The sequence below is a fragment of the Medicago sativa genome, chromosome 6 (genome assembly GCF_051527215.1).
Source record: "Medicago sativa cultivar Bolivia chromosome 6, Bolivia_mono, whole genome shotgun sequence".
NCBI classification, from domain to species: Eukaryota; Viridiplantae; Streptophyta; class Magnoliopsida; order Fabales; family Fabaceae; genus Medicago; species Medicago sativa.
Genome location: NC_140754.1, coordinates 95,809,550 through 95,948,285, shown reverse-complemented (window position 1 = coordinate 95,948,285; position 138,736 = coordinate 95,809,550). Strand labels below are relative to the sequence as shown.

The following is a 138,736-nucleotide window of genomic DNA, read 5'->3' as shown; positions in this document are numbered from 1 at the left end:
GTCTGAACACAAATGCCAAAGATGAGGTATGGTTTCTTGATTCTGGTTGTTCAAATCATATGATAGGAACCAAGGATTGGCTATTTGATTTTGATAGTGAGTTCAGAGAGTCAGTGAAATTAGGTGATGATTCTAGAATGCCAGTCATGGGAAGAGGAAATTTGAAGTTACTCATTGGTGGTATGATTCAAGTGATAACTAATGTGTATTATCTTCCTGGGCTTAAGAATAATTTGCTTAGTATTGGTCAGCTTCAGCAGAAGAATTTGACAATAGTCTTCAAGAAAGACACTTGTAAAGTGTATCATGAAGAAAGAGGCATGATAATGTCAACACAGATGAGCAGCAATAGAATGTTTATCATCTGTGCACCAGTTATTGTTCCTGAATGCTTAAAGATTGAAAAATGTGAAGATGCTAAGATATGGCATTATAGATATGGACATCTCAGTTGGAAGGGTTTGAAAATTTTGATAAAGAAGGGTATGGTGAGAGATTTGCCAGAACTGCAAGAGATTGAGGCAAATTGCAAGGATTGTTTGCTGGGAAAGCAACACAGAGAATCCATTCCAAAGAAAGCACAGTGGAGAGCTTCAGAAAAGCTTGAATTGATTCACTCTGATCTATGTGGACCTATCAAACCAAGTTCCAATTCTGGTAGCAGATACTTCATGACATTTACTGATGATTTCAGCAGAAAAACATGGGTATACATTTTGAAAGACAAATCACAGGCATTTGAGACATTCAAAGTGTTCAAAGGTTTAGTTGAAAAGGAATCTGGATGCCAGGTAAAATGCTTGAGATCAGATAGGGGTGGAGAATATACCTCTGCAGAGTTCAATGAGTTTTGCATCTCAAATGGAATCAGGAGACAACTCACTACAGCTTACACACCACAACAAAATGGAGTCTCAAAAAGAAAGAATAGAACCTTGATGAATATGGTCAGAAGTATGCTTGCAGCTAGACATGTTCCAAAGGCTTTCTGGCCAGAAGCAACTATTTGGGCTGCTCATGTGTTGAACAGAAGTCCTACACTGTCAGTAAAGGAAATGACCCCTGAGGAAGCATGGAGTGGTGTGAAACCTTCAGTAAAACATTTCAGAGTATTTGGATGCATTGCTTATGTTCATGTGCCAGACACTCAGAGGAAGAAACTGGATGATAAAAGTACAAGATGCATTCTGCTTGGCTTGAGTGAAGAATCAAAGGCTTACAAGCTTTACAATCCAAAGTGTAAGAAAGTGGTGATTAGCAGGGATGTTATATTTGAAGAATCTCAAGGATGGAACTGGAATGGCAGTGAAATCACTCAATCTAGTTCAAACTTGATTGATGATGATGTGATAGAATTCACAGCTGATGAACCTACAGATCCACATGATACTGAGATGCCCCACCTTGATGAAGCAAGTGAACACAATGCCTCAGATCATGAAGATAGTGTTTCTGATCATGGTGAAGGAGTAGAGGTTGAATCACCTGATGAAAATGAGCTTCCCCCTAGAACAAGAAATCCACCAAAGTACTTGGAAGACTATGTAACTGAAAGAGAAGTTGAAGCTGATGATATGAGTGGTTTTGCCTTGTTCAGTACCTCATCTGATCCCAGTACATTTGATGAGGCATCAAAGATGAAGGTATGGAGAGAAGCTATGAAGCAGGAAATAGAATCAATTGAAAGCAATGATACTTGGGAACTAACTGATTTACCAGATGGCTGCAAGAAGATTGGAGTGAAATGGGTATACAAAACTAAACTGAATGAAAAGGGAGAAATTGAGAAGTACAAGGCCAGATTGGTGGCTAAGGGGTATGCTCAGAAGCTTGGAGTTGACTACAATGAGGTGTTTGCACCAGTAGCAAGATGGGATACAATTAGAACAATACTGGCAGTTGCAGCATGTAAAGGGTGGAAAGTTCATCAGCTTGATGTCAAGAGTGCTTTTCTACATGGTGAATTAATTGAAGATGTGTATGTAGAGCAACCCTTGGGATATCAAAAGGAAACTGCAAGTAAAGTGTATAAACTGAAGAAGGCATTATATGGTTTGAGACAGGCACCTAGAGCCTGGTATAGCAAGATAGAATCCTACTTTGCTCAAGAAGGTTTTGAGAAGTGTTCTCATGAGCACACTCTGTTTGTAAAGAAAAGCTCTGAAGGAAAGATCCTTATAGTCAGTTTATATGTGGATGATCTTATCTACACTGGAAATGACATCAAAATGTTTGAGTCATTTAAGCAGTCAATGCAAAATAACTTTGCTATGACTGATTTGGGAAAAATGAGGTATTTTCTTGGAGTGGAAGTAAAGCAGTGTGATGATGGAATCTTTATTGGTCAACATAAATACATTACTGAAATCTTAGAAAGGTTTAGTATGGAAAAATGCAATATGGTATGCAACCCCATAGTGACTGGAACAAAGCTGGTAAGAGATGAAAATGCCAGGGCAGCAGATGCCAGCAAGTACAAGCAGATGGTTGGATGCTTGATGTATTTGCTGGCCACTAGACCTGATCTTGCATATTCAGTATGTCTGGTTGCTAGATACATGGAAAGACCTACTGAAATACACTTCTCAGCTATCAAAAGAATTCTGAGGTACTTGAGAGGAACTGTTGGCTATGGTATTTTGTATAAAAGAGGAAAAGAAATAAGACTGAGTGGCTGGTCAGATTCTGACTATGCAGGTGATATTGATGATAGGAAAAGCACTTTTGGCTATGTATTCATGATTGGTGATAATGCAATAGCCTGGTCATCTAAAAAACAGCCTATAGTCACACTCTCTACCACTGAAGCTGAATATGTTGCAGCAGCTTCATGTTCATGTCAAGGAATCTGGTTAAGAAGAATTTTGCATCACTTGAATGAAGAATAGAAGGAAGCAACTGTGATTCATTGTGACAACAGCTCTTCAATAAAGCTGTCTAAGAATCCAGTCATGCATGGAAGATGCAAACACATAGATGTGAGGTTCCATTTCTTAAGGGACTTAGCCAAAGATGGAGTTATAGAATTGAGGCACTGCAATTCACAAGATCAGCTAGCAGACATCCTGACAAAGCCACTGAAGCTGGAAACTTTCAGCAACTTGAGAACCAAGCTTGGCATTATTGACAAATAGCTCCTTGTGTAAACTGTTTCAGAGATTGTTCAGTTTAGGGGAGGGATTGTTGGGTGTTTAGTAGCTTTAATAATGATTAGAGTAATAATAGTTAGCTTTGCTAAATAAGTTGTAACGCAAGCTAAACTTCTCCATTGGATATTCTTACTATAAATAGGTATCCATCACTTGTAATTTTACATTGAATAATAACAGAAACTTTTTCCCTTACATTCCTTCAATTGCTCCAATTGGAAGTATGCTTTCCTTGTAAATTATCATCCGAGAGCAACGTAACTTTGTTGGGTATTTATAACCAATCTCCTTAACCATTTGGGTGCTCAAATCAAACCAAGCTAGGTCATCATCTTTTCTTATGAAGAATATTTCTCCCTTCGTCCCCACTCCGATGGGATAGCAAATGCAAGACAACGGTCCGAGAATGAAGAGTTTGCTCCACGATTCTGTCACCCCAGGTTCTCCTAAAAGTGATACGTGAAAAGTAGTCATCTTTTCATGATATGAGATCAAAGCAATAGACTCATTTAACACCACCAAGTTTATCCATGATGCTCTAACATCAAAACAATCATCAAAGTCTGAAGTTGTTTAATTATAACAAATTGGTCTTTAAATTGTTTAATTGCAACAACTTAGTTCTTTTTTAAAAAAAATGTACCGCTTAGGTCCTTTAAGTTATTTAATTGTAACTTTTAAACATCAAATAACTTACATTTCTAATATCAGGACTTTTTCAAATTGTTATAGTTAAATAACTTAAAAGGACTTAAGTGGTACGAAAAAAAACTTTAAGGACCAACTTGTTGCAGCTAAATAAGTTAAAGAACATAAGTGGTAAAAAAACATGAATTATCAACTTGTTACAATTAAACAAGGGTCATGCTAAGAAAAATGTAAATAGTATAAGTTTAATGTACAAAAACTTAAATGACATTTGATGTAATTTAGCCTAAAGATTAAGTAACTACCTACTAACTACACCCTGGGTTTACAATTAATCCTAGAAATGTGATAAATATTAACGAAACACTTTTTTTAAGAAGTACCCGGGATTATTCAAATTCTCTATTTTCGGAAACGTTATTTCTGGGATTAATCATCTAGGAAGAGTATATATAGGTCAGTAGCATTTAAAGTTGTGTGTATATATATATATAGACACACGTATATGGAGAATAAATTGATTAAGAAAAAATATTCAAATTTTTATCGTGTAATTTATACATGTTTTGTGTGTGTAAAAAGCACTTGATACTACTTACATGATAATTTATGAATGATTATGATAACTCGGCTTTATAGTTTAATATAGGATTGTTTACAATTTTTCGTATTTTTCCCAACGAATCAAGCTCCGTACTTGGATTTTACAACATTCATTCATAAGGATGGAAATAGATCGATTGAATTTAGTTAGATTTTGCAATGTCTAATTTTAACCCAGTCAAAAAATTGAATGTGCTGCTGCGACCGGTTACCTACTATGGACTTATTTTTAGGTTTGAGCATGAAATTTTTGAAAGTTGCTATCACCAATAAATCTATTTAAAAATCTATTCTACGTTATCGTTTTTAAATAAGTAATCCAACATATTTAAACATAACAACAATATAAATGCATTTGAAAAAAAAGTGTTGTTTACATATTAGTATTGGAATATAGTGAGAATAAACTAGAGTTAGATGATAGGTTACTTAGCGGTGACTAGAGTAGAAAGTTAGTTGGGGAGTTAGTTACTCTAAATCACTATAAATAAGTTACACCATTGTACTATTTTCACATCTTTCATTCATTTCTATTTTTATGATGACTCCTAGAGAAAATTACACAATCCACCTTTCCATTGCATTAGACTTAGAACCATAGAATTCTCTTATTCATAAGAATTAGTTCCATTGCTCATGCTTTTTCTCCTTTCTAATAAAAATGTAAGATGATGAGATGATTTCCAAAATAAAGAAGACTTTAGAGCTAAAAAAAATAGTTACAAATTTATTTACATTTAGCTCTCTCTATTAGTTTAACAATAATATTATTTAGAGACACATTTTTATGTACCTCAGCTTCGAAGATGTTCATAAATCTTTGGAGGGATTTTTCTCCTTCCAGAATTAGAGACTACATCAAACACACCAAAAACTCAAATTGACCACTTACAATGAGTCTCCAAAAAGAATACTCTCTTCGGTCTTATTTACAAAAGATATTTTGGTCAACAAAAATAGATGTATTTGATCCAAATTTTTAACCAGACACATCATCTTTTGTTAACCTAAATGTTTCTTGTAATCTTGTAAATAGGATCGGAGAGAGTATTATTCTTTTGTCCCTTGACATGTGTAACAATTTCAAAGGATCAAACCTGAAGTTAAGAACACAAGGAGTCTTGTAATTCTCTCCCAGTTTCACATAAGTGTGACAAATCAATAAAATATATCCATAGCTTTTTTCATTAGTCTACTAGATGCATGCAATATCTTCTTCATCTTTACGATTTCTGAATAGCTAGAAGAAAAGAAAACTAGGATGACATTGTTGGAACAAAATGTGTTTAACAATGAACCTTAAAGAGTTTTGATGATAACAAGGTATTAAAAATTGTAAATTGGACTAACTAATATTTGTTCAAGTGTACAGGACCATAATTAAAAAGTTACATCATCATTGGTTCTGAATGAGCAAATAAAGAGCAAAGGAAACAACAAAATTTGAAGCTTGGACGCTCCTGAAGGCAACTTGCTACTGAAGAGAAAAAGCGCTCCTGAAGTTAAGTCGCTTCTGAAGTAAGAATAGTGCTCCTGAAGAATAGTGCTCCTGAAGACAAGAGGTCAAGAAGTCATATCATCAGAAGCTGCAGAAGCTGCCTCATCAGAAGCCATTTCACCAGAAGCTGAATATCAACTGGATTTGCAAAGATTCAAGAATTGAAGAATTATCACTGCAAAAGCTGTCTATTGGATTCGAAAACACAACAAAGGATTAGTGGAATTTTGCAACGGTCATTTCAAAGGTGTTTGAAGGCATGTGTTTGCAATTTGGACGAAAGCGTTGACATTTGTACGAATTGTACAACCACGTTCTTCACTACTCTGTTTTGTGTCCACGTTACAAGACAAGAAAACATCTCCAGAATACGGCTTCGCCTGCATAAATGTTCCTTTGGATAAGGAATGGATTTCAAATTAGTTCTTCATAGGACAACAACCAAATCAGGCAAAAGATCAAAGGTGAAAGATCAAGCTTCAACAACGACTCTTTGGTGTGCTGACAATTTCACAACGTCTCTTTCACACCTCTATATAAAGGAGTGAAGACCTAGAGATTTGGTAATGCTGAACGACAGACTCTCAATATTTTTACAAGTGTCAAACCTCTGCTGAAATTGTTCTGCATTCACTTAGAATTTCTGTGTCTCAAAGTCATATCTTAGAAATTCTTAAGTCCATTGAGTCTGTATCTGATTTGTATTGTGAGCACCTCTGATTGTATATCAAGTGTTCAACCTTAAACAATTTTCTGTGTAATTTTGTTTAGTTAGGAAGTCTCTTGCAGTTGTGCTTGAGCAGGAAGTCTCTTAATTGTGTTCTTGAGCAAAGGAAGTCTCTAGCTTGTGTGCTTGAGCAAAGGAAGTCTCTTGCTTGTGTGCTTGAGCAATTGTAATCAGATATTACTCTTAGTGAAATCTCCTTGGAAGTGCAAGGGGGACTGGACTACTTCCGGATTGTGGAAGGAACCAGTATAATTGCTTTGTGTCGTTCTTCTTCTCTCTCTCTGTTTTATTCCGCTGCATTTAGATTCTGATTATCACTTCAGAAGCTGTCTCACTTAGCTTCTGATCAGTGTGTTCAGTTTTTAGGAGAAACGAAGAATTTTTCAAAACACAATTCAAGCCCCCCTTCTTGTGTTTTTCTCACCTTCAGACATGATTTTGGTAAATAGCTTATACAGTTAGCAATTGTCGTAAGTGTGAATGTAAAAATGTTTCTACCATAAAACATAAAGTAGCATATTTGCATTTTATAAAATTTTCCAGCACACAATTTCAGTCTCTCTATTAAACTCAAATTTATTCAATTGTTTACAAACTTTTTAATACATGAATCAATGGGTGGTGGGTAGACCTTCTTGGATGTTTCAACTTTCATGTGTGGTGACATGGAGATATAACGGGTGTAGCGGCCAAGGGAGTGACAGTGCGACTTAACGATGAGGAGAGAGGGGGGATAGGGAATAGGCAATGTCCAGAGGCAGAGAGGATGCAAATGCAACTAAAGAAAGGCGTTAGGAACCTGACGTAGCGATGTTGACTTACTTTGACCATAAAATTTATTTTTTTCTTTCAATTTTAAATAAGCAATTCGCGTAACAAAAACTCTTTTTTCTCCATGTTACCATTATCTTTGATTTGGTTTTGATTTTACTATTCTCTATCTTTTCTCCATCATTGTCTTTGATGTGCTCTCTTTTTTGAGAAATGATATTTGAACAACCATTTTTGACAACTTTTGTGATAAATTTCTCTCTCATACTCACATTACTTATTTACTTTTTCTCTCTATTGCTTTGGTTTTTGTGTCAGTACCTCATTTCCTTTGTAAAATTTTGCTTGTCACAAAGGTTGTCACAATATATGAATGTTCAAATAACACAACTCATTTTTTTTTATATTTTGTAGGCTTAACCAGGGACGGACCTTGGGGAGTGCAAGAAGCGCTACCGCACCGAGCCTCTAAAAATTATGGGCCTAAAAAAAAAATTATAATACTCATCCCCATTGAAAGAATCACAACAATTATTTCTTTTTCGCATAACCCATTCGTTTTCCCCGTTCCTACGACGTAGGAGTGACGTTCCAAACGACACCGTTAGGTAAATTTCACCTCTCTTTCACTTAATTTTATTTTGTTTTGTTTCGTGTTTAAAAGTTCTTCTGATTCTGATTTTTTAATGAAACTTAGCTATACAAAAAGAATTGCGATTTGATTTTACTGGAGCCTATTTTAAAAATAGAACCGAGCCTCCTATTTCATACGAACGGCCCTGTACTTAACATATATATATTTTATAGTTCTTTAAAAAAAAATTATAGCTAATTTTTTCTTTCTGGCCTTCGTTGCATGAAAAGTAATTCATGTTAAGTTAATTTTTTGGAAACTATTGCATGAGAATTCACAACTTACCGGATAATCAATTAGGATTGATTTCATTAAGCAAACATACATAAAGATAACAAAGCATAAAGCAAACAATAGTTGGATCGGGTAGCATTTGGGTGACATTGTGGTTGGTGATATTGGCCAACCAAAATGTCACAAGTGTCTTTCTTCTTCTTTTTCACAATATTTTTTTGTTCCTTTGTACACGCGTGACATTGTGGTTGGCCAATGTCACAAACCACAATGTCACACAAGTATTATCCAATGCGAACCTACAAATCGCAACTTTGAAAAACTACTGTCTATCAAACCAGGGCCGTTCCTTGCCAAGCGCAAGGAGTTCTACGGAGTCGAGCCTCCAATTTATGGGAGCCTCAATTATTTGTAGAGGTACAAGTATAATTGTTGGGATGTAGTATAATGTTTTCTTTTGTTACGTAGGTTCAAATCAAATATTGATAGCACTAAAAAACCATAACTTTTCATAACAAACAAATATAAAAATAGCAACAACAAAAACTAAACTATGATACTTAAGTTTGGGTTGCTGAACAACAATAATGTAAAATTAACCATAATAGATATGGCATGAGGATCACGACTAAGGCATAATTTAGAAAGTTGACTCAATTGGTAAGAAATTGACTCATTAATTTAACTTTCGTTGTTAATGTGGTGACCGATAAATAATTTGTAAGTACTTCCTCCGTCCAAAAATGTAAGTAAAAATTGGTCAAACACCATTTTATCCTAAAAAAATAGGATGTGAAAAGTGAACAAAGCGCAACCTCTATATGTAAGTTGTTAACATAATAAAATATTGGATTATTGTTTTTTTTAGAGAAAAATATTGGATTATTGTTGTTAGTGGGTATCAAACAATGTATCATTTTTGCACATGTTTTTCATTGAAGCTCCTAATAATGCCACATAAACATTTTTTTCTTGAGGTTGAATGTGAGACCTTTAATTAGACCTTAATATTGTTAATAGTTCTTATTTATAGATTATAGATTTCCTTCATGACATAAAAAAAAAAGATTATAAATTTCCTTGAGTCATGAATAGCGAAATACAACACCAATCATAATTATTTTGTTTTTTTCCTGAGGTTGAATGTGAGACCTTTAATTAGACCTTAATATTGTTAATAGTTCTTATTTATAGATTATAGATTTCCTTCATGACATAAAAAAAAAGATTATAAATTTCCTTGAGTCATGAATAGCGAAATACAACACCAATCATAATTATTTTGTTTAAATTTGGTAAAATAATAAATTTTAAATATAGAAACAATGGACCAATTTCAAATTCTCTATTCAAATATAGAAACTAGAAATTAATAGGAATATATAAATTCTAAATCATAGAAAAAAATAAAAAAAAATCTGGTATAATAGGAATACAACTCAATTCAATTCAAAAAAGCCCATAACCCAAACTCAACCCACTAATCAATTCCAACGGAACAATCCGAAAATTTCGTCTTCCCGCTTCCCCCCACTATCTCAAAATTTAAGCGCCTTTCCTTAATTACTTTTCCCACTTTCTTTATATTTCCCAAAACCCCCTCTCTCTTTCAATCAACTCGTTTCAGTCTCTCTCACCTCTTCACATCCTCTTCTCAGCCATTTTCATCATGGCTGGGAAGCGTGAATCTAGGTCAAAAACTACCATATCCGGCAACGCCGTTACCGCTGATTCTGTTTCCGGCGATGCCGTTTCTGTTACCGCCGATTCAACTTCCGGCAGCACTGTTCGTAAATCTAGGAGATTGACAAAGTCATCTTCCTCCTCCGGTGACACTGTTAATGTTGCTGCCGCTGCCGATTCAGCTACTGGTGAGACTCGTAGTAGATCTAGGAAAGTGGCGAAATCATCTTCATCCACTTCTTCCGCTTCCGGTGATGCTGTGAATGTCTCTGCTGATTCAACATCTGGTAATACTCGCAAGAAGCCTAAGAAGAAGACGGATCTGAATGCTGGTGTAAAGGAGGCAAAGAGTGAAACTGTTCCGATGAATGTAGACGGCGGTGATGATGAAGTTTCCAATTCCAATTTTGTCGGAGATCCAATTCCAATAGAGGAGGCTAAGCTGCGTTGGCCGAAACGGTATCAGGAGAAGGTATATTTATCTTTCTTTTGTTTTTTTGTTTACATGTTTTAAAGAATTGAGTAGTTGAAATTTGGACATGATGTGTGAAAATGCTGTGATTTACAGTTTGTATATGTTGTAGAATACGATGAATTGAATAAGTGTTGATGTTAATTTATATGTTGAAATTGAATCTATCTTAGAGATATAGGAAAAATAAAATAGATTTTGTATGGTTTGATTTTGACAGAAAAATTTTGTACATTTAAAAGTCCATTTGATATGAAACCGAATGAAGGAATAAAGAATTGTTAATTATCTATCTATGAAAACAAACATACATTATGCATGACACTCACATTCACATGTTGATGCAATAATTTGTAAAAATGAGAAAGATAAATGTAATTACATGTGCGTGTTTTTTCTATTGTTGTTAAACACTTTGATTAGAAGTGTCAGGTGCTACAAAATGAGAAATATAAATGTAATCACATGTGCGTATTTATTAGAATACGTATTTATTAGAATACGATGATTTAAATTTGTGTTTATGTTGATGTATATATTGAGATTGAATCTATCTTAGAGATATAATAAAAATAAAATATATTTTGTATAGTTTTTCTTTTGACAGAAAGATATTGTATAGTTAAAAGTCAATTTGATATGCAACCTAAATGCAAGAATAAAGAATTGTTAATTTTCTATGTGGGAAGACAAACATGGACATCGTACATGACACTTACATTCACATGTTGATGCCGGTAACAATTTGTAAAATGTAACACATGTCGGTATTTGTTGTATCGTGTTAAACAGTCATTGACATGTGCTTGACACCGGATGAGCTCACACATTTGATTAGATTTGTCGGTGCTACAAAGTTCATTGTTTTTGTTAATTTAATTATATTTTTAAGATTTTATTATTATTAATAACAAGAATAGTTTAATTCTGGTGATGAGTGATGACTGTCCAACTTTCAAGTGAAGTTTTAGAATATTGTGTTACTGTAATGGCTTTTGGTGTTGGAATTAACTTATTTAGGTGTATAAACTAATATTTTTGTATGCACATGCCTTGAATCATTAATTTGTTGATGATTGAACAAGAGTAGACACTAACATTCATAATGATTATTTTAATTACGGTTAATTTCCTTGATTATTGAAGTGGGTTAAATATTTATTTAAAAATTCAGAATGCAATAGCTTAGTCACACTATCATAGAGCATATTATGTAAAACCCAGAATGCAATAGCTTAGTCACACTATCATAGAGCATATTATGTAAAATCTGATGAACTTTGATCATTATCAGTTTTTAATTTTTAATTTTATTTTGTGATTTAGGAAAAGAAGAAATCTCGTTCAAGATCAATCAGGTAAGTTGTTAATTGTGAGAGTTATTCTTCAACAATATTGAGATATCAGCATATCCACATTGGATTGATGAATTTTTTTAATATTTTATTGGTGTTAAATGCTGTTTTTATGCACAACAGTGATGAAGAGGAAGTTCTTCTAGCTAGATGTCACTATACAGAGGCACAGGTTGATGGGGGCGTGATGTACAAACTTTATGATGATGCGTATGTGCAGGTGAGTTGGATTAATTGAGTATCATGTTTGAGTTTTCATTTATTAGTCTCATTTCTTGTATTTGTATACATGATCTTATAATTTTTTTTGATTTTCAAGAGAAAATTTTTTTCACTCTTTGCTACAACTTCTCCTCATATTTCCATATATCGCAGTAATAAGAATGCCTCATTGTTAAATTTTTCACTTTTAATATTTTTGCACACATGGCTGCAAGGGAATCATCTTTGTGTATGATATATTTTCTTTTAATATTTAGGGTGAGACAGATGATTACCATTTCATTTGTAAAATCGTTGAGATGTTTGAAGCAGTTGATGGAGGACTGTATTTCACAGCACAATGGTACTATAGAGCCAATGACACAGTAAGTCAACCACAATTATGTCTTACACACTTCATTGATTTTTTTGCTTTCTTTTTGAAATGAATTGTTCTTCATTTAGTTATAATACATTCCAATTTTACATTTCAGGTCATCAAACAACTAGGAAATCTCATTGAGCCAAAACGTGTATTTTTCTCAGAAATCCAGGATGACAATCCATTGGATTGTCTTGTTAAGAAGTTAACCATTCTCAGATTAGAGCTCAAGGTATGTTGGCAAGTTATCTTTTTATTAATTCACAAGATTAATTATTTTTCTAGTAATATTAAACAGGTAGGTAAACTAAAAAATTTGTATGTGAAATTTAGTTTGTCCAAAATTTGTAATTAGCTTTTTACTTTAAAATGTTGTTAATTAAATAACATCCCTTGATGTTTGAATAATGTTTAAATATGTAATTATAAACTGGTACAAAAACCTAATTACAAAAACTGGTACACTATTACAAGTACAAAACACTTTTTAAGTTTAGTAAGTAATCGATGTATGTGGTCTCTTAAAAAGCGTTTTTGTTTTATAATAGTGATAGAATGAAATAGTATTTAAAATTGTAGGGATGTGCTTTTTCAAAAACAAAAAAGAAGCTTTGGGGATGAAAAAATTGTTCAATTGCAAGAATTTTTGTACACATTATTTATGTACAAATTATTGTTCAATTTCTTAAATTAATTACAATTATTTAGTTTAGAGATATATTTTAAATTTCAATGTTAAACAAAATCTAAAGTAATAAACCTTATTTTTAATTATTGTAGTTCTCTATTCTAACTTATAATTATGTTCAATTGCAGAAGGATTTTGATGCAACGAAGGATGTTATTCCACCTTGCGATTATTACTGCGATACACTTTATCTTTTACCCTACTCCACATTTGTTAAACTACCATCGGGTTGAATTTTATCTTTGGACTTTTTGTAGCTTTGATTTTTATTTTTAATTAATTAATTTACAACTATTTATTTAAGTAAATTTTTTCTACTCAGAAACTAAAGAAAATGGTAGCGAAATATCCTCAACAATTTCAAATGATACTGAAGTGAATGCAAAATCTGAGGTTGACTCTAAAAGTGCAAACACTGATATTAGTGTTGAAAAGAAAAAACCACAGATGAAGTTGCTAGATTTGTACTCTGGTTGTGGAGGAATGTCAACAGGATTATGTCAAGGGGGGATTTTGTCTGGTTCAGATATTATCACCGTGAGTTCTACTTTTCTCTGTATACTTTGAAAAAGTCAACTGAATTCTTATTATATTGGACTTTGTTTTGATTTATTGTTTTCCTTTGTTTTTTTAACAGAAATGGGCTGTGGACCTTAACAAAGATGCTTGTCAGAGCCTTAAACTCAACCATCCAGAAACTGAGGTAATTGGATACTGTCCTCAGTCATGTTTGCATGTATGCATGTTATCTGTCCTGTATGCATGTATGTCCTGTTTGTTTCATTCATTTTGACAAGGTTTAATAGACATTTGAATCCCCATGTTGATTTTAACTAAATTCTGCTGATATGACATTTTTAACACAGAACCTTGGTGGTGGTAGTGATAATCTTGCTCAAATACACTATATTTTGAAATAGAGAGTATTAGTTCATGAACCATTTTGAAATAAAGAGTTGTCAATATTTTGAAAATAAGCATTTTGTATGGAAAGATGCATTTGATTTTACTTTATTTTTAATGTTGATAACTAAGAGCATTTCCATTGGTTTTCATATAGTCATTATTTTTAATGATGATACTATTTGATTTAAGAAATTCATTACATTTTAATAGAAAATAGTTTGTCATAACCTTTATACTTTTAAGTCACAACCTTTACACTTTTAAAGGCAAAAGATACTCTGTAAGTGTTATGAAGATCTTTCAAAATTTCTTATATAACCAACTCTAAATTTATGGAGTTTAAAGTAAGACGCAGTACACTAAAATTAAATTCCATGGTATTATAATTAAAAACTTGATCAGAGACACTCATGTGTTAGATTCTCTGATGATAATCTGCACTGAATGTAATATACATGATATGATATGATAATCAAGCGGTTTCAAGGCTGATTCTTACACTTGCACATCATAAATCAGGTTAGAAATGTCAGTGCAGAACTTTTCCTCTCGTTGTTGAAGGAGTGGGAGAAGCTTTGCAGTTACTTCTCCTTAATTGAAAATTTTGTGCCACATGAGGAATACACAAATCTTTTTAATGAGGAAGATGAAGAGGAGGAAGAGGATGATGGCGCTGCTGAAGAGAATATTGACGAAGAAATATTTGAAGTTTCTGAAGTGCATGATGTACGTTATGATGATAAGGAAACTGGACCTGGATTATACTTTAAGGTATTCAATGATTACTTTGTCTATTTCTTTTATCTGATTCTAAAATTACTGTGCTTTTTGCTCCTTTTCCTAGACACTCATTTTGAACATTTTATACTTTTTTGTGACAAACTAGGTTTCTTGGAAGGGCTACAATTCTGATAAAGACACTTGGGAGCCCATTACTGGTTTGAGGTCAGCTATTATATTCCCAAAAAAGTCACATTAGACAACTTGTATATGTTTTTGAGTTTAATTTTTGAAGAGATGATACTGTTTTTGGAAGTGTGTAAAACTGTTTTTGAAATGTTGGACTGTTATTAAATAGAATTGATTTTGCTTCAGTTTTATTTTAACTTGAAGACACAATTTAAAGTTGACTCTGGAATTATTATTCTCTTAATTTTATTATTCAACTTATTTTTACTTGAAAGTATCTAAACCTAAAAACTTTACATTTAACCCACGTTTAAAAATTATATATATCTGACATATTTCATTCAAAATTAATTATTACCACCACTTTTGCAAACTATTAGCGTTGTCATTGGATAGTGGCATTATAGCGCTAAAGCATAGCAAAAGGTGAATAAATTGTTATTGTTTTGTCATATGTTATTTAGTATAAAATGTTGCCAAATAGCTGCTATTGCAGTGCTATTTTCTGATATCATAGGTGAATTTGAACAAAACGCTATTTTGTGATCAGCAAATAAACACTGACTATCATAGGTGAATTTGAACAAAAAACACTATTTTGTGATCAGGAAATAAACACTGACTTTTAGAAGCAATATTTCATTTTGAAATTGTGTGAATATTTGCAGTATGATGTAATGTAAATGATATCAATCATATTGCAGTGATTTTGCATTATTTAATATCCAAATGTTGAATGCTTTATTTTAGTTTTCATTGTTATGTCATTAATATTTTCTTAGCTGAATGTGTTTTTGCCGTGTATAGTTTTAATTAACTTAGATTTTAATATTGATGTATTTGTTTATTACTTGTATCCTGTTGAGATTCCCATTTGTCTATTACTTGTATCTTGTTGAGATTCCCATATCTCATGAACCTTGTGTCTTGATGTATTTGTTTGTTACTTTGGTTCAAGCCTTGATCATTTTATTTATACCTATGCATCAGTAACTGCAAGGAAAGGATTAAGGACTTCGTCACTCGCGGCTTCAAGTCAAGCATCTTACCATTGCCGGTAATTTTCGAATTATTTTTGTAAAATGTCTTAAAAACTAACACGTTTAACTTCATAAATTTGTCCTTTGACTTAGGGAAGTGAAGATTTTTAGCTAATCATTATATTCTCTAGGTGCTACTAACTATTGTTATCATGTAGGGACATGTGGATGTAGTATGTGGCGGACCTCCTTGTCAGGGAGTAAGCGGCTTCAACCGTTTCAGAAACTATGCTAATCCTTTGGACGATGAAAAGAACAAGCAATTAATGGTCTTTATGGATATTGTTCAATACCTTCGGCCTAGATTCACATTAATGGAAAATGTAGTTGATCTTCTTAGATTTTCAGAAGGCTTTCTAGGAAGGTATGCATTGGGCCGTCTTGTTAAAATGAATTATCAAAGTCGGTTGGGAATTCTAGCTGCTGGGGCCTACGGGCTTCCTCAATTTCGCCTTCGTGTCTTTTTATGGGGGGCCGCACCTTCAGAGGTATATCTACTAGTGTTTACTGCACAGCCATAACTTCATTTTATTTTTAAATTCTCCCATTATGATATTGTTTTTAGACCATGTACTCGCATTAAACTAATTTAGTTAACATCTTCAATGTCTTTCTAATTATTTAATGGTCACTATTGTGTCTTTTTTTTTTTTTTTTGTAACAACCAAGAACAAATGCTTGTTTAGATTAGCATGAGAGGTATACGTTAGTTGAGAATGTGCATTTTGTTTTATATTTTGTTATGTTGAATTTTGGAATTCTGCATACTTTGCAGAATCTGCCTCAATTTCCACTACCAACTCATGATGTTATAGAAAGAGGTTCTGTACCTGTGGAGTTTGAGGTATGTGTAAAGTGCCTTTAACCCTTTTTTATTGAAGTTATCCTCCGTGTATATAAGGAACAGAAGATTTGATATGAAGGATGTTAATAATGCTTGTAGGGTTGTTTAGTGGCCTATAGCGAAGGACATACTGCCCAGCTGCAAAAAAAACTCGTGTTAAACGACGCTATTTCAGATCTGCCTTCAGTATGTTTTATTCTTTTTGATTTTTTTACTTCGTAGTTTTTTTTGTCCTCATTTTTTCATTAATATAGACATTAATGATTGTTTTTGTGACATGTATTCAGATTGAGAATAATGAAAGTCGTGATGACATGGAATATGGCGGACCTCCTTTGACAGAGTTTCAAAAGTTTATTAGATTAAGCGAAAGTGGTATGTTCTTATTCATTAATGTTTTTTTGACATAGAATCTTTTGTGCCTTTTTCTTCACAACTTATATTTTAGAAGTGGTAGTAAACATGAAATTAGAGCTCTTTAGATGGAATAATCGTGAATTTGATATGTATTATCCATCCACATTCTCTTGGTAATATTATGGTTTGCTCAAGAATGCTGCAAGAGGTTTGAATGGGGATTTTTTTGAATAGTGAAAATATGATATTTCATACACAGCTTTTTCATGTGAATTTACTCTCCAAAGTAGCAATTTTTTATTTACTTATGCAACATGCAGAGATGTTGGGTCGTTCAATTAAGAAGAAATCTTCTAAGTCCCTGCTTCATGATCATCGGTCTTATGAAATGAATTCTGATGATTATCAACGTGCATGTCGAATCCCCAAAAGGAAGGTATATGTTTATCCTTTATGTTTTATTTGACCCAGTTTTATTGCTATAGAATGTTTGAGGTAGTTCTGTTAATACAACTTTCAACATGTTCCATTATATTTGTTGAAATTCAAGTGAGACATTATTGGGTTTTTTGTGAATCTTAGTGTGCCGGGATGTTAGAGTGTGTTAACATTTTTGTATTATTTGCTAACAATGACTGCTTATGTGTTAGGGAGCATGCTTCAGAGATTTACCGTGTGTTCGTATGCGGAACAAAAAAGTTGAATTGAATCCTGATGTGGAGCGTGAATTATTGCCTTCAGGAAAACCACTGGTAACAAACGTTTTACTGTATTCCTTTTGATCCCATTTTTGCCTGTATATTTAGAGTGAAGAGAATCTGTGATGATTTTGATTTTACAACACTAGTAATTTGACTTGTCATAAACAAGAACCGCATTTAAATATTTATGCTCATTATCAAACATCATCCTGTACATTCAGATTTATGAAGTTTTTAGCAAAAAATGATTTCAAAAGAAAATTATCAGCTTTTGCATTATAAATTAATAAAAGCAATATAACAAATATATTCTTGTAATTTGATTCTTTAATTGTTATTTTAGGTTCCCAACTATGCTATTTCTTTTGTGCGTGGAACTTCACCACTGTAAGTTTAAACAAAAAATAAGTTTGGTTTGGTATTCTAAAGGTGTAGTAGAATGCCTATGTTATTATTTAATTTATAATTAATTTTCAAAATGCTTTGTGTTGGTTTAATTTTAGGCCTTTTGCTCGGATATGGTGGGACGAGACTGTTCCTACTGTTGTCACTAGACCAGAACCCCACAATCAGGTATATCTTAACTTTGGTTTTGGCATCTCTGAATTTTTCTATTAGATTTGCTCCTATATTTTTGAGTGATATGAATATCATGTTTGCACCTTAAAATATGACATCCCTTATTTATTTTTTACTAGAAAATTCTGCATCCAGAGCAAGATAGAGTGCTATCCGTTCGCGAAAATGCTAGATTACAAGGTTTTCCAGATTTTTATAAGCTATGCGGATCTGTCAAAGAAAGGTAACTTTTGCAATCTTATTATCTTTCTATAGTCATATGGTTTATATTTGTATAATGGAGCAAAATTGAAACCAGATTTTGATTGTCTATATGAATTTGAACACTAAGATCGCAAACTGATTATTCCAATAGTTCAATATATTCACTGCATTAATGCGTGCAATCTCAAACAACAATGAATGATGAATCTAATGTATTGTACAAATGTTATTGTAAAGAAATTCCCATGTGACGATGATTGTTAGTTTTTTAAAGCAATTATTAAATCCATAGATTCTTTGTTAAATAATTCTCCTGAAAGTTTTATAAATTGTTATGCCAGGTACATTCAAATTGGGAATGCAGTTGCTGTTCCAGTTGGTCGTGCTCTAGGATATTGTCTTGGCCTTGCATCTCAGGGTGCTTCTGTTGATGGGCCTTTGTACACGCTACCTGATCATTTTCCCAGGAAAAAAGAACAAGCTTCTACTGCGGCATCTGAAGAAGTCGTGCATACTGCACCTTGAGTTTGTGGTTGGATGATTGTATTTGATCACTCTCAATAGACAAATTTGAGGGAATGTGATCATCATTGTTTTTCAACACTACTATTCACAATTTTTTTTTGTAACACTATTTTGTTTAGTGTTAATTTTGAAGAATTTAAACCATATGATATTTATCTGGAAGTTATCTTAATGAATTTTGTTATCTGAAATAGATGGAATATTTGTTTAGTTTGATGAATATCGTTTTGCATGTAGTTTCTTTTGTTCCACTATGTGTTAAGTGTCATGTTTTGATAGATAAGTGGACCATGAATTTAATTGCATATTGGATGCATCACGATTCACTATATAATTTTTTTTATCAATAATTATGAAGTCTATATCTTTTGTTTCTTTATAAAAATAATTATGGAGAACTAATTTTATTCCTTGTTTGTGTTATTCCTTGTTAAGTTATTATGTTTTTATAAATACGTTAAAAGATTTTTTTGATAGAAACATGTTAATGCATTTCATTTAAAAAAATAGTTTGGATATGAAAATATCTTTAAACATTATGTGATTTATTTTTGAAAAAATTATAATAGTTTACTTATTTCAATAATAAATTTTGAAATATTGTTAGAATTTTTAGTTCTTACTGATCATTGTCTGTAGTATATTCTGAATTATAACAATTTTTTTGTGGGAAATATACCATAACAATTTACGAACGGTATAATTTGTGGGAAATATACCATAACAATTTACGAATGGTATAATTTTGCTTACAGGATCCTTATTTATGAAGTATATTTTGTATCTCACTACTTAATTTTGACTTTATAACTCTAAGAATATGGTTTGAATCTCACCGTACATTGGCCATTAATACGACTATTACTAATAAAAAAAATAAAAGATTTCTTTAACCATATTGTCAAATTGTATCCTCTCCCTCCCTCTATTTTATTCATTTATTTATCTTTTCTCACTATTGATCTTTTCTCTGAAATCTAGAGAGAAGTAGATACAATTTAGTGAAAGAGGGAGAAGGAGAGAACGAGGGAAGGAGATGATCCAAATCCTCTTATTGTTGGATTTGAGGATTGAGCATGACCTTTTTAAAAGCGTGTTATGACTATTTTGCATTATCGTATTTAAATAAACTGTAAAAAAAATGCAACCCAATACCTCTAGAACACTAGTTAAAAACTTTTTTTTTTTTTTTTGACAAAACTAGTTAAAGACTTAAACCCTATACCTTAAAGTCTTAAACTCATCAACTTATTTAATCCCTTAACTTAACCCCAAAGACAAATTTCCACATAAGCAAAATTTACCACCCTTCATTCATAAATTCTAACACAACATAACATATCTCCAACGCAAATCCCTTTTCTTCATCATCTCCACTCTTTATAACCATACCAGATTCATCAACGCCCAGATTCGTTCATCATCACCATCACTGCGTTTTGTTTTCCCTAACTGAAACAACAACAGGTGAGCAGCAACGATGGTGATTTGATTAAAAGCTATGTTCTTTGAAAATGTTACATTTTTTAAAAATTGCTTATGTGGACGTTTAATTCTCGGTCGGTGGATCAATCAAACTTCACTGCTCTCAAAACTAGGGTTCATAGGTGTATTATCCAGACTTATTTTGAAACGAAATTGATCAATTACTTGATTTATATTATTGTTCATGAAACATTTACTGTAAAATTAGATTTGAATTCGGAAAGAAACATGACATAATGAATGTAAGTAATCATGTTTGCTGTCATAAGTACCTTTTTTGGACCGGGCACATCAATTTTAAATGTTCACGAAAAATTACAATAGTTCATGACTTACATGACCGATTCGTTACGAATAGAAAAATTAAAAGACTAATTTGTTACAATCATCTTACTCCGCAAGAGTTATTTGACCATTATTATATTATTTAAAGAAAAATGTTCTATGTTTTTTTCTTCCAATTTTGTAATTGCTTATTTTCTTGTTATGTTATATTGAAGAATTTAATTCCATTTATCTTGTTCCTTTTTAAAGGTTAATGATTCGAGATAAAATGAAGAGAAGAAGTCACTCTGAAAAAGAAGAAAGTGAAGATAGACTAAGTGACTTACCCGACTGTGTTCTTATTTACATTTTGTCATTTTTGAAAACCGAAAACACTGTTCAAACTTGCATTTTGTCCACCAGATGGAAACATCTCTGGAAACGTATTCCTAAGCTTTTGTTGCGTTCCTCAACTTTATTCCGTTTGGAGGACGAGAAATTTTTGACATTCGTGTCTAAGATTTTGACTCTTCGTGATAACTCAGCTGCACTGCATATTCTTGATTTTGAGTGTGATACTGATCATGAGTCTGAACTGGTCCCAAAAATTTTAAATTACGTTCGTTCCCTTAATACCCAAATCCAACAATTAGGAATCTCTATTACTCGTGATAGTGATCTCCTTATGCCATGTGTGTCTTCATGTCTGGTTCTTACATCTCTGATGCTTTCGGTTTACCACATTCGTCATGTTGTTTATCCTGAGACAATAATATTTCCGAAATCTCTGAATTTGCCAGCGTTAACTAGCTTGGGTCTAGTTGGTTTTACCTTCTGCGGTGATGAAAATGGTTGTGCTGAGCCCTTTTCGGCCTTTACCAAGTTGAATAACTTGCTCATTAAGGATTTTATTATTAAGGATGCACAAATCCTCAGGATATCAAGTGCGACACTAGACAGTTTATCTATGACTCATAATTTATTCAACATCGACAAAATCAAGCTAGCTGCTCCGAATCTTTGCACCTTTACTTTTAATGGTACTCTTGATCAGAAAATATATGAGAGTGGATTTTCTTCTGTTAAAGAAGTAAACAATGGTACTCCTGATCAGAAAATATATGGGAGTGGATTTTCTTCTGTTAAAGAAGTAAACATTGATGCAAAAATGTTTTCAGAATTCGACAAGTCTCCTATGATTCTATTATGCTGGCTGCTAGACCTTGCTAACTTAGAATCATTAACAGTCACTTCAAAAACTCTTCAGCTACCTTGGCATGATTTGCGGCTTTATTTTACATTCATCTCAAGTTTCTTTATTTTATTTCTAACTTTTTTTGTTTTGAAATCTACTGACTTGCATATCTGATCCTAATTCACCCTCATTCCTTAATGCTTAGATTCTCTCCTTAGTTCCCGATTTATTGGAGGTTAAGCTTCCTTCTTTGTGTAACTTGAAGTCGATGGAAATAAAATTGGAGCCACTTGAAGATCACGAATATTTATTGGATTTTGTGAAAGAAGCCATGTTAAAGAAAGCTGCTGCTAAGTCACGCAAAGAAGCTTCCAAGTTACGAAAAGCATTTAAAGCGGGTTTGCGACCACCTTCCGTACCTGATGGAATAGTGGACTTCTTGCTTCAAAACTCACAGTCAGCCAAAGTTAACATCACATCAGATTATTAGTGCTCGTTGGAGAGTTTATCTAACGTAATGTATGTTATTCTTTATAGTTGATCTTGGATTATCTTAATTATTTGCTATATAGTTTATTTGTGATTTGTTTAGTCAAATGACCATACATTGATGAGCAGAACTGTTGATTAATAATAGGAAGCCAAGTAAACTTCAAACCGTAAAGAAGGCCGTGATTTAGTGGCTTTTGTTCTGTTTGTTTGCGAGTCATTATGATCCAATTTTAAAACAAAGCGCAATAAAGGCACTATTGTTTTAGTTAATTTTGAGTTTCCTTTGTTGTAGTTGAGTGATATGCTTTTGATGCATGCTGCCTAGAGTCTATTTGGAAAACATATTATTAGATTGAGGTTGTCAATCACTCATTCAAAAATGCATTTTTTGGAAATATCATCAATAGACGAACTTGTGTGCAAATATCCGGATGTTTTGGATTGTGAAAGATATGAAAATTTCAGAATCCAGTGACATGTTTTTCCTGTTTTTGAATTTTAACGTTGAATGTAATGAATTAGTTTAGGTCGTCTTTATGTGTAGTGGTTGCTTTCATCTCTGGAAAGCTTTGCGTATATGTTCCGTAAGTAGTATATCATATTAGTGTTCATTCTTTTCAGGGTCATTTTTTTTGCTGCATGAAATGGGTGAATTGATGGCTAGACAGCTGCTGGTTATGGTTGAATTGTTTGATAGCTGTGAGGAAGACGACATTATAACTTTTGGCTCTCAGCCATTGACAGAGATAAGAAATGTTTGTCTAAGTTTGTTTAGTCAGGTTCAAGCATCCATCAAGTAGCAACTTGTTTGGTAAATTTTAATATTTTTAGAGCTGATACTATACCATCCATTCAGTAAACTTAGCACAACTACTGATACTGTAACTAATTACATGATGATCACATTTTTTTTTTTTGGAACAATTTAAAGCACAAATCAAAATGGACCGAAAATATTTACAAGGGACAACAGTTATGAGAAGTTTTCACCTATTGAATGAGGTTAAATATTTTCTCAGTCTTGCTTTTTTTTTTTTTTTTTAACAAGCATGTCTTTGGTTTCTTTATAAGAAATAAATATGGAGAACTAATTTTATTCCTTGTTTGTGTTAGCTTCAAGTCGATATTAAAGAACAAATGATTAACGCAAGGAAAACAATTTTTGGAAAACAATGACATTCAACAGCTTTTATTTTTTTCTCTAAATTTTTGGTCCCTATAAATATACAAACTTTTCGTTTTAGTCCCTATAAAATTTTCCTTCAATTTTTTGTCCCTATAAAATTTTCAATCACTACTTTTGGTCCCTATTTTTAAGTTAATTTTTGTATTTTTTTAATGAAATTGTGCAGAAATGTGTAAAATATTGTAAAAAAAATTCCCCCAAAAAATTAGATTTTTTTAACAAAACATAAATTAATTATGAATTTTTAACCGTCAAACATATAAAAATTCATATTAAATTCATGTTATGTTAAAAAATTCTAATTTTTTTTTTGGGAGAGATTCTTATAATATAATGAATTTTTTTGCAAAGTTTTATTCAAAAATATGCATTCTACATATGAGTTTACTTTAAAAGAGGGACTAATATGCATTCTACGTATGAGTTTACTTTAAAAGAGGGACTAAAAGTGAAGATGAAAATTTTTTGAGGGACCAAAAGTTTTTTTGAGGGAAGAGGGACTAAAAGTTGATGAAAAATTTTAGACGGACTAAAAGGAAAAGTTGGTATATTTATAGGGATCAAAAACATATTTAACCCTTTATAAATTAATAAGTAAAATCAATGAACACACATTTTTTTTCTTCCTTTTGAATAACAATTGTTAGTAATAATTTTGTTAGATATATTTTACCCATTCATTCAGGTTTAAACCCAATATCTCTATAATCTCTCTTCGCTTAACTCAAACCAGTTGAACTATCTAACCCCAAATAAATTAATAAACTAAAATTGAAATGAGTCGGACCGACCCATTACCTCACACGGGTTGAGTCAGATACAGGAATGTGTATACTATATTTTTTTGAAGGAATTAATGTGTATACTACTACTCCGACTGTCTCAAATTGTATGACGTTTTGAACATTTAATACGTATTAAGAAATATAATTAATTTTGTGTGGGAAAAAATATTATGAGTTGTTTTACAGAATTGTCCTTAACAAATGGTATGAGAAAGATAAATTAAAAAATTGAAAAAAGATTGAGTAATAAATAGTTAAGAATATAATAGAAAAAGTAATATTAATGTTTCATTGCTATAAAACGACATATAATTTGAGACAATTTTTTTCTTTTCAAAACGACGTACAACCTGGGACGAAGGGAGTATTGCGTAGTCTAATTTTAAATCAATCAGATAAATTCAACCATTTAATATAGTCAATGTCATCGTGAGTTTAGCTCAATTGGTAAGAACAATGCATATTTATGCAGGGTCCTGGATTCGAACCATGGACACCCCACTTCTCCACGTTTAATTGTGTGAGCTCTAATTCCCTCGATCTTTGGGGCACTAAAGAGATTAACTACTAATAATTTTTTTTCTTCATATAAATATAATCTTTGGGGCACTAAAGAGATTAACTCTTTCTTTTTTGTTTTTTTGAAGGAAGATTAACTCTTTCTTAATTCTACTAATAATGTTTTTTTCTTCATATAAATATAAAATAAACCACGATATTGCAACCACACAAAAGGAGCTAACCACCGCAGACGTCACATACTCACAGCTCAACAACGAGGTATTTCTCATTCCTCCATTCAATTTCATGTTTATACCTTTTCTCTAAATTAACAAATTAATCATTTTTTAAGTTTTATTTTTTATGTTTTATTATTACCCTCTTAGAACTAGGGTTCACATGTGCATATTAAAGCTTATTTTGAAACGAAATTGATCAATTACTTGATTTATAGTGTTTATATGATTGTAACTAAGTAATCATGTTTGCTGTCATAAACATTTTTTTTGGACCGGTAACATCAATTTTAAATGGTAACGGTAACGATAAGGTAAAGCATGTTTTAGCGAAGTTGAATGAAAAATGGTAACAATGTAAATAGTCTATGACTTACACGACCAATTCGTTACAAAAAGAAAAAGTTAGAAGACTAATTTGTTACAAACATCTTACTTAAAGGACCCCATGAGTTATTAAAAGAAAACTGTTTTAGGTTTTCTTTCCCCAATTTTGTAATTGTTTATTTTCTTGTTATGTTATATCCAATGTAATTCCATATATCTTGTTCCTATTTTTAGCTTAATGATTTGAGAAAAGATGAAGAGAAGAAGTGACTCCGAAAACGAAAAAAGTGAAGACAGACTAAGTGACTTACCCGACTGCCTTCTTGTTTACATTTTGTCATTTTTGAGAATCGAATACGCTGTTCGAACTTGCATTTTGTCCACCAGATGGAAACATCTTTGGAAACGTATTCCAGAACTTTTTTTGCATTCCTCAACTTTATTCCGTGGAAAAGAAAAGCAATTTTTCACATTCGTGTCTAAGATTTTGACTCTTCGTGATAACTCAGCTCCATTGCACATTCTTGATTTTGAGTGCGATAGCGATTACGAGTCTGAACTGGTCCAAAAAATTTTAAATTACGCACGTTCCCATAATACACAAATCCAACAATTAGGAATCTCTATTTCTCATGATAGTGATCTCCTTATGCCATGTGTGTCTTCATGTCGGGCTCTTAAATCTCTGACGCTTTCGATTTACAACATCCATGGTTGCATTTTTCCTGATACAGTAATATTTCCGAAATATCTGAATTTGCCAGCGTTAACCAGCTTGGATCTAACCGGTTTCACCTTCTGCGGTGATGAAAACCGTTGTGCTGAGCCCTTTTCAGCCTTTACCAAGTTGAATAGCTTGATCATTAGTCGTTGTATGGTTAAGGATGCACAAATCCTCAGGATATCAAGTGAGACACTAGACAATTTATATTTGTATGAGAATTTATTCAACTTTGACAAAATCGAGCTAGCTGCTCCGAGTCTCTGTACCTTTACTTTTTATGGTACTCCTAAACAGAAAATATGTGGGAGTGGATTTTCTTCCGTTAAAGAAGTAAACATTGATGCACAAATGTTTTCAAAATTAGACAAGTCTCCTATGATTCTATTCAGCTGGTTGCTAGACCTTGCTAACGTTAAATCATTGACAGTTTCTTCAACTACTCTTCAGGTACCTCGGCATGATTTGAGGCTTTGTTTTACATTCATCTTAAGATTCTTTATTATTATCATAATCATAACTGATCCTAATTCACCCTCATTCCTTAATGCTTAGATTCTCTCATTAGTTCCCGATTTATTGGAGGTTAAGCTTCCTTCTTTGTGTAACTTGAAGTCAATGGAAATAAAATTGGAGCCACTTGAAGATCACGAATATTTATTGGATTTTGTGAAAGAAGCCATGTTAAAGAAAGCTGCTGCTAAGTCACGCAAAGAAGCTTCCAAGTTACGAAAAGCATTTAAAGCGGGTTTACAACCACCTTCCATACCTGATGGAATAGTGGACTTCTTGCTTCAAAACTCACCGTCAGCCAAAGTTAACATCACATCAGATTATTAGTGCTCGTTGGAGAGTTTATCAAACGTAATGTATGTTATTCTTTATAGTTGATTGTGGATTATCTTAATTATTTGCTATATAGTTTATTTGTGATTTGTTTAGTCAAATGACCATACATTGATGAGCAGAACTGTTGATTAATAATAGGAAGCCAAGTAAACTTCAAACCGTAAAGAAGGCCGTGATTTAGTGGCTTTTGTTCTGTTTGTTTGCGAGTCATTATGATCCAATTTTAAAACAAAGCGCAATAAAGGCACTATTGTTTTAGTTAATTTTGAGTTTCCTTTGTTGTAGTTGAGTGATATGCTTTTGATGCATGCTGCCTAGAGTCTATTTGGAAAACATATTATTAGATTGAGGTTGTTAATCACTCAATCAAACATGCATTTTTTGGAAATATCATCAATAGACGAACTTGTGTGCCAAATATCCAGATGTTTTGGATTGTGAAAGATATGAAAATTTCAGAATCCAGTGATATGTTTTACCTGTTAATGCACATGAAGATGACCTATAAAGACTTACTAGTTCAAACCTCCGTTTTTGAATTTCAATATTGAACGTAATGAATTAGTTTAGGTCGTCTTTATGTGTAGTGGTTGCATTCATCTCCGGAAAGCTTTGCGTTTATGTTCCGTAAGTAGTATATCATATAAGTGTTCATTCTTTTCAGGGTCATTTTTCATTGCTGCATGAAATGGGTGAATTGATGGCTAGACAGCTGCTTGTTATGGTTGAAATGGCATGTGGATCAACTCCCGACTATTTGATAACTGTGAGGAAGACGACATTATAACATTTTTGCCTCTCAGCCATTGACAGAGATAAGAAATGTTTGTCTAAGTTTGTTTAGTCAGGTTCAAGTATCCGTCAAGTAATAAGTAGCTATTTGTTTGGTAAATTTTAATATTTTTAGAGTTGATACCATTCATTCAGTAAACATAGGTACAACTACTAATATTTGTCATGCAGAATAATGAAGTTTTGTGATTTTGTTAAAAGCAAATGACTATTTGTGATGCAGACACTGTGTCATGAAGTCTATGTCTGTATTAGCATATTTGGAAGTGAAAATGTAGCAAAAGTATTATTTGGTGGTATATGTATATCATTTTTACATTACACAAGTTGAAGTTGATTGGCTTAGAAATTAGGATAGTGGTGTATATATATTTTTTTCTGAAGAAAAATTTATTGAATAAAGTTCAAACTAGTTAATGCACAAGAGTTTAGGCGTGGGTTGTTTGTAGCCTGCACAAGAGTTTAGGTGCAGGCTACAAACAACCCACACCTAATCAATTAACTTACTCATACAAGTTTTTCTTCTTTGAACTACAACCAGTGGCGGATCTCTTCAGAGACCTGCGGGGACCACAGCATCCCCCAAATTCGCCTTATATACCATATTAGATGAACTTTATCACTAAGATTGTGACTGCTGCAGTGGAAAGGGGGTGCCATAATATGCTATTGGTTGCTGGTTCGACACCCTCAGCGCTTCTTTTTTATCTTTTTTACATATTTAACTTATACTTTTACATTTTACCTCAGCGCTTCTTTTTTATCTTTTTTACATATTTAACTTATACTTTTACATTTTACAAATTGTATTAAAAAAAAATCGTTTATGATGGGATGGAATCGAACCACATTTTGTTACATTAAAACAACTCATACCACTAAATCAGTTATTAATTACTACTATTTCTTTAAACCATTTAATATATATTACATAGAATTTTGGCACCCCCAACAAATTAAGTCAAAGATCCGCCACTGACTACAACTTTCATTGGCAAAAAAAAAATAATCTGGTAAATATATTAAACTCCACCATCTTCAAGATTTTTGTATCCATTAATGATTATTGATTTCAAATGCCACTTTTAACTCTCAATTGTTCCAATCTGTTATGAGACACACAACAAAAGGTAAAGTACATTTGGTACCAAGTCATTTTTTTGATGGTGATTTTATTACAAGACATTTTTGTGTTTGTTGTCATGTATGTATCCTAAGTAAGTATGTATTGATTAAAAAATACTCCTTAAATCTTGAACAATTGTTTGTGAAAAGTAAACATATTATGTTTTTTTTTTCTTGGTTACTAAACATATTATGGTTTAATGTGTTGTTTGCTGTTGCATGTTGTCTTCAGTTTGATGTTTCAAAATTATTACCAATTTGCTTAACACAAACATTTTCAACAATATGTTTTTCGATTAAAAAAAACATGAAAATGTTTAACACAAAGTCCAAAGTCTAATTTAATAAGAATGTTTATAAAAATTTATTTATATTTACTTAAATAGATCCGTAGGTCTAAAAGACTTCTTTGTAGCTTGACTTTTTTACTCAAACCTTGTGCATCAACCACTTGCGTTAGACCTGGTGGTCACACCTTTTTTATATAAATAATACATTTTATAAATTTTTTTTTGGATACATGTATAAAATTTATTTTGTTTTTTAATATTATCCTAAACTCTTAATTAGCAATGTCAATATACAATTTGTATGAAATTATTCAAATGGAATATAAAAGAAGCATGTTACAATAACTTGGAACATACACACGTGAAATGTGACAAACACATTGCATGGTACCATTGTAATGTTTTTGGAGTCTAAAAAACTATAAATAACAACCAATCCCTCTCTTCTCTATTTTAAGCTTGTGTTTTAAAACATTCTCTCTCTCTCTCTCTCTCTCTCTCTCTCTCTCTCTCTCTCATTATCAAATATTAGATATAGAAAATAAAGAATAGAGAGAGAAACAGAAAATGACATAGAAATAGGCTCAAATTCAATGAATGAAGAATTTCTCCTTGTGTTTTTGTGATGTAAGAATCAAAGAAGAATTGTTTCAAAGAATAACAGAAAAAAGTGTCATTCACAATATCAATGCCTTCCTTAGACTCTCTTGATTCCTTCCTCTTTTCTCTCAGCTCAAAATTCTCTTCTCCTTTTGGATTTTTCATTCAAATTCAGGTAGGTTTTCCATTTCTGCATTGCTCTCTCTCTTTTTCATATTCAACTTTCTTTGTTTTTTTGTCACATGTTTTAATTTCATATTTCAACCCTTTTTTTGCAATTCCATATGTAAAACTGAAACCTTTATATATGCATACAATGTATATATGTCATGTAAACATACATACATACATACATACATACATACACACACACACACACACATATATATGGGTTATGATAGAAGACACATTTTATGAAGGTGTCTTTTATCAAGTTACTCTATGAGCATTTGCGAAAAGACACCAACTTACTTTTAGGAAGGTGTCTTTTATCAAAGTTATAACTAAAAAGTGAAAATCACACCTTAAGGTGTGACTTGATAAAAGACACCACCAAAGGGTGGCTTGTAACATAACCCTATATATATATATATATATATATATATATATATATATATATATATATATATATATATATATATATATGTATGTATGTATGTATGTATGTATGTATGTATGTATGTATGTATGTATGTATGTATGTATGTATGTATGTATGTATGTATGTATGTATGTATGTATGTATGTATGTATGTATGTGTGTATGTATGTATGTATGTGTGTATGTATGTACGTGTGGATGTATGTATGAAATTTAAAACCTAGACGTGTTTCAGTGGTAAGAGTTTGATTTAATAATCTCAAGGAACAAAGTTTAAATCCTCTAAGGAACGATCGTAAAATAACTATTAGTGTCACTTTAATAAATGTAGCTTCCCCAATTTTCAATTAAAGTACATATAAAACAAGGTCATTTTTGTTGGTATATCAAGTACGAATAAGAGTTTCACATTGGATGGAAAAGTGGAAGTTGAACAATATACAAGTGAAAGGATCCATATATTTAATGTCTTAAAATATTAGGTTAAGATGCGATGTCTAATTCCATTTGTGTAGTTGCTCAAAACTTAATGTGTTTGTCCCCATAATCTGAATTTTATGTTCAATGTGCAGGGATGTATCATTTGCTTAGTCTTAGCTTTTGGGTGGGCTTCAGCTGCTTGTGTCAGGTACTCATTGATTATGAAGCACTGACACAGACACAAACACATACATCATACACGACACTGAGACTCCGTAATAGTTTAAGAAAACAAAAGTGATTGGATGTAACCACATGTCTCGACGTTAAACACCAACACATGTCGGACATGCCCTAAATCCGAGGTGTTGGTGCTAAATAGTGCATTGATGTCAAACAAAGTTAAGAAACTTCTAATTGTTGTGTCCATAAGAATTTTGAGGCACTTTTTTGTCTTATAGGAAAAGAGAGATAAGAAGAATAAGGAGAAGTATGCAGAATGGAAATAGCTTTGCTTTCATTTGTCATGATATCAATGAACTTGAGCATTCCAATCAGGTCAATTTGCCAAAAGTAACAGTAATTATGCCTCTAAAGGGGTTTGGTGAACACAATCTCCATAATTGGAGGACTCAGGTATAGAGCACACACCACTATAACATTAAATATTGCATGAATTCTTCAGCAAAAATATCAGAAAAAAAGATAACAATGTTTGATTTTTTATGCAGTTAACATCTCTATATGGTGGTCCTCTAGAATTTATTTTAGTTGTAGAAAGTACAGAAGATCCTGCTTACCATGCTGTATCAAGATTACTATCAGAATTTGAGGTGCAAGTGAAATTCATCTTGAAGCTTGATTTCCCTTTAATCACTCTATTTCAGTTTTGGAATTCTCATAAATTAATAATCTTTTATATATGCAGGGTTCTGTAGAGGCTAGGGTAATTGTAGCTGGTTTGTCAACAACTTGTAGTCAAAAAATTCACAATCAATTGGTACACCTTTTTATTGCATATATTTTTTCTATTATTTTCAAACAATTTACGGTCATACTATATATGAAACCTGGTTTTTTTCTTGCTTATATGTAATTGAAGTTAATATCATATTGATGTTCTACATGTTGTTATCATAGCTGTATCATTTATGGTTATCAGTATCTTACAATACATTCGAGTCGTATCTCGATTTGAATCTAGATTTCTTGCGATTCATAATAAATTTTCAATTCAAGATTAGGAAAATAGGTTTTCCGATTCGCGATTTGAATCTAGGTTCAATATGGTAAGTGTGTCATATGTAGAACACTTGTTAAGCAAAGATATCTATGTTGTATCTACTGTTACTTGATGTCCAAGTATTTTCATTCCTGTTGATTAATTGCTTTGTCATTTCTTGATGCATTTGACCAACTATCTTAGTCTTACAATAGTATTGGCAATTGAGCAGGTTGGAGTGGAGACCATGGATAAAGACAGCAAATATGTATTGTTTTTGGATGATGATGTGAGCCTACATCCTGGATCAATTGGTGCACTCGCTCGTGAGATGGAAAGAAATCCTGAGGTATGCCTTAAAAATTCGAAATCCGGATTGGCCGCAGTCAATAATTCCACACAGTCAGCACATCGATGGCAATTAGATCGAAATCAGACAGTCCAACTCGCTTATCAAAGAAAAAAAACAGTCCAACTCCACTGAATGCGTGAATGCATGATATTTCCGACTGCAGACAATCCGAATTTAAAAACATGTGTAGACGTTATTTGAAATATTTATGGTTCTACTAGCCTATAATTATTTGATTACACTCATATACTTTTATGATGCTCAACAGATATTTATACAAACTGGATATCCTCTTGATTTACCATCTGGAAGTTTAGGGAGTTATTGCATCTATGAATACCATATGGTACACACCTACCTCTAGATTTATGTCTCTCTAATGATCATGGTTATCAGCGTTTATGATACATCCGATCCATATCTCGATTCCATACTCAATTCATACATGTATTTGGACATGAATCTTATCTTGAATATCAATTTATTATGGTGAATTCCATTATTGACAGTGTCTTATGATTCATAATAAGATTCAGAAAAAAGTAATCCAATTCACGATTTCAATCTCGATTTGATAACCATGATCTTGATGGCTACTATAAATTATACTTATTCAACTCATTTGTTCATATCTGATGATTTTTTTTTTGTTCCACAGCCTTGTTCAATAGGATTTGCCACTGGTGGAAAAACCTTCTTTTTGTGGGGAGGTTGCATGATGGCAAGTAGCTTCTACCTTTTTTCTTTTTCTTTGGTTTATAAAAATACTTGCATTCTAACTATTCATTTTTTCTACAGATGCATGCTGAAGACTTTATGCAAGATAATTGTGGTGTAGTCTCAGAACTTCGAAATGGTGGATATTCTGATGACATGACTCTTGCAGCCATAGCTGGTGAGTAATTGATACTGTTAAAACTTTTATATTAACTACTTTGTGAGCATCATATAACAACTATATCAGCATTTCTCATTGAAAATAACGAGTGTTCAAATATAAAGATACCGCGATCACTTTACAGTCGGAGACTTTGGCAAAATTGGCCAAACTCCGTGATCAAATATGTGTGTACTTTGTTTGCATTTTTTCGTATTTATCATATAGGTCTAGATTCATTTCTGTTTATTATCCTTTACAGGAGCTCATAAAAAGCTAATTTCTTCTCCTCCGGTCGCTGTCTTTCCTCATCCGCTTGCAACTGATCTTAATTTTGGAAGGTTTGTTGTAACCATCATTCATCTGTAAACTAAAGTTTCATTCTGCATCATCTGTTAATTAGTTCTACATGTACAGGTACTGGAATTATTTGAGGAAACAAACATTTGTTTTGGAGTCGTACACAACGAAAGTTAACCGTGTGATGAACCGCGCACTATTCACCGTTCACTGTTATTTGTCATGGGGGTTTGTATTGCCATACATTATGGCGATGGTTCATGTTGCAGCAGCACTACAGTTTCACTATAAGGGTTACTCAGTCGAGGAAATGGCCTACACTTCTGGTGGTGAGAATACTACTTTTTCTTTTTAGGTAGGTTGTTAGTGTTTGAACTAGACCGTAGTATTTAAACACATATTGTAATACGTAACTCTAAACTTGAACAACAGAAAATCATAGTAGTCATTCTGTAAATGGAGACGTAGACACAATTGGCCGAACTCAGTGATCAAAACTTGCGTATTCTTTATTTGTGTTTTTCGTATTTGCTTTCTTTTGAACCGGGATGTTGTGCTATCAGATACCTAAGATTCAGGAATAACATGCACTTATCTTGTTACCTACTCTATCCTAGGTTTTACAGTTTTCCTTCTCTCAGGGTTATCACTGGTGTACTTTCTAGCCATATGCACTCTTCTTGAACTTCTTTCAATGTGGAACTTGACAAGGATAGAAGTTCAGCTTTGCAACATGTTGTCCCCAGAGGAACCTCCTCTTTCTATTGTTAACTATAACTGGTGTCTTGTAAGTATTTCTTCAAGTTCTTAATCCAAAATAATAAGTCTTTTATCCAAGCTTGTGTAATAATTTGAAGTTAATGATATGTCTTTGCATGTTAAAAAGCTGATTAGAAAAACCAAAATTTTGAATTGGAAGAAGTTAGAATTTTAAAATAAGAGAAGAAACTGAAGCATGATACATGGACACAACAAGGATTGACATCAACACGTTGATCTAAAAGATCAAGTTGCCATGCCTTGTTTGGATAAACTACTTATTTGCAGCTTATAGCATAAGCGGTTATCATGATAAACACTTGCGAACACACAATTTCTATAGCAAAAGATAAAATAAGATAAAATTGTTTTGATATAAGATATCTTAGAGAATATATGAAAATAAGCTAAAAACAACTTATAAACATGTGATAAGTTGTTTTCATAAGTTCTCTTAAACAGACTCAAACTTATGACAGACTCAAACTTATGACATTAGATAAGTTCAAATAAGCTAATCCAAATAGACCCTCAATATGAAATAGAGAAAGTGATGCATGAATTTGAGTGAATATATGTTGGACAAATATTATAATATGTTAATATATGAATTTGTGTGAGTATATGCCAATATATGAGAAATACACATTTACTAGGTGGTAAGCTAAGTGATTCTTTTCTTCTTTAATTTTTTCTTGAGCAGGTATTCATTGCTATGTTGGTGGATAACTTTCTATACCCTATATCTGCAATTCGTTCTCATTTCTCTCAATCTATTAATTGGTCTGGTATTATATACCATTTGAAAAATGGAAAAATCTGCAAGGTAAGTTGGTCAAGGTTTAGTAAAAATTATGAGAATGTTTGAATATACACTTCAATTAAACGCTTACCAATAAGTACTTATCAGATAAGAGCTTACTTATAAGTTTTTTCTACAATCAAAGAGAGAATGTAGGTAAACTCTGCATACGTTGAAAACAACTTATAACAATAAACTATTTGGCAGAACTTATAACAAGTTCAAAAAAGCTCATGTTATGAAGACATCATAAGTTATTCATGTACTTTTGCAATCCTTTTTCTCATCTAGAGTTTTTTGTTTTGTATTTTCTTCAGATAGATAGGACTCAACCAAACAAGGATATGGCTCCAGTTTTCACAGACTTGGCTGGAAAACTTTTACATGGAAGAAAAGGGTTTCCTTCAAAAGGACCACTCCTCAGTTCATTGTCCAAGAAATACACGGAATGGCGTCAACCAAAGAGATCTGAATAACTAAAAAAAATGCTTAATTTAACAAAATCGTTTTTGGAATACAAAGGCTTAAGTGAGTTGGGTTTCGAAGGCTCGTCAGGGCCAGGACCAAGGCAGACCTCAAGGAGCATACAATATCTGTCTAGTGTCACTCCTATCTCCCACATGGTTGATCGATTCTTTAGTTAGGTAGAATCCTAGTTACATATTTTTGTTATTAAATTCCAATATATATGGTAATTCATCTTGTAGAAAATTTTGTAATTGTAACAATTCAACTCTGTAATTCATGTATAACAATCAAGAACCACTAAATGTACATACAGATACAGTCAATGATTCACATTCAATTGTATGATTCCATTTTTCTGTTCACATAAGCTTCTTGTATGGCTTTTACCTAAACAGTACATTTGTTAAGTTTAAACAATTATAAGACAACATGCTATTGCATGGATAATCATATGTTCAAAACGAAGTACTTGGGAATGACAAGATTAACCTCCACTTTCAAACGGTAACATCTTAACTACTGTCTACTGAAGATAAATGATCAGAGAAGGAGCGCAAAAATGAGGGGCAACAAGAAATAGAATATTGGAATTGTCGAATCACAAATTTCTTGAACATTACAAACCAGCCAATGCTGCTTAGAAACTGCGAACGTACAAATGAATCCAAAATATTTATAGAGTTCCTTTGAGGCAAACGTACTTTTGGACTGAAAGTTAGGTTTGCAATGGAAATCCAAGTATAGTATTAGCTATTGCTCCAAGTCTCCAATGTAGAAGTCGTCAATCATGTCAAAGACTCGAGTTGCATGTTGTGGCCTGCAATGTAAGAGGCAGAGGAGTTATTATAAAGGTATTATGGACTTAACGGTCAAAAAAAAATACATACAGAAGACTAAATACAAATGAAGCGATCCAACATGAGATTAAGCTTTGTTAAAAAGAAGTTTCACATTATTGCAATATGATTAAAGTGTTTTATTATAAGTTATGTGCTAACTGCTACCTCTGTTCCTTGTTCTGCAATATTAGTTAAAGGATTATTGACAAAACAGTAGTTAATGTTGGCATTGAACTTTGAAAACGACACAAATGGGAAGAATTTTTTCAACAAAAGTGACAGTGAAAACGGTTCAAATTGTTTGTCAGAAAATAGAACTGATGAGTTTATGACCATAAAAATTCATAAGATTGGCTGCATGTGAAAGATAAACATGACGAGGAAGAACACATTATTTTGAAGACTGATACCTCACCTGAAGGAGGCACAATGACGCTTATTTGTAGACTTGAGGTCATATAGCATGATAATATATTATCAACCAAAAACCAATTTTTATGTCTGACTAGATAGCTTCATTAGATTATTAGAAGATCATTATAACATTTTCAAATAACAAGAAAATGTGATGAGGTTAGAAGATGATACTATAGTTATATTTAATTTTATATACAAATTATTAAACACAATTATTTGTTCATTCTGACCTAATGGTTTAGGTTTGAGATGATTGATCTGACATACAAAATATGATCCTAACTTTTCAGGTAGTTTTCAAAAGAATCTTTCACAACTTTGGAAACTTATACTTCTTTCCGGGTTGCGTGTAACATCAGTATTTCATAAGAACAACGAAGGCATGCTTAATCCCGTTAATAAATACCCAAGAAGGAAGCATGAAATACTTTGTTGGGAAAAATGAGAAAACATATTCAGTAAGAAAAATATAACAGGTAAATTCAGAAATAATTCTTCATCACAGAAAAGGTACATAAGGAATATACCCGAAAAATCCTTCAGTTGAATCATCTCCAGCATGTGCTAGAATGGCATCACCACCTGGATGTTCCTCCACATATGAGGTGACATCATATACCTACAGTGAGTTGAAACCCAAAAGAATAAAGCTCTGGATCAATTACAAAGGAAAAAGTGAAAAATCATAGCATTGGGATTTGCCTTATTTGAGCTTATCTACTAGCATACGTACTTGTATGATATGTCCATAAACTATTTACATCTCATTTCCATGATAGCTTATTAAAACAACTTATACGAAAACAATTTGACTTTATTTAACCTTTGCTGTAGAAAATAGCTTACACATAAGCACTTAAATGATAAGCGTTTATGCTATAAGCACTTAGTTAAACTGTTTATCCAAACAGGGCCTTAACGCTGAACAGAAGATTTGATATGGAAATACTATTTGGTTTTAAGCCAAAGGAATAGTACATTAAAAAGGCGCATAAAATATCATACCTTGTTCTTGATGATTATCCAGCAATCTGTTCTTGTGTTATGCAACGTGACTTCAGTTTTACTATAAGACTTTGATGTCTGCAAGCAAAATACAGTATAAAAACATGATACAAATTGGATAAAAAAAATTATAGCACGACTAAAAAGCTCAAAAATCAAGGTTGAGACACATTTCCTTGTGTAAAATTTCTTTTAGGCAAAAGGTAACACAATATATTATGTTCACAAATATTTAAGCCCAGCTCACACATATTTACTTCCGGTCCAATAAACCATTTCACAATTGCTAGTTCTGTGAAACGAAGCTATGGCAAGTGAATTTTCATGTTACCAAACTAACTTAAGGCTTGTATAATCATTGTTTAAAAAACCGAATCAGACATCGAACTGGTGAGACATCTCGGTCATGGTTCAACTATCTTAAATTGCTCGAGCCGAGACGGAAACTGCAATCGAACTACCAAAGTAACAGGACCGTAGTAAAGGCCAGTTTAAGGCTCAACTGTCAGTTCGGTTTTAAAACACCGCGTACAATACTAGAAAAGTGTGAGTGACAGTTTTCCTTCTAAATACCAAGGAGGTCCTATCTAACATCAGGCAAGTGTAAAGCTAAAAAAGATGGTCGTTCCACTCAATAAGCGAGGATCTGCAGAATAGCAGCCCCAAAGTTACTTCTCACTAGCACCCCTAAATTTCAAAATGGTAAACTCTAATCCTTACTCGTTCAATCTCATCATTATGATAGATCTGATTTAAAGGCCTCCTATAAGTTACGCCTTTGCTTTTAAGAGTGTGCTCAACGCAAACAAGAAACAAGTATGAAAAATATCATACCATGTCAAAAAGGAGAATCTACCAAGATAATCATTAACACTCCTTTTTTAACACGCTCTCTATTGTTGGGTTGAAATCTCATCTTAGCCTCTAGAAAGCACATGTACAACGTGGTACAGAAGAATTGGCACAGAAGAATTGTACGATATATACAACAATTTTTTTAGAATTTTTAGAATCCAACACAATTATAATACAATAAATAAAGTGTCAATCACTAATTTAGTCCCTAAAATTGTGGTTATAAGTGAATTTGGTTCCTGAAATTAATATAATTTCAAAATAATTTCTTTAACAAACTTCGGTCACATTAGTCCTTCGGTATTAATTTTATAGTCAAAATTGATCGACTCAAACAGACTAATATGATCAAAGATTTTCAATTTAACAGACCATTTTAGAGTTTCATTAATTTGTGGGGCCGAACGCCACGGCACCTACGATTTTGGGAATATATTGGTGATCCACTAATTTAGAAAAAACTAATACAAAACCACAAATGAGTTAGTTTCACCTAGATCCAAAATGTAGTTCTATAAATTATACCATTCGTTGGTAAAACAAAAGTAGTAACACAAATAGAAAATCACACTATTCAACTTAATGGTTCTATGATCAATGAAATTGTAGACCTACCAGCAAAATAAAACATTAAAAATAAAGACAGAAAAAGATCTCAGCTATCAATTGAATAAGACTTTGTTTGGATAAACAATTTATTTTGCATCTTAAAGCATAAGTGCTTATCATATAAGCGCTAAATAAGCTATTTATATAACACAAATAAAAATAAAGTCAAATTGTTTTTGTATAATCTATAAGCTGTTTTTATAAGTTATCCTAAAAAATGTTAATTACAGTTGGTGTAGGATCCACTTTATATAGCGATCCTAACTAAACTAACACATTTTAACTATAATTTGTAACTAATACTAACCAACATTTAACTACTTTTAACAAACTCTAACAATATCTATCAATTCACTAATTATATCAAACAAGCGTCGCAAGTGCTTATACCAGTAGTAAAACTTAAATGAGCTTAATTAATATGCTCTGTCAGTGGATGCATGTGTAAAGTAATTGTACACTGACAGAGTATATTAATTAAATTCAACTTAAATTAGTCAATCCAAACAGACCCTAATACCTTATCAGTGTTTGAGCTGGAACCAGTTTTCCCCTTTTGTCCTGAGAAAGATGCAAACAAAGCATATAAACATAAACATGCATACATGAATCAAAATTTCATTATTATAATATAATAATCAGAAGAATGTGACAAAAAAAGGGTACTAACCAGATTTGTGAAGTTTTGGGTTGAAAAGAAGAAAAGCAATGAAAACACCAAGAAGCAATGCAAGTGCAATTAGCAATACCATTTTGATAAAGTTTGAAACTTTAATGCTTATATCAATCTGAAACACAGAAAAAAATTAAAGGGAATACAAAATTCAATCATATTCATAATAACAAGTAGCAATTATAGAGAGAGAAGATTTTTTTTTTTTTTTTCACTTACCAGTGATCAATGAAGTTAGGAACATATAGAAGAACAAACACAACAACGTTTGAAAATGTCAGGATTTATTCATTAATGGTGAATGAGATGTCGTGAGTCAAAACAAGTACTAAGATTGTGATTTGTGAGAGTGTTGGGCTGGGCTGTAAAATACAGATATGACATAGAATTGCTCTTCTCACATACTCCATATATTTGCTAATTTCCGTTCTGCATGAGTTAACTCACGCTGAAAAATACACATACGTCAGTTAACTCACGTTGAAAATGCATTGCATGAGTTAACTCATGCTCGGATATTTGACGGGAGTGAGAAAAAACAGATGGGGGAAGAGCAATTACCATATGACATGGGTTTGCGCCGCTCATGTTGGGCTTGTAAGAATTTCTAACTAAGGCCCAACAATATCTTGTCTTTTTCTTGAAAATAAGTTAGATTTTGATCGTGTATAAGTTTGAGACACTAAAGCGTGTGCTCATCTTTAAGTCAGAAGTTCAAATTCTTGGCACAAGTTATTATGCATAAGGATATATATATGCACCATGCATAAGCCAATCTGAACCATTAGATCAAGGACAGGTGTTATAATCTGATGCTTCAGCCCAAATATATCATAACCGTCGGATTTTGTACACGTGTTTTAATCTTATGCTTTCTGCTTGCTACAACGTTTCTTCCCTTTCCAGATCGAGAATTTCACCGTTTCCATATTCCGTCGCCGGCGCAATCAAGATTCTCACCGGTTTCTTGCCATTCCGACGTGATTCTCAGCGTCGCTTGCTTCTTCGACGTGATTCTTCCCTTATTCATCCTTCTATTCGACGTTATTCACCCTTACTCGCTTTCTCTATCTTGATTCTTCCGATTCAGAAATCCATCGCCGGCACCGCTATTCTCACTGTTTCTCGAATCTGCAACTTGATTCTTAGCCGTGATTATTCACTCCGACGTGATTCTCATCTTTCTCTGCGACGTATTACTCACCTTCTCCGACGTTATTCACTCCGACGTAATTATCCGGCGAGTTATTCTCTTAATTCGATTTATTCTATTAATTCGATGCAATCTGTGAAAATTACTGTTGAATATACAAAATTACTGTTGAATCATTGAATCGAAAACTGATTCTATAAAATTGAAGTAAAGGATCATTGAATTGAAAATTGATGCTATAAAACTTAAGCTATAAAACTCAAGTAAACTGAATTGTACTAGATTGAATCATTGCCAATTGTTTTGGAGTAATCATCAGTTTTAACTCATTCAATCTGTGATGTTTTTATCTGTGATATTTAACTCATTCAATCTGAGATAAAATCACAGATTTGAATCATTCAACCTGTGATGTTGTTATTTCAATGTGAATATTCAATATGTGATGTTTTTATCTCAATGTGAATATTCAATCTGTGATTTATTAGCTCAATGCTATAAAACTGATGATTACTCACCAAAACCATATCCACAGGCCAATGGTTTTGGAGTATAACTTACCAAAACCATATCCACAGGCCAATGGTTTTACATACAAAGCTTATGGTTGAATCATTGAAAATTACTGTTAAAACTTCAGAAGTAAACTGATGCTATAAAACACAAAACTGATGCTATAAAACTGAAGTAAAGGATCATTGAATTGAAAACTAATTCTATAAAACTTATGCTATAAAACTGAAGTAAACTGAATTTTACTTGATTGAAAACTGATGGAGTATGAATTTAGCTTATTACTCACCAAAACCATTTTCACAGGCCAATGGTTTTGGAGTACAACTGATCAAAACCATTTGCTCAGCACAATGGTTTTAGCATATTTTCCAGAGTTTACCAAAACCATTTGGTCAGCACAAGTGCTTACAAAGTACAACAACAACACTATAATTGAATCAACTTACATCATGAACAAGATCTACATGAACAATTTTCCAATAGTAACAAGATCTACATGATCAATTTACAGACAATTGTTTTGGAGTACAACTGACCAAAACCATTTGCTCAGCACAATGGTTTTACCATATTTCCTCAGCACAAGTGTTTACAAAGTACAACAACAATACTATAATTGAACCTACTTACATCATGAACAAGATCTACATGATCAATTTTCCAATAGTAACAAGATCTACATGATCAATTTACATCATGAACAAACAAACAACAACAACACTATAATTGAACCAACTTAACACTTTGAAACCATTTCCACAGGAAAATGGTTTCATAGTGAAAATCTCAGAAACCATTTACACAGGCAAATGGTTTTGGCATAATTTTTAAACAAAACATACTATAATCACCACATTTAATCACTCTGAAACCATTAATTTGACTTCATTTTCCCCAATTCGAAATTAGAATGTCAATCTAGGTTTTCTAACTAATAATAACAAAACAGAAATGGTTTCTAACTAACAAAATCACTTTCAAAACACTTTCTAATTATTTCAACTTCTCAAGATAAGTTCATACCTGTTTATATTTCATTTTTGAAGAGTGTTGTTGATTTTTGTTGAGTTTTGAAGTTCAATTTCTACAACCGTAATGATGAAGAAGATGGTTGCGTGAAGTTGAGAATGGTTGCGTGAAGGTGATTTTGATGATGATGAAGTGCGGTGGTGATGATTATGGTGACTGACGGTTACGGTGGCGGTTATGGTGAAAAAGATGGAAGAATCGAACGTTGATGATGAAGTCGCAGAAAAGGACGACGGTGATGAAGATTGTGAATGACGACGATGATGATGATGGTGGAAAACGACGACGGTGATGATGTTCGCCGGTGGCGGTGAAGTTTGGTACAGGCGACGGGAGGTTGTTACAGGTGATGATTATGGTGGAGAAAGCAATTTCGCGGGTGGAGAAAGTAATTTTCGTTTGGGCTTGGTTTACTGGGCCGGATCCGGTCTGGGCTTATGCATGGTGCATAAGTTTTACTTATGCACCATAACCACTCCCCAAATTCTTTCGATGCTAACAGTTCTTGAGTTAAGTCATTTTGTACAGAGTTTTACTCTCACTTCAATTGGGTCACTCGCTAGTGAACAAATGAATTGGTCTTATTTATGAATTAGTCGATCATTGAGCCGAATATCAAGTTTCCTTTTTCTTTTCTTTTTTTACATGTTTGATCCCTTATTTTGTTTTGTGGTGTATTATTTAAAAAAAATAGAGTTGTAAGATATAATAGTTCTATTTTTAAGAAAAAGATTCGATGGTTAAAATAAAAAATTAATGAGGTTTTTGTGGACCATTTATAATTTTAGTCCATTTTAGATGTTTTTGGTTAAAAATGAACATAAATGACTAATATGATCGAATGAAGAAGAGTAAAACGGAAAAATAAATAGTTATTGAATCAAAGTGAAATAATAAAATATACAATAAGATATCAAATATGTAATTTAACCAAAATAATACAATGAGCAACCTATGAATCCATATACGTAGTACATATGCGGTTGCAATACAATACGATCTAAAATAATTTAACAAAATTTTATTATAAAAATTATACATGGAGAATACTTGTAAAGAAAAATGCTTCTTCATTAATATAAGGCAGCCTTTTGTTTTAGAAGATTTTATACGGAATAAAGGCCTGTACATTTTCCAACCATTGAAGTAAAGTATTCTTCATAAATGTACAATAAGAAAGATACTAGATTTTTGACCCGTGCCTCGCTCGGGTTTATTGTAAAGGGATTGACATACAAATAATAAAATGCAATATATAATAGGTAACGGTGAAAAAATAACACGTGATAATCCATAGTAGACAAAATAAAACACTTCATAAAATGTATGACATCTGAAAATATTATAAAAGAAAATTCGGTAATCCTATCAATAATTCAGGTAGATATATAACCAAGTTTACATGGAAATTAGGGTAGCCGAAAAAAAAGTATAAAATAGAAGGCATCAAACGTGATCATTGATATGCTCATAGTTTCTAGAACAAATGTGCAGCATCAAATAAGTGTAGAAAATATTTTCTTCAAAAAAAAAAAAAAGGCAAAAGGATAGGAATGAAATTGGTGCGATGCATTTTTTTAGATGGAATTTGTTAGGTTAAATAATTGCAAACCTAATAAAGCAAATGAGGGGGAAAAAATTAGGTTAAATTGCTGCAGACGTAACAAAATTAATAAATAAGGATTATTCCAAAAAAGATGAAAACTTTACACACTATGCAACAATGAAGGTAGAAAGAATAGAAAAATTAATCAATACTGGAAAAATGCAAGTTCCTCATCCTTAAAGGAACATAAAGGTTAACAATTGGTTACATACAAAGGAAGGGTGGGATTTAGCTTGGGAAAGGCTACTTTTTTCCCACCATGGGAAAGTTGTTTTTAACCATTTGATTAAATGAAGAACACAATCTTATCATGCTCTTATAACACTGGATTTTTTCTCACTTTCTTCCCCAACCATTCTCTCTCCCACGTTTCAGTTCTGCACATTTTATCAACCCAACAATTTTCAAACGCCTCATTAATAATGATTGTCTTGTTAATAATGGCAAGGCTCAAGATGTATATCAACCTCTTTTCAGATCTAATTTTTTATCTTGATTTCAACAGAGTTACTACATCCATCAAATAAGAAAAAAGAAAACCCTTTTTCTAGTTTTGGGACAAAACAAAACCTACAAAAATTGAAACACTATCTTTCCTTTGTGTTTCTTGCAAGCCATTACATAACTCTTGTTAATGACTTGGGTGTTAAGTGCTAACATGTTTAGACCAAGAGTTGAAGATAACATCAATTTATATTTTGACAGCAAGATAATTAGTATGATGGAATGCACAAATTGGATAACAGAAGCAAACTATTTTGTATCATTTAATAAATGTAATTTGTACAATTTTATTGTCATAAATCATAATTGATATGGAAATATTGCAGAGACAAAACACGAAGAACTGGAAAGGGGAAGATGAAAATAGTGGGTAAAAGAGACATGTGGGAGAGAGAATGGTTTAGGAAGAAAGTGAGAAAAAATCCAGTGTTATAAGAGCATGATAAAATTGTGTTCTTCATTTAATCAAATGGTTAAAAACAACTTTCCCATTGTGGGAAAAAAGTAGCCTTTCCCAGGCTAAATCCCACCGGAAGGAAGGGTCCACTTCTTCTACATACATGCACATCAAACAAAAGCCAAACAAACAAGGACATCATTCATGCATGCCCTAAACCCTAAATTTCGGAGGCAAATAGTCTCTAATGAGTTGGAATGGATGTGTGATCAACATGTAATGTGACATGTTCAATAGTCTCTAGTGAGTTGAACTGGATGCGAGATTAGCATGCAACGTGACATGTTCAGTTAACATGTCATATCATAACTTCTAAGTTCTAAAGAGGACAACTTTTGATCAATGTTTTACGTTTTCAAATATGTCTTTTATAATTTTGAATGATATCTTACAATTTCAAAAAATATGTATAAAAATATGTATCTTAATTCGCAAAAATAAGAGACTATTTCGACAAATATTTACAATTTAGAGGATCGATTTTCCCCACTCTATTAATAGTGGTTCCGATAACAAAATGAAATATGATTAGACTTCTAGTTCTTTTACACTTCTAGTTCTTTTACATAGGCCTAAAGTTATTAAACTCATAAAAGAATGAGTAACATTAATGGAGAAAGAATAATACATCTTATAATAAAATATTTCTTGTTCACATAAGATGTGATGCTAATGAAGATTGTTGAACAAGCTCTCAAATTTCTATCACAAATTCCATTTCCAAATTCCACACAAAGTAACATTATACCTTGATACCATATTAATCACCAATCACTAGTAACAGAATAAAGCTAAGAATATATAAAAGCATAAACTTTTCAATCTACATATCTATCTCTATCTATCTCCATTCATATTCCAAACGGTCCATAAATCAAAACACATAAAAAACAAACATGGGTTGTACTGACTCCAAAACCCTACCACCAATGGAAAAAACCATTCCTATAGCTTCTCCAAATTTCTCAACAAAACCAAAAACTCTTAGACAAGAAATTCTTATACAAATTCCAGGATGTAAAGTGTATCTAATGGATGAAGGAGAAGCACATGAACTTACACAAGGACAATTCATGATCATAAAAATAGTTGATGAAAATGTTTCTTTAGCAACAATCATCAAAATAGGAAACAATGTTCAATTTCCTTTAACAAAAGATGAACCAGTTGTGAAAGTTGATAATCTTCATTACCTCTTTTCATTGCCTGTGAAAGATGGTCATGAGCCTCTAAGCTATGGTGTTACTTTTCCACATGAATTTTCTGGTAGCATGGCTTTGGTTGAATCTTTTCTTAAGGAACACTCTTGCTTTTCTGATTTGAAATTGAGTAAGAAGAAGAGTGATCTTGATTGGGAAGAGTTTGCTCCAAGTGTTGAAAATTATAATCATTTTCTTGCTAAGGCTATTGCTGGTGGAACTGGTCAGATTGTTAAGGGTATCTTTATGTGTAGTAATGCTTACACCAATCAGGTTTGGATATACAACTAAATTAAGGGTTAATTATGTTTCTAGTCCCTATAAAATAGCGACCTTGTAAGTTTAGTCCCTACTTAATTTTAATAGCATTTTTAGTCCCTAATTTTGTTTTTCTGCACTGAGTATTAGTCCCTACTCAATTCAAATTTGTTTAATTTATGCTTAAACTCTTAAATTTTTGAACAATTTTTTGCAGACATGTTTAGAACATTACTAAAAGTTCGTCCGCAAAAAATTATTGCAAAATTTGATTTCTACATCCAGATTTTATTACTTTTTATCTTTAACTTTTGTCGTTTTAAAAAATTCATATTTAATTCATTTCATGTCAGAAAATTCTAAATTTTAGTAAACGAACCTTTCATAGTGTTCTAATCTTGTCTCAAAAAAATCGTTCAAAAATTTAAGAGTTTAAGGATAATTAATCAAACTTTGTTTTAGCAGGGACTAAAATTATAAGTAAATTTTTTTTTATAGGGACTAAAAATGCTATTAAAATTAAGTAGGGACTAAACTTACAAGGTCACTATTTTATAGGGACTAGAAACATAATTAACCCATAAATTAATTGCTTATAGAATAGAATAAGCGCTTATGATATAAGTGTTTTTTTATAAAAAGATAATATAAAGTCAACATGTTTTCATATAAAGTTCTAAGTTGTTTTCATTAGATATTTTGGAGAGTTTAAAGAAATAAGTTGAAAATTGCCATAAGTTTTAAGGAAATACTAACCAATGCCCGCAGGGCACCGGTTAAAGAAGCAAATATAGTAGTATTGTGTTGGAAGTTGTGCAGTCAGATCTTCAAAAATCTAGAAATTGTTATTTCCAACTTAAAACTTTCTTGTTTTGCCTTCTTTAGCCAGTAAAACATCGGTTAGCATAACCCTAAATTTTATACCAAATAGCCAACTTTTAGATTGAGCTAAAAAATGGAAATGTATTTTTTGCGACCACGATCGCTTGATCAAAATGAATGATCGAAATTGTTTAAAACTGATTTAGTGAGTGTATAATCTAATCTGTTCGATTTCAAATCGATGATTGAAATTGTTTACCGCATGAAACTGCATGACTTTTTTTATCCTATTTTTGTTTGAAAAGTAATCATTAATCATTATGCTAAATTTAAAAGTTGTTTTGAAATCAGGTTCAAAAAGGAGGACAAAATATCCTAAATAGTCCTTCAGATAAGATAAATGGTGGCAATGGCATGGTCAAACAAAGTACTATGAACAACAAAACTGCTGCTGCCACAAAGAACAACAGAATGAATGAAAACCTCATACGGTATTCAAAAATACCTGACTATTTTACACTGTCTCAATCATAATCGTCAGATCATTAAAAATACCTGACTTTAATCATATCTATCTGAAAAGTCATACGAATGATGGTTTGTAAATGATTGCCGGTGTAAAAAGTTTTACTATGACAGCACATCAAAATTAATCTACAGTTAAAATGTTACACCGACTCTAACTAGTTTTTCATGTGTTTGCAATCTAGTGTGAGAAAGCTTACAAATATGACAGAACACTTATCCAAATCTTTACTCAATGGTGTTGGAATAGTGAGTGGATCATTGATGACTCCTGTGCTTAAATCTCAACCAGGGCAGGCATTCCTTAAGATGCTCCCAGGAGAGGTCTTGTTGGCTTCCCTTGATGCAGTCAGTAAGTAAAACTTTTCTCATATAACCAAAGTTGAAGATCTTAGAGTAACATTAGCATGATGTTAAAATTTACAAAATAGCAAATTAGTCTCTTAAATTTAGTGTTTACAGAACCTGACCGGACTGGTCGGTTCAATTAGGAATCGGATCAGTCTGCTTGTCAGTTCAACCACGATTTGTTTTAAGTCGGTGACAACGGAACAGCGATTCAACCTAGATGGTTCAACCTGTTCAGTCTTCTATTTGATTTTAAAACATTGCTTAAATTAAATTAAAGTACGTCAATCAAAGGACTAAATTGACCGACTTTTACAATTTCAACTACTAAAAGGTGGATTTACACCATTATAATGTTGTCAAAATTAAAACAATAACTTATGCACCAATATCAATCAATTAATTAGTAGCACCACTCTATCTTATATTTTTATCAAGTGGTAGCATCAACTTGATTAGTATATTATCTTTTAATGTCACAGACAAGGTTTTTGAAGCAGCAGAGGCAGCTGAAAAACAAACTCTATCTGCCACCTCCCAAGCTGCAACAAGAATGGTTTCTAACAGGTAAAATTCACTACATTATTCTTGTTCAAAAACAAAAAACCACTACATTATTAGCATAAATATATAGTTAGACCACAAAGGAAATTTTAATTGTTTAAATTGAATTTAACTCATTCCAAATAACAATTTTACCCTTAATGATTGCCTTACATATACATTTTTTCTTCTTCTATAGTTTCATTAAAAAAATAATGTTATTTAATTGTAGCAAACTAACAAACGTTATTTAACTCATCGCGTATAAGCTCGTATAATTAAAATAAATTTGTTTGGTAACCATATTCTCTCATGAACTTATAACATTTTTTCACTAGCTTATAGCGTAATGCTACTTCAAGCAACATTTGATCTTTTAACTTATAGAACATTGTTTTTCCCTCATTTTTTACCCTCATTATTTTAATTGAAAAAGGTCAAATGTTAATTAAAAAAAAAATCTTTTTATGTCATTTCATATTTTGCATCGAGTTGAACAACTAGTTTAACCAATCACTTAAAAAACTCAACATATTAATTTATCAACTATCAGCTAACTTATATGTTATCCACTATAGGCACGTCCGCTATCAGATATAGGCTATTTTTTTAGACAGATTTAACAATCTACCACGTTAATTATTTACCAACCAAATAAATAAAAAAGAGTGAAAATCACAAAATTGAATACTAGATGAGTAAAATAGTATCCTAATTAACAAGAGTGTGTGTCTTGGTTATATAGGTATGGGGAAGAAGCAGGGGAAGCAACTGAGCATGTATTTGCAACTGCAGGACATGCTGCTAATACTGCTTGGAATGTTTCTAAGATAAGAAAAGCCATCAATCCAGCTTCTACTGCAGCTACACTGAGAAATTCTGCCAAAAATGCAAGCAAATATTAGATATTATTACACAATCATGTTGCTTTGTATTTAACATAGATGAAGGCGTGGATTTTTTTCCTTCAGAATTATACAAGTATTTTGTGTTGTTGTGCCATAAGATGACTTAAGAAAAATCAGCTTATTGAGAAAGATGGATCAAAATCTTATGGAGTAATGTTTGCTTGAATTTTTTATTTTTATTTGAAAAGACAGTAACATCGACCCTATCATTTCCGGGGCAAAGAGAACTCAATTATTAAGCTTTTGGAAAATATAAAACTTATTTCCTTTTGGTGGTGTAAAGCAAATTGGGTAGCTTTCCCTTATCAATTTCACGATTGGTGCCAAAACCCTTGGTTGTGCCTGGGTGGTACTTAATTTTTTGTTTTTTGTGGTTTGATCTTTTGATGTAAACTTTGGTCTATTCTCTCTGGCACACCTTATGTTGGGGGATAGTTTGTTGGTGTTAATACTCCCTCCGTTTCAAAATACATGTCCAATTTTTGCAATGTGCACTATTCATTTGACTTACTTTGACCATACTTTTTAACTAATGTATGAATACAAATATTAGCATGTAAGATGTTGTTTGATTTGTCTCGACAAATATTTTCAAAATATTAAATTTTTATAATTTTTTACTTTAGATAATTAAAGATATTAACGGTCAAAATTGTGCATTGGCATATGTGAAGTGGTTGACTTGGACATGTATTTTGAAACGGAGGGAGTATAATCCATTTTGATTTCTTCAAAAAAAAAAAAAAACATCGACCCTATCATTGTCTATTGAGCACATTTTTTCTTATTGGATGAAATTTACGTAGATCCCACCATTTTGAAAATGAATTTTACATAGTGACGAATTTTGAGGAAGCGACAAAGACTAACTATAACTTTACTACCTCTAGACTAAATTATAAGTTAAATCACCTTATTTTTTGTGCTTAGTATCATTTATTGAGTAGTACTATCTAATCCAATTAAAATCAAATCTTAAACGCCTGTTAGAAAAAACTAAAAAAACACCATTTCCAAAAAAAAACTAACATAATTCTTTAATGGGAAATGTTAACTTGTGCCCTCAAGGCACAAGTTAATGATTCAAATATAGAAATAATATATTGGAATGTGTGCATTCCATTTAATTTTTAACTTTTTAATCCATTAAATGCACAAAATTTTAGAGAATATTTCTTTTTTTGGCTTTCTTAACATGTGCCCTAAGGGCACAAGTTAACACTACCCTTCTTTAATACTCGGGTTTATATTTATTATTTAATACTAATTTTTTACGCAATTATTTAATACTAGTTGTTGTTTAAGTAATACTCCCTCCGGTCCTATTTATAGGAGAAAATTAGGTCAACAAAACTCAATGTATTTGTACTGAATTGTTAACTAGATACATCAACTTTTGTTGACTCAAGTTTCTCTTATAAATAGGACCGGAGGGAGTACTACTATTTTTATAAGAAAAAATTATCTTGTTTGTTATTGTCTGTCCTAAAATGGAAAGCTGCTATTATAAATTAAAGAAGCAACGTGTGACATACTATAAAGATGAAACGACAATTGAATTTGCTCAGATGAGTGTGAACACTTTTGCTTGTATACCTACTCCACTCCCTTTAATTATGAAAGAAATAAGTCCAAGATAATGATGCTCTCTAATAACAATTACTATCAAATAAAGTAGAGATCAAACCATTTTTAAATATGTTTTTGAATTATGATAATGATGCGTTAATCCCTTGATTAATCAATCAAAACTAGAGGAGAGAAAATTAGTGGGTAGGATTCCATTAATTCTCAAGATTAGACTATAAGTCAATATCTTAACTCTGCATGCACCAAAAAATCATGTGATGCATGAGGAGTGAAGATGAGGACGGTGGAAATTTTCATATATCTATCTTTGTGATCTGATACACCAAAATTTATGAGTATCCTAGAAGTTTCATATTATAACACACTTTTTACTTATCAGTGTGAAACTAGGGCCACGATTTTTTTTTTTTTTTTTTTTATGAAAAATTTGAAATCGACCCACAATATTAGACGGATAAAATATGCACTCCATCATTTATCACGTGGAATTTAATTTAAATATGGAGACACTCGATCATGGGGCTTTGCAAGTAATTATAGCCAATTCTATCCAAAAAAAAAAAAAAAGTAATTATAGCCAATTTTTTTTTTTTTTCTTATAAAAAAAGTAATAACAACCAATAAACCTAGAATCCTAGTACTTTTTTTTTTTAGAAAAGAATCCTAGTACTTGGAATGTGGAAAAGGAACACATTGAATTATCTTAAACAATCTTATAAGTAGGTATTGCCGTATTGGTAGGTAGGATACTTCTAATATGAACATGGCCGGAACTAGGAAAAAAGGGTGGCAAAAAATGTAACAAATAATACGCAAAATCAATTTTTTTTTTTTTTTTTATGGATAGAAGTTTATGAGTTGGGTTTTAAACTGGAAATTGTAACAGACATGTCATCCATTTAACCTCACACATCAGCAATCAACATGTTAAATACGTGTTTAGCAAGTGCCCTAATGAAATTGTTAAGGAATCTAAGAGAGAAAATTTTGTATTTGAAAAAACATTTAAAGAATTAATTACATAAATTTCAATGCATTTTTTTTATTTGTTTTCTTTTCTTAGCTAGTGTCTTAGCATTTTTATGATGACCAATCTATGCAGCTAAGGGATAAAATAGAACAGTAAAACTGATAATTATAAATATTTTATATGGACATGGAGATTATCACAAGAAAACAACGTTACAAATCAAAGGATCCTACTTTGATTTTTGAGCTCCAAAAAAAGTTTAGTCAAGGAGTCTGAATGAGAGAAAGAGGTTTCTTTTTCTAGATGGTGTGATAATTGATATGTGATGTCTATAAGCGACCACACATTTGTGAATCATACTAGATGGCGATCCACCACCATAGAGGAAGGGATGCGAAATTTAAGAATCATATGCAATGTCATGTAGGCATTGCATTAAGGTTGTGCCTTACTTGGTCTTTGTGTGATAATTGATATGCGAACACGTTTTATCATTTATGCCAAGTTTATGCTATGTGTATTTGCACTATACATGTTGTATATACTCTCTTCCATCAAATTTATAAAGAACTACTTATTTTTTTAAGTTTATTGAATTATTAATGCATCTGATTATAATATAATCAAAATACATAAGTTATTTAATGAGTCTGAAAAAGGAATAGTTGCTTATAGATATCACCAGAGGAAATATGTTGGATTTACTTCATGACCCTTTATTGTGGTTGTGGTTTAAGGTTGAACGCCCCAAATTTTAAAGAAGCGAGTTAAGAGGTCAGGATGTCGATGGAGGAGTTACAGAGCAACGACTTGGATTGATGGTCAGATATCTTGGGTTTGAGGACGTAGATGGATCTTCAACACCCAAACGTACGGCGTCTACAGAAATTTTAATAACTCTTTATTTTCCCTGTTTGTTTTTGAGTTAATGTTTGTTTGAAAGAGAAAGGGTTCTACTTTGAAATGTTGTGATTAGTTTGTCTTAAGATAAGTGCTTTGGTTGTTTTAATTTTATACGCTAAAAAATTAGTTTTACAAAATGTGGTATGTCTATAATCGTCATTTTTGAAAGACTTTTTTTAAAAAAATTATGTTGATTTCATGAAAAAACAATTATGAGTAAATTTACCAATGTTTTGGATTTATTTTAAACTAAAAAAATACACACTTTCCGTTAAGAATTAGGATATTATATTAATGTCCGTCAAAAACACTCAAGTAGGGACGACAAAACAGGTACAACTTGTCGGGTCGGCTCGTTTAACCCACTATTTTTTTGGGTTGAGCCAAAGTTTTGAACTCATCCCTTTTCGTTTGCTTGCTCCGCTTAACTCGTTAAAAAAGCGGGCCGGAGCAGGGCCTAGGTGGGTCAGGCTACTGACTCGTCAACTTGTAATTTTTTTATTTTTTTTATTCAAAGTGTTAGACAAAATTTTAATTGGAGCGATCCAATAACCTATCATAACTCAAACTCAAATTCATCTCATAAACTTATTTTTACAGCAATTTTATTTGCTGCAATTTTATTTGTTTAAATACAACATATTTTTTTTTATGAAAACAAAATTGCCAAAAAAATACATTAAAAATTATTATTTTTTGTTTGATAGGTCGGTCCGTCAACTCGTAAGTTCGCCACTAAACTGGACGGGGTTGAATTTTAAATTCAGTCGCTTAAATTAATTTGATCCATCTCGTTCTGTTTTTTACGAGCTTAAGCAGGGCAGACGTAAATGGGACAGACCGACCAGTCCCCTTTACCATCCAACACCCAAGAATAATTTTTTTGCTGTTCCAAGGGTTACGTAGACAATGGTGATTATTCATTTTTTCAAGGAAAATGGAGATTATTCATGTAGTGACTCTAGCATATATGATTTTAATATTAATATAGTTTTTCATTTCAAAATAAGTGTCGTTTAATTTATTTACTTTTTACAGTCATGTTAAAAAAATCCAATAGAGTTGTCAAAAAACATGGTATGTTCCCTCTCAAAAACAAAAACATGGCATGTTTATTAGGAAAATGTTAACATGTGTTCAAGGGCACATGGTAAGTTACTAAAGATAGGATTTATGTAAATTATGTCAATTTATTTTTTAAAAGATCAAAGTTTAATTTTTTTTTTGGAGAAGTAAATTAGTTCACCTTGAAGAGGAGCATACCATAAAGTCTCAAATCAACATCACTAGATCAACCGAAATAGATTATTACTTAGTTCTACATTTTTTTTTTGAAGAAGGCAAAATGGAATTTATTAAAATCAGAATCCTAACCAGCACAAGGAATGCTAGACTAGGAGTCGTAAAGTAGCAACATACAGAGAAAAGCAAAAGTTGTATCAAAACCCTCACCCAACATACATAAAAAAAAAAAAAAACCCCTCAACCAATGTCACAAGCTGCCACAAAAACAACTTCCACCACCTACATTCCGCTGCTCACACACAACCCCCAAACAGCAACGTCAAGAACCAACACAACAAGCAACAACCTTTGAAAAACAACCGATAACTATAACGATTGAAACAACAACAACCACCTTCGCTGCAACAACAATCGATGTCATCTTAAAGAATCCATTTGCAACAACAACAACCAGCGCAACAATAAAATCCACCTTCACAGCAGCAACACCATCAATCCACATCGACAAACCACCAGATAACATGGTAGTCGAACCGAATGAGAAGGTTCTGATCGAACCCAACCGTTGAAGACCCACCGACACCTCCTCACACCACCAAAAACGTGGCCTACATTAGCATCTCACACCACCATCTCCTCCACATAGATATGGATCGGAAGGAAACAACCACCACACAAAAACACTAGACAACCTGTGTTTTTCCAACAGCCGCAAACTCAGCACCCGCAAGGAAAAAAAACACAAAACACCCAACACAACATAACCCACAAGCTCCTCATCATCATCATCGCCACACCTCGAACTCACCACCACACAAGAAAGAGACAGTGAACATTTTGCCTCCCAACTCAACATCAACAACCACCACTTGTGGTACCCATCACCAACAACCACTAAAATCACCATCAACTCAATAAACCATGACCTTAGATCAGGAATCACCACATGCAGACTGAATCACCACCATTTGGACATCACCCAAGACAGTAGCACCACTCCCTGCATCACCTTCATTCGAAACTTCACCAAAAACAGCAGCACACTAACAACACCATCACTCCAACACATCATCAACCGAAACGACTCCCTTGGTCGCCAATTCAAAAAACATCGCAGATCCATATCCGGATATGGTTACAGATTCGTATCCGGATTCGCATCCACCACCACCCCCACCACCTGCAACGCCCACTTTGGTATTTAATTATTTTTATTAAGTTAGAGTCTATTTATGTGATTTATTTTAAATATGTGAGGTGTTGGTATTTTATTAAGTGGCTTTATTCTATTATTTATTAGAATATGAGAATTATTAGAGTAAGTAGATTTGGGGGTTAGAATAGAAAGAAGAAAGAGTTATTGGGCCTAAACAGATTTAGGAAGAGTATTTAGTATTATAAATAAGGAAGCTTAGGTTAGAAAGAGTTTTTACGTTAAACCGCTTGTTGGAAAAGAGGAGAACAAAGATAGAAGAGAAGAGAAGACAAAGAGAAGAGAGAAGAGGCTGCATCGATTGTTAAGGTAAGGGTGAGACTAGCATTCAATACTATTATGTGTATGATTATAATGATTAGATTTAACGAGTTGTAGGAAGAGTTTGTGAGGATTGAGGAATTAGGGTTTTAAGTGAAAATTGAGGATTAACCGATGAAAAGTTGTTAGATTGTAGAAACTGTGTATAGACCTTAAATAATCCATAGGATGATTATTGGATGTAGTTTTGAGGTTAGAACCATGGAATTGGATGAGATGTCGGTGAGTTTAAGAATTAGGGTTTAAGAATTGTAATAGGTTGTTAATAGATTTGAGAACCCTTTGAATTTGCATACAGTAGGTTGATGAATAATTAGTATTCTAATGATAGGGTAATCATAGGGTAATGATTAGGGTCAAATTTGGAGAGTATTGGATCGAAAACGAAGTCGAAAAGATTTCCCCAAAGCGAAATCGCATCTGAACTGCGATTTTGCTGTCAGTGTGCAAAACGTGTTTTTATTGTCTCAGTTTGACAAGTTTAAGTTCCGAACTGGGTTTAGGTATAAACACGAAAGTTGTAGGTATGGATGTTATTTTTCTAATTCCGTTGGTCTAGTGTCAAAATGATTTATAGAACTTGAGTTATGGTCAAATTACTGCATGTAGGTCACAATGAATTTTTATGGACTTTCTGCACAACTTTTCCTAATTTAAAACGAAAACTGGTATTGATCGGTAAAGAATTGGCCTTTGGTGTAAACATGAAAGTTTTAGATAATTTTGTTAGTTTTCCAATGGTTTTGGTTTGACGTGAAAATGACTTTTAGTTTCTGAGTTATGATGAAAATACTCCAAGGAGGTCTTAACGAAATTGTACGGTGACAACATTCTCTGTTTCATGTTTTTGCGTCTGTTTCACATGTTTTGATTCAGAATTAGTCTTTGGTATAAACATGGAAGTTGTTGATAATTGTGATATCCTTCCAGTAGCTTTAGTTTGGCATGAAAATATGTTGTGGATAATTTATTATGTTTTTACAAAGATGCATGATGAATTGTTGATGTTTAAATATGATGTTATATATGAACTGTTTATATGCTGCTCATGTTGCTGTTGAACCTTGAATAAGATGACTAAGAATATTAGTGATGTGCGATTGTTATATAAGCACTATATGTGTTATTTATGATGCTTATGTTGATGTGATGCTTAAGATGCCATTGTTATCATTTGATACTGTTAAGTTATGATGCTGATGTGATGTGACTTTATAAGTGCTGCATATGTTGCCGTTGATCTTATTTAAGATGTAAATGTAGGTCTAAGTCAAAGAGTTGTAAGATGTTCATGAAGTTTCTAAGACGTAAGATATTGAGTCCATGCATACTCATTTAAAGATGAGGGCTTATGCCCTGGAGCTTTTGCTCAACGACGATGAGGGCTTATGCCCTAGGAGTATATTTATGCTCAACGACGATGAGGGCTTATGCCCTAGATTGGTACCACATGTATTTGCATTTTCATGATGATCAAAGATGGTTTAAGACGTTAAGAGTTGCATAGTCGAGTTTAGATGCATTGTCAAGTCAAGTCGTTAAGTTGTGATGTTTGATGAAGTATCTAATGATGAATTATGATTAAGATGATATGTGATGTTTATGATTATTATGATGATGATATATGATGATGCTTATGACTAATGTTTGATGATATATGAAGATGTTCATGATTATTATGTCGATGATATGTGATGATGTTTGTGATATTATTGATGACATGTGATGATGTTTATGACTAATGTAGGGAGAGTAATGATACTAGTTAATGAAGTTTAAGATGTTAGATATAATTGTTGAATTATATGCTTAATATTATTGTTTTGTGAATCTCACCCCTTCTGCTTGAAAATGTTGCTCTTTGTATGGGTAACTTGCAGGTAACCAAGACTAGTTGCGGTCGTGAGTGGACTCCTCACAAGTGTATGTCTTAGGTGCTCTGATACGTAACAGGATGGGAATTTTGTCATTGTTTTCTGTTCCTTGCGTATTACCTTATGAATTTTTCAAGAATTATTGTTGAACTAAGATTTTATGAGATTTTGTGTTGAGGCCCTTGTGCCAAAGATTATGTTTAAGTTGTTGAAGTTATTCCGCTGCGAAGTTTAAAATAATTACGTTGTTGGATTTTGAAGGATAAATATTTATTTATTCAGTTTATGATTTGATGAAAAGAAATGTGACATTCCGTTTAAGTTGTTAAACTCTGATTTTTATTAAGAAATTTTTATGTTGGGAAAACGGGGTGTTACACCACCTCCATGAAAACCACTACCACCACTCACAAAAACCTCCCCGAAAGCCACCACAAATAGCAAACCATCACCCCCAAAAACCAGCCACCAAGAACAAACTATGAAAACCCACCGCGATTTATGTTGCTAAAACCTCCCAAAGTCACCGACGACGTTGCCGCCACCCACCACAACAAGCCCGAACTGAGACGACGAACTACCGAATAGGATGATGAGGGACGCCAGAGGTGAGGTGATGTAGAGGCCGCGCCTCGTCGCACCACCACCATTTGGATCTACATCGTGATGAATAGTGGTTGGATTTGAGGGAAATGGGAAACGGCGGTGTGGACAAAGTTTTTGTTTAGAGGACGGCTGTGTGTTTAGAGGACGGCTACTTAGTTCTACGTTAAAAAGTCAAAATGAGATTTATTATGAAACAAAGTATATTTGCTAAAGTGACACTTAGGGTGTGTTTGGTAAAAAGAAGCTATAAGCTAGCTGATAGCTGATAAGCTAGCTGATAGCTGAAAAGCTAGCTGGTAGCTGATGGCTGATAGCTGATAGCTTATAGCTGAAAAGTTAGCTTATTAAAATAAAAAGTGTTTGGTAAAATTAGCTGTTCAAGTGGCTGATAAATATAAAATGACGTAAAAGGACAACCTTTTTTTATAAATCATATATACAATTTTTATTAATTAATGTATTTCTTTTTAAATGTTTAAATTTATTTCAAAATATTTTCATCTCCCAAATGATAAATGTATTTATGAATTCAATTGACATTTTTTATTTAACAAAAATTTCTTTCAATGAATTTTACTCAACTAAACTTTTATTGTAAATTTTATATAAAATTATTTATTATTGAATTAAGAGTATGTAAAAAAGAAAGTGAACAAGAAAATTTGAAAAAGATTGTGGGTAGTTTTTTTTTTTAAACGTGGGCAATTGAATAAGAATGTGGGTAGTTTTTTTAATTAAAATTAAATTAAACTATATTAATAAAAGGTTAAAATTGGAAGAAAATATAAAAAGCTACCAGCTATAAGCTCAAAAGCTACTTGAAATAGCTTCTCAAAAAACGCTATAAGCTCATGAGAAAAGCTTGTTACCAAACACACCACGTTTTCATCCAACAAGCTTATAAGCTAATTCAAGAAGCTATAAGCTAGCTTTTTTGTGTTACCAAACACAGCCTTATTGACTTATTGTATTCAAGTTATTGACTTTAAATGATTAGTAAACTCCATCGAGAATGAGTCATTCAGGAGAATCCAAATTCGACTCTTGTGAAATATTTTTATAACCAACTCATCTTTAATTTATCGGTATATAGGCAGCCAACTCTTTTTCCCTCATTATCATCTCTCACTGTTTTTTTTTTTTGAAGGATATCTCTCACTTAAAAATAACTTTATTCCAAAATATGTTTTAGATCAGCAAATACATTGAACGTTGGTCCTGAATAACAATATTGTTGTAAGGAAAAAAGTGATCTTTTGCTTAAACAAGAATAAGTATAAACAAAGTGGTATGATGATACTTTGATCACTGATATTATCGATTAGACGCAATTTGAATGAATAAAATAAAAAATTAAAGAGATTCTGAAAGTGATACTGTAGTAAAGCATTTGAAGACACGTTTAAAAAACATGGGAAAATATAAAATAAAAAAAATACTATATATAAAAGAAATATATCTTTTTTTTTAAATACATGATTGAAAATAAATGAATAAAGGAAATACATGATTTTGAATTGACTTGTTCACTTTCAATTATACCCTTAATCAAATGTGTATATAAGAGTGCTATATTTTTGGTGTCATTAAAAAAGATAAGAATATATGTTATATTTTTTTTGAAAGAAGTATATATGTTATAGAAAAATATAATATAATAGTATTATAAAAAAAATTGTTTAATGATATTTTTTTTGAGGAATTGTTTAAGGATATTATTATTATTATTATTATTATTATTATTATTATTATTATTATTATTATTATTATTATTATTATTATTATTATTATTATTATTATTAGTACTACTACAAAAACATTCAAGATATATGACAATATTTTTTTTAAGGAATATGTCAATGTTGAACATGTGACATTTTGTTAAAAAAGTATAATACCACTCTCATATTATATGTAAGAATTCAAAAGTTATTTTGAAGGCATGTAAGAATTCTAATTATAGAGAGAGATTCAGAGATTTAATGCTTAATGTGCGGTAATAGTGTTTTCTATGTCACAAAGCTAACGTGAATAAAAAATACTTTCAAGATTTTAGTGAGGGATTGATCCTATATCCTACCATCTTACAAGCACGTTTTTTCTCTCTTTATAATGTCACAAAGAAGAAACAATAAAGGCCCAAAGCATATGACTATAAAAATGTTGAAATCATTAGTATTATTGTTAATTTATCATTGTGGAATTTGATCTGTAAAATTAAGCAAGATGACCTGGCAGTTAGATAACAGGAAAAGTGGAATACGCTGCTTCAAGATATATTCCTCCCCGCTTCTGAGAAATAGTATACATCTTCTGTTGCACTGTCAATTATGAACACAATAATATATCTTTTGTTGATGTAGATATTTTTGGTACGTTAGGTAGGGGTCGAACTATGCCACACTCGACGATCGATAGACCCTTTAACCCTTAGCTACTATTGTCGGCTATTATTTCGGTACAAGTCCTATAATGTTTGAAAATCGAGGCTAATAATAGTTTATAAATATAGAAGATTATGAGAGTCATTGAACATACCTAAGAATCAAGATCATTTAATCTAAAAGTTGTTTTCAATTAGTAATCTCTTTTAAACCCACTCTTTTGAGAGTAAATTTGTATTTTTCAAAACTATTATAAAACTTGTAATCGGCCAACAATGACATAAATCCTCAAAAGGCTTGACCGTACTTAGTCAAGAGTTTTGAGAAGACTAAAGTAAATTAGGTTGACATGAGGATATTGTAGTGATTTTGATCCGTGAAATTGTTTAGTGAAAAATCATATAGTTTAAAAGGATTAGACTTTAGATATCAGATTGATAATGAATCAATATAAGTCTTTGATATTGATCTTTCCTTTTCGCTAAGCTCTTTTATTTTGGTTCACTTAATTCAAAGAAACACTTTTACATAAAATACTTTAAAAACCCAATTCACCCCTTCCTTTTTTTTTCTTGTCTTTTTTACTACATTTAGTTTCGATCATGGGCGGTTTCAAGGCCCGGTGAGCCCGGGTTCAGACCTAAATTTTTTGCAATTTCTTATGTAAATCCCTCTTAATTTCTTATATAGACCCCTATAAATTAAGCAATTTTTTTTAGATTTATTGATTATTTGCTTGCAATTTCTTATGCAAACCTCTATAAATGTGTTGCAATTTTTTTTCCCAGACTTTATAATAATTCTGGCTCCGCCACTGGTTTCGATAACTAATTTATTCATTCGCCATATTAGGTCATTTGCCAAAAGCTAAATTTTGAGATTTGTTTGCTTCTTTTCAAATAGATCAATATTATGAATTAGGACTCATTTCAACATGGTCTATATATGTTAGAGATACCCTAGCTAGCTAGACTTTGCATATTTTGATAAAGTAAATAATGAATCTACAAAAAAAATGACGCACAATTCGATCCCCACATGCCCTATAGTGTATATTAAATATTAATTCCCTTCACGGGCAGGGACAAATATTTATATAGTAAAAGGTGAAAACATAACCCGACAATGGCCAACAAAGTGACATCAAATTAGAGTATTAATTAATTAAATAAAATACAATTAACTAATAAAAAGAAATAAAGGGGAACGAGTACTATCATGGCAAGTTGGACCTCTCCATCACGATCTTCTCCAAAATTGGAAAAAAAAAATTAAAGAAAAGAAAATAAACAAACAAACAAATGAAAAGCCTATGATTATGATTCAATGTGTGTTTCGCAAGGAATATACCAAACTTTTTGAGTCTTAACAATACATATATAGTGTTCACACACTTTACACTTATATATAAGTAGTGTGCAACAACTAATATGTATTATATATAGTTAACCTATCCCTCTCTTCTTTGCAATATATAATTAGAAGATAGCTCTCACACTTAGAGTGAAGCTAGCTAGCCATAGCTAAGAAGCAAGATGGGTTCTAAGAAAGAGGGTGAGGTGATGAAATCAAAAGAGGGAGGTTCAATAAGCATAATTTTGAGATATGGTGATTGGATTGATATAATTCTAATGTTGATGGGTGCTTTGGGAGCTATAGGAGATGGAATGTCAACAAATGTTTTGCTTCTCTTTGCTAGCCGTATCATGAACAGCTTAGGTGGCAGTAATGATAATAATAGTGAGACTTCCATGTCTGAAGTTGAAAAGGTAAGGTTGCTATATACTTGACCTAATTTGACTATAGTTCATTAATTCTTTAGTTCACTTTTTTTTCCTACTTGTTCAAAAGAAGAAAAAAACTTGGTTCACTTTCTAGTTCTTCCTCTAATGAGACTCTGATAATTTTCCATTTTTTTTAATGTTTTTGGTTTATTATTTACAGTGCAGCTTATATTTTGTGTACCTGGGATTGGTGGCTTTGGTGGTGGCATTCATGGGTAATCTAAATTCAAAGTTTTCTTTTTTGTTTTATCTTTTTGAGGTCAAAGATGTGAAATTTTAACAAGTATATTTGTATTGCTAAAAAAAAAAAAAAAGTATATTTGTAATCCTTTTAATTCCATTTTTCTTGTTATAAAAAGTGTGGCAGGTCTTACCAGTTGTAGCAGTGTGTGTACCTAGCTAGGAGACATGTACTGTATATCCTTAACAGTTTTTACATGTTTGTTTGACATGTTAGGTTATTTGAAAAAGGTTATTTGAAGAATGAAACCCTAAAAGGGTTTTTTTTTCCTCATAAAAAACATAATTACTAACGAATAAACCTACAAAGTTAGACTTCTATATTTTGTTATATAGGAGTATAAAGGGTACTTTAAACCCTTACAATTTAAAAAGAAAAAAAAAATAGCTTAGGGTCATGATAACTTGTATCCTTAGGGCACATGCGAACTTATGCCCTTAGGACACATGTTAAAGATTCTATAAATGGATTCACTAAATTAATTTAGGCCAAATACCTCCCCGGGTCCTTTAAGTTTCATGTTTGTTTCAGATAGATCCTTTAAGTTTTTAAGGTTTCAGATAGGTCCTTTAAGTTTCGAGTTTGCTTCGGATAGGTCCTTTAAGTTTCTAAGGTTTCAGATAGGTCCTTTAAGTTTCGAGTTTGTTTCAGATAGGTCCTTTCTATCAACCTCCGTTAAGCTAAAGTTGATCTGTCCGTCGAAACAAACTCGAAACTTAAAGGACCTATCTGAAACTTTAGAAACTTAAAGGACCTATCTGAAACAAACGTGAAACTTAAAGGGCCTCGGGAGGTATTTGGCCATTAATTTATCAAACTTCTAGGTAAAAATAAAACAAAAAATTAATCATATTTAGATGTACCTAGAAACAATATTGTTAGATCTTGAGACTGATAAATTTCAGTAAATTTATTGAATTTATTTTTGCAGAAGGATACTGTTGGAGCAAAACAAGTGAGAGGCAGGTGTTGAGAATTCGCTACAATTATATGGAAGCTGTTCTTAGACAAGAAGTTGGGTTTTTTGATTCAGAAGAAACAAATACTTCTGAAATCATTGATAGCATATCAAAAGATACTTCTCTTATACAAGAAGTTTTAAGTGAAAAGGTCTACTTTATTTTCTTTCATCTTTCTTCACCTTAGGTACCTAAGGATACAACATTTTAAGTCATAGTTTGCTGTTTTTTCAACTTTGATATTGACTCTTTCGGGTAAAAAATCATAATGGATAATACACAATGACACAATACTATTTTTAATTAATATTCGAAAATTTCAATTAAGATAATGTAACAAAAAATGATATGCTATAAACTCAAACATTACTTGTAGTAAAATTAAAAAAGAAATGGTTGAAACTCGTGAAAAAACGCTATAGCAAAATAACTTACCCGAACAGCTATATAAACTCATACGTTATAAGCTAGTGGTTTGACCATGTCAAGCAGAGCCGTTATAAAAAAAATCGGATAAACAATATTGAATTTTTTTTGTTGTATAAATTGAGTATCTCTGCGCGCACAAACTCTCTTTAAGAGTTTTAACGTTGCTGCATGTGCAAGGCTGGATTCGAACTCAAGACCTTGATTAAGCTAAAAGAGACTCGTACTATCTCATTTAAGCGCTCTAGGGGTATATTGAAAATATTTTGAAATAGCACTGAAAATTAGAGAAAAAACTATTTAATAAACTGGCCATTTTTAATCAAAACTATATTCAACATTTTCTGTGTACATATATAGTATCATCTATTCTTTAATTAATTTAACCTTTCAATTTTGATTTCACACAGGTGCCTTTATTTTTGATGCAATCATCATCATTCATATCAGGGATTGCCTTTGCAACATACTTCTCATGGAGATTAGCATTAGTAGCATTTCCAACTCTTCTTTTGCTAATAATCCCTGGCATGATATATGGAAAATATCTCATCTATTTATCAAAATCATCAATGAAAGAATATGGCAAAGCCAATGCAATTGTACAACAAGCCCTAAGTTCAATAAAAACAGTGTATTCATTCACTGCTGAAAAGAGAATAATGGAGAGATATTCAGATATTTTAGATAGAACTTCAAAGCTTGGAATTAAACAAGGTATAGCTAAAGGTCTTGCTGTTGGAAGCACAGGTTTATCTTTTGCAATTTGGGCTTTTCTTGCTTGGTATGGAAGTCATTTGGTTATGTATAAAGGTGAAAGTGGTGGAAGAATCTATGCTGCTGGAATTTCCTTCATAATGAGTGGATTGTAAGTATATATGTTTTCTTCTATCTCTATCTCTTTTCATTTTGTTATTTTACTTTGATTTCAAAATACCTTTTTTTACCAAAGCAAACTTAACTGATATCATTAATTAAAATAGCGTCAATATAAGGAGGACAAATCTCAAAAACATGGCGATTAGGGCAAGAACATGTTACCCTAACAATCATACTAGCAGCCATGTTCGCTTGGCGTCTAACAAACTACATCTTAAAGTTGAAAAATAAAGCTAACATAGACTTAATTGTAGATTGATTTCAAAATACTTATTTAATTTCAATTTGCTAATAATAGGCATAATTTTAGCAGTATAATTTGACTTTTCTAGAGGAATAGATTCATTTTAAAAAATAAAGTGTAGAATCAAAGCTATTGATTAAAAAATAAATCATTGAAATTGTGACAAAGTAGATACCACACATCATTGAAATTTGATGTATTGAGGCCTACATCAAATTTTATAAATATGACATTGACAAAAAAATTAGATGTCGGTTTTAATGCTAGCTCATAATTCTATTTTTCTTTGTCCTTAATTAAAAAAATATGTTGTTATATTTTAATTTTTTTGTTTGAATCTTGGATTGGCCTTGCTCAAGGTAGGGTGAAGTTTAAGGCAAAGTCTTAGATATGAATAATACTACATGTAACCAAAAAAATATATGGATAATACTACAAGAGACATTGTGAAAATAATTTTTGGTTTCACTTTATTCATTCATTAAAGTACATTTCATTACTTTAACGTAGTTAAATCCTTTTTAGTACATTTTAGTGACCCGTGCAATTTAGTAGCATAGTGTTTGAATCATGATTATAATCCATTAAACTAAAATAAGGACACAAAAGTTCATGTAATAATGATCTATAAGGACACAAAAGTTCATGTAATAATGATCTAATTGAGTCAAAATTACAGGTTATATCTAACATAAAGTAGTCAACTTTACTTGGCTTTATTTCCTTCCTTTTATAGTTACCCATTGGCATTATTTTCTTTAGGGAAAAGGGTGTTGAAAAATAATTAGTTAAGATTAATGGAATCAAATCGTTTCAAAAAAGTTTTGATCTTTTTCTTTTTCATTATGGTGGCATATATTTTACTAACTCAAAAATCAAAATGATCAATTTGAGGATATACTGTTGGCATGCCTTTTGCCAAAAAGACCTTCCAAAGAAGTCGAGTTGACATCAATGGGCATTATTATATGTTAGAAATTTAAAGAAAATGCTTTAAAAACAGTAAGTAAAGAATATAGAAAATGTTGTGATAAAAAAAAAAAGTGTAGAGAAAGAATAGAATATATTAAGCGAAAAAGAATATATTTTTTCATACTTTTATACACAGTTTCTCATCAAAGTAGTCTGCCTCTCTCTTTATGATGATGTATATGTATTAGGAGGAAGCCATGTATTATGTATATGATGGATAATTTTATCCATAGTACTTCTTTCGGTCTAAAATATAAGCGATAAGAAAAAATGAAAGTCTTAAATATAAGCAAAAATCAACTTCAAAGTAGTTTGTCCCTCTCTCTTTATGATGATATTATTCTAATTTTAACCTTAAATTAAATATTGATTCATTTTCTAAATTCATTGATAAATGTAGTATTATATACTTCTCAAGAAATATACAATTGAAAATTGTGTGTTTTTTTTCATCAATTAATCTAATTAACCCACTCTTTAAAAAAAATCGATTACAAACAAGACCATGGGGAGTATATAAATTTTTTAACTTTTCTAATTATTAGTTTTTTTTGACAATCATTAATGGAATATATTAACCACAAAACAAGCAACCCCACTGTGGGGTAGCACTTGGGTGACATAATGTCACCGTGACATTAAATCTGGACCACACAACATACATTGTCATTTGCATCTGGGCCACACAACACATCCATGAGTACATTTGTGTGGCCCAGATTTTAATGTCACGGTGACATTATGTCACCGAAGTATTTTCCCAAAGGTGTGACAAAGGAAATTACTAATATAATTAGTTTTTTTTTATAATTATTAGTAGTTGGATTAGCACAAGTTTCAAAACAAAATTACTATTTTAAACTTCTTAATATGTACAAATTCGTACATGATAAAAAAACTTTTATAAGTTTATCTCATTATAAAAATATGAAGAAAACCTAGTTTTTACACATTACACAATTCATTTTAAGTAATATATTATCGATATAAATAAGAAAATATCAATAATATCACTATTAAACCCTCTTCATACCGGTTGAGTCATGTCATCTGGTTAGGGAGCTTGTTTTGTGTCTTAGCTAGTGTTCAGTTGTTTTGTTGCTTTTCATTCCGTTGTTGTGTTTGTAATTCTGTGTTGAGGTCTATCCTTACACTACTTGTGCAGGTTAGACGTTTTTTAATTTAATATATTTTACTTTGTATTCTTTAAAAAAAAATCACTATTAAATCACTATTTAATTAATATATGTAAGTTCATATATTACCTTCTTTTTTCACATATATTACTTTTTAATCAAGAGAAGTTATGCGACATGCACAACTTCATGTATACATTTTTAATCAAGAGAATTTTTCCTTACACCAATTAATCTTTCACATTTTTTTTTTGGTACAATATAATATACTTTTTTTTCCAAGTGCTTTGTTATGTTTTTCCATTCTAATAATTGAATTATGCTGAATTATTTAGATCCTTGGGAGTGGTACTTCCAGATTTGAAGTACTTCACAGAAGTATCAATAGCTGCATCAAGAATTTTTGCTCTGATTGATAGAACACCAGAAATTGATAGTGAAGACACAACAAAAGGAATTATATTAGAAACCATAAGTGGCAAATTAGATTTTGAACATGTGAAATTCACATACCCTTCACGTCAAGAAAGTGTTGTACTAAGTGATTTTAATCTCAAAATTGAACCTGGAAAAACTGTTGCCCTAGTTGGTGCAAGTGGAAGTGGTAAATCAACAGCAATAGCATTAGTACAAAGATTTTATGATGCAAATGAAGGTGTTGTTAAGGTTGATGGTTTTGATATAAAGAGTTTGCAATTGAAATGGATTAGAGGGAAAATGGGACTTGTGAGTCAAGAACATGCTATGTTTGGAACATCTATTAAGGAAAATATTATGTTTGGGAAAAATGATGCTACTATGGATGAAATTGTTGCTGCTTCTACTGCTGCTAATGCTCATAATTTCATTAGGCAGCTTCCTGAAGGTTATGAAACTAAGGTAAGTTATATAATTAGTCTCAACTCTAATGTTTATTTATTTGGAAATTTATTGGGGTCAATTTGAAAATTTTGGAAACTTTGAGGGTCAAAATGCAAACGTTGAAAAATTATAACATTGAAGAATTTGAAATTCTTAGCTTTTAGGTGTCATTTGAAATTCTCTAAATTAAACTTGAACAAAATACTTTATAAATTTCCATCATTTTGAAAATTCTTCAAATTATTATGCAAACAATGAAATTCACATCAAAATATTTGAATTTCCTCAAAACATTACATTACCTCGAAACATTATCTCATCCAAACACACTCTTAGACAACAACGGAAACTAATCTTGATATGTAACATTTTCAACCGTTATTGTGTATGATTAGATTGATGGTGAATTTGACGGAATCAAGTGTGTCACCATAATTTTGATAAAAAATACATTTTGAAGCTTCAACAAAGTTACGGTACTAATGTGATTTCCTTTAACTCATCGTAACTATAAACATGCATGTGGTGTGTGTTGGATTATATGGTCACAAAATTGATTTTGGATATAGGTTAATTCAATAAAATATGATTTATGTTAAAATCAAATTTAAAGGAAAAACCACTAAATCTCAACTTCAAATTCTACTATAAATATTGAAATATGTAAAAATCAATTTTAGGTATTTTTGGTCACAGAAACTGTATTTTTTTTTATTTTTTAAGAAGGTCACAGAAACTGTATTATATTTTTATTTTTTACTTTTAATAATAATAATACTATTTAAATTTAACTTTTATTTAATCATGTAGTTAAGGGCTCAGAATTTTTTTACATCAATCATTCATAACATATGAATCTAATGATTTAATTGATTGTAAACTAGATTGGAGAAAGAGGTGCACTTCTTTCAGGAGGACAAAAGCAAAGAATAGCCATTGCAAGAGCTATCATAAAAAATCCAGTGATTCTTCTACTTGATGAAGCAACTAGTGCACTTGACTCTGAATCTGAATTATTGGTCCAAAATGCCCTTGATCAAGCCTCCATGGGGAGGACTACTTTGGTATGTTCAATCATCCATTTTTTTTGAAAAGATTTTTTTAATATCATAAGTTTTTCTGAAAAATTTTATTCAAAAATATGAATTTTATATATGAGTTGACTTAAAAAGAAGGATCAAAAGTTGTGATTGAAAATTTTATAGGGACTAAAAGTCGAAGGAAAATTTTAGAGGGACTAAAACGAAAAATTGATATATTTATAGGGACCAAAATCATATTTAACTCTAGTATATATTAGCAAATCTGTACATTAAGAGGTATTATACATGCTTTCAATTGTTGATTACTTAGGTCATGATTGGATAAATAGTTTAATTAAGAACTTATACTAAAAGCGCCTATCATATTAGTGTATATGAACCTGTTTAGATTGACTTATTTGAACTTACCTACCGACATAAGTATTTGTGAGACTATTTGTGAAAGTTTATGGAAACAGCGTATGACAAGTCCATAAGTTGTTTTCGGCTTATTTGCATAAGATCTCCATGATAGTTTATGAAAACAACTTATATGAATGCAGGTTGACTTTATTTCATCTTCTTTTATTTTGTTTGTTTCGGAGGTAATTCTATTCATCTTCTTTTATTTTGTTTGTTTCGGAGGTAATTCTATTCGAGACACTTATACATAATCATTTATATGATAGGCACTCATGCTATAAGACTATTTCTATAGCACAAGATAAAATAAAGTCAAATTGATTTTGTATAAGCTGTTTTCATAAGTTATCTTGGAGAGCTTATGGAAATAAGCTGAAAACATGGACATATATTATTAGCTGTTTTTCCGATAAGCTTTGCCAACCAGTCTTACAAATGCTTCTGCAAGTAGATAAACTCAAATAAGTCAAAACCGGCCTTCAATATCATAGTGAATGACCAAAATTTACTTACAAGTTACAACTTATAATTAATTCCTAACAAGGCACTGTTGAACTTGAACAGGTTGTTGCTCACAAGCTATCAACAATTAGAAATGCAGACCTAATAGCAGTTGTGAGTAATGGTTGCATCATTGAAAGTGGCACACACAATGAACTCATCAACACACCAAATGGACACTATGCAAAATTAGCAAAATTACAAACACAATTAAGCATTAATGATGATCAAGATCAAAATCAAGAACAAAACATTCTTCTTTCTGCAGCAAGAAGTAGTGCAGGTAGAACAAGCACTGCAAGATCAAGCCCTTTAATCTTTCCAAAATCACCATTACCTAATGATATAATCATATCTCAAGTATCTCATTCTCATCCATCACCTTCATTTTCAAGGCTTCTTTTCTTGAATTCTCCTGAATGGAAACAAGGTCTAATTGGAACACTTTCAGCTATGGCCAATGGTTCGATTCAACCTTTATATGCATTAACAATTGGTGGCATGATTTCGGCTTTTTTCGCTAAAAGTCATCAAGAAATGAAACACAGAATCATGAACTATTCATTGATTTTCACTGCTTTGTCGGTTGCTTCTATTGCACTCAATCTCTTTCAACACTACAATTTTGCTTATATGGGAGCAAAGTTAACAAAAAGGATAAGATTGTGTATGCTGGAAAAGATATTAACCTTTGAAACTGCTTGGTTTGATGAGGAAAAAAACTCTAGTGGTGCATTATGTTCAAGGTTGAGTAACGAAGCTTCGATGGTGAAATCGCTCGTTGCTGATAGAGTTTGTTTACTTGTTCAAACAGCTTCAGCCGTGACAATCGCGATGATCATAGGACTTGTAGTTGCTTGGAAGCTGGCTCTTGTTATGATTGCGGTTCAACCACTAACGATACTTTGTTTTTATACGCGAAAAGTTTTGCTTTCTACACTTTCAACTAAATTCGTTAAAGCGCAGAATCAAAGCACGCAGATCGCGGTTGAGGCGGTTTACAATCACAGAATTGTAACTTCTTTTGGAAGCATCACAAAAGTTTTGAGACTGTTCGACGAGGCGCAAGAGGCACCGAGGATGGAAGCTAGGAAGAAAGCTTGGCTAGCTGGCATTGGTATGGGATCTGCTCAGTGTTTAACTTTCATGTGTTGGGCTTTGGATTTTTGGTATGGTGGTAAATTGGTGGAAAAGAGAGAAATTTCTTCAGGTGATGTGTTCAAAACATTTTTTGTTTTGGTGAGTACTGGAAAAGTTATAGCTGAAGCTGGTAGCATGACTTCTGATCTTGCTAAAAGCTCAACAGCAGTGGCATCAGTTTTTGAAATTCTTGATAGACAATCACTCATTCCTAAGGTATGTATCTAGCTCGTTTAATTTTGATAAACTGTCAGTGTAAAAAGTTTTATACTATCAACAAATCACAATCAATTATATGTGTGACTTTGTTCATAGTATAAAACTTATCGACCATTACTATAGTTCTGGTGTATAAGAGGCCGAAAAATAACAAATGTTAAACATTATCGACCAAAGGTTTATCCATTTTATGCAAATTAGTCTTTAAATCGGTCACAAAATCATTCAAATCCAGATACCGATTTAGAAAAATCGATCACTAATTTGCGCTTTTATTATCAATTAATAGCTTATTAATGCCTTGATGTTGAAGTTACCAATTAGTAAATTTGTTATTTGTTTGATTAGGCTGGAGAAGAAGCTAATGGAATCAAGTTGGAAAAGCTAAGTGGAAAAATAGAGTTAAAGAATGTCGATTTTTCATATCCAAGTAGGGCAAAAACACCGATTTTGCGCAAGTTTTGCTTGGAAGTAAGACCAGGAAAAAGTGTTGGACTAGTTGGAAAAAGTGGATGTGGAAAATCAACAGTGATTGCATTAATACAAAGATTCTATGATGTTGAAAGAGGATCAGTGAAAGTTGATAATGTGGATTTAAGGGAGTTAGATATTCATTGGTATAGACAACATACTGCATTGGTAAGTCAAGAACCTGTGATATATTCTGGTAGCATACGTGACAATATTTTGTTTGGAAAACAAGATGCAAGTGAAAATGAAGTTGTTGAGGCTGCTAGATCTGCAAATGCTCATGATTTCATATCGTAAGTTTTCTCTTCACGTATTTTTTTTTTTTTTTTATGATTAGGAATCAAACTCAATACCCTAGAGGTTACAACACTCACACATTGCGTACCAATCACTTGCGCTTGAATCTGGTAGTTCCTCTCTACATATATAGTATCGTTGTATGTGACTTTTGTTTGTGAAAAACGGACATAAATTGAAACGGAGTTATAGTAGTGGAGGGTTTTACTATTGAAAAAAGAAAACCTAGCCACTTTGTTCTCGAGGACGCTAACACATTGTTGTCATACCTTGTTGTATTTGGGGCGTTCTCTCTCTCACATTGTCATACCAAGTTCGTTGGTTGGTTTGATCCTGATTGAACCAATTGAACCATGACCTGAAAGTCTCACTGATTTCATTTTTGATCCGATTTTTAAAATATCGATATGAACCAACTCAAAGTAACTAAACATGTAGGCATTGTTTCCATGCATCATAATATATCTGACCACTAATAAGAAACTTTAAGTAATACTAGTAATTACTGAATCTTGAAATCAATACTTAACCTATTCATGACTTCATGCTATAATTTATTGAATAAGATTGTATTATCAAGAAGATAAATTAGTAACTAGAATGATGCTAACTAACATTATTATGATTAATGCTGAATTAAAAATTTGCACATTTTCAATTTTGGTGATACAGATCATTGAAAGATGGATATGAAACTGAATGTGGAGAAAGGGGGGTTCAATTATCAGGAGGACAAAAGCAAAGAATAGCAATTGCAAGGGCTATACTTAGAAATCCAATCATACTTCTACTGGATGAAGCAACAAGTGCTTTGGATGTGCAATCAGAACAAGTTGTGCAAGAAGCATTGGATAGGATTATGGTAGGAAGAACTACAATTGTTGTGGCACATAGGCTTAACACAATTAAGGAACTTGACTCAATTGCTTATGTGTTAGAAGGGAAGATTGTGGAACAAGGAAGCTATTCTCAGCTTAAGCACAAGAGAGGTGCTTTTTTCAACCTTGCCAATCATCAAATTCAAACTTAGTTAATGTAGATTAACTAAGTGTAAACATTGAGGACGTATAATAATATTAATATCCTAAGTTTTTATTATGTTGTTGTTTTCCAAGTACACCTAAGATGAATTGGATTTGAGGTCCTCCATTCGAACATGGAATCACATAGTTGTTTGTAGTAAGCGATCTTGACTGTTCGATTAAAATTAGATGTCTATGTTTGAATCGGCTTAAACTAAAGTGTGAAAAGTAAACTAAATTGGACGGCTAAAAACTATTATGCATACAGCAACAATGGAGAATCCATTTTTGACCTATATATATATATATATACTACACCAGAAACTCGTCAGTGTTTTTGTGAACACGCATCAACAAATATTTTAGAAAAACTCAAGAAAATTAAAACACATTGATAATTCATTATCTATATTTTCTTACATTGATAATAATGTGAGGTTGTTTAGAAATCTTTCTTTTGGCATAAGAAAGAATTTTCAGAACTGAGTGGAATTGAATGAACAAATGAATAATTTTATAGAAAGATATTGAAAATGGATTAAATTAGAGAGAAGAATCCTGCTCTTTACCCAAATGATTTCGCTCATTCCCAAAGTAAAAGACCAAACTGCCCCTACGCATGTTAAGTTACGCTAGTACAAATATTAACGCATGTTAACATGCGTTACGTAGGTTAACATGCGTTAGTGTTATTTGTTGAAAAGCATTGCGCATGTTAACATGCGCTGGTGTTATTTGTAAAAAAAAAAAATAACGCATGTTAACATACGTTAGTGTAATGGAGTGCGTGAGTTAAGTCACGTTGCCATTTGCACTGGTGTGAGTTAACTCACGTTCATAGCAGAAACAGAAACTGCATGCATGCATGCATGCAGTAACATCAGACTTTTGAAAAGTCTAGAAAGACCTGTAATCACGCCACATTCATAACTTAACCAAATTACGCCAGTTTAAGAAGTTTATCGGATAATACGACATAATTGATCAAAATTAATTAAAAACATCGTTTTTCTCACAATCACATAATCACACATAAACGATCCAAACGGTCCAAATTTCACAAATACGCCGGTAATGACTCGTAATAATTTAAACACACTTAATGACACGTAAACTATCCAAAATAATTCTTTTCATATATTTATATAATATTAGTTACATATTGGCCATAAATATCAAAATTACACAATAGGCCACCAAAAAATATGTCGGGGTGTAATACCACCAAAAAATAGGACGAACACCCACCGACCCAAAAGTGTCATAACCTATCTAACTAGACTAGTGATAGTGCATAATCTCCATCTTCATCCATGACTTCGTTCTCTTGCTTTGGCTTTTCCGGGGTGTCCAAAGTAATAGGATTGTGCTCATTTGTTGGTTTCTTTGGCGGCTTTGTATTCACCACTCCTCTCACATTGCATCGTCATGTATGGCGCTATTGTATTAGATTTATCTATAGAAATAGTAAATCCCGCCCTAGCCGCTTGTCGACGAACCCAACCAAGCAATTCTTCTCGATCTTTCCATCTCTCGTTTGTTGTAAAAAATGAACCGGTGTTTTCTTCAATAACACGAACACCGGTAGGTACCGGTTTAGGCTTCTCTTCAAAGTTATCGGTAGGTACCGGGTTTGCTTGATTGTGAAGTATGTGAGCTTCAACTTGAAAAGGGATTTTCACTTTAAACTTCACATCATTGGGTGGTTTGCCTACGCCGGAAGCTTCACCGGAAGCTTTGTTTTTGCCCGGTTTGGGCTCAACGCCATCCTCCGCCACATGTTCCACCATGCCACTCAATGTCTACTCAATAAAAAAAATACAAAGAAAAAAATAAATAAATGACTTGTGCGGCAAGCAAAGCAAGTAAAAAAAAGTGGCGCAAAATTTCAAAATCTGGGCAACATACTAGCGTGAGTTAACTTGCGCTAGTGTTATCTTCCTACGCAAGTTAACTTAGCAGTGCTCTTCACAATTTTTTCCATCACGCCACATATAAAGGTATTGTATGTATTGAATATAAGTCCTTTAAAGTTTGGTCCTTTATAAAATGCGTTTCGTTGAAATGAGGAGTATGACTATTGTTTAGTTAAATACCATCATCACCTTGATTACCAAACAATATGAGACTTTTATATATACCAGAACACTATTGTCGTCAAAGTTTATTTTTAATACAATTTTTTTTTTTTGTATAATAGAATATGTAAAATATATATATAGGACATAGATATAATAATTTCTAGGGATGGCAAAGCGGGCAGGCCCGCCCCGTTTAGGCCCGCCCCGTCTAAGCCCGCTAAAAACGAGACGAGACGAGCCGAGTCAAAATTAGTGACCGAGTCCAAAATCTCACCCCGCCCCGTTTAGTGGCGGACTTGCGAGTTGGCGGGCCGGCCCATCAAACAAAAAACTTTTTTTGATTTTTTTTTTACAACTTAATTGTTACAAAAAAAACTATGTTGCTTTTATAATTAAAAAAATATAAAAGAATAGGTGGCAAATAAATTTGTGAAAAACAAGATAATTAACAAATTATCGAATTCAACATTATAATTAATAGCAAAATAAGTCAAATGTGCAACATAAAACAAATCATAAAATAAATCCAACAACCAAATTAAATTCAAAAGGATAAAATAAGTCTCAAAATAAATAAACTCAACAACCAAGATAAATCGAAAAACATAAAATAAGTTCCAAAATAAATCCAACAACCAAAATAAATCCAAAAGCATAAAATAAGTCTCAACATAAACTAAACAACCAAGATAAATCCAAAAGCATAAAACAAGTCTCAAAATAATCGCAGCAACAACATAATTCTTTTATTAAGTCAATCAACTCCAAGTCAATCATCATCTAAATTATGAATATATGGTGCACCTCCTCCTCCTCCTGTTGTCGTCGTAACATAATTGTTTCCAACGAGTTAAGCGGACCGCCCCGTGCCCGTCCCGCTTTTCAACGAGACGAGCCGAGCCGAGCCAACTATAAAAAGCGAGTTCAAAACTTCGACTCAACCCGCCAAAAATAACGAGCCAAACGGGCCGGCCCGGCGGGTCAAGCCCGTTTTGCCACCCCTAATAATTTCGGATAAAAGTTTATCGATATAAAAATAAAAATCTTGGTATTTAAAATAAAAATATATTATCAGTAGATTGACTATTTTACAAGAAACAATACCCCGAGGGTTAACAAAAAAGAAATAATATTCGGAGGTTCTTGGTTCAAATCACACTAATATTTTTAAATTAAAGATGAGTAAATGTAAATCTTTTCATAAATGCTCTTTAAGTCTAAAATCTTCCATATCTTATACTAGAGAATCAACTAACCCTTCACCCTAAATATTTAATATATACGTCAAATTACTTTCTTCTGTTTATTTTGTTCCCTTAAAAAAAAACTACGCTTTTTTTAAAGAAAAAAAAAACGCAGTTTATTTTGTTTGCATTCACATTTCTATTTCTTTTCAATTTCCTTTAAAAGTCTTTGCCTTACTCAAACTTTTACTTTGACAAAAATTCAATCACATGTATGGTTGTCCAGAATAGTCCAAGATCTCTCATTCACACTGATCAAACATTTATTTATATTCTGATTTGGCAAACTTCACAATTAACAACAAATCACTTCTTTCAAAAAAAAATTAACAACAAATTTAAGAAGAAAAACAATACTTAAACAAATGACTCTTATCCAAAATGGTATGATCTAAATAAAAAGGATAGAAATCTCAATCAAAAAAAAGGTATAAATCTTTAAAAAGTCGAGAATAAACAAGTTTGAAGTTACCAATTTTTTACTGTGAAATCATTTACCATTATCTAAACAAATTGTTGATAAGTATCATTTACCATTATAGTTATAGTTTTGTTTTTTATTTTCTTCTCAAATTGCACTATTGATTTTTAGAAAAAATCAATAAAAACCAATAATGCAATTTAAGAAGAAAATAAAAAACAAAAATATAATAAATTATATCCAAACCGGTATGACCCAATTAGTAAGTCGTTTAATTTCATTAAATATATGGTCATTGGTTTGGTATCACATTATGTATATCAGGATGTAGGTTGTATCAAAAAGATTATGTACTTGTCTTATTATTATGCTATGTATCAAAATAATATTATGATGTTTATTATCCCGTGCACATCAAACACGTATTATGATAATCGATTATACGTCCACATCACATTTTATCCTATCCAATTTTATACCATATCCTCTATATATTATTTTTTTTTTGGTCAAAATATGGTTTACCCTCAAAATTAAAGAACCTCATTCCAACCTTCAAAAAGAAAAGAACCTTATTCCAAGAAACCCTTAAGTACTTGACTCATTGACTCAAAAAAATAATCTGAAATACTTGACTAAGAACCTTGAATATACTCTAAAGTCTCCATATATTTTCTCAGCATTTGCCACGAAGATGACACTGAAAAATATGTAACCAAGGGACGCCGCCTAATCTAACAAATAAAACTCATTAAAAAAACAAATCTCTAACAATTTGTTTGCGGTCCAAATTAATCTCTGACATTTTTAAAACAGATAACAAATAAATAAAAAACATTCCTTCAAAAAAAAATATTGGAGATTAATTTGTATATTATTTTTTTTGTCAATGAGTAAATAAAAAATAATCTCTAACAATTTGTATAATTTTTAGACACCGTTTTTTTCTATTTGCTTTTAAGAAACCTAACAATTAAACTTAATTGGTTAATGAGCTTCACCAAGGACGTATCGTTCAGAAAAATCGAGTTAAATCAAACAATTCCTGCTTTACGGTTGAACTCTAGATTACCGGCATCCTTTTTTTAAAAACCGCTGGATTAACACCAAAAAAAAAAAATTGTCCAAAAAATTATCAAAAATGGTTGTTGTCTAACAAAATTGGGTTTTAATTCATGAAACTATATATTAAAAAAATAAATGCAATTATGAATGGTGGCAAATGTTGCGGGGTGTTTGTGCAAATGGTACACACACACACATATATATATATAAGCAAAGAAACACAACAACACCACCATTCACTAGTTTGTGTTTGTAATTCAAAGTGGTTTTAAGGTCATCTTTTTTCTTCATTCTTCTTCAATTTCCAAAACATAACATGGGAAAACAGAGCAAAGAAACAGAATCCCCTGTTTCTGACCCAACAAAATTCTCTATCCTCAATCTCATCGACCTTTCAAATCCAAACATAAACCAATCCGTTAATTTACTCAAACAGGTTTGTTTCAATCATCCTTTTCAATATTTCATTCTCAAAAAACAACATGGGTCAATTAAATTTACTCTGTTTTTTACTCTGTTTTTGTTTTGTTGTAATTAACATTAATTTTTTGTGTTTTTTTAAGGCATGTTTGGATTCTGGTTTTTTCTATGTTGTAAACCATGGAATTAGTGAGGAATTCATGGATGAGGTTTTTGAACAGAGTAAGAAATTTTTCACCCTTCCTTTGAAGGAAAAGATGAAGATTTTGAGAAATGAAAAACATAGAGGATATACCCCTGTTCTTGATGAGTTACTTGATCCTGAAAATCAACTTCATGGTAACACTCTTTTGATTTTATTGCATGTGTTTATCGAGATAGATTCAATTTAATTTGTGTGCACTATAGGTGTAAAATTGTTTTACACATGCATTTAACGATATGTTGCCGCATTATTTAACGTGCTTAAAAGCACATGAATTGTTATCTTCATTCATTGATGCAGCAACACGTCATTGGACTAATGTGTAAATTAACTTTACACTGTCAGTGTATAAAAATTAAACTTTTACCGATTAAAATTTCACTGTTTATTTTTTGGAAAAATAATCTCAAACTTTTTGTTATTTTGACTGGTTTTTCAAGTAGGGGATTACAAAGAGGGGTATTATATTGGAGTTGAAGTAGATGAAGATGACCCAGAATCAGATAAACCCTTTTATGGGCCTAATAAATGGCCTGCACCAGGTAAAGAGTTAAAAAAAAATTACCTTTAAGAGTAAAAATCTGATTTTTATGAAATTAGTATTTTATTTGGTTTTATTATTTTATTAATTTTTTCTGTACTTTATTGTTGTGTAGATACTCTTCCAGGGTGGAGGGAGACTATGGAAAAGTTTCATAAAGAGGCATTGTAAGTATTATGTGTCAATCATGTTATTTTTCTGTAAAAATATTAAGATGCAATATGTAGCAGCGACACTTTAAATTGAAGGGGTGTATGGTTTTCACTCGTGTCGGTGTCAGACATGACAATGACATGTGTGCTTACATTTAATTACTCCATTTTTGCAAATTATTGGGGCTGTCGACGTGTCAATGTTGTGACCTATGCCTTGTGTCGGTGCTTCATAGGATGCAGCATGCAACTTTTCTACTGTTTTGATCATTTGTGTTTCAAATTGGAAGTGAGTTACCAACTTATAGTACTTTATAGGAAAAACTGATTGTCTTACATGAACCATGTGTTTGGTTTCAACATACAATGATTTCATTTGAGTCCTTGTCTTGTGTCCATTGTGCTTCATATTACTATTAGGGTTTGAAAAACGGTTGACTACCACACTAGTCAATATTATTTTTAGGGTTTTTAAAATGGTCGAAGACCACACTTGTAGCCGTGACGTCGATGTTTTGTTTTTTTCTGCAACTGCATTGGAAACACAATAGCAACCTCATCAACCTGATTTGATTGCAATTTTTCTTGTAACAATCAAGGATAGTGACGTGGCTGCAACGATGATTTAAACCTTGATTGTTCATTTGGAATCAACTTGTGTATTATGATTAATATTTTTGTCTAGAAGAAAAGAACTTCACATATTTGTCATGTTTTCTGATTTTTATTTTCGCCATTTGTTTTATTTGCGGAATCCAGAGAAGTGGGGAAAGCAGTTGGAAAGATAATAGCCCTTGCACTTGATTTAGATGCTGATTTTTTCGATAAGCCGGAAATGCTGGGAGAGCCAATTGCGACTCTACGTTTGCTGCACTATGGAGGTATTGAATCAGTGATCTTGGTGTCTTGTAGTACTTTGTACAATTATAAAGGAAGACAAGTTATATAGCTGTGTTCATCTTTTTGTTTGAAGGTCAAGTATCGGATCCCTTGAAAGGATTATTCGGAGCTGGAGCTCATACTGACTATGGTTTAATTACGCTGTTAGCAACCGATCATGTCTCTGGTCTTCAAGTAAGGATCTGTATGATATTTCATTCAAGATTATAAATATCTGCTGTAATTCATTAAGAATCTCTCAAGCACCGACACTGACATAGACACAGAACACGGCATTGACACTAACACATCGGCACCAATAATACTTTGAGAGAATGGAAGTGATTGAATGTAACCACATATGTAGGTGTCGTGTCAGTATTAAATACTGACATGAGTCGAACATTAGACTCGTCTTCAATGTGAAATGTCCGTACTAGATAGTTAAGAATATTTTTCTTTTATTGCAGATATGCAAGGATAGGGATGCTAAACCTCAGAAATGGGAGGATGTGGCACCATTGAAAGGGTTAGTCCTTTTGTCTTTGTAGCTTTTATAGGTTACAAAAAGGTGTTGCAGTATTGCATGCTAGCAGTAATGAAAATGCTTCATTCATTTTCATCCGAACCTTTTGACTCATGAGCTCATTTTTAAAAAAATTCAAGACATCTGATTGTTCCTTCAAGAACATTTTTTTTTCTCGATTTGTTTACGTTACTGTCATAGCTTGGCTTTTTTGTATTCAATTGTCATTCATAAAAAAAATATATTACGGGATCATGTGACAAGTCATACCGTCGGTTCAACAGCATCAAAGTACACCATAGGACCAAACAATTCATCAAAATTACAATTATCTGCATAAGCTAGTATATTTCTACAACTTATAAGTTTTTTAGTTTTTTCACCCTGTTCTCCCGAGCTACTTACACTATTTATCTGGTTGCATTTGTTGCAGGGCATTTGTAGTGAATCTTGGTGACATGCTTGAGCGTTGGAGCAACGGTGTTTTCAAGTAAGAAATCTGTCTCACCTTTTGGTTTTCTGCGCTTAATTGAGGCAGGCATATTTCTTTCCTTGGAGGAATTTATAAGACAAATCAATAACTTTTAAAAAAAGGTCGTTTTGTGTGATGCTCAGGCACCGGTCGGTGGTATCGCCGCATTGTTGTTATACAGCACTAAAACAACCAGACTAACGCTTACATTTACACCTAATAATGATAATGATATTTGTTCTTGTTTGTCATAAAGGAAATATTGAAATTATTAAAGTAGTTATACCATCACTCCATCAGTTATGTTATAGAATTTAGTTTACTTAAAAATTTGTCGGTATTTTCTACTACACTAATTGTTGTGAGAGGGTCCTTGATGATAGACTTGGCTCTTAATGATTTAATGGAAATTTACGTGCCTCTGGTTGATCAAATTCGAATATTTGCTAGAATTATTTGGTATCTATGTCTTCTCTAAGCTGCTAGAATTAAAATTGTAAGCTACAATTGAAGTAGAGAGTGTACTTATCATATTAGTATTTTCATGTGCTATTATGAGACTTTAGTTTCTCTGTGGTATTCTTCTATCATTGACATTCCAGAAACAAGTCACAAGACATAAACATGATAGATAAATACAAATCTAAATACAACATGTGTATCTTTTCATTTAAATTTTATATTTTGTGTAATCAACAATTTGATTTGCATTTATTTTTAGGTCCACACTGCACCGAGTTCTAGGAAATGGTCAAGAGAGATATTCGGTAAGCCTCGGATCTTTTTTCTGGTTCAACATTTTCCTCTTTCGATTTTGATTCTTAATTTTCGTTTCACATTAATTGTCGTTTTAAGTTTCTTAACACAGATTAAGAAAAACAATATATAGCTTTATAATTTAGTAAATTATCCCTATTAATTGTTGGCGTATCTCAATGTTGGTTCCTTTTACAGATTGCATACTTTTTGGAGCCTAGTCATGATTGTCTCGTGGAGTGCCTACCAACCTGCAAATCAGACACTAACCCTCCCAAGTGAGTTAATAATGACATCTAAAATTTAACACCCTATTATATGCCATGAAGTTAATACCTTAGTCAGATATCATTCCTTGCTATCAAAACATTGTTTTTTCGGTTAAGACGGTATATTTAAAATTTGTGATTGCGGTCATATCATGGTTGCAACTTGCAATTACATAGTGATTTCTGAAATTGCTATAAATGCGATCGACGTGAATGTAGTCTTAACCGCATTGTGATTTCGAAAAATCTTTGTAACCTTAATGTTGCAGCCGCAATTGTGGTTTTGTATATCATATACATAAAATGCGTGAAGTTACATTACTAAGACGAGTTTATCTTTATGTTGTTGCAGATATCCTCCTATCTTATGCCGCGACTACCTCAGCCAGCGCTACAATGATACTCATGCTGATTTGAAAATTTACAAGAAACAACAATCATAAGTAGAACTAGTCCAGTGTTTGGAGCTGAGCAGCCTAGAGAATTTTATTTCTTAGCTTTATTAATTTCTTTAAGCTTTTTTAATTGCATAATGTTTTAGGAATAACAGCACCATATGTTTGTTATATTATAGAGGAAAAATAATATTTTTAGGAGGGAGGGAGGGTTAGCTATTCAGTTTAGTACTTACTGTTGTTGAACTTGAATCTAAAAGAAAAGCATATATGAAAATGCATGGTTTTAATCCTATTCATCCCAGCATTATTAAATTACAGCCTTGTAGTTTTTGGTCTAGAATACTCTTAGATTGTGTGGCACACAATATGCATGTAAGATATTCAGGTTAATTAAACATATGGTCTGAGACAACTCAGGATTGAGTCCAGTGGAATTGTATAGTCTCTCATAATGTGGCGAACTAAGGTTTGAATACCGATTAAGAGAGATGCTTATATTTAATGTCGATTAAGAGAGATGGTCATATTTAATATTGACCGTATCTCGAGTATGATTACTTTCCATGTGATCTTTAGCTCGATAGGAAAAAAACATGTGATATTTAGCTCGTGTGATTTTTTTTTTGGCGTAAACAATGTATATAACGCACTCAATTGCAAAGACTAATTCATCAAATTTTTTGGGATCCAAATGGGCAACAAACTCTTAGTTTTAACGTTGTTGCATGCCCAAAGTTGGATTCGAACACATGGTCCTGGTTAAGTTAGAAGAGATGTGTGTCATCTCATCTAAAGCTCTTGGATTTCATATGAATATTTGTTGGAATTTGTTAACTGTTTTAATGAATCTCATTTACCTCATAATATTAATCTTGTTAAATTTTTAGAATTAAGTTTGGAAGAATTAATTTAAAAGTAAAAATGTTTGAAAAGTTAATTTGTATTTTTTTAAAAAAAATATTTTGACAATTGATTTTAAAAAGTATTTATTAAACCAATAAAAATAATCTTTTTTGTATCAAAAATAATCTTTTGAAGTACCATGAGTGATATATTTTTATATTTCTAAAATTTTATGAATTTTATATTAAATCTTGTTTACAAAAAAAAAAAAAAATACTTCTTGGAACAACAAAACATATAAAATTTGGTAAGCAAGTTGCAGGAATGCATGATCACATCTGAGCATCCATTCCATTATGGCTGGCTAGCAAGTTGAACTTTACTTTTTCAATAATAATAACTTCCAAGACTTTGGCAATAAGTCAGACAATTGTTCAACTTGTAGTTGGGAATCACTGTTCTTGGTCAATACTCCCTTCAACAAATTTGACTTACTTCCTATATGATTATGTTCAGCAAAACTGAATTTCTTTTTCTTTATTTTATTTTTTTTCCAATAGAAATAGTGAATTGAAATGTCAATTTACAATCTTAAGTGAGCATCTTGGTAGATTTTCTGTTGAAAAACATGACATCCGTGAAAAAAAGTAGAGAGAAAACTATTAACATCTTATAAATGAAGTAAAAGTGTACATCAAAGTCTATTATAAACATTCACTAATTACTAACTAACACTCTTAATCACTAGCTCTAACTAACTTCATACTCTTAATTAACAGTTAAACTGAATTAGATGTTTGAACCTTAAAAATATATATATATATATATATATATATATATATATATATATATATATATATATATATATAAAACTGACGATCAAACTAGCTACTAAATATCATTATTCTTAACATTTTTCTCGAGGAAGAGGAAAAAGGTACATATTCGGACGACACAAAATCTCTTAAATTGTCTACAACTACATCTCGAGAGAAGTACAAAATCTAAACATACTTGCATGTACATTTGAAGTGATTTGATGTGAAAAAAAATTCTTTCCACATCGATTAATCGGTTGAACATATGAATTGTCATGGTCATTAAATAATGCGACAACACATCTTAAACATTATCGAAGATATATTTTTTTTTCTTTTTACAAGAAAAAATGTATGCATCTTTGATAATATGTCCCTATCTAGTGATATATTTATTTAAATAATTTCAATTACATTTTTTTTTCAAACTTTGAATTTTCAGATGGATATGCAATTGCACTGTAAATACTTTACGATGGCATCTATATGCCGAATATCACTTAGGTGACATTGTTGTTGGTGATATTGATGACATTGCTCAACCACAATGTTACAAGTGGCTTTCATCTCTCTCTTTCACAAGGTTTTTTTTTGTACACTTATGACATCCATTGTGGTCGGTCAATATCATTAATATCACCAACCACAATGTCATCCAAATGTTACCCCTATATGCCACAGCCACCATAAATCACATGTCAACCCTTGGTCCATGTTAGAACTTGCCTACCCTTTGCTGTGTTTAATTTTTCTTCGGTTATACGACCTGTCCCACCAGTATCAATCCAAACTCTGCCCATGCCCCAACCACAAGGTCCCTATTCTCGAGAAGGTACAAGAAAGTATTGAAATTTGATGATAAATATTCCTTTTTCTTTTTTAAGAAATACTTTCTCGTCCCTATATGTAACATCATTTGCCTCTAATAAAAAGGTACTTAGATATAGGGACAGAGGGAGTATTTCTTTTGTTCTACCATAAATGAATATCATACTAAAAAACAAGTCCGGATATAGTTATTTTTTAGTTTACAACGTAATATTAATTTTCTCTAAAAAAAAACGTAATATTAATTATTTTTTAATTGTTCTCTTTGGCTAATATATATGTTCATGACTCATGAGAGCATCACTCTCATATTAAAATCTTCCACAATGTATCTAATGATAATGGTGAACATATAATATACTTTTCTTTCTTGGGACAATATCATGCAAAGGTCAGAATTTAAACGTCTCCATTTCTTCACATTTAAAAATGTTTGAGGTCAGTCACAATAGTGCATAGTACAACTTGTATTTCTTCACATTTAAAAATGTTTGAGGTCAGTCACTTGAGGTCAGTCACAATAGTGCATAGTACAACTTGTTTTGAGTTCTTTTAATGATACTTTGATGAATTTTAACATAGCGGGTTAAAATAAATTATGATTTAAGCAAAAACTCTATTTTATTAAGTGTATTTTGATGAATGATTGATTAAAGATATTTCTTTTGATGAATCTTTGTAGTATGCATGTGTATAAGTGTTTAGTACAGGTATAAAAGAGTGATTAATGCCTCATTCTCCAGTAACACATATCTACATTGTGTTATATCCTGAATTTTCAAAAAAGAAAAAAAGTTGCATCATTATCATGTTGTAATCGTATGAAAACGTATTTGGAATTTCATTGAACTAGTGATGTTAGTCTCTTTCTTTCCATAGTGCCTTAAACTTATTCAGGCACTTCCACGTACAATTTCCTCCATCTACAACAATTAGAGAGATCAAACCCTAAATTAAGCTGTCCGAGTACAGTGTTCTCCATTTGTTTAAGGCGTCTGAGTCACTTACCAGTCGGACCAATCACATGCGTGAGGATAGGAAGCATTATGCAGATATGATAACTAAACAATATTTTTAGACAAAAACGACGTAGTTATATTAACCATTAATGTTAGAATATTTACAGCCAACAAGATGCATTACAGATACACATGGTCTACATATCAAAATCTAGGGCGCCTTAATTTGATTTGATTCTAATGACGGGCATAGATATCATGAGACATGCAGACTATTACTACAACAACAAAAAAAGCCCTGCCTTTTTCCTTCTAACTAGGAGTAAGCAACTTCTACTAGCGCCAGACCGTGAGTCGAAGATCGTGTCATGTGCAACATCCATCGGTGATGGTTCACTAATATCCATTGATCTAGACACCTTCCCCTCTTCCCAACTTCAAGTAAGATCAAGAGGAGCCTTTTGATTTACTCCCCATTATCATACAATATATACAGACAACAAGAGTCAATGTTTTTCACGAACCAAATATCTCACGCAATACAAATGGATTACATGGCAAAGTCTTCAGATGATGTTTTTCGGCGTAGAACCTAATGAGAACTGAGCCAGCAACCTTCCATGCAAAAGCACATTTACGGACATCCTCTAATTGAATGGCATAGTCATAAGTAACGTGATACACAGCCAAAGCCTCATTATAAATCTCAGAAATGTTCTTCGAATAATCCTCAAAGTTAGCAACAGCATCAAATTTCTGAAAAAGATACACCGATCAGCACCTCAGAAAATGGTAACTTCTAAGGAAAGAAAAACTGATACTTACCTGCTTATAAATCTTAATGACTTCAGCAGCCTCTTCATTGGGCTTAGATGGGTCACGTAAGGCAATACTCATATCATCCCTATACTGAGCATACCATTCTCCCCACTTTCGCGTATAAAGCATGGGTACTTCAACATCAAAACAGGGAAGTTTTATAATTTCTGATGGCACATGGATAAGAAAAAGGTCAAAAACACTTGAAGATGTTAGCCGATGAAGGTAATTGATAATCAGTATAACATGGATGTAATAATGGAATACTTACTAATCCCAGACATATCAGTAGTTTGCCATCTGCAAACCTCGTCGTATATTGAACCTAAGATAGAGGTTGAAGTGAATGATATGTTCCTTTCCATATAGTGAGGGAACATTTCTACATTCAAATTACTTGGAATCTTCATCTGTTGTTGAAGGTTCAAGTTAAGAAAGTTAGAGTGGAACTCAAGATTGTGGCCTTCTAATATTTATTCAACGTAATAAATCATGGAATTGCCCACAGTCAATTTGTTTTCATTTTTGGATACGCAAATGTTAGTGGAACTCTGGACCTCCTTGTTACTACTCCTTCGGTATTCCTCTTATATATCATGATCATAAAAAATTAAGAAGGTTACTTTTTAAGCCCCCTCTATATCTCTTAGGCCCCCCAAAATTCCCATTTTACCCCATGTTTGATACCTCCAGTATATATCTTCAGGAGGCTCACTTTGTTCAGGGAGATAACTCCCGGAGGTGTGTTTCCATCACATGTAAAGACATTTGAGTATAAAGCATGTAGATGAAAATGATGCACAAAAAAACTAAACGATGAGAATACAATTATACCATCAAGCAGATACATACACCTACTGTTCCTAATATTAACCCTATAACTTTTCAAATGTGGGAATGAATTTGAGTATTATAGTAAGTACTCGAGAAGGAATAAGTTTGGATCATAGTACACTTAAAACTGGTCTTTGGATTCTCCCGTTTCCATTTTTCTTCAGCACCGCAAAATTTGTTTCTTATAACTGTAAAATGTATAAAAGAATTTAACTTCCCCATATAAACAAGATTTAGAAATGGTTTGATGACATTCTATTACCATTATAAATTACATTATGTAGGATACTATATAATGCATAGCCAGCAGTATATCACAGCCAACAGTATAATGCATAGCCAGCAGTATATCGTAGGAGAAATGTGTTTAGAATAAATAGTAGCAATGCCCTTCTACGTGGCCTTTTAGATACTGTATATATCTTTAATGAAAAAATACTTATGGGAGATAGCTACAGAACCAGGTAAAATCTAAAAACATGCATCCGGAACTTAGGTCCCGGAACCAAGCGAAATGCTTCAGGAGTATCTTTTAGATGTATAGATTAGGGGTAAAAAAGGAATTTTAAGGGGGCCTAAGAGATATTGAGGGGGCTTAAAAAGTAACGTTCAAAAATTAATACGATCTCATATGACAAAATCTAGACCAAGTTCCCTTAAGTTTATGACTATTTCGACTCTTACATCCCGAACCGAAGAGCTGACACTTAAAAAAAAATTGCATATAATTTGAGGAACTAGCATAGATGCACAAAACAAAAGCACTTTTTTCATCCCAAGGCACAGAACCTCTATATTTTACACATACTTCAGAAAAGAAGCAGTTAAATGTTTAGCTGCATATAGATTTCACTACAAAACATAATGTCTAGTAATATATAGGGGTGATTAGCCCAAAAACTAGAGGCAGACTGTAATGCAACTGAAGAATAATACAGAACTAACCTTTCCACCACCTTTCTTAGGAGCATCTAATGCCTCATAGTATAAATCAATCAATTTATACATATTTTCCATTACTTTCTCCTTTTCTTTACTTCTGTCATCTGGTAATATCAAAAGGCGATCCATGAGTGCCATCCAACCATCAGCTGCCATACCTATTGCGCTACTGGAAAGAGGAGAAAAACTTCTGGTAAGAGTCATAAAATTAAAACCGAGAACACTCATACTAGTAACTACCAACTTGACATCTCTGACAATTTCTTTTCCCCTTGGTACAATAACTAGTAAAGAGTGAAAACATTACAATGAAATTGCACTTCAAAGGCCAAATATCTACACTGATGATTGCTACAATAACTATAAAAAGTGTATTTGTTGTGTTACTTATATGATCAAGAGCCATATACATACTGATATGCATTATAAGGTTTTCAGTCTACAAGCAGAAGAAATGGAATATCTAGTATATAAGACATATACAGGCTTGACTAAGTACTCACAAACTATTGCTTCAGGAAACCAGGATGGAAAACATAATACTATATACACTATATTTGAGCCACATGAACACTCTGATATTGCAAGGTTTTCAGCCTACAAGCAGAAGAAATATTGAAGACATATACAGGCGCTTGTTATCATGCACAAACTTCTACTTCAGGAAAGCTTGATGGCGATTAATTTTTTATGAACAGCAAGATTGCAATACTTGAACTTGATACTATTTTATATAACCAGTCACGTGAACATCATAACACCAACCTTGGTTGGAACCGAGTTTCCAAATATAGTCTAAACAGTGCTTCCTCAAGCTCCTCAGGTAAAAGTTCACTTGGCTTTTTAACACAAAAACTCAATTTGGCAGAATTGCTCGTTGGACTTTCTATCCAAGGGGGGCTGCTCTTGAAATATTGCAACAGCTGAAACATTTCAAAATATAAATGGTTAGCATAAAATAATTTTTAAGTGCTAATTCAAGCTTTAAGAACCTCCTAAGCAAACATCAGACAACAAAAATACAAAGTCAAGATCAACTTTCAACATAATGGGGAAAATAAACTGAGCGACAGTTTTGTGAAGATAGGAGAATAAAGAAATTGTCAATGTCCTTTTCCCAACTGCAATTCACATTGTCATCTTCTCTGAAACAAAGTTTAATCAAAAACAAATATATACTTTTTTAATGGAACTATACTTTTAAGATGGCAATTGGCAGTATTATTGTTTACAGCAGCACGAGGAGCAAAAACCAGTGCATTAAACATTCATTAATCAAGATTTTAAAACATTATTTGAATGGACAGGTAATAGAACCAATAGTCTGTAAAACAACATTTTTTACTAGCATAAAAATTGAACAGGCAAAACGCTAGAGGGAAAAATTTTATTTCAGCCCTAGCAAACAAAAAGATCTAGTAAAACACAAAACGCAATTCCTTCAATACGAATAGATCTAGTAAAAAAACGCAAGGGTTTAAAATTGAAATTTAAATTAAAACCTGAGGATTTTTGGAAACCCAGTACATGTCACCATCAAAGTCACCTCCAGCAATCTCATCTGCTACGGAGCGAGGTCCAACACAAGGGAAAAAAATTGCATATTTGCCATGTCCAACATAACATTCTAACTCCTCCACATATGTGGCCTGCATTTTGTGAATATCCCCAAAATGTAAACCTGGATTGCGATAAACCAGCACATCCCCGGTAATTTGGCCATTTTCACTACCAAAAACAAAACAAAACAAAAAACAGTCAACAAAAAGCATGAAAGTGTATGAGAGGAACAGAGGTGTTACTCAAGCAGTAGTATGTGGGGAAGGGGCACACATCGAAAGGAGAGGGAGAATAACGGGATGGGGACAGGTGGAGGAGAGAGTGTGATGGAGATATTTATGCTTACTGAATAATGCAAACTTGATTCGGTTTCAAGCAATGGCTTTCTGTGGGGTCAACAGTCCCCATTAGGTAAAAGCAGTCTTCTAAATATAGTTTGCCTCCTCTAAGCCTGTTCTTTTCGGCCTTAGCCAGTATAGATAGATGATACCGCATAAATGGCTCATCAAGAGGAATCCCACATAAAAGCATTCCCGCAGCATTGTATTCATCCATTTCAGCATGGTTGACAGAAGCTGCAAGTGCATCAATAATTGAAAACCACTGTTAAGAGAGATTCCGGCGAATTTTAGGCAGTAGAACAATTAAATTAAAATCCCAATAAACAACAGCTTATCTTAAATATGAACAATGTACATGTTAGTATTTGATAACTAGAAGTATGTACGAAAACTACCTCTGAGGGCAGCACGCTTATTGGTGTAGATATGCTCTGCATCTTCTAAATTTCTCTTAAGTACATCCATGAAGAATTCATTTGGAACTCCTCCAAAGCTTAGAAGTGCAATCAAATATTTCGATAAGTAAGCTCTATTTGGCTTTTGGCTGAAACATGGAGGCTTCATATCAGTTTGTTTTTCAAACATTACAAGAAAAAACATTCTGCACTCATGAATAAAAGGTTAGTCTACCTCCTAACAACTTTTAGCATTAAGAAAATTGGTTAGGCAACTTAGAATCAGCATATCAGAATCAGTGATAATGTATAGTACAAAGAGAATTAAATTAACGTGATAATGTATAGTACTAAGAGAATTAAATTAACTGTAATGGTCATAAAATTTCTTCTGGATTACAAAAATAAACCAATGTAGCCAACCCCACCCAATATGAAAAGGTTTTAGTGGTTGTTGATGAAAAAGTGCCTTCTGTTCTAATTTATTCTTAGGAGATTCCTGCTTTGACTGAGTAAACCATGTTGGTTGTACACCAGACTAAGGGCACAAGCAATTGGTCCCTGCAAGGTGAAACCTGAAAATGCATGTCTACCCAATGTTATGCTCCTGTTGGTGCAAAACTAATGCGATCCATCGAGAATTATTCGTGATGGCATATCATTTTTAGAATGCAGATTTACAGTGTCAGTTAGATTATGTGATAGGACAGATACCCTATCAACCTAAGCTCTTGAGATAAATAAAATAGAAGGCTCGTATACAAGATATTATGATGTGTTATGCAAATAAAATCAAACAAACAATGTTATGCCTCCACCTTTCAATATTCAATAATAGACATAAATATAGTCCGTCATATCAACAAGTATGATCAATATATCCCCCCAACAAGCCCACCTAACACCCTAGCGGCAAGAGTGACTGATATCAACCCAGTCAAATTGAAAAGGTGAAATACCTTGTAGTTACCACCTCCAACGAATTGAAACTTTGAAAATTGTCTTTTGTTGACAGGCTTAGGTCTGTCTCCACCTTAATCATTGAAGGACGAACTTGTATTGTATTTTGAGGAAGCTTCAAGATTCAAATATTCAATATCATAGTCAAAAGCAGCATAGCTAAATAAGAAATGAACAAAATAATACAAACAACTGCAAAAGAAGCTGATTAACAAAACGACAAACTTTCCAAATTAATAACTCTTCAAATGGATAAAAACTGTAGGCATTCTTTGTGATACCAAGGTAGCTCCCAAACATAAAAGAAAATTCTACCGTACAGCTACAAGACCAATGTGCATTTGTTGGATTATACACAACAAAACCTCTCACATACTTCCCTCCAATACTACCAAAATTATATTGCTAATTATCATATTAAAATGTTGCTGTCTAACATGGAGGGAAGTAACAATTATCAATAACATGTTTCCAAGTTTCATTTATCACTAAAAACCAGTGTTTGCTAGTGGAATTAATTGGGATGAAAAATATTAAAAGACCAAATAATACAAAATAATGACAATACGCAAATAATTATTTTTAACACTCATTAACCATGAAAGCTACAAAACAACTCAACACAAACTTAGAAATAGATTAGATCTTCCATAATGTGCTTGTAAAAATAAAAATATACTTTAGTATATCAAATTCCTTGACAAACAGAATCATTAAAAAGAATACCTTTCTGTTAACCAAAAGAGTACCCTTCATTGCACTGCCCATGTGAAAGAGACGGCACTGAATCAGCAGTGGCTTAATAGGAGGAAAAAGGATTAAGTTATGTTCTAGTAATGTCCAAGCATATTACAAATGCATACATATAAAACATGTCACTGAAATATGAAACTGGCAAAAGAAATACAAGGCACCTACTGGCTGATGTGTGCTGAGTGCTGTAACTCCCACAGCCTGACTCGTATCCTGATCAACCAAATTGGAAATTTCCTGAAGCCAGACACAGCGCATAATCAATTAAAAAGGAATTAGATCATAAAATCATTGAAATATATCAGAGCAAAGGATTGAAATTTAAGTTATGGAGAGAATATAACAAAAGCAGGAGCAGAATAAGAGAGACCAGGAAAAAAAGAAAAAAGAAAGTTTACAATAAAAAATAAGAAAACTATGTACAAAGATAGTACTGTCTAAAAAAATTAATATGTGCAATCACATATGATCAGGAAGGAACATAAAGAGTAGCCATCCAAAAAATTCTCGCCTATCCCCTTAACTTAAAACTCTAAAATATTGTAGGAGTGTGTGGTTATCAAAGTTAACAAAAACTTCCCACCAATATTATGTAAATCACATCAAAATCATTAGGAAAAAGAAGATGGCATGAATAGAAAGCAAATAAACTAACAGGAGTAACTCATGCTTTATCCTTGCAAATGAGTAGTATCGACATGAGAATCAGGAAAACTCTTAGTTAGAAAAAAGTAAAGGAAGCCAGTGAGTGGTTATGATGAACTGAAGCTAAATAAACAATGAGATGATGATGAGAAAAGTAATAGTGAATTCATAATACAATTTTTTTTGAGTAGATTTTTAACACAATTACCATTAACTGATAAACAAAGTTAGCTGAGCAAAATATAGAAAGAAAAAAAAAGCAAAAAATTGAAAGAAAAAGGACCTTAATATATGTATTTTTCGTGTTCGTTCCTTTGAAAACATTTTGAGGGCAGAGTTTCGCCAAATCTTCAGAAATGTACCCAGTTCCGTCAGTGAGAATACATTGTTTCTCGTTATGATCAACAACTTTGCCATTTCCATCCTAAACCAGCAAAAAGAAATTAAAACACAACAAAATAGAAATTAAAACACAACAAAATATTTTGCTGCAAGCATGACCATAAATTATAGAACCTTTTAAGGTGACTTAAATACTGACTATACCCGGCAATTTTCATCTGGTATTGGTTGGACAGTCACAGTTGTTAAGTCAATATTAAGCGTATAGGTCTTTGACAGAATTAGAGAGAACCTGATTAACTATGAGGTTAGTACATGGGACCAAATATATTTTGAGAAAGTGGATGAAGAAAAACATAATTAAACTTTAAAAGATAGTATCAACACAAATACCATACCTAGCCATATACTTCTCAATGCTGGGTAGCATGTGTGCATGCATAAACAAAGATCTACAGTCAGACATTGTCCTCCTATTTGACAAGATGTACGATTCCCTTTCATCTGCAGAACAAGATGATTCTGTCCTAACAAAATAACATTTGACCGAGGAAGCTGTTGAGTCCTCCTTCTTCGCTTCCTTTCCACCATCTTTGAAAACTGTTCAATTGATAGAAAAATTTAAAACACATACGTAAGTCACCAATGGTTTCTTAGACAACTAAAGAGACAGCAACGGACACGGGTCAATGACATTATGATGATTTAAGAATGCTTTTAACAGCAAATGACCGAAATGGGTCAAAAGCAACCCAGGGTAGAAAGAACGGAAGGCAGGCATATTCACTTGGTCATAAAAATTAACTGGAGAAAGTCGTAGCAATCTTACAGAACCTATAATTACATCTGATAGAATAATATTTTCAAAGTTGAGACGGTTATAATGGTAAACTATAGAATTGTAGCTTCCATACAGATTAACTCAATGTATGATTATAAGGATGGCATATAATTAAAGAACATACATTATTGAGCAGACAAAATTCAGAAATGTGGTAAAAAAAAATTAGTGTGCAAGTTAAGACTGCTGAGAAATAGGCAGAGAGTATAACGAATAACATAAAGTGGGAACATAAAGTGGGAGGAAAACAGATGCAAAAGCAGATGGGAAGGGTTGTAAACATGCAGCCTAGATCATATGTTGCACGCACTAAATGAAAATGAAAATTTCCCAAACTAATTACATCTTGGTCGGATAAAAAATTACCTGGATTCAATATCATAGAAACCCTAAAATAGTCTAAATAAATAAATTAAAACTAACAAGTAACAGGATTACCAAAAAAGCGATACAAACGAAGACCAACACGGATCCCTTCTTTTCCAAACTTCCCATAGAGCTCATAAGCCTCTTGAACACTATTTTCCTTTCTTTCATTCGGATCCATAAATTTAACAACTAGAACATTGTCATCACCTAGTGACTTCTGCAGGTGTGTTCGTGTGGTTTGCAAACAAGGGCCCTAAATAATTCAATCAAAGAGGCAATAAAATAAACCACATTTTCCGCAGTTGAGTAAGCAATTAGAATATTGACCATATAAAAATCTGCACAAAGTTTATTGATTCAGGACAATAATTTTAATGCATTAATTAATATTATTATTATTTAATAATCTATCAAATATTATAATTAATTCTACAAAAATTGGAACATTCATAGCATCAAAGTCATTGAATAGTGGAAGAGTTACAATCACAAAGACAAACTTCACAGGACACAAACCCAAAGGAGGAGAAAGACATACAAACCTTGAACCTTAAGCTCCCATTTGGAGAAACATAGCACTCATATCTAGGTGTACTGCCAGAATCCCATTCAAGAGACTGCAGAAAGAAACAAACGTTGCAAAATAGTTAACAAGAAATAGCCAAAAGCGAATAGGAAACAGCTACAGGTTGGTATGTAGCATTTTCTATCGAGAATGTCTCCTACGGTTAAAACCAGGTTTTAGTTTCAACATCAGGTGATATCCAGTTAGTTCAATACTTGCGACATAACCTCTAATACATGTTCCTTAACACATTAATATGGGTTGAAATTCATCTGAGTCCCATTAAATAATGTAATTCTGATGTTTTATTTGGTGAGACCTGTTATTGAAGCAGTTCAATCCACTCAAATTTTATTCAATATTAAAGAATATGTAGAGTCCCCACTATTTCACGACTCTCATATCAATGCTGTTATTTCCAGACCACAGAAAAAGCGGTTAATTCAAACTCTGCTATACTACGGTGCAATAGTGTTGCTATGGCCGCTACTTGACAACACTGCCTTGTATTCAATACTTTAACAAGTTAAACCTGAACAACTAACTATACTGTTGGGAACTACTAGCATTACTAACTAAGCCAAAATCTAAAACTATCATAACTGTTTAACATTCAGGTTCAAAATAATACAAATTTATAACTGTTTATCATCATCATCACATAAAAATAAGGAAGATTCTTTGATACCCTAGAGTTTTGTTCGGTAAAAGTACAGTTTAGACAATTTCCATTCAAAAATCAAATTCATTTCAAATTAGTTTTTTTTTTTTTAAAGAAAATTAGTTAAATACAAAAAAATGACCTGAGATTAAATGATTGGTAGTTGGTATGTACCCGACAAAACTCCAGGTATTGAAGTGTTCACATAACAAAGACAACAACAACAACAACAATAAATGAATCAGTGATCATAAGATAGTGTTTTACCAGTCGACGATCTCCATAGTAGCATTTCCCAAAATCTTCCCATATTTTACTCTCAAAATTTCGCAACGGCAAATCTTTCAAGCTTCTAACATATTCAGCCGTCACAACATTGACATTTTCAATACTCACTCTGTAACACAAACCAAAACCACGCATTTAAACAAAAACAAAGTTTTAAGAGTTGTGTTATTTGACACAATATTTGACATCAAATTTTGACAACAAATTACATGGTTAAACTAGTTCGAATATGTTGCTAATTATAATCAGTAGCTGGTTAATGGATACAAACAATTGTCGCAACTCATTAATTAACAACTAAACACAATGAACCATGATTTTCAAGTGTTCAAATATACACGTATAAAATATACGTAACTTGCATGTGCTCAAATATACATGATATTGATTAACCACAATTTGGTCAAATAAATAAACACTTCAAAATCATGGTTAATAAGGTTCGATATCATGTTTAATTGTGTTCAGTTGATGGTTAATGAACTACGAAAGACTTTTTTTTATTATATTCATTCATTAACCATCAAAAAAATTTGTCAAATTTGATGTTAAAATATTGCGTCAAAATATCATCTCTCAAAGTTCACTCATCAATTGTTCAACTTCTCAAATAAATAAGTTTACGATATTATGAATATTTCAAAAAAGTCGCTTCAATGTATTTAGCTAGTTGATCCAAATATTAAACCATTTATTATCAATCAGGTTTCTATTTCTTAAAACTTCATAAAAAAAAGTGTTCTACTCCCTCCATTCTTAATTCTCAAGTATAAACACCCTTTAAAAAAAAAAGTTTAGTCTAATTTTTCGAAACATAACCTTAATACTCCTGAACAAAATAGACATATTAACTACACTACTAACTTTTTTTAATAAATGTGAAATTGGTCTAAGGGAGAGAGTATATGACTCACAAAAGAACTAATATGGGTAAATTTAACATAGTAAACACAAAGACCTTTTTGAAATATTCACAATTTGTACTTAATACTTATTTGAGAGTGAGTCTCTTCGGTAAGGCATGTTTTTGAGCTAATAGCTTATGTCTTATAAGTCATTTGACTAAAAAAGACTTGGTCGATCACTTTCTCACATGCTTATAGCTTATTTTCATGAGCTTATAGCGGTTTGTGATAAGTTAATTCAAGTAACTTATAGCTTAAAGTTTATAACTAATAACTTTTTATCTAAATTTTACCCCTACAACCTTGATTGAAAGAAGAAAAAAAAACACTAACTGAATCCCCAAACTTTTTATGTCATTTCATATTCGTAAGCTATTTCAATCGCTAAATTTACCAAACACTACAAGCTCAATCAACTAGTTTATCCACTATTAGCTATAAACTAGCTTATAAATCATCAACTATAAGGTTATACGGTAGGTCATTAGTCATCCGTTATTTTTTACCAAACTGAGCCTAAGGCATCCACTACAAGCTCATAAAAATAAACTATAAACTCGTGAGAAAGTGACCATTATCAAAATGGTATTTTTTTAATCAAAAGAGCTTATAAGCTCAAAAAACACGTCATACCAAACAGAGCCTTAATACTTATTGAAGAGCATCTACAAAGTTTATAAGCTATAACTTTTTATCTCAATTTTAAATTATAAATTCAATCAACTAACTTACCCGTTATCAGCTATAAACTAGCTTATACGTCATCAATTATAAGTTCATCAACTATAAGTTCAACGACAATAAGCAAGCTTATCAGTCATCCGTTATGTTTTACCAAAAAGAGCTTAAGGCATCCGCTAGAAGCTCATAAAAATAAATTATAATCTCATATGAGAAAGCGACCCTTACCAAAAAGGGTATTTTTTTTTAAATCAAATGAACTTATAAACATAAGCTATAAGCTCAAAAAACAGGTCTTACCAAACAGAGCCTTAATACTTACTCCTTTTAGAGGTCTACAAAGAACGAATTTGGTAGTTGACTAGGAAAAGAAAAAAAAAACAAAAATAAAATAAAAAGAAGAGTTCAAAGTAGTTACCCTCCAGCATAAGTTAACATCAAAAACGATTTTCGAAACTCTAACTCTCCCAACGCCGTTAAAACACCAGAATCCTCCAACGAAGGAAATGCTAACGGAGACGTTTGCAGCTGTGAAGGTAAAGATAATGGAGACGGTTGTGACGGTGGTGGAGGAGAAAAAGAGTAAGGAGGTTGTTGTTGATGTTTAAGCAAGTGCATAACGAAATGATTAAGAGTTTTTGTAATTGGTCTTTGAGAAATATGATTGAGAATTTGTAGAGATCGTTCTTCTCCGATTGCGGCGAGGCGTGCTCTCGGTATAGGATCGAGTGGTGGTTGATTCTGTTCGTGTCGAATTCGTTCTATTAGATTTTCTACTGACGGTGGAAGAAGTGTCACCGGTGGTTGCTCCGTCGCCATAACAAACTTTCACGGCACAAAGAGAAGATGGAAATTGAAATGGTGAATGAAATGAGAAGAGTGTAAAAGAAGAAGATGAAAAATGGATATAATATAAAGGAATAAGAAGTGAGTGAAGTGAAGTGAAAAGACATGACGCTGCTTTAAAAAAGTTCAGAAAGAGAACAGTGATTTTGAGAATCTTACAATGCACGATTCCTCTTTTAGTTTTACGCGTGTGTGACTTTGGTTCAAACTTCAAACGGTTCTATTATTACAAGGAGGAAAAACAAATTAAAAAATGACTAGGGATCTCTTTCGTAGGAGTAAATAGTGAACTGTCCCACTGAAATTGTAAGTTTTGTCAATTACCTCCTTGAAATTAACAAAACTTCAATTATCCCTTGAAATTGCACGACGTTAATCACTTTACCCCTTCCGTCAAATTTTTATGTTAGTCAACATGACGTTTTGCAAATACCCTTTGAAGTTTTGCACTTAAATGCCCCCTAAACTTGAAAATTTATATTTTTTTTATCCTTAAAAATGATTGCATTAACACTGAATTGTGAGGTATATTAGCTAAATTTTGACGATATACAACCATATATTGGCAGTATGGTAGAATAAATTGGCAGTGTTTGGTAAACCCTACAATAATGTTTAAAACACAAGAATATTTACAAAACAAACATAAAAGTATTTCTTTGTTCCAACATCAAATGTTGTTTTTTCTTTTTCAAGTTGTCCTTCACCTCATTAGAGATCAAAAGGATGGTGGTTATCATGTTTTTTTATTCTCTTAAAAAAAACATAATGAAATATACATAATATAATATTATTATCATTCCTTTGAATCTTAACGGAGGAAGAAGACCATGATTCCTTCAAGATCCTTTATAAAGTAAGAGAAGTAACAAGTTTATGTATTTTTTCTTGAAAGTGAGAGAAGCGTGTTGGTGGTGTGCACTGCTCACAATATAAAGGAAGTGGAAATTTTTTGTGTGGTTAAAATTAGCAATAGCAAAGCCATATATACTCTCTCCGTCCCTTAATACATGATCTAATTGACTCCGACACAAATATCAATGCATATGTTTTATCTTTGATATCTTCAATTCTCTACTAAAAAAATTATGAAAATTTTTCAAAAATATGCATCGAGCCGAATCCAACAACATCTTACATGATATTATTTATCTTTGTGAATTAGTAGAAAAATATGGTCAAAGTATGTCAAGTCAATAATATATATTGTCAACTAGGTCATTTATTGAGGGACGGATGGAGTATTATTTATGTGTTTCATTATGTATGACATGTATTAGTTTTCCATCTGACAAGTGTGGCTGTACTTTACTATGCTGACTTTCATATCATTAGACTCAAATACATGGTTAATGTTTGATGATTTAAGGGAACATATATGGTTGTATACCGTCAAAACTTAGCTAATATACTCCACAATTCAGTGATAATGCAGTCACTTTTAAGAATAAGAAAAAAATATATAAATTTTCAAGTTCAGGAGGCATTTTGCACATAATTGCAAAACTTCGGGGGGGTATTTGCAAAACGTCATGTTGACTAACAGAAAAATTTGACGGAGGAGGTAAATTGATTAACGTTGTGCAATTTCAGGGGGGTAATTGAAGTTTTGTTAATTTCAAGGGGGTAATTGACGAAACTTACAACTTTAGGGGGGTAATTGACTATTTACTCCTTTCGTAAGACTGTAAGTTAGCTTATAATGGATAAGTTTGTATGACAAAAAAAATCGTTTTATCATGAGCTTATAGCTTATTTTATTAGCTTATCTGCTATTTTTTAGTCGTTATTTCAATTAGCGTTTGAACTTATAGCTTAGGTGACTCTATAATTATTGAAGATTTGACTTAGGGTGTGTTTGGGAAGAGGGTTTAGGAGGGGAAAGGAGGGGAGGGCTCACTTTTATTTTTTAAATTACGAACAATGTAAAATGTCTTTTTAAGATAAATTAAGTGTTTTTGAAGTATTATATGATCATTTATAATGTTGTAAATTCATTTTTTTAAAAATCATTTTATAATGTCTTTAAATTAAAAAAGGAATGTAAGCCCTCCCCTCCCTTTCCCTCCTAAACCCTCTTCCCAAACACACCCTTAGTGTTAAAACTTTAGTCACAAAGGTGGTAATAGAATATGTCTAAAGTCATTACACATTGGTTAACATTAAGTTACATCCTAAAAGTTAGGGTTAATAATCATTTAAGAACTATATTAATTTATAAATATTCGTAAACGTATAAAAAGCATTAATAACAAACATTAATGGAGTGTTTGTTTCAAGTTTAAAAATGACATTCCTGATAATATAAGGTTGAGAAAAAAATATTCTTAAATACAAAGTTTCCTGGGAATGAAGTAACTTCACATAGTTTCTCTTATTCTCATAAATTTATTCCCATGTGAGAAGATAGATGGGAATGTGCGCATTCCCATGAAATCCTAGAAAGATTTTTTTTAAAAAAAAATTGTAATTTCCAATTTTCCCAGCAATGTCAACTTATTTGCCGGACACTTTCATTAAAAAATACCCAGGAATCAAATTTTAATACTTTTATTCCAGGGTAAGTTATTCCTGCGTATAATTTGTGTATCACCGAAACAAATGCCCCCTAACTGAATAAAACTAAGTAACTCAATTGCATTCAAAAGTACTCAACAAATTACATAGTTCGAGTGATTACAAAGAAGGTCAACTACATGACTTGATCTAGGAAACTAGCTACTCATGATAACTAAAATAAAAATTGCTTATGTAAAGAAATACATGAATAAAAGATCAATGTATGACAACTCATCACTCTAGGACGATTCTGGTTGCTCCTGACCTTCTAAATCTCCTTCGTTGCACGACACACCGCTCATAGTATGCATCGTGCATGTACCAGTACCTGATCCTTCAACCTTTCTTCATCTATTCTCCCACATAGGCACGGCAACAAAACTCATACCCACGGTTACCCGCCCGATCGAAAACCAATTTGACAGGTTTTCCCCGTTTTGATTGGGTTTGGGTATGGGTATGAGTTTTCCCCGATTTCAAAACATGGGTATGGGACAGGTAACGGATATATAGGTACCCACCCCGAACTCATACCCAAACCCGTCTCAAATGTAAAAAATTACTTTATGTTGATATGTCATTTTATTTTGTTTGATAATTGTCATGTTAACAAAAACTATCATTGATATTTAAAGGATCAACTAAATCATTCCATCTAACATATGTTAAAGTGAGCGTATTGTTGGATAATGTATTACAACGCTGCTCTTGGGAATGCAAAAAAACTTCTATTTTTTGTTAAAAAAAATTATTCAATGCGGGGACGGGGATGGGGCGGGGATACCCAAACCCATCGGGGACGGAGATGAGACTCAATTTCTTATCCCCGTTGGGTGTGGGTAGGGTAACGGGTAAGTATATGAGAATCAGGTATGGGGACAGGGAAGGTAAAACCCGTCCCCACCCCGCCCCATTGTCATGCCTACTCTCACTTCTCCTCACTAAAACGTTGGTGGTGACTGGACCCCAAGAAATCATTTGATACTAATCTTATAAAAAGTATAACACGACCACAAAGATGTCTACTTTTGGTGATTCGACATGGTTCAAGGTCTTGTACGCATAATTGCTCTTCCATGCCCATCCATTGGTTTATTTACAAAACTCAACTAAGACATAATGAAAACTTACTAAACAGACTCTGAAATGACTCCTAATTAATGCTAAAAACACTATATGATGAGATCTTCAAACCTCTTTTGAGTTGTTTGTATCAGGCTGTAGGGGTGTTCGTGATGCGGTTTAGATCAGTTTTGAGATAAAATATCACCCGATCCAAAATAAAAGTCACATGCAGTTCGGTTCGGTTTGAACTATTCTAAAAAAATCCAAGCCGATCCAAATATATGCGGTTTAATTTGGATCAGTTTTTGGATATTCAAAATACAAAATATTTTATTTAATTTTTACTTTTTTTAAGAATATAATTTTTTTTTATTGAACTTAATGTTACAGACACACGGTAAAATAATAAGTTAGATGCAAAATATATTAAAAAAAATTAAAATTACGCTATGAAAGTTATCAATTATTATTGAAACATATGAAGTAATAATAATATAGATTAAATTAGTGAAATATACAAGATCAATACATAATACTAATATAGGAATAAAACCCATTTGGGTTGTTCTGATGGTATTGGCTTGGGACCTGAGAGTGTGCTCCTCCTTGAGGTCTCAGGTTCGATTCTCTCTAGTGTCAATTTAAGTCAATTTAAGTGGGCTAATTTAGCTTCTTCAAAAAAAAACTAATAGAGGAATAAATAAGTATTAATATTTACTTTTTGCGGTTTGGTTTGATTTTGTTTGGTTTAAAAAAAGTTATCTGAAATTTGATCCAATCTTAGCGGTTTTTACAAAACAACTTCCAAACGCATCCATAAGTATCCGTTTTTTTGGATCGATTTACGATTTTATTTTGGATCGGTTTGGATTTAAACACCCCTACCTGGTTGTCAAGATCTTCGTCAGTGGCAGAGAATTGCACTGGTTGGCTCTGAATTGGTCGAGTGGAATTCATTGTGGGTTCTTCCCGAGTAATGATAATAGGTGATGTAGAATTTTTAGAACTTCCCAACTTGGTAATAGGTTCAATTATCTCAGTAGATGAATTCAATGATGTATTTTCCTCAACAATCTTTTGTCCACATTCCACATTGATGTTCATCCAATCATTCACAAAAGCAATGCAATCTTTCCATTGATCTACAATTATATGTGGATTTATTGCACTTTTGTTTAGATTTCTAATGTGAGAGACTTTGTGCCTCAGCTCCTCAACAAAGTTGTCAAAAGATGGAAAATGGTGATGTGTAGATGAAAGTGTTAGACCATCATGAAGTTTTTCATCAGAGACACTAGGTGATGTTGGAGACGTATGTTGCTTAGCTTCAAAAATATCATATACAAAATCATATAGATTATCAATAGAGGTATTTCCTTCAAGAGTTGAAATATGAGGTAGAGTAGTGTTTAGTACCTCTGCAATTTTGAACAACATTTCTTCCTTTTTCATTGGACTGGTATGGATGGGAGAACGTAAAGGAAATGCATTTGGAAGCTGAATTCCAGATGCATTTGTATTATGAATGTTGGAAGCTCTGACAACAGGAGGAGGCGTAGATGGAGACGCTGACGAAAGGGAAGGTTTGGAAGTAGAGAGTGTATACGGCGACGAAGGGGAGGGTTTGGAAGGAGAGTTAGAGTAAGGAGGCTGTTTAAGCATGTGCATAACGTAAGCATTAAGACTCTTTTCAATTTTACATTTGGAAATATTATCAAGAAGTGTAAAAGCTAGTTGTTCATCGATCGCAGCGAGACGTCGTCTCGCTAAATGATCAAGTGGTCGTTGCGTTTGTTCCTTGCATATTTTATCTATCAAATTCTCTATTGATGCTGAAAATATCACTGGTTGCTCTGCCATAACGAATCTTAAAAATGCTAATCGAAACCGAGTGAATTTGAGTAGATAATGAATGAGAGTGTTGATTTAAAAAGAAGGAAAAAGTGCATATAAATAAAGGAATGAGAAAGAAAGTGAAGTGAGTGGTCTTCTCGGTTGAGTGAAAGGAAAGGGCAGGACGTAAACCTCACTTCGGTTCACTAGTAGGACAATGGTCTTTTGGGAGTGGTGTAAGAATGTTACACAGTAAGATTTTCGTTTTGATTGAACCGGAAAAATTAAATAACTCCACAAATAAATTTTGTTCTCGTTTTGATTGAACCGTAAACATTTAAAAAACTCCATAAATAAATTTTGTATGAGAGTGCTAGTTGAAACTTCAAACCGACCTTTTGCAAGGATGAAACTATGCAAGACTTTTTTTGCACAAATATAATAATAAATAAATCTTGGGACTTATAATAATAAATAAATTTGCATAAATTGTAAAATTTGATCAATTTACTCTTTTGTCCATAAATATAAACTCTTATACAAATTATTAGATACATTTATCATTCTGTCCTAAACATACCTCTATTAATACTACTAATTTGTCTTAAAATATGAAGAAAAAAAAACAAATTTAATACATATACAAATAAAAGACAATTTAGTAACATTTACACACAAAATATTAAGCTCCGAGAAGTTGTTGTAAAGTAAGTTTCAACGTCTTTTGTTATAAGCTCCTTCATTTCATTTTTCTTCATTCAAAAAAAGTATAATTTTTTTTTTCTTCAGTTAAGAGTTTAATTTAAATTGTGCTTGGCCTACCTTCTCTTTAAAATTTCAAAGAAGTAAAAAAAAAAATTAGGCCAAATGGTATGAACGAAACTTAGATACACCTAAAAAAATGTATCTAAATTTCGTCCATTTAACATTTAGTTCATTTATAAAAAAAAAAGTACTTTTAATAAACATCCATCAATCCTCTTTAATAATAAAATTTCAAAAGAGCTTAAAATGATAAACTATTTTGAATAACTTATTCCTTTTTTTTCTTCTGAGGTATGACTTTTTAAATGTGATTTTTTTAGGGAATGAATTTTTTTGGGTGTGCGTGTTAGGGAATGAATTTTACTATGTTAAATATCTATCCAGGGATATACAAGTTACTGTATATCAAAATCACTCTTTTTTTTAAAGATCAAAATTACTTTTTAACTTATAACAATCATTTATACTATTTTTACTATTTTTAAAAAAAAATAAGTTTTAAATAAGACAAAGGAGTTCAAAATAATTTATACTATTTTTAAATAAGTTTTTATAAAAATCATTTTTAAAAATATATAAGAAAATATCATTTTTTTTAACATATAACAATCGGGAATTAATCTCCAAAAAATGTCTCTTTCTTTTTTAAAAAAATCCAAAAAAAATATCTCTAATCATTGAATCCAAAATGATTTTTTTACTAATCAACGACAAACGGACCATTACGATTGGACTTCAAATAATAACTCAATAATACTTGGATGAAATGATAAAGACTCATGTTTAAAAATACTTGGATAAAATGTAACAATGTGAGAATTCTTAAAAATTTACGAATCTACTCCATTTGAAAATTAATATTTAGTTGCGTATATAAGATATTCAATTAAAAAAAGTGATTAGCCTCAAAAGTTAGGCTTCAACTAGTTAACTATGAGAGTAAGAATCATCAACACAATAGAGCTATCGTCCATCCGTCTATCGAGCTCATCAGAGTTATTGTTATCGTTTATTTTCGATTGCATTCAAAAGTAGTCAACAAATAAAACTAAATAACTTAACTGCATTCAAAAGTAGTCAACAAATAACATGGTTCAACTATTTACAAAGAAGGTCATCTACATGACCTAACAAAGGAAACTAGCTACCCATGATCACTAAACATAAACAATTGCATATGAAAAGAAATGCATGTAAAAAGGATCTTTGTATCATGAATCCTCGCTTTCGGGATATTTTCGATTGCTCATAGCCTTCGTAATCATGATTTCGATGTGTTAAAATTGTCCTACAGTGTTTTTTCAACAAGAGGGCTTTTCTTTTACAGGTGAGAGTTTCAATATTTCTAGAATAGTTTATGCGCGACGCACACAACCTTCTGTGCGACACATATATCCTTGTGTGCATCGTGCATGAGACAGTGACTGAACACCTTCAAATCCTTTGTGTGACATGCATCTCATTGCACATCCATCGCTAGCTGAACACTTTTGAATTCTCCTTAGCTGCATGACACACAACTCATAGTACCCATCACACATGTACTAGTAGATGATCCTTAAGCTTTTCTTCATCTCTTGTCTCATTTCTCCTCACTGAAACACCAACGGTGACTATACCCCAACAAATTACTTGATAAATCCTGTAAAAAGTAGAACACGGCCACAAAGTTGTCTGGTTTGAGTAATTTGACATGGTTCAAGGCCTTGTACGCATGATTGCTCTTCCATGATCATCAATTGATTTATTTAGACAACTCAACTAAAACATAATGAAAACATACTAAAATGATTTTGAAATGACTTCTAATTAATGTTAAAAATAACATACGACAGACTAAAAATATAATTAAAACTTACTAAAGCTTAACAAAATTTAGAGAGCAAAAGGTCAAGGGTGTGCTGGATTTGAGCTTGAGATTGCTTTATTTGTACCAGACTGTCAAGATCTTCTTTGGTGGCAAAGAATTGCACTAGTTTGCTTTGAATTGGTGGAGTGAAATTCATTGTGGGTTCTTCCATAGTAATGATAGTAGGTAACTTGATATGAGGAGTTGATGTAGAAATTTTAGGAATTCCCAAAAGAAATTTTTGTGGGTTTTCCATATTTTTCTCAGCAATCTTTTGTCCACATTTCACATTGGTGTTCATCCAATCATTCACAAATACAATGCAATTTTTCCATTGGTCTGCAATTATATATGGATTTATTGCACTTTTGTTCAGATTTCTGATGTTGGTGACATTGTGCCTTAGCTCCTCAACAAAGTTGTCAAAAGATGGAAAATGGAGATGTGGAGATGAAAGTGTTAGACAATCATGTAGATTCCCATCAGAGACAATAGGTGATGTTGGAGATAGAAGTTGCTCATCTTCTAAAAGATGTACAGGAGTAGTTGCAATGAGAGAAATGGATTCAAAGGGTTCATGTTTATTAGAATGGGAGTTGAATATAGGAGATGGAGGAGTTTTTTTGAGGATTTTGGGATACCATTTCAGGATTATCAACAAGGTGATTTGCTTCAAGAGTTGAAATATGGGGTAGAGTAGTACTTAGCACTTGTGGAAAATCTGCAATTTTGAACAACCTTTCTTTATTTGTCAATGGACTAGGAATGATGGGAGAATGTAGAGGATATACATTTGGAAGTTGGATTCGAGATGTATTTGTATTATGAATGTTAGAAGCTCTAGCAATAGGAGGAGGCGTAGATGGAGACGCTGACAAAAGGGAGGGTTTGGAAGGAGAGAGTGTAGACGGCGACGGAGGGGAGGGTTTGGAAGGAGAGTTAGAGTAAGGAGGCTGTTTAAGCATGTGCATAACGTAAGCATTAAGACTCTTTTCAATTTTACATTTGGAAATATTATCAAGAAGTGTAAAAGCTAGTTGTTCATCGATCGCAGCGAGACGTCGTCTCGCTAAATGATCAAGTGGTCGTTGCGTTTGTTCCTTGCATATTTTATCTATCAAATTCTCTATTGATGCTGAAAATATCACTGGTTGCTCTGCCATAACGAATCTTAAAAATGCTAATCGAAACCGAGTGAATTTGAGTAGATAATGAATGAGAGTGTTGATTTAAAAAGAAGGAAAAAGTGTATATAAATAAAGGAATGAGAAAGAAAGTGAAGTGAGTGGTCTTCTCGGTTGAGTGAAAGGAAAGGGCAGGACGTAAACCTCACTTCGGTTCACTAGTAGGACAATGGTCTTTTGGGAGTGGTGTAAGAATGTTACACAGTAAGATTTTCGTTTTGATCGAACCGGAAAAATTAAATAACTCCACAAATAAATTTTGTTCTCGTTTTGATTGAACCGTAAACATTTAAAAAACTCCATAAATAAATTTTGTATGAGAGTGCTAGTTGAAACTTCAAACCGACCTTTTGCAAGGATGAAACTATGCAAGACTTTTTTTACACATATATAATAATAAATAAATCTTGGGACTTATAATAATAAATAAATTTGCATAAATTGTAAAATTTGATCAATTTACTCTTTTGTCCATAAATATAATCTCTTATACAAATTATTAGATACATTTATCATTTTATCCTAAATATACCTCTATTAATACTACTAATTTGTCTTAAAATATGAAGAAAAAAAATAAATTTAATGCATATACAAATAAAAGACAATTTAGTAACATTTACACACAAAATATACACGTTAAGTACACTAACACATAAACATTTGCTTAGTGGAAAATCGAAGAGTGAAACATATATATTAAGCTCCGAGAAGTTGTTGTAAAGTAAGTTTCAACGTCTTTTGTTATAAGCTCCTTCATTTCATTTTTCTTTATTCAAAAAAAGTATAATTTTTTTTTCTTCAGTTAAGAGTTTAATTTAAATTGTGCTTGGCCTACCTTCTCTTTAAAATTTCAAAGAAGTAAAAAAAATTAGGCCAAATGGTATGGACGAAACTTAGATACACCTAAAAAAATGTATCTAAATTTCGTCCATTTAACATTTAGTTCATTTAATAAACATCCATCAATCCTCTTTAATAATAAAATTTCAAAAGAGCTTAAAATGATAAACTATTTTGAATAACTTATTCCTTTTTTTTCTTCTGAGGTATGACTTTTTAAATGTGATTTTTTTAGGGAATGAATTTTTTTGGGTGTGTGTTAGGGAATGAATTTTACTATGTTAAATATCTATCCAGGGATATACAAGTTACTGTATATCAAAATCACTGTTTTTTTTAAAGATCAAAATTACTTTTTTAACTTATAACAAAGGAATTCAAAATAATTTATATTATTTTTAAATAAGTTTTTATAAAAATCATTTTAAAAAATATATAGGAAAATATCATTTTTTTTAACATATAACAATCGGGAATTAATCTCCAAAAAATGTCTCTTTCTTTTTAAAAAAAATCCAAAAAAATATCTCTAATCATTGAATCCAAAATGATTTTTTTACTAATCAACGACAAACGGACCATTAAGATTTTGATTTTTTCAAAAAAAAAAAAAGATTGGACTTCAAATAATAACTCAATAATACTTGGATGAAATGATAAAGATTCATGTTTAAAAATACTTGGATAAAATGTAACAATGTGAGAATTCTTAAAAATTTACGAATCTACTCCATTTGAAAATTAATATTTAGTTGCATATATAAGATATTCAATTAAAAAAAGTGATTAGCCTCAAAAGTTAGGCTTCAACTAGTTAACCATGAGAGTAAGAATAGACATGGCAACACAACCCGCACCCGCCCCGATTGTTACGGGGAAAAGCCGAATTTACTGGGTCCGGGTGCGGGTGCGGGGAAAACCCGTAGTTTTGATGCGGGTCCGGGTCCGGGGCCGGGGGATATACACACCGGCCCCGCACCCACCCCCGCCCCACACCCGTATATGCGAATTTACTTTAGGTGTAAATTCACAAGTTAGGATTAGTCTTGTTCCGAGTTAAGAGTCTGTGTCAGTGCTGGTTCAAAGTATTAGATTTCTTTACCATCCATATTATTTGACAAAGATGCATGTTAATTGCTAGAGAACACCATTTTTAGTTGGTATGTCCTTCCTTGGTGGCTTCTGGCGTATTCTCCATAAGTCAATTTTGCAGTTTCGTTTATTTTTGCCTTGCTGTTCATTGAGTATTCTGCATAATTTTTAGTTTACTTGTTACTATGTTTGTCTCTTTGCAATGTTTTAATTTTTCTTGTTCTTTTAACTTTGTTTTCTTTGCTGTGGTTTGTGAGACTATGTTAAGGCACCTTTGTTATTATTATTGAATTACCTATGAGTACATGTTAACAATATTTTGCTTCTTTCACTTCTATTCGATGGCCTTTATTCTCTTATGCACTTTATGAAAACTTCAATACTTAGACTTTTATATGTTTGCAATTTACAAGTCAAGACACCCAACATATGCTCATAATTTGTATAAAAATCTTGACATGGTGCTAAATTACATTCCAGAACTTAGGCTTATTGTTCTCTCAAAAAAAAAAAGGCTTACTGTATTATTATTTTTTTAATACACTTTTCGCTGGTGGGGGTGGGTGCGGGGCTGGGGAAACCCGTCCCCGTTGGGGGCAGGTCTGGGGGTGAACTTTTTATCCCCACCGGGTTTGGGGGCGGGGGCGGAGATGGGTACTATCAAACGGGGCCGGGTGTGTTAAAACCCGCCCCCGCCCCGCCCCGTTGCCATGTCTAAGTAAGAATCATCAACACAATAGAGCTATCGTCCATCCGTCTATCGAGCTCATCAGAGTCATTGTTATCGTTTATTTTCGATTGCATTCAAAAGTAGTCAACAAATAACATGGTTCAATTGCATATGAAAAGTAGTCAACAAATAAAACTAAATAACTTAACTGCATTCAAAAGTAGTCAACAAATAACATGGTTCAACTATTTACAAAGAAGGTCATCTACATGACCTAACAAAGGAAACTAGCTACCCATGATCACTAAACATAAACAATTGCAGATGAAAAGAAATGCATGTATAAAGGATCATTGTATCATGAATCCTCGCTTTCGGGATATTTTCGATTGCTCATAGCCTTCGTAATCATGATTACGATGTGTTAAGATTGTCCTAGAGTGTTTTTTCAAAAGAGGGCTTTTCTTTTACAGGTGAGAGTTTCAATATTTCTAGAATAGTTTATGCGCGACGCACACAACCTTGTGTGCGACACATATATCCTTGTGTGCATCGTGCATGAGACAGTGACTGAACACCTTCAAATCCTTTTCAAGTTGTGTGACACGCATCTCATTGCACATCCATCGGTAGCTGAACACTTTTGAATTCTCCTTAGCTGCATGACACACAACTCATAGTACCCATCACACATGTACTAGTAGATGATCCTTAAGCTTTTCTTCATCTCTTGTCCCATTTCTCCTCACTGAAACACCAACGGTGACTATACCCCAACAAATTACTTGATAAATCTTGTAAAAAGTAGAACACGACCACAAAGTTGTCTGGTTTGAGTAATTTGACATGGTTCAAGGCCTTGTACGCATGATTGCTCTTCCATGATCATCAATTGATTTATTTAGACAACTCAACTAAAACATAATGAAAACTTACTAAAATGATTTTGAAATGACTTCTAATTAATGTTAAAAATAACATACGACGAACTAAAAATATAATTAAAACTTACTAAAGCTTAACAAAATTTAGAGAGCAAAAGGTCAAGGGTGTGCTGGATTTGAGCTTGAGATTGCTTTATTTGTGCCAGGTTGTCGAGATCTTCTTTGGTGGCAGAGAATTGCACTAGTTTGCTTTGAATTGGTGGAGTGAAATTCATTGTGGGTTCTTCCATAGTAATGATAGTAGGTAAGTTGATATGAGGAATTGATGTAGACATTTTAGGAATTCCCAAAAGAAATTTTTGTGGGTTTTCCATATTTTTCTCAGCAATCTTTTGTCCACATTTCACATTGCTGTTCATCCAATCATTCACAAATACAATGCAATTTTTCCATTGGTCTGCAATTATATATGGATTTATTGCACTTTTGTTCAGATTTCTGATGTTGGTGACTTTGTGCCTTAGCTCCTCAACAAAGTTGTCAAAAGATGGAAAATGGAGATGTGTAGATGAAAGTGTTAGACAATCATGTAGATTCCCATCAGAGACAATAGGTGATGTTGGAGATAGAAGTTGCTCATCTTCTAAAAGATGTACAGGAGTAGTTGCAATGAGTGAAATGGATTCAAAGGGTTCATGTTTATTAGAATGGGAGTTGATTATAGGAGATGGAGGAGTTTTTTGAGGATTTTGGGATACCATTTCAGGATTATCAACAAGGTGATTTGCTTCAAGAGTTGAAATATGGGGTGTAGTAGTATTTAGCACCTGTTCTGAAAAATCTGCAATTTTGAACAACCTTTCTTTCTTTGTCGATGGACTAGTAATGATGGGAGAACGTAGAGGATATACATTTGGAAGTTGGATTCGAGATGTGTTTGTATTATGAATGCTTGAAGCTCTAGCAACTGGAGGAGGCGTAGACGGAGGTGCTGACAAAGAGTAGGGTTGGGAAGGAGAGAGTGTAGACGGCGACGGAGGGGAGGGTTTGGAAGGAGAGTGAGAGTAAGGAGGTTGTTTAAGCATGTACATAACGTAAGCATTAAGACTTTTTGTAATTTTACATTTGGAAATATTAGTAAGAAGTGTAAAAGCTTGTTGTTCTTCGATCGCAGCAAGACCTTGTCTCGCTAAATGATGAAGTGGTTGTTGCGATTGTTCCTTGCATATTTGATTTATCAGGTTCTCTATTGATGCAGAAAAAATCACCGGTTGCTCCGCCATAACAAATCTCGCTAAATGGTAATTGAGATTGAGAACTTATGAAGAGAATGAATGTGAGTGTTTTATTTAAGAAGATGTATAAATAAAGGATTGAGAAAGGAAGTGAAGTGAGTGGTTTTCACGGTTGAGGGAAAGGAAACGACAGGACACAAACATCCCTTTGGTTCATTATGAGGACAACAATGGTCTTTTCGGAGTGTTGTAAGAATGCAACATAGTTTGATTCTAGTTTTGATTGAACAGTAAAAATTAAAAAAAGACAACAAATAATTTTCCATGAGTGAGAGTGCTAATTCAAACTTCAAAACCGTCCTTTTGCATGGATGAAACTATGAAAGACATTTTTTACATAGCATGATTCTAGTTTGGATTGAACCGTAAATATTAAAAAAAGTCAACAAATAAATTTTGTTTGAGAGTTCTAGTTGAAACTTCAAATCGTCCTTTTGCATGGATGAACCCATCAAAGACATTTTTTTACACATAACAATAATAATAATTCCTTCAAAAATAATAATAATAATAATAAATAAATCTTGGTCTCTCAAAAACAATTTGCTTGAATCATTTGTTAGCAAAACCCTAATAAAAAATATTATATCAGTCTCAAATATAAACAAATAATAGTTAAGCAAATTGATGTATATCTGATGAAAAATTTGAAATGGATCTGTGTATTTTGTTTGATTTTTTTTGAGCTTATATTCGAGACCAACGAGAGTAAATCAATATAAATCGTAAAATTCGATCAATCAAGTCTATAAAATTTGCAATATAAAAAAAATATAGAATCCAAAAATTTTCCCCTATATAGAATCCAAAAAATATAGAATCCATTTGCAATATTAAAAGACAACATACCAAATTTTTTCCCCTATAAATTACGTTTACCTCAACAGAAAAAAAAAAAAGTGACGTGTTTTGTTGGTTCAACATATAGAATCCAAATAAATAGTTAACATCCATATTTATTTCGAGTTATACAATCTGAATTGTGTAAAAAACCATGAAACCATATTTTAACGATACTAAGATTCATTATATCGATTATTCAAAAAAAAAAATTATATCGATGTATTTCGAATTCTATAAATCGAACATCTAAAATATGTGTTTTGACTAATAGAAGACAACAACACACATCATAACATAATCGAATGATGTAAAGAGGCTACATAAGACTTTTATATTGACATTATTCGACGTGTTATTTAAGTTTTAGATTATAAAATTTGAACAATGACAAAATTGGAAAAAATAAAGGACGTGCAAAAAACTTGGATAATGCTATAAGAAATAAAAAAAAAAAAAGATTTATAAGGGTGCTTGATATGGTAAAGAGTAAGCACAAGACAATAACACATAACTGAATCACTAGACAAAACATCACAATAATTTTTTTATTTTTTGGTATTGAAATGAACGTTTATTTTGTCATATACGATTTTTTATACAAAAAATAAGTTATTTTGGTACAGACAACTTGAACTTTGAACAAAAAGTTGTGTTGTAATTTAGTAAAAGATAATTATTTTTTGTCATCTTCCTCGACCACTAATTTGTCATGTCATGTCTTCGAAACAAATTTATTTTTTAGTAGATCAAAACCAATTTTTAAATTCTAAAAACATTATTATTTTTTCACTATTATTTTTTTCATCTTACCTATTTCTCATGCACCTTATTTTTATTTATTTTTATTTTTTTTATGAAAACTAGTTACAAACCCGTGCTTCGCACGGGTTAAATAACCTATTTTGTAAAAAATTGTTCTAAAGGAAAAATGAGCAAATTAAGGGAGATAGCTGAATTTTTCTTAGAGATTGTTGTTAATTATAAATGTGAGTATGTTGCACAAACATTAGAAATGTGCACCTTTCTAAAATATTTATCAAAGCATCAAAAGAGCATATATTTTGTTTATGAGACCAGGAAAACATCATAATAATTAAGATGAAACTAATTGGAATCAATGAAGTAACCAATAATGTGCAAATTACGATTACATATTAGCCAAAATTATAAAAGCGAGTGCTATTGTCATAGAGTTACCAAAAAGGATTAACACCAATATTCACATCACACAAAATGAACCAAAGAAATAGCATCCCCAAGTCAAGATAGTTTTGGATTAAAGTTAAGGCGATTTGTCAAAGTGGCGGATGTTGAACAACGAAGATCTATTTAGGAACAACTTGAATGTGCATGTTTTTAGGTGGTTGTTCAAGATCAAAGATTAGTTTACCACCTACCTCTAACACACGTTCTCGGCAAAAGTTGAACCATTGGCCACCCAAGTACTTTTCATGACTTGCTCTCTCCGCTGTAATCAAGCGACACTTATACCTCTTTTGAGTTTGGTCATCAATGGGTGTCATCGTTTTCCGCTTTCCCTTTAGAACCGTCCTTGATATCTCATTGTGGAAATGCCTATTAGGAAATGAATTGTAATATTAATTAGATATCATGTATAAAATGATGGTAGTATAACTTATTTTAAGGTGAACATAATATACTATGACTTGCAAGTTGTCTTTCTTAGTCATCCATTCAACGAAATTAAGTGTCGCTCATCTACAACTTCCATCTTTGGAATCGCCTTTGCAAAGCTAGATTTTTTTTTTTTTTTTTGAGTATATTCCGAACTCTTCTTGAAATTTTCTTAGGGATATGCTGAATAGAGATTAATATTTGTGAGACTGTGATGATTGATAAAAGAAAAAGAAAGGGTAAATGGTATAGGAATAAATTTATTAAAGAATTAAAAATGTATTTAAACTTATTTTTGTTACAATTTAGGTCTAAAAAAAATATTTCAACCTCATTGAGTCTCTTTCTAATTTTTTAACCGTTTCACTAACCAATTATAAAAGTTGAGATTTGATTAGATGTCATACAATAAGCAACCTATTTTGAACCAAAATAAGGTGTATTTACTCATTATAAAAACCTGATAACAATTTGTATGAAGGTTTCTTGCAATTCATAAAAGGATTTAATAACCTATATTAAAACAAAGAAATTGATAACATGCTGAAAGTAAGAACATAAATAAATGATGAGAAAAATATAAGTAATTAGGGAAAAGAATCATTTGGGTGCATATTCAATTTTGAGGTAAAGAAAATAGTTGCAATAATTAGCCTAGTCGCAATGAATTGAATGTGATTAAATTATAATAAGTAAAGATCTTAGAAAATAATTGATATAATTTAGACTCACATTAGAGAACAAATTCCAAATTAGGTACCCTGAATTTAGACACACAAATAAAACATATTAGGAATTCTATACATGAATGACCTTTAGTTTATTTACCTTATTCGCTGAATCATCCGAATTTCCTTCAGCAAGAACTTCCAGTTCGGAAATCATCTGGACCTCGATATCCTTCGTACTGGTTGAATATCGTGTTTTTGAAATACTATGTTATACACGAAAAATGAGCAAATCAAGGGAAATAGCTGCATATTTCACACTTTAGCAAATGAAGGGAAAGAGCAGAATAGAAGTATTGCATACAAATGATCGTTTAGGGAAAATGCAAACTTCATAAATGAGAAAAGCAAGCAAACTGCACAGTTCCTAGCTATATATTATAAATGAATAATCGCTTGAACTTTAAGTTTCCGATATTGCGAAAGACATGTCTTGAAAACCCTTTTATTCCTAGCACCTTTTTAAAAGATTTACCAAAGTATTATAAAGCTTTGCTGTACAAAAAGAGCATGTCTTATTTTGATCACCACACCCCTTTATAGTTCTAATTCTTACAACAGCATATCAAACATAATTCACATTAATATAATATAACTCTTAAAAAAGTCTTCATGATTAATTTTTCAATACAGCACAGCAATAAAAATCCTAAAAAATTAATCGGGATAAAGGTGCAATAATCAACAACTAATAAGTGTCAGTTCTATGTAGTAAAATGAAAGCTCTTTTGTTTTCTTTACCTTTTTTTTCTACCTTTTGTACAATTAAAAGTGGTACAAACATTTTCCGTATAAAATTACATTACAATGAAGAAGATAATAAGAAACTCATTCAAACTCCAAGCAAAGAGCAGCACTGTTAAGTTTAAGATCTATGGTAACACAAAATAACTACAATAGTTTGGCAAGATTAATGTTGTGGAGCTTCAAGACAAGTTGTTTGTACCAACTCAACTTCTCATGAGGAATGAGTTTGTAAGATATGTGCAAAAGAATCCTTATACATCAGCCGCCGCGAGTGACAAAAAGAAAAAATTCTCAAATGGATCAGCTAGGACTCTTTTCTGAGTCTCTATCCCACCAGCAGACCTGGTTGCTTGGAACTGAATAGCACACCGTCTCTGAAGTTCTTTAAGCCTTTCCAGAAGTTCCTGGAATGTTGGTCGGAGAGCCGGACCACTGATAGTAATAGACAGAGTTGTAAGTTAATAGCATATTATGACCAATAATGTTTAATATGAAAAGTAAGTGAAGTAAGTTGATCTTTAAATAAGTATCCATTGAAAGAAATATGAAAATCCATGTTAAGTATTTTTCTTTTTTTCTCCAAAGGTTGATAAGATTTATGTTAGGAAACTAAGAGCAGTGAGAAAAATATTAAATTTAGAAATATAACAGAGTTTCAACAAATCTCACGTATGCCAACAAAATTAAGAGAGACAATATCACATATGAAAAGGGGGAGGAGACATACTTGAAGAATAAACCAAGCAGTGTAAGAACAGCAGGCTCCAACCAAAAAGAAAGTGCCACGAAGCATGTGAGTTTTGTGGGCTGCAATAGCACTAATCTCTGCAAAATGGTGACTACGATGATGATGACCAATATAAAATTCCTTCCCCTTGTAAAGTCTCGTTGCTAATGCTCCACCAACACACATAATTGCTCCTATACACTTAGCTCTACCACCCCATGTTCCAATCCTCAAATTCTCCATTCTGCAACTCATCCAAAAATTTATATATATGGAAGATTAATTTATTTATGTAGATAAATTAAATGTCTTGAATTAAATTAGATTAGATACCTGCAATATGATAGAGGTTAAGAATGACAATACAGGAACCAAGTTGAGAAAGTTAACGGAATAAGTAGAAGTTGTCTCGAAGACCATAATAGAATATCCCTACAGTCAACATAAATTTTTCAAAATGTATAACAATCCAAAATGCTACGTACCTTCCATATTATGCAGATACACCAAGTTTCTAAAAAACTCAATCACATCAAGTTTATAATAAGGCCTACATACTAATTTCTGAATATTAGTCAGATCTCAGGTTATTACTATGTATGACCAAATTTGGAATATTAAACAGTTCTAACTTCTTAAATGTATGATTAACTTAGGTTATAGGAGAGAACAAACAAAACTCAAATTCATCTGCATAAGATTACTAAATGCTAAATACTTGAGAAGCCAAAAGTTAAGGTTAAGAATTTACTCTTCTCTTATCATTTAAGGTTTACAATAATCAATTGTTACTGTATTTCAGAAATGACCATACATAAGTAGTATTTCTGGCTGAAAAGTGAAAACAGAAAAATCAATCCAATCGCAAAAACCAAACTTTAAATCACTACTAACAATACAATTGAGGCCCCTCTTTTTAATAAAATGGTGTGATTAACCATATGTGCACTACTTTACATAATTGTTGATGCATCTTGTGTGACATGCATAGGAACACTCTACTATTAATACACATAAGGTTTAGCATTTTCCTTTCCTAACATAGTTGCAACTTGCAAGTATCTGCTATAATAATAATATCCTTGATCTCCAAATAACCCAATCTTCCGTGAATATTATAAACCAAAAAGTATTTATAGATAGTAGACTTCAAACATTCCACAAACAATTTATGAAGTTAACTTTATGGACATAAGTTTCAGTTCAAACTCCAAGGATATGAGAGGCAACTATGCTATTGGAATAAATTTAGTTACAGGGGACCATAAGAGAATCATCTTTGATATTTATACAACTCATTCATCTCCCTTTTAACCTAAAAATAGTGTTTGTCGATCGAGGAATCTATCGGTTTATCCAAATCCCGCAACCCACATGGCTATAGTTCCTCTATCTGTACTAAATAGTGTATCGCAAAACAACAGTGATTTGTTCATATTCCTTTACGCTATCGGCTATAGCACAATAGTGCAGCCACATACACTTTATTTGATAACACTACCTAAAAATATATGAAAGTTCAAGAAATTTACCCTTCCAATTATATTTGATAACACTACCTAAAAATATATGAAAGTTCAACAAATCTACCCTTCCAATTACATATCATAACATAAACTCATAATCATCTCATATGCAACTGCTATAAAGTCATTAACATGAACATCAATCAATCGTTTACCCATAGGTAACATATGGTTCAACTCTCACCAGCTTGGCCATCACTCCATCACAACACAAGCAAGGACCATCTTGCAGACCTCAGTTTTGTAGCGTGTGTGGCGGATCACTGGTTGAAGCTCCCCAATGTCGTGACCGAATTGACAGTGGTCTCCATAAGGGCATGTGCCACTTTCCTGCCATTTGTTATAGAGCTCAGTCTTGAACATCCCCTGGTTGTACACAATCATCTCAAGAGGCTCTTCCTCTTTCTACCCTCCTCGCACAAATACCTTTTGCGCATAGCAACACACACAAAATTTCAACAATAATCAGTTCTTCCGAATATCAACAATCAAATCTATATAATGTCTACTTATTGTTATTAAATAGTGATGCATCTACAGTCTACTTTTACATTAATATGAGTGTCAAGGCATGGCAGAGCATTTTGAATATGAATCAAATAAAAAAACAATAAGATGAAAAATATAATCAGTCAAGATAAAATAAACATTAGTATGACTGCCAAGGCATGGCAAAATATATGCAGAGCTCTTGACACGGTTTATCCCAAAATATATTCAATTAATTGCTTGACTGATCATCCAAGAAATTACCATTTCTAAATTGAACACGGTTATTTGCATCCATTCATCTTTATCTCTAAGTATTGTCCTTATTTTCAACATAAATAAATCAAAGCATATATTAATAATAGAGGCTAATCCCAAGCACAAGATGTATCCAAGGCTAACCAATGAAGATTCAAGACATTACCCTAGTCAGCAATGAGTAACAAAATCAAACAACTAAATGGAGACAAAATACAAACAACACTATACGTCTATTAAAAGCTACACCAACAGCAGTGGATAAAACCATGAAAACAGATTGAGTGAGATATTTTGCATCCCCTGCATCACTTGTTACTTGTAAAACCAGTCCAACCATTTGGCCCCTTTAAAACTTAGTAAAACCAAGGTATTGATTTTGGCTACTAAAAGTTGAAAATACAAACCACTACCAACAACACTGCAAATTTCCATACATGGCTATCATAAATATCTTAAAATTCACAGATGTAGAAAAATATATATTTGACCTCTTAAATACTCCTATAATGTAGACATTATATGGCTCATCAATCTTCCTAGTCTTGCTAGTTCTATATACTATTTCAAGAGTTTATTGAGAAGTGTGAAAAAGATTATTTAACCACCTTAATTATAATCTAATCTAAAAACTGTATGGCTGCATCAAAATTTAACTTAATTGGAATATGACACCATGGTTTTAAAATGCAGCCGCGGCTGCGGTTGATGCCTTTGCGATATTGCAGCTATTGCGGTGTGTATTGTCGTCATTGCGGCGTCAACTTAATTTTTATTAGCATAAATATTTTAATCTACAATTATTTATTTTATGGCTCATGTATCTCCTGTTTCGTCTCTAAAATCTTTATCTCATATCAGCCATCTATCAGTTTAAAATATCACTAATTCTTTAAAATACTCTCTAAATCTATGATATAAAGCTAAAGTAAAATATAAAAATAAATTGTGTGACCACTGTAGTTTTCTGCACCCAATGCCCTCGCTGCGGCGCTGCGACATGGTTTCAAATGTGATTTACAGTCACACTGCAACTGCTACTTGATTCGTGATTACAGATAATGCTGTGGCAGCATCCGTAATTGGAAACCATATACAGATCACATTGGCACAGAACACACAGGTTAAAATGTCACAAAAAGGCTTCAAAGTTTAGCTCATCTGTTTTGCCTCATACAAGCATTCATCTTGTGTTCCAATCCAGTGGTTTTTGTAAAGGCGAAACATCTGAAAAAATGATGTAGAGGAAAAAGTTAAGCTTCGAAAACAAAGAATACTTCTGCCAATTCATTCTCTGCATGTTCGGATTCACAATGACTTTGGCACAATCACAGTATGTCAATGTGATTTTAGCAAAAGCTACATTTTGGAGTTTAAAGAAAATCACAATGCCACAACTAAATTCGCTACCAATCAAAACATGCACTTAGGAATTTAGGATAACAAACAATATAGCATACCATGCAAATGGTTCTCCAATGATCCCAATGGCATGTACTCATAAACCAATAGTCTTTGCTCGCCTTCCGCACAAAACCCTAATAACTTGACAAGATTTGGGTGGTCTGCTAAACTTAGTGTTATCACTTCAACAACAAATTCCCTGATTCCTTGAACCCCATTAGGATGAAGTTGCTTTATTGCAACAACCTACACCAACAATAAAAATACTCAATCTAACAAACCTTAAAATGAGCAAATTCACATAAAACCAATTACAAAGAACATGAATGTGTGGCATTACAATTACAATTTTTAACGAACCTGATTAATTTTCTCGAGGTAAACCCTTATAAACCTTGCCAAACCCTCCTTCACCAACAAAGCAATCTGCCCTAAAATTCTCTATTGCAACTGCAAGCTCAGCAAAAGTAAATGTTTGTGCAACTTTTCCATCTGGTGAAACCCCGTCGTTTTAATTCAAATTCTTCACGTCCAAGGAAAGTTGATCACGTTTAGAATCATCTTCCCTTTTATCTTTCAACTCACTCAAATTCAAATTCAAATCAATTTTGACCTTATCTACAAAACAAATAACACGTGATGAATATAAATCAAACAAAATGGCACATATTTCAATCAATCCTTGAAGACAAAAATAAAACCGTAAAAACATCAAAATGACAAACCCCACTTTCACTTATTGATCAAATCATTCCAAACATGCAAACAGACAATAGAATTAGAAAAACCCAGAAAAGGAATATAATAAATAAATAATCAAAATTTCCATCCATATTCAAAACTTATAGAGACCCACATCCAAAATTCCATTTTTTTTCCAAAACCCAAATGTAAAGAAACAATCTTTGATCAATCTAAGACAAACCCATAGCAATCAACAAAATATGATAGAAAATTCATCATCAAAAAACCCTAAGAATTTTTGGAAACTGAAACTTTTTGACATGCAATCAGACATACATAACACCAATCGAACAAATAACAGGAAAAAACCAACCGATCATGATTTCCAATTGAAAAGAGGAAGAGTAAATTACCTGGAAGAAAACGAAAATCTCAAGAAGAAGGGAGAAAGAAAGAAATCGCAGATTGCTTCCAATGTTATGTAAAAGAAGAGATATTCAACCATTCTTGTTTTGTAGACAACGCGCGTTTTCATTTCAGAGAGAGAATAAATGGAAAAAATGAGGTGTCCACAAAGAAATTTCACCAATAAGGAAATGACCTCAATGCCCCTAAAGTGCCTAAAATGAGGGCAAAAATGTAATTATATAGGCCTTGTTTTTTCTGGTATAAAATAGTAGATGCACATGTGATTTTTGGATTTTATAACCAGTATTGAGTTCCCCTTTGTTTTGGGGTGAAAAAAAAAGTTTTTCACCAATTCGACTTTTATAATACAAACTCTCCAAAAAATATGGTGCGTTCCATGTTTTTTTTCCTTTTAGATTATAGAATTCGAACACCCTTGTTTAGGAAAAAACCCTTACAATTATATAGTCCGAACTGTATTAGCACAAATTCTAAAGTTGTTTGTAACATGTATAACAAGTTTAAAAATCATATTAATCTTTCTAACTCTCATCCTTATGTTTTAGACCATTGTTAGTTGTCCTCAGTCAAAAATTTAATTTTCAGGCTACTTGAAAGATTGCTCCGAAACTTTTTCCAAAAAATCCGAAAAAAAACGATTAAGACTCCTCCTTACTCCGTCCCTCAAAATCTAAAATAAATTCTGTCGTATAGAATTGTTTTTTATTATTATTATAATCATCATCATCATTTTTTACTTTGTGTTTTTTTTTTTTAAGTGAATTTCGCAACCGTTTAACACTATAGTATCAACTCAACAACGCCGTGGTGTCTCCGTCTACTGAGCTCGCCGGAGTTATCATCATCGTTCATTTTGATATCCTCAGGTTCGAAGCTATCCTCTCTTTCTCTTCCGTCATTTTTGCTTTCAATTTTTTTACCATCACGAAAACGAAATCTGCATATATTTGTTTTCCGTCATGGATTTTTTTTTCCAATTTAAATGTAATATAAGCTTCAAATTTGTTCAATGATTCGTATTTGTATTCAGTATATATAAACCATTACTTACACTTGAATAGAAGGCAAGCGGGCAACAAGTTGCACCGCCAAACCTTTTCTCAATTTGTTCAATGATTCCGACGAATGTAATTACATTAAATTATGTCATTTTCTCAAATTATTTTCGGTGTTGACGTGTTCGTATTGTGTCCGGTGTTTGTGTCCATGCTTCATAGCTTATTTGAGCTTGTTCACTGACATAAACACTTGTGATGATGTCTGAGAGAACTTCTGAACACAACTTATGACACATTCATAAGTTGTTGTCAGATTATTTTCACAAGCTCTTCTTGATAGTAATGAAAATAGCTTATAACTTACACGAAAACAATTTAACTTTATTTTATGTTTTGTTGTAGAAATAACTTATACATAAGCGCTAATGATGATAAGCGCATATGCTATATAAGCTGCAAATTAAGCTGAAACAGGGCCATAGTTAACTTGTTATGTCATGATGCTGATAGGTAGAAGGAAGAAGAAAAAATGCCACCTTATGATTGCATGCTTTTGTTCAAGCCGAATGTGAAAAAAGAAGCTCTAATTGGTTTAGTTTCAAGGATTGGGAACCATGTGTGTAAAAGAAATGGGGTTGTCACTGAGGTTAAGAGTTTTGGAACGATTCAGTTGGGTTATGGTGTGAAAAAGCGTGATGGCAGATTCTATCAGGTGAGAGTCTCACACTCATTATTTTCACCGGATACATGTTTTACAAAATTGACTATTGGATTGAAACTTTATATCATATAAATAATTTGTATAGACTTTGAAGTAATATAAAGTTATTTGATATATTAATGAGGTGCGTCAAGGTTAACATCGTATTTTTATAAGATTTTTTTTTTTAATTAAATAGAATACAAGAGGTACTCCAACCTAATGCAGGCATGATTTATTATTTTTTTCTTTCTTTTATATATAATCTAGGTGATGTGATGGACAGAGCTGTGCTAGAAAAATTACCAAATTAATGTGATGCATATAGGCAGGGTTTTAAAAAATGGTTTGAAACTGTGCTACAGGGAACAACATAATGCTTTTAATGTTGCCGAAACGACAACGTGATTGTGATTGGGGTTGCATCAGCCGTATTTGATTGAAATTCTCTACAATATCACAATACCAAGGATCGTGAAGCGACCACAGTAGTTACCCTGACCTCTGTTTTAAACTCTGTGCATCGGTAGATGCGAAATGGCTTTTTGATACTTGATAGTGTATTAGACGTTTCACATGACATAACTCTTGGTTTGGGGGTAGGAGTTGATTTGTTGGATGTTTAAATTAAATAGATTGTTTGTATTTGGATATAATCATTGGAAAACTATTTGTGTTATCAATATTTGTTCTTCAAGTAAAAAAATAGAATTTGACATGGATAGGGGACAAAAAGTGGACGATGAATAAGCTTTACCTAAACTATTTTTATAAACTATCTTAAGGATGAAATCAATTCATGGGTATGTACTATGTAAACTCTTCCAAACACTACCTAAACAAGTACTTATGCCATGTTATAAATCTAAAAGACTCTAATCAACCTCTTCTAAATGCCCCATGTGGATATTACTATTCTCAGTATTGTTAAATAGCAGCTATAGTGGTATTGGAATTTGAACGAATCACTATTGTTCTGTGATACGATATTTAGTACAAAATGTTGTCAAATAGTGACTATAAAAACGCTATAGCACTGTTGCCTAGTGGAGTTTGAACATACCGCTATTTTCCACGATCTATGATTACAACAGACTATTATAGTCAATGTGACTCAATAACATGAATACAAATAACAACCTATTGAAAGTTCTAAAATTCAAGTGTTTATTGAACGTGTTTATTGAATGCGCTGTTTTACACATGCTGCTGATGAAGTTTCAGCAAACTTGCATATTTCTTAGTTTAAGAGTCTGTCTTTGGTGAAACAAAAAGAGTTGCACGTTCTTCTGGAACTTCGAATGGAAATTATGCAATTGTTAAGTTACGTGTTGTTGTTTTCTATTTTTAATGAATGTAGGGCCAAATGATGCAAGTGAGCATGATGGCTACACCCGAAATCAACAAAGAGCTGCATTACCTAAACAAGGAGGACAAACTACTGCGTTGGCTACTGGTTAAGCAGCGCGACACAAAGATTGGGCTTGAGTTCATGGGAGATGAAGGTAGATTTGAGCCAAACAGATTCTCTGTAATAAATAAAGATGATGGCGAGGATAGTGATACAGACGGAGATGATGATGAATATGAAGTGAATGAAGAAGAAAATAAAGTGAACTAAAATATGGTTGTATTCACTGTTTTGTTTGTTTCCATTAGGAGAGGATAAAATCGTTGTGCATCATAGGTGCCAAACATGTGCTTATTGATAGTTTTACATAACAATCAGACATAATCAGTGACCTTGAAGATGTTTAGTAAACTGCATGATGTCTCTTGATTTTAGATAATTTCTTTATCTTTGTAGTTTGGTAAAATGATTGATTCACAAATGTACGGCTTTGAACAGTTGAGTACTTGAGCTAATCCGATCACCTGGTGGCATAAGTTGATATCTCAAAAGAAACAGTTGTTGTAAACAGATGAGACAAGTGCCACTAATGAATATATTGCCTTCTAATGTATGTTTTTTTTTTTTTTGAAGAGGCCTTCTAATGTATGTTACTGTGAACTGGTGCTTACCTGCTGCTAAACCAGCCAAAGAAATTGACTGTTTGAAAACTTAGGTTTTTTTGCAGTTGTAACGCACGTCTACTTGAGTCTGAAATCATAGATTCCATATTATCAGTCATATAGCTTTGGAATGAAAGAAAAGCTTGCTCAACTCAGATCCAAACATGTTATTAGCAAATTAAGAATTCATTTGGAATCCAAATCTTGACGCTTTTCTGCCGTGAATTTCCCGAAGCTACAAATTGTAGTAAGCCTGGACATGCGTTTGATTTGAGTAGGACATGCCGAAAGAGTTGAACTGGTTTCTGATTCTGTCGTGGAAGAGGAATTGTAAAGCTTACAAGACTTTGCTTATTCTAAAAGGATGAAGAACCATATTTGCGTGTCTTCTAATAAATTTTACCACAAAGTTTGATTTTAAAGCAAGTGTTTCATGGTTCTAAAGATGCTGCAAAATTCAGTCACATCAAGTCTGGATGATTGAATAGAATCAACAGCGGTCTTGTATTCAACCTCAAAAATAACGTTCACGAAACCCATTGGTTGAATCCGTTTAACAGCTTCAAGAATAATGAATTCTTTTTCTTTGTTAGAAAAATAATGAATTCTTATTGAATCTTGGTGTAAACATGATTTATACCAATATATCTCCATTCATCTATTTATAATTTGAGTGTATATTAAACAAATGCGACTTTTGTCTAAAGCATTGTATAAAATATGATAGCTACAGTTGCTTGAAATTTATGGGTCGTTTCTTTTTCATATTAAGCTTTATTAACAAAAAACACTTTAAACATGAAAAATGAAATCAAGCAAAGTAAGTTTACTTAGTTTGAATTAAATATTCATTTATCCTTATGCGTTAATTTAGTCATTATTCTTGGTAAAATTACATTATTCTTGCAGTGAAATTAGTAGTTTAAGAGAAGAGTGATTCATGTTTCAGTCAAGGCCAATCATACCTACACTACACTTTTTTATTTTTTTTATTTTTAAATTCTCGCCATTCTTATACAATTTTACAAAATTAACTCAAAAAAAAAATTTCTCATGCTCTCTTTAATGTTCATACAAATGTTACATACCCACTATTTGAAGAACGAAATGGAAGAACAGGTATGACAGATATTATTATAGAGCACAATAAAATAGAAGTTTATTACATTTGCCAAGTTTTGATATTCTCATATATATCTCATAAAGAGCAACATTCAGATTCTCAGGCTAAACAAGTTATCTAGAAAGTGCAACTGTTTCTTTTTTCAAGTGTTGTAAATAACAAAATAATGATATAACCAAAGAAATTTGTATCTACAACATTGTTACTTCCTCCTCAAAATACAAACTTTAGCAGAAGAATAAAAAAAGGACAGAACAAACATATTTAAACAATCCGATTCCAGGGAATGTCTACCTGAGAAAGAGATGCTTCAATCCATATATTCATCATTCAGTACAACGAACTCTAATTTTCCCAGGTTCAATCTGCAGCAGTTTCTCTGACATTCGCCTAGAGAGGTTAGATGCTTGTCAGTTCCACTTTTGGTTTGTAGTATGAGTATTTTGCTGAACTGTTGTCAAGGCACCCAAACCAGCTGTGCTTTTAAAAATGTACACTTGAAAATATGTAGTCAAAAATGTCGTAAACTATGGTTTGAAAGTCCCATAGAAAGTCCCATAGATTCTGCAACTTCTCTATCAGCCATACTGTCCGCTTGTACCTACATAATAGAAGATCGAAAATATACCCAGAGTCAACGAAATTTGATTCAAAAAACTATCTGCTGGAAAAGGGTTAACATCATGTGTAAAACATCTTATATAGAAACTAAATAAGCATCTTTACCTGAAGGCGATGCAAGAGATACATCAAGAAGAGATGCACAAAGATCTGTTGCAATATCTCAAGATTAGCAAACTCAAATCCTTCAAAGGTGGTTCATGTCGGCTATTACAAAATTTAAACAGCTAAGTTAACTTATCTCACCAGATATAAAAATAGAAAAACTCGAGCTGTTGGATAACGCCAGAGAAATCTCGTGGCTCTGACTGCCCCTGAATCTAGCAGTTTAACTGCTTTCTGCAACTGCATAAAGCATGCCAAATACATGGTTAAAAATAGTGTTCGATTTGAGAATGAAAATGACATAAAATGTGATGGATGTCATACCTGAATACTTGCACCAGCCAAGTGACGGTGATGCAAAGGAAGAGGCCTGCAATTAGTTATTTCATAAGATTAATTTTTGAAGTCTTCAACCAAAAACAAAAAATGGAGTAACATTTTAGAGAGAAAAGACTAGCATATAGAAGAAGCCCAACAAAGTAATTAAGTGGTTTAACAAAGATATCATAAGCAAATAAAAAATTAATTCATTTTAATGGGTGTGAAGGAACTTCTTTCTCTACCGGCAGAGAACATGACCATTGACGCTAAGTTTATGATTATTTTGATCAAATGCATTACAGAGTAACAAGATAAATGCCAACATAATAATAAGTGAAAACATACTCCAGGGCTTTTATATCAGTCTCATCTTCCCAAGATGACGATGCTCGACGAGAAACTCTACTTCTTTCAGTCTCTGCCTGTTCAACATGAAAACGGCGTCAAGAAAGGCCAAGTCAAATTAATAATCAAGAGGCTACAGGACCTTAAACACATACCTGTGCTTCTTTAAGACGCTTAATTTCCTTCTCCAATTGAAACTCTGTAGCAGCTTTTTCGCTGACCATGGTTTCTAATTGTGTTTGTTTGTAGTACTGCAGTGAAAATAACACAAATCTATTAAAAATTTGACATCACAAACAGTTGCCTGAAATTTAACCATGCCAGAAATTACCAAAAGATCAGTTAGTTCCCGATAGCGTTTCTCTAACTCCGTATGCTCCTGTTACAAGATGATGTTCAGCACAAGTATTGTAAATTTGGGATCTTTATGGACTCGACTCATAAACTTGTAGGAGTTTTACTCAGTACAAAATAATGTTAAAACCATCTATAATCATGAATATTTACAAAGAAACATCAACATTATTACCTGACGTGAATAATGCTCAGCATCCCTCTTCATGGCAGCCATTTCAACTCTCAATTTTTGTAGTTCAGCCTGAAATGTTGAAACCAAACATGTAATGAATAATATGAATCAAACCATGATTTATAAGACAGAGGATCATTATCTTCAATAAACATAAGGAAATATTAAAAAAATACCTCCAAGGAAGATAATTTGTTTTCAGCTTCCCTCTGACCCTGACGAGCACGCTCCACTTCTTCCTGCCATGCTTGTATCTAAATATACCAAACTTGCAAGGTTATGATTCCATACGGATGAATAGTTTATCACTAATATTATTTTGATTGCTACTTCAAAAGTTTGAATACTTATGATACACGCCAATAGCCCAACAAGCCTTTGACTAGTTGGAGCTGGACAAGCTGTGGAAGATTGTAATTTCTGAATAATATTTGATGTAACGGAAGCATGTTTATCAAACCGGGATACATATCATGTAACGGATGACCTATTTTTCGAATCATGTATTGTATCATTTTCTGAATCGTAAGACACATGATCAATAAAATATAAATTCTTCAAATAAAAGTAACATAACTAAAAACATGAGCAGTTATATTATACAACACAACAATAACCAAGCCTTATCCCACTAAGTGGGGTCCGCTACATGGATGAAATTATGCCATAATGTTCGATCACTAAGTGGAGCAAATACATTATACATGAATTTTAAAATGATCAAAAAGATTCAATTCATAAATAAAAAACCCAGTAATCAATTCAATCCCAGAAAAAAACATAATGTAATTATACACTAGTATTCATCTTCCCCAATACCAATTTCCACTTGGTTTGTCCTCATAATCTAAACAATGACACTTTTTGGAAGAAAAACAAAAGCGAATATATCCTCTATTTTCATATACACGACATATCAATTTTGTTTTGACAATCAATCAAAAGAGTATCAACTCTTTAAATTCATACTTGTAAAAAAATCTTTGAAGATGTAAAATTTGAGGCTTGATGAAGATTAAAAAAAGCCTACTTCTCAGAAATTTGAGTCTATACCTGAATTACTTGATTTGCTTCTTCTGGTGATTTTTTTTGTTCCCGTCGCAAACGGGATTCCATATCTTGCAATTCTTGATTTAAAGATGAGCACTCAACCTGATAATAACCGAGGTTGTCATTAAACATTTCAGTAGATCCATATTTCAAATAGAAATACTAATAAACAGCCTTCATATTAAAAAAGAAACAATTTCACTTCTTTACAAAGTACCTCCAGAAGTGCCACCTTCTGCTCAAGTTCTGTGGCCTTTGCTGTCCTTTCATCTGCTATTCTCTGAAAAAAGAAGAAACTAAAAAAATCAATGTGTATGTTCAACATTGATGTCTAACAAATCTACGATCAAAATAGCTTCAAAGGGGGGACCAACACAGCCGTACATGATTTATGCTGGTGAATTTGTTACTATTGTTCATTAATATTTTTTAAAACAGATCAACTACAACAACCAAGTTACTAGTTTGTTTAAAATTTAAAACAGCAAGACTCAAATAGCATCACCGATGCCTGTACAATGATGCCAGTTGACAAACTTTAGAAAAAGCTTGAGGGAATGTTGTCAGACTTGTGTAGTAGCATTGATAATAATTTATACTCAGAACTTCCCCCATTTCCTTCTAAAACACTTTTGGTATAAACAAGGATGCCAAATAGTGATATGACCAGCCCCTTGCAGCCGGAAAACTGTGCAGGGCTTGGGTACTACCATCCTAACTACACAAAGTGATATTTTCAAATATTTTCTCATGGATAAATTTCCAACTATGCTTAAAATCCAATTATGAGTTTTCTCAGTAATTATATTTGCTATTATGTTATCGGTTACGCTTTTAATATAATTTGTAATAGCATTCCATTTAAAAGTTTAACAGCAGTAAGTGATGATGTCACCTGTATCCTTGCAAGGGCAGTAGATGACTCAACTGCTCTATGCTCCAATTCCACTTCTCTTTCCATAGAAGCCTGCTCTACAAATCACATAATCATTAAAAAGCAATGTCAAATGCATAAACACAAGAACTAAACAATACAAGTCACGGACCAATTTGGTAGCATTATGTGCAGCGCGCTCCTCTTCTGCTCTTCGCTCAACAGATGCTAGCTCCTCTCTTAGAGCCTGCAAGAGCAACAGTTTTATGATGCCAACAACTATACATATGAATGGGACATAAAAAATTATGGGAATCTTACATGCATCGGAGAACCTGATTACCTGCATCATCCTTGTCTCTGTTAGTTCCCGATTTCTCATCATAGACTCCATGTTTGCCTGATAAGATATAACCAGTGTTACTCATGCCTTAAAAATTATAAATAAAACAGAACATATAAAACGAAGCTGTGGACTATGGTATAACAACAAATCCTATATGTCTAAAAAGAAATTGATGAAGAAAACTGAAATATGTAGATTCCCATGATACTGGATCCAACACGCTATAATAGTCCAATATTTTCCCATTTCGTCGAGTATAAAGGTTCCCCAAAGTCTGCTAAATGTGTAAACATTAACAGACACCATACACAACAGACACATTTGCAAATGGATAAATGAAGCCCATAGCTATAACATGTGCATGAAGCTGGTTGCATGATGTTCTGAAGAAATTAGTGGCAGTTATCTTATGGATAATGGAAACAAATTGAATTGGTGACTGACTCTATGTTGGTTGTTCAATCTTTGTCTTCTCCAAATTTGGTTCCTTGGCCCTTACGAAATAAATGGAGAAATTGCCTTCATATCACTAGGCAATTGAATTTCAAGTCACCCACATTTATTGAGAAGGTGACACTTGTGTTGATAAAACAAGTGTCTCATGGTTTATCCATTTCGGATATTGTTGGTGCGATTCTTTACCTGTTTTTATTTGATCTGACTGCTTCAATAATAGGACAGGGATGCCTAATAACTGGTTTGCCTCATTTGCTTTCTCATATGTTGGGTTTTTTGACGCCCCACCCCCCACCCCACACACAAACACCCGTTTTTTGCATTCCTCTTCATTATATTTTCCTAATATGTAGGTATGTTGCAAATGATTGTTAGGCGTGTAAACATAGTCAAGATGTCTTGCTCTAATATGATGCCTCTGCATAACTATTCTTTTGCTAAAAAAATGAATAGATGAATATTCATATTTATTTTAGCAAGCATCAACCCATATCATTCATAGACCAAAACTCTTGGTAGTCCAATAAAAATCTTAATATTCAAAGGTCGACTTGGAGAAGGGATTATTCAAATTTCAAACAATATGTCAACTAGCCAAGATTATGTATAAAAAAGTAGGACAACAATACTCATGCAACTCAATATGTTTAATAAAGAAAGAAAAAACTTTCACAAGAGTAAATCATATGCTACAAAATTTAGTTCTGGTGGATACAGTAGTTACACAGAGAAAACAAAATATTGCAAGACACACTTCAATAAATTAACTAAGAACCTGCATGGATGCTAGACTTCCTTCTGACAATGCAGCTTGCCTCTTAATTGCTTCCACAGAACTTAGAACTGCCTCAATTTCAGCATTTTTTGCTGCCAAGGCGTCGGCCATATTTGACTCAACTCTTGTAACTTCCTTTTTACTTTCAGACAAATCCCTTTGTAGCTGTTTTATGCTAGCCTCATATGATTTACTCAGCTCTCTCTGCAAGTTTAGAATTAGTTACAGGAAGTATTGTTATTTTATTTCAAGCACGTAACAAGACAGCCTAGTCACTAAAACAAGCAACAGCAACAGCATTTCACCTCTGCAGTAAGAAGTTCCTCTAACTGTGCATTTTCGGATTTGTATTCTTGAAGGCGAGATGACAGTCCAGCACAAACCTGAGCAACATTAGAAAATATCATCAGGCATCTATTGGAAGCAATTAGGAAGAAACTCATTTTGACATTCCAGAACTAATCTACAGCTTTTCCCATTTGAAGAGGTCTTAGCTAACAGAAATGGCAGTTTAAACATCATTCTTACCCGAGCTAGCCTTGCCTCTTTAGACTGACCAGTAGATCTAGTTGTTTTGAGCAATCCTTGAGCCTATGTACCAACTAAAAAATTAGTCAGAAGAATTTTTTTTAAAGATGTTATATTAAGTAATGATGAATAAATTTCTCCATAATAAGTTTTACCTCTTCAAGTTGTTCCTGTAGTTTTTTGGGGGAGATGTCGGTTTTATGATCCTCTTGGCTCTTTCGATTCACAATAGGTTCAGCTTTTATATCAGAATCTTTAAGTATTGTATCACTAGTACTAGGAGCTACATCATCAGCCACAGATTCAGTTTTTTCTTGATCCATATTTTGATTGGATTCCAAATCTACAGCCTTGGTAATTTGGTCAGTACTGGTGGGTTCATGGTTGGGGTCTTTAATTCCTTTGGGAGAAGGAGAAGGATCCACTTCATTAATATCTGAAGCCTTCTCTTTGACAGGCTCATTATTTGGAGAGGTAGTGGTAACATCAACATCAGTATCATTTACTAAGACTTCCACATCACCTGTGTCGTGTTTAACAGTATCGCTAGCTAGCTTTGTTGACAATGAAGTTCCTAATACAGGTGATACGGCATCAGTCGGTTGCTGCTCCTTTGATTGATTTGTAGAAATGGAATCACTCCCATCATTTTTGGCTACAGGATCAACTTTGTAGCTTGGAGTTGTTACACTTACATCCAATGTTGCTGCTGGAGATTCACTTTTCTCCTTAGTAGTATCACTAATTATAGTTGATGACTCGGACTGTCCCTTTTGAGCCTGTCAAAATTCAAGAAGACACATTTAATTATAGTTGGATGTGACATTATCTGAGGATAGAAATTCAGTGGCAATACCTTAGGTTTTGATTTCTTTCTCTTGCCTTGAGATCCTTGCCCATTTGAAGCTAATTACAAAAAAGTAGCAATAGAACAAATGTAAGCACTAGTAATACTAGGAGAATATGCATAACTTATATCTGAAAAACATAATTCCTTCTGTTATCTCCCAGCCCTCCTTACTAGAACATCTACGGGTTTTGTCTACACATGCCAAAGGTGAGACTCTACCATCTTTTTGAAAGTAGGTGTTACCCCTATTTTCTCTCTAACTATGTAATTCCCAATCTACGGGTTTAAGGACAATCAATACTAATCAAGACCTAGAACAGAAGAAACATAAAAATCACCAGTCGTTTTAACTTCAAGAGTTTAATCTTTCAATTATATTGGCAGCACAGCTATACAGCAATGAACCCAGATCTAATTCCAGATTAAGTATTGACTACGAATTGATTGCTAAACAAAGGGGGCAAGAAAAATACAAAAAAATAAAAATAAAATCTAAACCTGGAGATTTGGAATCAGATTGTTCTTCTCCTGTTTCATTAGCAACCAGCTTTGCCCTTCGATCAACAACTTCAAATAAATCTGATCAATCAGGGCCACAAAAAGAACATGTCAGAGTCGGAAAGCAACAACAGGAGGAGAAAGAACCATCCAGAGCATCATTGCACACCATACAGTGAAACAATTCCCCCTCCCTTTCTACTAGACAAAAAACAATAAAAGAGAGAAACAAAATGCACACTTTAAATTAATACATGCTCCTTAGACTAGTAATTAATGAAGTATGCATGAGATTGGAATCCAGACATTGTTGTCAAATAGAGCCTACAGCACCATAGCGTAGCAAAATTTGGACAAACCATTATTATTCTACAGTGCACAATTTAGTATAAAATGTTGTCATATTGCAGCTATAGAGTCGCCATAGTGTTGTAGCATAGCAGAATTTGAATAAACCACTATTATCTGCGATCCTTGATTAACAACACCTCTAGATTGATCACTAGTAGTCGCAATACCATTTATTTTCCCGACAGTGAGTCAAAATCATTGGACCAAAATCGGACTGATCAGATTTTAAGCTCAACAAAATCAGATTTATAAGAAACTTGAAATACAAGTCGTTTGATCTTTCATCCAACACTGTTCTAATTAACTAACCATAGTAACTAAATAATATTTTAACTACAGAAAGTCTATTTCCACGAGAGAGCAAGTCACTTGGGTTGGCCTAATGGTGTTGGTTTGGGACCTTAGAGTGTGCTCTCAAGGGCTCACGTCTGATTACCCCTCGTGGCAGTTTCGGTGGGCTACCCCCCCCCCCCCCCCCCCCCGCAAGTGGATGGTGCGAGGAACCCTCAGACTAGTTGGTCATTGGGCTGGATACCGAGTTTTAAATAAAAAAAATTAAAAATTCACCTTTACCATTACAATGATTCGTTTCATTCCCTACTTTCCAATATAACAGAATTACAAACTGTTGCTAAAAATCAAATTATGATTGAAATAAGCATTGTTTACATTACATTAAGCATTAACCAACCATTTAAAAATTAATTAAGCATTAAGATCAAAATAAACAAACAACATTCCATGCTACATCAACTACTAAACTAAAACACTAAAAGCTATTAAAATTAACCAAATCTAACTAAGATTGAAATTAAGCATCAATTTACACTACATTGATCATTAATCAACAATTTAACAATCAATCAAGCTCAAGCATTGCAATCAAAAATTAACAACTACAGAATCTAAACACCATAAGCTATTAAATTAACCAAATCAAAAAAGAAATAATTGAATCAAGATTGAAATTAAGCATTAATCATCATTTACACTGCATTAAGCACTAATCAACAATTTAACAATGAATCAAGCTCAAGCATTAAGATCAAAATTAACAACTACTAAACCGAAACACTAAACAATCTTCAAAATTAACCGAATCAAAATTGAAATTTACGAATTGAATAAACGAATGAAAGAGAAACGAGATCCGTTACGTTACGTTACGTTACCTTCAGCAACTTTGAGCCATGACGCCATTGTAACAAAAAAGGAATCAGATTCGTTTTTTTATATGAAGAAACGGTTCAGAGCTTCCATTCTAAAACGACGTCGCTTTTGTTGAATCAAATCAAACAACATAACACTGTGCCACTATTCTATTTCTCTTTCTGCTCTGAATTAATCACGTTCAATCGCGAGAAGAAGAAAATAATAATAAAATAATGAAATGAAAACAAAAGAGTGTGATTTTTAAGAAGTGATTATTTCTGGAATCGATTATTTGTCTAAATTGCTTCTATTGTGTTTTCAGGATTCAACCACCGAATTATTGTTAACTTTCCAGAAATGAATTAATCTTTACGCAAACGCGATTTTCAGGTATCATGTCTTCTGTCGTTGGCAAAAATAAAAATTAAATGCACTTTTTTTTTTAAAAAAAAAAAACAAAAAAAATGTTTTTTTAGTGGATACTATTTAAATTGTAAATTGAAAATGGCTAAAATATGGTATTGGTCCCTGCAAAATAGGTCAGTTTTGGTTTTAGTCCCTGCAATTTTTTTTTATAGTTTTTGGTCCCTGCAAAAATAGGTCAGTTTTGGTTTTAGTCCCTGCAATTTTTTTTTATAATTTTTGGTCCCTGCAAAAATTTTTGTTTTTGGAAATAGTCATTGACCCCAGTTATGTGATGATTTGTCACTTTTATAAATTAAAAAATAATTATTGTATCTGTTTTATTATTATTTTTTAATTAAAAAATAATTATTGTTATATAAATTATAAAAAATAATATTCTTTTTATTAAGTAAGCACATATGCCACATATGCACAAAAACGACAAATCATCACATAATTGGGGTTAGGGACTATTTCCAAATTTTTTTTTTTTGCAGAGATCAAAAACTATAATTTTTTTTTTTGCAGGGACTAAAACCAAAACTGGCCTATTTTTGCAGGGACCAAAAACTATAAAAAAATTGCAGGGACTAAAACCAAAACTGGCCTATTTTGCAGGGACCAATACCATATTTTAGCCATTGAAAATCAACAACTTACTGCAAAATTTTATAACATTAGAACTTATAATAGGGGATTTTGAGTTTATAGGGGAGTTTGAGCCGGAATCACAAAGTCTATATGTTGGTCATTTATTTGTTTATGTATGTACTTGAAGGCTTTAATATGATACGATAAATGAACATGTCACATTTTAGATATCAACTCAGTAAAATTTTATAATTTTATAGACATCATATGGATAAAAATGTTTGCAATTGCAATTATACAAGAACTAATTAGTCCTTGAAGATCTAAAAAAGATTTTTTTTATAAACAAAGTTAAAAAATCATTGACAAACCTCTAAAAAAGATTTTTTATAAACAAAGTTAAAAAATCAGTAATTAGTTTTTGGTAAAAAAATTAATATTCATTATGGTTTTTAAGTTTCATTGCAATTCACTAATTGCAATGAATAAATCTATAAAATAATTAGTTTATCCCCATTTAAAGAGATAAATTTGAACGAGATTGATATTTAAGAACCACGAGGTAAAAAAAACTTCTTCAAAACTTTTCATGTTTTAAATAAAAAAATTCAAACAAGGAAATCCACACTTGTTTGAGCTTCAAAAGACCTAAATATATTGAAATTGGACGACTAACTATCGTTAAAACGAGAAAAACTTGTGAGGTCAAAACCTCAAATATAATTTATTTGGACACTTTATGCTAAGAAGGCCCAAATGCTCAGGTTGTTTTCCCACATTGCCAAAGTCTGATCACACTTTTTACACTTTGTTTCAACTTGTGACAATAAGCGAGCACTGTGATTGTCATGGCAATTTTTTTCTTGAGGCTATGAATATGTTCAAGTTAACCCTAAATGAAGATGTGTTTGCTGTGATTGGTAACTCATGGTTTAATTGTCAAAAGTTTTCAATGCCAAATGGTGGTGTGGAGCATATTCTCAACATATTTGCATACGTCTCTTGCACTCGACTAGAAATAGTTTTTTTTCCAATCCACAGAAAACGAGGAATTCTTATCCAAAAATGAAGGTCTCTATATTTGTTTTTTGATCCGGGAAAGTCCTTTAAGTCACCTGCTGTGAGGTTCTCATCAATGGGAAGGCTTTCATCCAGCTACGGCAAGATACAACAATACTTTCAAGAGCTATACAATTCCGATGAAAACAGCGGTGGCATTATTGCTTTAAGGGAGTTTGAAAATG

The 138,736-nt window shown here is 32.4% G+C and overlaps 15 protein-coding genes and 1 long non-coding RNA gene across 31 annotated transcripts; 8 read left to right on the top strand and 8 right to left on the bottom strand.

Moving 5' to 3' along the window:
* The first annotated feature begins 9,874 nt into the window (after positions 1-9,874).
* On the top strand, positions 9,875-19,301 carry LOC146918539 (DNA (cytosine-5)-methyltransferase CMT3-like). The gene is made up of 21 exons (XM_085720180.1): positions 9,875-10,419; positions 11,746-11,777; positions 11,898-11,994; positions 12,254-12,361; positions 12,470-12,589; positions 13,174-13,273; positions 13,368-13,582; positions 13,683-13,748; positions 14,471-14,722; positions 14,838-14,896; positions 15,851-15,917; positions 16,059-16,388; positions 16,676-16,744; positions 16,844-16,930; positions 17,032-17,119; positions 17,422-17,537; positions 17,752-17,853; positions 18,146-18,189; positions 18,306-18,375; positions 18,501-18,604; positions 18,927-19,301. Exons 1-21 carry the CDS (start codon positions 9,934-9,936, stop codon positions 19,108-19,110), a joined length of 2,796 nt encoding a protein of 931 aa, XP_085576306.1. The 5' UTR covers positions 9,875-9,933; the 3' UTR covers positions 19,111-19,301.
* A 1,155-nt stretch (positions 19,302-20,456) lies between these two features.
* LOC146918538 (F-box/LRR-repeat protein At4g14103-like) lies at positions 20,457-23,554 on the top strand. The gene is made up of 4 exons (XM_085720179.1): positions 20,457-20,577; positions 21,130-22,126; positions 22,260-22,573; positions 23,168-23,554. Exons 2-3 carry the CDS (start codon positions 21,134-21,136, stop codon positions 22,542-22,544), a joined length of 1,278 nt encoding a protein of 425 aa, XP_085576305.1. The 5' UTR covers positions 20,457-20,577; positions 21,130-21,133; the 3' UTR covers positions 22,545-22,573; positions 23,168-23,554.
* An 855-nt stretch (positions 23,555-24,409) lies between these two features.
* Positions 24,410-28,181, top strand: LOC146918537 (putative F-box/FBD/LRR-repeat protein At1g78760). 2 transcript variants are annotated; one of them, XM_085720177.1, is made up of 4 exons: positions 24,410-25,297; positions 25,816-26,752; positions 26,858-27,171; positions 27,816-28,181. In XM_085720177.1, the coding sequence occupies exons 2-3, from the start codon at positions 25,835-25,837 to the stop codon at positions 27,140-27,142; spliced, it is 1,203 nt and encodes a 400-aa protein (XP_085576303.1). In that variant the 5' UTR covers positions 24,410-25,297; positions 25,816-25,834; the 3' UTR covers positions 27,143-27,171; positions 27,816-28,181. The 2 variants fall into 2 exon arrangements, with proteins under 2 accessions (XP_085576303.1, XP_085576304.1); XM_085720178.1 differs by lacking the exon at positions 24,410-25,297 and having other exon boundaries at positions 25,367-26,752.
* A 1,632-nt stretch (positions 28,182-29,813) lies between these two features.
* LOC146918536 (uncharacterized) lies at positions 29,814-36,126 on the top strand. 2 transcript variants are annotated; one of them, XM_085720175.1, is made up of 14 exons: positions 29,814-30,133; positions 31,132-31,187; positions 31,441-31,615; positions 31,711-31,812; positions 31,908-31,979; positions 32,434-32,550; positions 32,822-32,899; positions 33,212-33,274; positions 33,352-33,448; positions 33,693-33,771; positions 33,848-34,059; positions 34,372-34,517; positions 35,193-35,315; positions 35,609-36,126. In XM_085720175.1, exons 1-14 carry the CDS (start codon positions 30,047-30,049, stop codon positions 35,765-35,767), a joined length of 1,566 nt encoding a protein of 521 aa, XP_085576301.1. In that variant the 5' UTR covers positions 29,814-30,046; the 3' UTR covers positions 35,768-36,126. The 2 variants fall into 2 exon arrangements, with proteins under 2 accessions (XP_085576301.1, XP_085576300.1); XM_085720174.1 differs by having other exon boundaries at positions 34,348-34,517.
* On the bottom strand, positions 36,067-40,512 carry CB5LP (cytochrome B5-like protein). Its single transcript, XM_085720176.1, has 6 exons — positions 40,377-40,512; positions 40,155-40,272; positions 40,005-40,045; positions 38,021-38,098; positions 37,543-37,634; positions 36,067-36,576 (listed from the first exon to the last, which is right to left on the bottom strand). Exons 2-6 carry the CDS (start codon positions 40,234-40,236, stop codon positions 36,510-36,512), a joined length of 360 nt encoding a protein of 119 aa, XP_085576302.1. The 5' UTR covers positions 40,237-40,272; positions 40,377-40,512; the 3' UTR covers positions 36,067-36,509.
* Positions 40,513-46,277: 5,765 nt separating this feature from the next.
* On the top strand, positions 46,278-50,179 carry LOC146918534 (senescence/dehydration-associated protein At4g35985, chloroplastic-like). The gene is made up of 5 exons (XM_085720173.1): positions 46,278-46,894; positions 48,053-48,192; positions 48,412-48,578; positions 49,057-49,141; positions 49,863-50,179. Exons 1-5 carry the CDS (start codon positions 46,319-46,321, stop codon positions 50,020-50,022), a joined length of 1,128 nt encoding a protein of 375 aa, XP_085576299.1. The 5' UTR covers positions 46,278-46,318; the 3' UTR covers positions 50,023-50,179.
* Positions 50,180-62,625: 12,446 nt separating this feature from the next.
* LOC146918533 (putative ABC transporter B family member 8) lies at positions 62,626-73,804 on the top strand. Its single transcript, XM_085720172.1, has 9 exons — positions 62,626-62,900; positions 63,076-63,130; positions 64,088-64,266; positions 64,952-65,409; positions 68,108-68,651; positions 69,518-69,697; positions 70,643-71,935; positions 72,287-72,702; positions 73,379-73,804. Exons 1-9 carry the CDS (start codon positions 62,667-62,669, stop codon positions 73,734-73,736), a joined length of 3,717 nt encoding a protein of 1,238 aa, XP_085576298.1. The 5' UTR covers positions 62,626-62,666; the 3' UTR covers positions 73,737-73,804.
* Positions 73,805-75,098: 1,294 nt separating this feature from the next.
* On the bottom strand, positions 75,099-75,518 carry LOC146918532 (uncharacterized). Its single transcript, XM_085722067.1, has one exon. The coding sequence runs from the start codon at positions 75,516-75,518 to the stop codon at positions 75,099-75,101; it is 420 nt and encodes a 139-aa protein (XP_085578193.1).
* Positions 75,519-78,770: 3,252 nt separating this feature from the next.
* LOC146918531 (kihadalactone A synthase LFS-like) lies at positions 78,771-83,449 on the top strand. Of its 2 annotated transcripts, none has more exons than XM_085720169.1 (11): positions 78,771-78,975; positions 79,103-79,298; positions 79,608-79,706; positions 79,821-79,872; positions 80,617-80,738; positions 80,831-80,931; positions 81,207-81,265; positions 81,696-81,752; positions 82,456-82,501; positions 82,689-82,768; positions 83,112-83,449. In XM_085720169.1, the coding sequence occupies exons 1-11, from the start codon at positions 78,856-78,858 to the stop codon at positions 83,200-83,202; spliced, it is 1,023 nt and encodes a 340-aa protein (XP_085576295.1). In that variant the 5' UTR covers positions 78,771-78,855; the 3' UTR covers positions 83,203-83,449. The 2 variants fall into 2 exon arrangements, with proteins under 2 accessions (XP_085576295.1, XP_085576294.1); XM_085720168.1 differs by having other exon boundaries at positions 79,605-79,706.
* Positions 83,450-86,717: 3,268 nt separating this feature from the next.
* Positions 86,718-99,387, bottom strand: LOC146918530 (putative RNA-dependent RNA polymerase 5). 4 transcript variants are annotated; one of them, XM_085720163.1, is made up of 18 exons: positions 98,925-99,387; positions 96,900-97,029; positions 95,949-96,023; positions 95,476-95,659; positions 94,595-94,796; positions 94,401-94,488; positions 94,138-94,278; positions 93,375-93,446; positions 93,183-93,254; positions 92,456-92,571; positions 91,497-91,645; positions 91,107-91,335; positions 90,703-90,928; positions 89,966-90,123; positions 89,204-89,369; positions 87,696-87,834; positions 87,431-87,591; positions 86,718-87,361 (listed from the first exon to the last, which is right to left on the bottom strand). In XM_085720163.1, the coding sequence occupies exons 1-18, from the start codon at positions 99,323-99,325 to the stop codon at positions 87,122-87,124; spliced, it is 2,949 nt and encodes a 982-aa protein (XP_085576289.1). In that variant the 5' UTR covers positions 99,326-99,387; the 3' UTR covers positions 86,718-87,121. The 4 variants fall into 4 exon arrangements, with proteins under 4 accessions (XP_085576289.1, XP_085576290.1, XP_085576291.1 ...); XM_085720164.1 differs by having other exon boundaries at positions 89,204-89,366; XM_085720165.1 differs by having other exon boundaries at positions 93,375-93,422.
* Positions 99,388-103,418: 4,031 nt separating this feature from the next.
* LOC146918529 (uncharacterized) lies at positions 103,419-104,917 on the bottom strand. Its single transcript, XM_085720167.1, has one exon. The coding sequence runs from the start codon at positions 104,834-104,836 to the stop codon at positions 103,757-103,759; it is 1,080 nt and encodes a 359-aa protein (XP_085576293.1). The 5' UTR covers positions 104,837-104,917; the 3' UTR covers positions 103,419-103,756.
* A 1,700-nt stretch (positions 104,918-106,617) lies between these two features.
* Positions 106,618-108,649, bottom strand: LOC146918528 (uncharacterized). Of its 2 annotated transcripts, none has more exons than XR_015016248.1 (2): positions 107,434-108,649; positions 106,618-107,335 (listed from the first exon to the last, which is right to left on the bottom strand). It is a non-coding gene; the product is annotated as an uncharacterized LOC146918528 (long non-coding RNA). The 2 variants fall into 2 exon arrangements; XR_015016249.1 differs by having other exon boundaries at positions 106,618-107,356; positions 107,434-108,624.
* A 2,753-nt stretch (positions 108,650-111,402) lies between these two features.
* Positions 111,403-113,521, bottom strand: LOC146918527 (uncharacterized). Of its 2 annotated transcripts, none has more exons than XM_085720161.1 (2): positions 112,225-113,521; positions 111,403-112,126 (listed from the first exon to the last, which is right to left on the bottom strand). In XM_085720161.1, exon 1 carries the CDS (start codon positions 113,377-113,379, stop codon positions 112,231-112,233), a length of 1,149 nt encoding a protein of 382 aa, XP_085576287.1. In that variant the 5' UTR covers positions 113,380-113,521; the 3' UTR covers positions 111,403-112,126; positions 112,225-112,230. The 2 variants fall into 2 exon arrangements, with proteins under 2 accessions (XP_085576287.1, XP_085576288.1); XM_085720162.1 differs by having other exon boundaries at positions 111,403-112,088.
* Positions 113,522-117,323: 3,802 nt separating this feature from the next.
* On the bottom strand, positions 117,324-122,955 carry LOC146918526 (WAT1-related protein At1g09380-like). Of its 8 annotated transcripts, none has more exons than XR_015016244.1 (8): positions 122,846-122,955; positions 122,089-122,366; positions 121,805-121,994; positions 120,351-121,571; positions 119,753-120,023; positions 118,405-118,503; positions 118,072-118,315; positions 117,324-117,776 (listed from the first exon to the last, which is right to left on the bottom strand). XR_015016244.1 is itself a non-coding variant. In XM_085720157.1 (7 exons), exons 5-7 carry the CDS (start codon positions 119,791-119,793, stop codon positions 117,729-117,731), a joined length of 333 nt encoding a protein of 110 aa, XP_085576283.1. In that variant the 5' UTR covers positions 119,794-120,023; positions 120,351-121,571; positions 121,805-121,994; positions 122,109-122,366; positions 122,846-122,955; the 3' UTR covers positions 117,324-117,728. The 8 variants fall into 8 exon arrangements, 3 of the variants coding, with proteins under 3 accessions (XP_085576283.1, XP_085576285.1, XP_085576284.1); XR_015016243.1 differs by having other exon boundaries at positions 122,109-122,366; XR_015016242.1 differs by having other exon boundaries at positions 119,782-120,023; positions 122,109-122,366.
* A 637-nt stretch (positions 122,956-123,592) lies between these two features.
* Positions 123,593-126,523, top strand: LOC146918525 (uncharacterized). Its single transcript, XM_085720156.1, has 3 exons — positions 123,593-123,727; positions 124,370-124,571; positions 125,920-126,523. The coding sequence occupies exons 2-3, from the start codon at positions 124,389-124,391 to the stop codon at positions 126,178-126,180; spliced, it is 444 nt and encodes a 147-aa protein (XP_085576282.1). The 5' UTR covers positions 123,593-123,727; positions 124,370-124,388; the 3' UTR covers positions 126,181-126,523.
* Positions 126,524-127,682: 1,159 nt separating this feature from the next.
* LOC146918524 (golgin Putative 1) lies at positions 127,683-136,860 on the bottom strand. The gene is made up of 21 exons (XM_085720155.1): positions 136,517-136,860; positions 134,994-135,074; positions 134,502-134,551; positions 133,801-134,424; positions 133,646-133,708; positions 133,423-133,500; positions 133,118-133,321; positions 131,884-131,940; positions 131,713-131,787; positions 131,562-131,633; positions 130,884-130,946; positions 130,670-130,768; positions 129,793-129,870; positions 129,617-129,685; positions 129,419-129,466; positions 129,243-129,338; positions 129,088-129,164; positions 128,746-128,791; positions 128,563-128,661; positions 128,422-128,466; positions 127,683-128,296 (listed from the first exon to the last, which is right to left on the bottom strand). The coding sequence occupies exons 1-21, from the start codon at positions 136,542-136,544 to the stop codon at positions 128,207-128,209; spliced, it is 2,142 nt and encodes a 713-aa protein (XP_085576281.1). The 5' UTR covers positions 136,545-136,860; the 3' UTR covers positions 127,683-128,206.
* Between the last annotated feature and the right edge of the window lie 1,876 nt (positions 136,861-138,736).

Excerpts from the sequence above, each read along its gene's own strand:
- LOC146918539 (XM_085720180.1), top strand. The coding sequence starts at position 9,934 with ATGGCTGGGAAGCGTGAATCTAGGTCAAAAACTACCATATCCGGCAAC. Across the intron at positions 17,538-17,751 it reads GTCGAATCCCCAAAAGGAAG|GGAGCATGCTTCAGAGATTT; the intron begins GTATATGTTTAT and ends CTTATGTGTTAG. Across the intron at positions 18,605-18,926 it reads TGCGGATCTGTCAAAGAAAG|GTACATTCAAATTGGGAATG; the intron begins GTAACTTTTGCA and ends TTGTTATGCCAG.
- LOC146918538 (XM_085720179.1), top strand. The coding sequence starts at position 21,134 with ATGATTCGAGATAAAATGAAGAGAAGAAGTCACTCTGAAAAAGAAGAA. Across the intron at positions 22,127-22,259 it reads TCACTTCAAAAACTCTTCAG|ATTCTCTCCTTAGTTCCCGA; the intron begins CTACCTTGGCAT and ends CTTAATGCTTAG.
- LOC146918537 (XM_085720177.1), top strand. The coding sequence starts at position 25,835 with ATGAAGAGAAGAAGTGACTCCGAAAACGAAAAAAGTGAAGACAGACTA. Across the intron at positions 26,753-26,857 it reads TTTCTTCAACTACTCTTCAG|ATTCTCTCATTAGTTCCCGA; the intron begins GTACCTCGGCAT and ends CTTAATGCTTAG.
- LOC146918536 (XM_085720174.1), top strand. The coding sequence starts at position 30,047 with ATGCCTTCCTTAGACTCTCTTGATTCCTTCCTCTTTTCTCTCAGCTCA. Across the intron at positions 31,616-31,710 it reads TCCATAATTGGAGGACTCAG|TTAACATCTCTATATGGTGG; the intron begins GTATAGAGCACA and ends TTTTTTATGCAG. Across the intron at positions 33,275-33,351 it reads TGTGGGGAGGTTGCATGATG|ATGCATGCTGAAGACTTTAT; the intron begins GCAAGTAGCTTC and ends TTTTTTCTACAG.
- CB5LP (XM_085720176.1), bottom strand. The coding sequence starts at position 40,236 with ATGGTATTGCTAATTGCACTTGCATTGCTTCTTGGTGTTTTCATTGCT. Across the intron at positions 37,635-38,020 it reads GGATAATCATCAAGAACAAG|GTATATGATGTCACCTCATA; the intron begins GTATGATATTTT and ends AACTCACTGTAG. Across the intron at positions 36,577-37,542 it reads TCAACTGAAGGATTTTTCGG|GCCACAACATGCAACTCGAG; the intron begins GTATATTCCTTA and ends CTTACATTGCAG.
- LOC146918534 (XM_085720173.1), top strand. The coding sequence starts at position 46,319 with ATGGGTTGTACTGACTCCAAAACCCTACCACCAATGGAAAAAACCATT. Across the intron at positions 46,895-48,052 it reads GTAATGCTTACACCAATCAG|GTTCAAAAAGGAGGACAAAA; the intron begins GTTTGGATATAC and ends TTTTGAAATCAG. Across the intron at positions 48,579-49,056 it reads GGCTTCCCTTGATGCAGTCA|ACAAGGTTTTTGAAGCAGCA; the intron begins GTAAGTAAAACT and ends TTAATGTCACAG.
- LOC146918533 (XM_085720172.1), top strand. The coding sequence starts at position 62,667 with ATGGGTTCTAAGAAAGAGGGTGAGGTGATGAAATCAAAAGAGGGAGGT. Across the intron at positions 65,410-68,107 it reads TCCTTCATAATGAGTGGATT|ATCCTTGGGAGTGGTACTTC; the intron begins GTAAGTATATAT and ends TGAATTATTTAG. Across the intron at positions 68,652-69,517 it reads CTGAAGGTTATGAAACTAAG|ATTGGAGAAAGAGGTGCACT; the intron begins GTAAGTTATATA and ends ATTGTAAACTAG.
- LOC146918532 (XM_085722067.1), bottom strand. The coding sequence starts at position 75,518 with ATGGTGGAACATGTGGCGGAGGATGGCGTTGAGCCCAAACCGGGCAAA.
- LOC146918531 (XM_085720168.1), top strand. The coding sequence starts at position 78,856 with ATGGGAAAACAGAGCAAAGAAACAGAATCCCCTGTTTCTGACCCAACA. Across the intron at positions 80,739-80,830 it reads ACGTTTGCTGCACTATGGAG|GTCAAGTATCGGATCCCTTG; the intron begins GTATTGAATCAG and ends TTTTGTTTGAAG. Across the intron at positions 80,932-81,206 it reads ATCATGTCTCTGGTCTTCAA|ATATGCAAGGATAGGGATGC; the intron begins GTAAGGATCTGT and ends CTTTTATTGCAG.
- LOC146918530 (XM_085720163.1), bottom strand. The coding sequence starts at position 99,325 with ATGGCGACGGAGCAACCACCGGTGACACTTCTTCCACCGTCAGTAGAA. Across the intron at positions 93,447-94,137 it reads CGAAAAATACATATATTAAG|GAAATTTCCAATTTGGTTGA; the intron begins GTCCTTTTTCTT and ends GTCTGGCTTCAG. Across the intron at positions 92,572-93,182 it reads CTCTTTTGGTTAACAGAAAG|CTTCCTCAAAATACAATACA; the intron begins GTATTCTTTTTA and ends TGAATCTTGAAG.
- LOC146918529 (XM_085720167.1), bottom strand. The coding sequence starts at position 104,836 with ATGGCAGAGCAACCAGTGATATTTTCAGCATCAATAGAGAATTTGATA.
- LOC146918527 (XM_085720161.1), bottom strand. The coding sequence starts at position 113,379 with ATGGCGGAGCAACCGGTGATTTTTTCTGCATCAATAGAGAACCTGATA.
- LOC146918526 (XM_085720158.1), bottom strand. The coding sequence starts at position 119,793 with ATGGCCAAGCTGGTGAGAGTTGAACCATATGTTACCTATGG. Across the intron at positions 118,316-119,752 it reads GAACCATATGTTACCTATGG|AATGGAGAATTTGAGGATTG; the intron begins GTAAACGATTGA and ends GATGAGTTGCAG. Across the intron at positions 117,777-118,071 it reads CTGCTTGGTTTATTCTTCAA|TGGTCCGGCTCTCCGACCAA; the intron begins GTATGTCTCCTC and ends TATTACTATCAG.
- LOC146918525 (XM_085720156.1), top strand. The coding sequence starts at position 124,389 with ATGCCACCTTATGATTGCATGCTTTTGTTCAAGCCGAATGTGAAAAAA. Across the intron at positions 124,572-125,919 it reads GTGATGGCAGATTCTATCAG|GGCCAAATGATGCAAGTGAG; the intron begins GTGAGAGTCTCA and ends TAATGAATGTAG.
- LOC146918524 (XM_085720155.1), bottom strand. The coding sequence starts at position 136,544 with ATGGCGTCATGGCTCAAAGTTGCTGAAG. Across the intron at positions 135,075-136,516 it reads ATGGCTCAAAGTTGCTGAAG|ATTTATTTGAAGTTGTTGAT; the intron begins GTAACGTAACGT and ends CTGATTGATCAG. Across the intron at positions 131,941-133,117 it reads GAAGTCTAGCATCCATGCAG|GCAAACATGGAGTCTATGAT; the intron begins GTTCTTAGTTAA and ends ATATCTTATCAG.